This window comes from Pristiophorus japonicus, chromosome 3 (assembly GCF_044704955.1).
Source record: "Pristiophorus japonicus isolate sPriJap1 chromosome 3, sPriJap1.hap1, whole genome shotgun sequence".
Lineage (NCBI taxonomy): Eukaryota > Metazoa > Chordata > Chondrichthyes > Pristiophoridae > Pristiophorus > Pristiophorus japonicus.
Window position 1 is genome coordinate 145,240,784 of NC_091979.1, and position 144,179 is coordinate 145,384,962.

Consider the following 144,179-nt stretch of genomic DNA (forward strand, 5'->3'; position numbering starts at 1 on the left):
TGACCCTCCGGTGCTGCAGCACACCGCTCCTTTCGGGATGGCTGCCTGATTCCTTTCTTCCCCTGGGGGTTCTGCCTGGTTGAGGGCTACAGGCTGGGGACTCCTGCTTGGCGACTGGTCCACCGCTATCTCTTCTGGGGATCCCTCATTGCCCAAGGCTACTGGCTGGGTGTCCCGGCTCGCGGGCTGGTCTCTGACCTTAGGTGCCCTTTTGCAGCTGGTCCCTTTCCCGGGGCTGAACCATTTAAATTGGAGCGCGGGTGACCACGGTGTCTTTGGCCGTGGTGTGCGGGGAGTCCTTCTTAAGGCTCCGGCTGCTGGGGGTACGTCCGAGTCCCAAATGATAGGTGGGACAGCTCCTCCAGTAACACAGTCCACCGCCCCTCTAGGTGCAGTCTGTGGGTCTGCCACGTCCCCTGTGGGATTTCCACAGTCGGAGGCTGTTGGCTGGGGGTCCCTGTCTTTAGCACAGTTTACAGGTTTTGGTTGTCCCTTACGTTTAGCTGCTGCCCCTGGGTAGAAAAGTTTGCACTGATTTATGTGGAACCACTTTGTTCGGCGGGGCAATTTTATGGCATAGACCATGGGGCTTGCCTTATCGACAATGTGGTATGGTCCCATGTACAGTGCCTCAAAGACCCCTACTCTAGCGTAGTTCCTCACCATAACCTGGTCCCCTATCTCCCACTCATGTTTGTGGGGCTCTATCAGCAGTCGGTTGCTCCGATGCTGTTTTCCCATGTTGTTAGCGGCCTGCCAGTGACTGTTTAAGGTGTTCAAACAGATTCCTGACAAAACTGTCCTGGTTCGTTTCCCTAAACTGACCTTCCGTGAGTACCGGGGCTAACACATGGGTGGGGGTTCGCATGGCTCTGCTGGTCATGAGCTCGTACAGGGAGTACCCTGTGCTCTTTGACTGGCTGGTCGGGATCCCCATGAGGACTAGAGGTAGGACCTCTACCCACCCTTTGGGTGAGTCTCTTTGTGCAGCCTTTCTTTGATGGTACGGTTTAAACGCTCCACAGGTCCAGATGATGGCGGGTTGTGGGCGACATGCCATTTCCATTTGATGCCGAGTACCTTAAGGGTCTCCTGCATCACCTGCCTGGTGAAGTGACTCCCTTGGTCGGACTCCACATATTGTGGTAGTCCCCATTGAGAGAACACTTCTCTGACCAGGATCCTGGCTGATCCCAGGGCAGTGGCTGTTCAGCATGGGAAGGCTTCCACCCATTTGGTGAATACATCCACTAATACTAGTCAGTACTTATAGCCTCCCTGGGCAATGGGTAGGGGCCTGACATAATCAATCTGGATCGACTGCCAGGGTCCCTCTACCCTCCTGATATGTCCCATAGACACCGTTCTTTTCTTGGGGTCGTGGTTGTTGGCCGTGCACACCAGACAGCTAGCACAGAACTCGTGGACGTCTTCTCTGAGTCCTGGCCACCACCCTGCCTGTTCTACTCGTTGCCAAGTGGTCTCAGGTCCGGGGTGTCCTGCTCCTGGACCCTCATGGGCCAGCTAGAGGCATTCTCTCCGGTGTTGTTGCAGTACTACCCATTGCTCCCCCCTGAACAGCATGCCTTCTTTAATGGCAATTGCTGCAGTGCCGTACGGGCCGTCTACCTTTCCCCTTTTGCTAGCGAGTTCAGGACAGTTTTGAGGACGGGGTCTTGGGTCTGAATCGTTTTTAGGTCCGCGGGGAAAAGCTATCCCTGCCTTCCCTGCTGACCCTATCCTGCCCCTGACTGCTGCGATGGGTCCTGGGTTGTACGGATCCCAGAGCTTGCTCGTGCGGGCCCCCTGCTTGGCCAACATGTCAGTCTGCTGGTTTCCCTCGCTACGAGGTTCGGTGATGGAATGTGCCTTTAACTTATGTTTGTAGATATTCCCTTCCTCCCCTACAGCTTTCATGATCTTTTCCAGTAGGGGCTTAATTGCCAGGGGTCTCCCGTCTGCGGATCTGTATCCACGGCGGGACCAGATAGCCAGGTACTCCGTACATGAATTGCATGTGAACATACTGTCCGAGCAAATCGTGTAAGGGGTAGGGAATTCTTCGGGGTGTGTGACTACATACACCACCGCAGACAGTTCAGCGTGCTGGGCGCTCATAGTACTGGGGAGTTTAATCGCCAGGGCAATGCCTGCCTCGGGGTCATAAACTCCGCAGCCTGTGAGTCGTTCACTCGCAGATACTGTGCTTGAACCGTCCACATAGATCTCTCAGCCTGTGGAGTGTAACAGCCCGAAAGCCTATGTCAATTTCCCATTCCCCCTCTGTGATACACAGGTGGGCTGTCCCAGGATAAATCATGTTGGCTGCGAGTCTTGGCTGGCAGAGACCCTTTACCCTTAGGTCCATTTGAGAGAGGAGCAGGGTCCAGCGAGCAATGCGGGCACTGTTCACTGTCCCGTCCTTAATTCTCCCATCCAGGAGCATTTGGGTGGATGTATGGTGGGTAAGGAGTGTGATAGGGGACCCCCCTGTGATGATCAGTGATCTTTTCACAGCCCAGTGAGTGGCTAGAAGGTGCAGCTCACAGTTGGAGTATCCCTTCTCCACGTCAGTGAGTATCCTGGAGGAGTAGACCACTGGTCTCAGCCGGCCGTGCCGCTCTTGGAGCAGTACTGCGCTCAGGCTGTACCCACTGGCTGCTACTTCCAGGAAAAACTCTTTGCCCCCATCTATGGCCCCTCGAGCTGGCGCGGTCTGCAGGTCTTTCTTGAGTTGGATAAATGCTGCCTCGCAACCTTTGTCCCATTCCCACTCCACTCCTGAGTGTAGGAGTCGGAGCAGAGGGGCTGCTGAGGCTGCATAATCCTCAATGAAATCTCTGCAGTGCCCGGATAGCCCTAGAAAAGATCTTACTCCTGTCACTGTGTTGGGGGCGGGTAACTTCTGCACTGCTTCCCTTCAAGCTTTGCCAATGGCTCTCTCCCCAGCGCACACAGCCAGTTCCAGGAATATTACTTCCTTCAGGCCGATCTGTGGCTTCTTGGGGTTTACTTTAAATCCCTCTTCTTCAGCAGCTCCAGCAGCTCAGCCAGCAGTGGGCCATGCTCCTCCCCCTCAGCGGTGAACAGGAGCAGATCATCCACATACTGTACTAATTGCTGGGGTCTGCTGAAATTCTTTAAACAGTTGGCCATATATTGATGGAAAATACTGGGGCTGTTATGGAAGCCCTGAGGAAGACAGTTCCAAGTATATTGCTGTCCTTTAAAGGTAAAAGCAAACTTGTACTGATCTTCCCTTCTTAAAGGTATGGACCAGAACCTGTTGGAAATATCCAGCACCATGAAGGTGGTCGCGGAGGCTGGAATACTTCCAGTGAGGTCGGCGACAGCAGCAACAGTGGGTGCACAGGCAGGGATGTTATGGTTGAGTACTCCATAGTCCACTGTGGCTCTCCAGGAGTTGTCCGGTTTCTTAACCGGCCACAATGGAGAGTTCACATAGGTAGCTATTGATCTCAGTACCCCTTGTTTAACCAGCGAACCCAAGGCTGTTTCCATGTCTGCCTCCGCCTCCCTGGGGAAGTTGTACTATTTCTGTGGTCGGGTCATGGGGTCCCCATCTATGCTAACCTCGACCCCATTTATTCTCCCACAGTCGTGTTTGTGAGTGGCAAAAGCTGCAAGGTTTTTCCTCACATACTCTTGATATCCTACAGGTGTGTTACTGGCAATGATTCAAGGTCGTAACCCTCCTTTGGTTTCTTAGTGCACACCGTCCCTTTTTCCTGTTTTCCCGGGATAACCATCACCTCACTCTCCTCTCCCGTACAGACTGACCCCCAAAGACAGTGGTTTCTAAATCCATCAGAATCCCGTGGCCCAGGATGAAGTCAGCCCCCAAGATCCATCTCCCTTCTTGCTCCCACTTCATGAGGACACAAATCCACTTAGTGTGGAGTGTACCTAAATGAATGGAGAGCGGAACAGAGAATGAGCCAGTCTGTTCAGTGCCTGTGAAACCCACCAAGCTGTAGGGGACCCCGTTAGACAGAGGTGAGGCGGCGGGGTCAGCTGCATAGACAAGGGTGCTTGAGGCACCAGTGTCCAGCAGGTAAGTTCCTTTCACCTTTTCCACATCCATCTGTACGGTCGGTCTCCCCCACTCATCATACTCAAGGGCACACAGGTGGACAGGCTGCGCCTGTACTAGTCACGGTTTTGGTTGGGAGGGGGCAGATGGGATTTTGGTACTGGTGGCAGTGGCTACCTTCCCAGGGCCATCTAACGTGGCTCGGAGTGCAGTTAAAAAGGTATCAAACGAGTGGGGAGGGACTGGTTTATCAGTCTCGGTCTTTTGGGCAGGGACTGGAGAATTCTTTCATGCACCATTCTTCCAAGGATTTTTACAATCCTTTCTCCAGTGCCCACTCTTTCCGCACCCGAAGCAGGTACGTTTTGTATCAGAGGAGTTGCTCCCCTTGTGGTGCCATTTCCTCTTGTCTTGGTTAGGTCAGATTTCGTGAACCCTTCCCTTTTGTGGATGCTCTTCTGTCCCTCTGCCGTTACTCTAAGCTAGGGTCAGTTGCCTAAACACTCCCTGTTCTGTGGCTTGGGGATCTCTGGGGTCGAACCAGGCCTCAGCCTTGCTTTTTACTCTGGGTGTTAAACTGTTAGCTACTAGGCTTCAGAGCCAGTGTGCTAATTTGTCCGGGCTCAAGTGATCTCTGTCTATGTCCCCACTATAGGCGCTTTTGTAACCGGCCACAGTTGGTCTGCGAAAGCCTGTGGGGTTTCTCCTGTGAGCTGCACCGTTTTCTCTACTCTAGAGAAGGGACTCCCATCATTGCAGCCCATAGCTTCTAAAATATCTTTCTGGATGGCAGCAAGTGTTTTTTGTCCTCTTTTGCTCTCAGTAGAGAGGGTCTGGTACAGCTTGCTGTCCAGGGATAGGAGAAGCATCTTTGCCATTTCTGTATCATCGCATCCGTTAATATCCCCTGCCTATTCCACTTCCACAAAGTGAACCGAGGGGTCTCCATTTGGAGTTAGCTTTTCCAGGAGGCTTATCATATCCCTAAGCTGTTGGGGAGTGTGGGGGACCACAAACAGACTTTCCAGGGGCCCTAACCCCGGTTAAGGGTGGGCGGGCCAAACTTCTGTTGCCGGACCGGGCACATTGACCCTGGTTCTGGCTCTCCCTGTTCTGGCTCGCCTCCCTCTCCTCCCTGCGGCCAAGCCGAGCTGAAACTCGGTGCCACAGGTGGTGGTGGTTCACTATCCCTGTCCGCCCCGCAACTGATTTGCCCCTCCTGCTACTGAACCGGTGCAGTCACTGGTGCCACAGGTAGTGGGCGGGTAGTTTCCTCCTTCTCTTCCAGGTTTACCTGGGGTGTATCCGGGCTTATTAGGCTTACCATGCCTTTTGCCTTGGACAAAGCAAGGTTTAAACTCTTAATTTGTTGCTGGCAGGGACCGTAGTCTCCCGATTCAAACCCATTAGTGCTAGCTACTTTATACGCTGCTTGTACATCTTTTAATCTTTCCTGGAGCTCTTTTACTTGTCGGGTGAGGCGAGTGCTTTCCTCCCTCAGTGACTTTTCATTATTTTTGGCCTCGGTAACCTGACATTGAAAATAGTCCTGCCTGTTTTTAAACCTTTCCATTATTTGGGTTCTTTCCTGTTTTAGCTTACGGAGTTCTCCTGATAATCTTTCTTCTGACATAACCCTTTCCTGATAGTTATCTGCGCATTCCCATAACTCTTCCTGTAATGTTTCATTCATTCTTTCTAGGAGTTGGACCTGTCGCTGTAGACAGACCAACCAGATTGCCTTCTCTACTGCTTCTTTGTGATTTTTACTTGCTGGACGCTCAGCGTGCAATAGACTAAGCACTCATTCTTTAGTTACATTGACCTTCTTATACACATAGGAGCAAATCCTCTCTTCCATTTTGGTTCTTTGCCCCAAACCAGCACTTCTACATCACACCCCGTGTACCAGAGTCCTGCCACGGTCGCCATTTTGTAAGGGGGTTGGTTGTGTCTCTATGAGGGGGTCAGGTTCCCTTCTGACCAACTTGAGCGGTTTTGAATCGCTCCCACCCCCTTGGGTTCTGTACTCTGGATTTATTTGGGGGGGTTGTGGCAAAAGTGCAGAGCACACTGGTTTGATGCAAAGAGCTTTGTTTTTATTACAGTCAAGGTAATACAGTCTTATTACTCTAGTAAGAAAATACAAGGCCAAACTTACAATCACTCTAATAAAGAACAATACAAGGAAAGGTACAAGGTCAAACTTACAATCACTCTAATAAAGAACAATACAAGGAAAGGTACAAGGTCAAACTTATAATCACTCTAATAAAGTACCATACACTACACATTTAAAGGGGGTTGCAGTAGAATTATACCTCCCAATACCTAATTCTAGCTAGGTTAGACTCCAGGGCAGGCAGGGACTTATGCTTACCAATCCTTTTGATAGTTAATGGTAGATGGTGATGTTCTTCCTTCCTTCAGGACTTCAAGACTTCGAGGCTGGAGAAGTTAGTTTACAACCGTCGCATTGATTTCTCTCCTTGTCTTGATGAGGTAGTAGCAACCACCTCTCTCCCCAACCTCTGTTGAAAACAGTGGCCAGTTATACGATTTCAGTGGTTCTAATCTTGCCGCCCAATCTGTTCACAATCCTTTGTATAATTTTGGCGGGCTTGGTTCTTCTTTGTAATATTTTGTCGGTCTCGTTAAAGTTGATATGTCTTGGGTGGGTTGATGTTCGAAAACTGTTTCCTGATGGAAATATTAGTTTGGTAATTGCAATGTCCTTTTGTGCTTAGTCCTTTTGCATACAGGCTGGATTGAGCCTCTTTGTGATGTATATGCTGAAATGGTTTGTTCAGACCCATGTTGATGGGGAGCTACCTCTGGGTGATTTTGTGATGGTAATGTCTCTTATTGAGAAGGATTTTCAAATACTAATTCTTCCAGACAGGTTAACTCAGTCCTCACACCCAGACAGTTCCAATAATCAAGTGGGCTTCTTTTGTTCCCTAGGTCAGCCCACAGGCTTGAATTTGTCTTGTAAAAGTTCATAATTCTATTAAAGTTTGTAGTTTCTTCCATAAGCACTTTAGCGTTCCAAACTTTTCTGTAGATAGTCCCAAATTAAATTTCCTTTCGAATGAGCCCAAACTCAGGGGGGTTTCTTGTGAAGTTTGGATTCCTTCACCATCCATTCGGACTGCCTCCTATGGGGGAATCGTGTAATTTTGCCAAAAAAAGGCAGAGAAATGTTTAGACGCGACATTCACAGTACCCACCCAGGCATAGTCATGAAGGCTATCGCCAGGTCGCATGTTTGGTGGCCCGGCATTGACTCCGAATTGGAGTCATGTGTACACCAATGCAACACTTGCTCACAGTTGAGCAATGCACCAAGGGAGACCCCACTGAGTCTGTGGTCATGGCCCTTCAAACCGTGGTCAAGGGTCCACATAGATTTTGCTGGCCCCTTTCTAGGAAAGATGTTCCTAGTAGCAGTGGACGCTTACTCTAAATGGATTGAATGTACAATAATGTCGTCATGTACGTCCACTGCCACCATTGAAAGCCTCCGGGCCATGTTCACCACCCATGGTTTGCCCAACATCCTTGTTAGTGACAATGGACCATGTTTCACCAGCTCAGAATTCAATGAGTTCATGACCCGCAATGGCATCAAGCATGTCAGGTCTGTGCCATTTAAGCCCGCATCCAATGGTCAAGCGGAACGGGCAGTCCAAACCATCAAGCAGAGCTTGAAACGCGTGACGGACGGCTCCTTGCAGACCTGGTTATCTCGGATTCTGCTCAGCTACCGCATGCGACCTTACTCAATTGCAGAATTGCTAATGAAGAGAGCACTCAAAACCAGGCTCTCCTTAGTCCACCCGGATTTCAATGATCATGTAGAAACCCGGCATCACCGACATAACATGTACCATGATCGCGCGGCTGCATCACGTGACATTGAAGTTAATGACCCTGTGTTTGTTCTTAATTATGGTCATGGTCCCAAGTGTGTTGCTGGCACTATGTTAGCCAAGAAGTGTTTGTTGTCAAACATTTTAACGGACAAACTTGCAGAAAGCACTTGGATCAGACCAAACTGTGGTTCACTGACAACCAAGAACAGTTTGAAGAGGACATTACCATCATTGATCCACCCACACACATCCAACCAGCAATCGACCTCGCGGTCAACCATGAGGATGAACCCACCATGCCCGCCTCTGATCAGACCAGCCACACCGCAGCACAGCCATGATCCGACCGACTCACTCATGCCAGGACTTCAACTCAGGTGATCAACCCAGGAATGCAGAGCCCCGGATCGCCTCAACTTGTAAGTAACTTGTACATAAGACTTTGTGGGTGAGAATGATGTTATGTATGTACACACTACCAATGTGTAAGACTTGCCACCAGGGGGCGCACCTGTGGGAGACCCAAGGGTCACCTGCACACCCTGGGCAAGCAGGTGTAAAAGGCAATCGACCATGCTGCCTCCTCACTCTAGAGTTACAATAAAGAGACCAAGGCCACAACAGTTTAAGCTTAAGATATACAGTCTTGTCGAGTTATTCTAAACGTAACAGTGTGTGTGTCTGTCAATGTGTGTTTGTGTGTATGTGTGTGTGTGTGTCTGTCACTGTATTAAAACATAAGAATTAGGAGTAAGAGTAGGCCATTCGGCCCCTCGAGCTTGCTCTGCCATTCAATAAGATAATGGCTGATCTTCTACCTCAGCTCCACTTTCGGGCACTGTCCCCATATCCCTTGATTCCCTTAATATCCAAAAATCTATCGATCTCTGTCTTGAATATACTCAAAGACTGAGCTTCCATAGCTCTCTTGGGTAGAGAATTCCAAAGATTCACCACCCTCTGAGCAAAGAAATTTCTCCTCATCTCAGTCATAAATGGCTGACCCCTTATTCTGAGACTTTAACCCCTGGTACTAGACTCCCCACAAATGGGAAACATCCTCCCTACTTCTAACCTGTCAAGCCCTGTAAGAATTTTGTATGTTTCAATGAGATCACCTCTCATTCTTCTAAACTCTAGAGAATATAGGTTTAGTCTACTCAATCTCTCCTCATAAGACAATTCCCCCATCCCAGGAATCAGTCTGGTGAACCTTCGTTGCACTCCTTCAATTGCAAGTATATCCTTCCTTAAGGAAGGAGATCAAAATTATACACAATACTCCACGTATTGTCATTGATTGTATGTGTGGCCCGTGCAGTAGAGCTGGTCTCCAGTCGTCTTGGATAATCCTTATCACTGGACCAAGACCTAGCTCTGTCAAGCCCGTGTGGTGGCTGGTATGCAACGGTCACCACACGTTAAAAATTCCACGCGTAGGCCTCTTCCATGCTTCAAGATTTAGTTCGGGACCTGGAATATTAGATCCTTCATTGAAACACCTGTGAACTTTTTGACGTGGAAGCAAGTCATCCTCGATTCGAGGGACTACCTATGATGATGATGTGTGTATGTCTGTCACTGTCATTGATTGTATGTGTGTATGTATGTCTGTCGTTAATTGTGTGTGTGTGTGTATATTTGTTTCTGTGTGTCTGTCATTAATTGTGTGTGTGTGTGCGTGTGGCTGTTCCTGCCCTTGGTTGTGTGTCAGACCTGAGTTGGACAACTGGCACCTGTGGAACAGCACCTCTGTATCAGTCAGCAGTTTCAATAGAGCAAGGGAGGAAATTGGAGGTGATTTTGTTTAAATGAAAGACACACACACACACACAGGAAAAGGCAGGGAAAGACAGGGGCCCTGAAATCCTGGTTCTGGGCTTCCTGCGGCCGGTTGCCTGAAAAGAGAAAAGATGCGCACTTACCTTTAGCCCACCAGCGATTTCGGTTTTAGGCCTCTTCTGCATGTGCATCGGAGCATGTGCACGTCTGAACGGACGTAGAGCTGGAGCTGTAGTCACATGGGCCTGGACACCCAATCAAAGTAAAGTATTTTCTCATTCATAATAATGGGAACTCCGTAAGTAGCTGAGGTGCTCTTGCAGAGGACTGGCATGGGCTTGACGGGCCAAATGGCCTCCTTCTGTGCTGGAATCATTCTATGATGTGATAATGAGGGGGCTCGACAAGGTGGACGCAGCAAGGATATTTCCACTCATAGGGGAAACTAAAACTAGGGGGCATAGTCTAAGAATAAAGGGCCGCCCATTTAAACTGAGATGAGGAGGCATTTCTTCTCTGAGGGTTGTAAATCTGTGGAATTCTCTGCCGCAGAGAACTGTGGAGGCTGGGGCATTAAATATATTTAAGGCGGAGATAGACAGATTTTTGAGCGATGAGGGAGTAAAGAGGAGGGAGCAGGGAAGTGGAGCTGAGTCCATGATCAGATCAGCCATGATCTTATTAAATGGCGGAGCAGGCTCGAGGAGTCAAATGGCCTACGGCTGCTCCTATTTCTTATGTTCCTATGTGACCTCCCCTCCCCCCACCAATACCTAAACACAGATAAAAATTAGGAAAAAAACCCACATATTTAATTTAAAATTAATAAATGTGTTAGAAAAAATATATATTTTTCCGATTTTTAAAAAAAGTTTTGTAATTAGGGTTTAAAATAAACTTGCCTTAGTGGGCAGGGTTTTTAACATAAAAATGTGTTTTAAAATTTTATTTTTTTAATGTTTTTAATATGTTTTAAAACTCTTATGCTGGTAAAAGAAGGCTATGCGCCTGCGTTTACCAGGCGCAAGAGTTTTAAGGACATTTGCTGGGAAAGAGGTGGGCAAATAACGCAATTTTGCCCATGCGAATGTCTTGGCTGCCGAGATGCATTGGATCTGCCAAGCCAGAATTTGACAGATCGGAAAAATGGGTTTTCGGCGCATGCACATTTTGTGCCAAAAACTGGCTTTTCCGATGCCTTCCCGGATCCATACACATTCCGTACGGACCCGGGGAGGCCGGAATTTCAGGGTGTGTGTGTGTATGCGTTTGTGACTTTCATTATAAAAAATCTAGACTGCAACTGACACTCATGGAATTGCAGTTTTTCTCTTCCTCTACTGAAACTGATAACTGGTTCAGGGATACAATTCCATAAGTGCCAGTTGCAGTCTGGTATCTTTCATAAATCTTAGGTAGTGAGAACTGGCAAACTATTTGATCATGGGTGAGGGGCAGTGCAACTGAGCCCAATGCTGTCTTCATCCTTAAACATCTGCTTTCCAGCAATGGCCAAATAAAGTGATCAAGAGCAACAATACTGGGTGATTCTTCTCCTACCTGCCCCTGGGAATGTGGAGATCAATGTGTAGCAGAGCAATTGCTGCATCAAAAATATTTTGATTTACTTTCATTGAGTTAAATTTTAGATCTTAATCTAGTACTTGTTTCTTAACACTATTACAGATGCAACAATGCAGAAAGACAGGTGTAGTTTGAAAACAGGTTGGTGACTGAACAATGTCATTTCAGTTGCGCAAACTTTAATTAGTTTTTATATGTAATTTTGGTTATTTTGTCTTAGTTATGAACAAACTTTTTTAATTATAGGTTAACTAACATCCCTTTTGTTAATGAAAACCATACTGCATACATATTTTATAATGCTTCATTGCCTTGCACCACCAAGTGCACTGTGATAAAACTGTATCAGCAATAAACATTGCCTGATCAAAAACACTGACTGTGGATATTAAACAAAATGCTTTATGCAGAAGTTCCAAAAAAGTAAATTTTTCTCTTGTAAATTTATACATAATTTTGTAATTAAGACATCAGTAGAAATGTCAAATTGTGGATCGCACAAGCTAGAATTAGTCAGTACAGTAACGCTGTTAGAAATTGTACAAATAACTCAGTCTTATGGGCCCGATTTTGCTCTCCGCGGCGAACGGACTGTGCCAGCTATTTATTACACTTACAGTTGCCCACAGACTTTCTATGGGATTTTGCACTGGAACTTGCTTTGATTAGAAAGCCATTTTGGCACAGCACCCTCTACAGGGCATCTGCCAACTGTGTGAATAGTGCAAGCAACTGTGTGTCTCTTTAACCAATCAGATTGAAGAATCGTTAGAGACTTACCACACGTTCAAAGTTTACTTACACTGGAACAGACAAGCCCTAACTTTTTCTGGCAAGGTTAGTGTGTATCTATCACACAAGTGCAGCAACTTCATGTATTTGAATGCTGAGTCTCTCAGTGAGATGCTGGTATAATGAAGCTTCAAGAGGAGCAGGGTAACTTGTCCAGCAATTTCCTGGTTTCTGTGTTAACTGCACATGTGCGGTCACTGGAAGTTGCAGTCCGATTTACACTTTAATAATGGTGAGCGCTGTTAGCCTTATTATTATTTCTACAGAAAATTCCAGCCCATAATTTAATAGGCAACTTGGGCCACCCAAAATATTTTGAATTTGCTGCTGTATATGAGATACAAAGGAAAGATATGCACTTTCAAGTAAGAAAGCAGAAGGTGATATATGATGTAGTTATCTTGCCTGCCTCACACATGACTCACATGGGAGATATTTTTTGAGTCCCATTGCTAGTGAAAAGAGGGTGATCTGATTCACATTGTCCCAGAATTGTGCCCACATCCGTTATATGCAAGGATTATTAAGCATACATAAGAGCATGTTGTACTTGCTCTGTTAAGCTCTGCTCACATTGTCTCTAGGTCAAATTGGCTGTATTTGTTAAGTAGATGATGTATAATTATGAGGATGTGATTCATGTTTCCAATTCTCAGGCCTACTTGATTGCTCAGATTACGGGAATACAATGACAGCAAACAGAGACTAAAAAAACAATTCAGAAAGGCCTATTGCTGCAGTAATATTTTTATTTTTGTCATCTTATTATGAAACGTTAGCACTGGAAATGTATATTTCAAATGAGGATCGGAACAGAGCAAAACAATGCCCTAATTATCCTTTGTCATTATCAAAAAGTACATGTGTGATCCTCTAGTTACTACCACTTTGGTCAATGCAACACACTTAAACCATTATTTTTGACTAACCAGCCTAGGTAACCTATAACCAATTGACAAAAGTTGCTCATAATGTATGTTCCTGTGTTCATGTAAAAGGTGCATCTTAAGTTATGCAAGTGCATAAGCACACACAATATAAAATAGGATACTTCACTAATGACACTTATTGTAGGTTATCTGTTTAAACTGAGAGCTTTGTTAACTGAGTTTTTTGTTATGGTGTGTTACACTATCATGTATACAATACTACTGAATTCAGATAAATAGCATTGCCCTTATAATAAATATATGGAGGTTTTTTTAAGCTCACTAGCCTGGATAACAAGTGAGTAAAAAAAATTATGGTAGAATCTCTGGTCATCATCTCAGCTTCCCAAAATTATTTTTTAATTAACAGCATTGAATCCTCATGTTCTCTACTTAACATAGGTAATATCTGACTGAACATTACAAATCGCTTGCTTTTAAAAAAAATCCAAAGCACATTTCATCTTTAAAAAAGTCAGAAACATCACAGAAGTATTTATTTTCCATTAGTCCAGCTTTATAGTACTTCATGTGCAAATTAAATCAATATTGTGATATAAATCGTTAACCATTTATTTTTATTACAGAAAAACACATCAAGACAGTATATACTATTTGAAATATATCCAGACATAATCAAATATAACTGTAGTATATGTATTCATTGGTGTAGTATACCACAAATGCAAGGCAACATGTGTTGTTCCATTTTGTATGATAATCAATAGTCCGAGCTTTGTGTAATTATTTTTGCAGCTGTACAATCATGCTTTTGTTAAATTAATCTTGTTGATGCTCTTGTTGTGTTGTCGGAACTGTAATGTGTTGCGTTTTGCTTCTGTCTTTGAATTCTGTTGCCCCTAGGACATTTTCTGCAGATAAAAATAAAAATATTACTAATTCATAGAGTAGGAGAATTATGTTTTACTTCAAAGCAGTTTATACATTTTTGCAACACGTTTACAATTAAGAGCCACTGTGTATTGTGGAGGCAGTTTGAGTATATAAAATTGAAAAAAAAATCTGATGTATAGTGCTATATATTTTCAATCTTTGACCCAATGGATGCAGTTTAAATGAACACAGCAGGAGACACACCAATGCAGCTAAATTAGTAATTTGAATAATTGGAACCGAGGTAAAGAAACAAGGCTCATAGAGTAGGGCACCATTATACAGTTCTGTGCACAACAGCAGCAGCAGTCCTCTGGCACCTTGCCCTAGCAGTGATCCTTCTTGTATGAGTCTCAACAGTGAGTGCTAGGCAAGCTAATCCTCACAACCAAGACCAAACTTGTTCTTACCACTGTTCATACACACATACTTTCCAGCAGGAATCACCGCGATGATCAGGAGTACAAATCCAGGGTAATTATTCTTATCCTGTATGTATGTTATTTCAATGGGTAAGCCATCAGCCAAAGTAAACAGTGGCCCTTTTTCAATGAGAGAGGAGACAGGAAAGACAGGTCCTGCCACATGCTTCTTGTAGTGTATCAGAATCAGTTCCCATTGCTATACAAATACAGTCCAGTTTTAACTACTTCAACGTAGATTTCAGTCAGAATTTAAGCATCATTAAGTGAGGTCTCACTTTTCCAACATTTTTGGTATTTTAATAAGAGTAAACCTGCATGAAGTCCTGAACCTTAGACATTGAATTGAGAATAATCAGGTCACACAGAACTTCAAGCCGTAACCTATGTTTGCAGTCAAATTAGCAATTCAAATTTCCAATGCTGAGGAAGCGAGGAACATTACTTCAATCTACTGATTTTAATGCGTGCATACACTGCTGCGGATATGATAACTCTCTTTGAGCTCTGCTTTTTCTAATGCTGCCACTTTTGCGCTCCCAGTGTCCTCAATGATGCCTCTAAGGAGCCTGCATGCCAGGCCCAGCCTATCTCAGATTAATATCAACATTGCAGAGCACTTGCTCTCCTGCAAGTCGGGACCTATGAGAGTGCTTGATGCAGATCCTAGGTGCCTGAAATGAGATAGTGCTTCATTTCAAAGACTGACATTATCCACTTAGACAGCACAAGAAAATACAGTGGAAATCAGAAATGCCTGACTATCAAACTGATTAGCAACTGTTTGGTGAAGTTATTTGATTAAAGATTACCTTGTTATGCAAAGAACTACAATCAAAATGATGGCCACCTGCACAGCTCCAATGATGGATGCTATTAAGACGTACTGAAGTTTTCCAGCTCCAGGAACTACATACAAAACATTAAACTCCTTTTGTTCACAGCGTGGTCCTTTAAAACCTGCTTCGCAGCTGCAAAATCAGAATAAATGGACAGAAAATGAATTGATACAATATTTAAATAAGGTATGTTTACAAGGGGATCACAACACTTTGAATAGTTACTGTCTGGTCTAAACATTACCTGCAAGATGGTTCCTGTTTATTAATCAAGTATTCACATTTTCCATGTAGACAATGATCATCAAAGAGATTGGGACATGGGATATATAGCCCCCGGGCAGGTTTTTCTAATTTATTGGCATTTTTTTCTGTAATACAAAATGTAAAATAAAAGATAAATAAAAGATAATGTTATTCAACTTTTACACCAGTGAGCTACCCGAAACAGAGTCCCGCAAGTTGGTATACACTGATGACATTGCCTTGGCTATCAAAACATGAATCTGACCATCACTGAAGAAACCCTGACCAGTGATTTAGAGGATGGAGGCCTACTTCCGCCAATGGTGACTTCGTCCAAACCTGCAAAAGGTCATTACCTTGACATTCCACTTCAATACGCGTTAAGAAAACCGCTTTGAAAGTCTCCTTTTGCAGCACAGAGGTAAACCATGCCAATTTAGGAGTCATGCTTGATTGCACCCAGTCATATAGACAACATCTCCAAAACCTTGGGAAGAAACTAAAGAGTAGGGTCAACCTGATCTAGAAACTCGCCGGATCCACATGGGGAGCAGATGCTCAAACCTTCCGTACGGCAGCAGTCGCCCTGGTGTATTCTACAGCGGAGTACTGCTCTCTGGCAAATCCACTGATATCCAGCTAAATTCTACAATGAGAATTATCACCGGTACGCTTTTATCGACATCAACATCTTGGCTGTCTGTGCTTGCAAACATCGCACCACCACACCTACGTTGCGAATGTGGATTCCTTATAGAGGACCCCACAGTACAACCTGAAGGATCAAACCTTCCTTGCAAACAGTGGACAACCATCAACCACCTCAGAGCTGGTCATGGTAGATGCTGCCACCTTCTCCATAGATGATGATTAAAGCATCCCCATCATGCGACTGTGGAGCTCCTAATCAGACCCTGGAGCACATCATTGAGCACTGCCCTCAGAGGAAATTTGCAGGCAGTCGACAAGATATCCACACTGTTACACCAGAAGCTTTGGCCTGGATATTCAACTTAGATATAGACATTTGATTTGCTACTACCGTACGAAGAAGATGAATAAAAGATAATGGAAGACTGGAGTTCAAAAAGAAGTCTATACGGGTCAGACAGGGTTGGGTTCTGCATGAACCCCGCCTAAAAATGCATGATATCAAGATTACATTGATCGAGCACAAGTAGAATACATTGCAGTGAAGGTCATCATCATCACATGCAGCCCCTCGGAATCGAGGAAGACTTGCTTCCACTCTTAAAAATTAGTCCTTAGGTGGCTGAACAGTTCAATATGAGAATCACAGTCCCTGTCACAGGTGGGACAGATAATCATTGAGGGAAAGGGTGGGTGGAACTGGTTTACCGCATGCTCTTTCCGCTGCTTGCGCTTGATTTCTGCATGCACTCGGTGATGAGACTCGAGGTGCTCGGTGCCCTCCCGGATGCACTTCCTCCATTTAGGGCGGTCTTTGGCCAGGGACTCCCAGGTGTCAATGGGGATGTTGCACTTTTTCAGGGAAGCTTTCAAGGTGTCCCTGTAATGTTTCCTCTGCCCACCTTTGGCTCATTTGCCATGAAGGAATTCCGAGTAGAACAATTGCTTTCGGAGTCTCGTGCGCAAGGTTCGGTGCTGGGACACCAGCTATTTACAATAGACATTAATGATTCAGACAAAGGAATTGAATGTAATATCTCCAAGTTTGCAGATGACACTAAGCTGGTTGGCAGTGCGAGCTGCGAGGAGGATGCTAGGAGGCTGCAGGGGGACTTGGGCAGGTTAGGTGAATGGGCAAATGCATGGCAGATGCAGTATAATGTGGATAAGTGTGAGGTTATCCACTTTGGTGGCAAAAACAGGAAGGCAGATTATCTGAATGGTGACAGATTAGTAAAAGGGGAGGTGCAACGAGACCTGGGTGTCATGGTACATCAGTCGTTGAAGGTAGGCATGCAGGTACAGCAGGCAGTAAAGAAAGCAAATGGCATGCTGGCCTTCATAGCGAGCTGATTTGAGTATAGGAGCAGGAAGGTCTTACTGCCGTTGTACAGGGCCTTGGTGAGACCACACCTTGAGTATTGTGTGCAGTTTTGGTCTCCTAATCTGAGGAAGGACATTCTTGCTATTAAGGGAGCGCAGCGAAGGTTCACCAGACTGATTCCCGGGATGGCAGAACTGACATATGAAGATAAACTGGATCGACTGGGCTGATATTCACTGGAATTTAGAAGAATGAGAGGGGATCTCATAGAAACATATAAAATTCTGACGGGAATGGACAGGTTAGATGCAGGAAGAATGTTCCTGATGTTGGGGAAGTCCAGAACCAGGGGTCACAGTCTAAGGATAAGGGGTAAGTCATTTAAGACTGAGATGAGGAGAAACTTCTTCGCTAAGAGAATTGTGAACCTGTGGAATTCTCTACCACAGAAAGTTGTTGAGGCCAGTTCATTATATATATTCAAAATGGAGTTAGATTTGGCCCTAAAGGCTAAAGGGATCAAGGAGTATGTAGAGAAAGCAGAAATGGGGTACTGAAGTTGCATGATGAGCCATGATCATATTGAATGGTGGTGCAGGCTCGAAGGGCCAAATGGCCTACTCCTGCACCTATTTTCTATGTTTCTATGTAAGAGGATTGGGGCGATGACGCAGCCCTGTTTGACCCTAGTCCGGACATGGATTGGGTCTGTAATGGATCCGTTGGTAAGGATCGCAGCCTGCATATCGTCGTAGAGCAGGCAGGATGGTGACGAACTTTTAGGGGCATCCGAAACAGAGGAGGACGCTCCATAGACCCTCGCTGTTGACAGTGTCAAAGCCCTTCATAAGGTCGAAGGAGGCCATGTATAAAGGCTGGTGCTGTTCCCTGCATTTTTCCTGCAGCTGTCACGCTGCAAAAATCATGTCCGTTTTGCCCCATAGGGGACAAAATCCGCACTGTGACTCCGGGAGGAGCTCCTCAGCCATAGCTAGAAGACGGTTGAGGAGGACTCTAGCAACAAATTTCCCACTGGCTGATAACAGGGAGATTCCTCTGTAGTTGCCGCAGTCGGACTTATCCCCTTTTTTAAAGATGGTCACAATCACTGAATCTCTGAGATCTCCCGGCATGCTCTCCTCCCTCCAGATGAGAGAGATGAGGTCATGTATTCGCGCCAGTGGTGCCTCTCCGCCATACTTCAGTGCTTCAGCAGGGATTCCACTCGCTCCCGAAGTCTTGTTGTTCTTAAGCTGTCTTATGGCTTTTTCTACCTCGTGCAGTGTTGGGGTTTTACTGAGGTGGTGGCGGGTAGCATGCTGCGGGATGGAGTCGAGAACACTCGAGTCAAAGGCAGAGTCTCAGTTGAGGAGATCATCAAAGTGCTCCTTCCAGCGGGTGCTGACTGCCTTGGTGTCTTTGATGAGTGTTTCCCCGTTCTTGGCCAGCAGTGGGCTGGAGCCTTGGGTGTTTGGACCGTAGGTGACCTTGACTGTGATGAAGAATCCTCGCACATCATGGCTGTCAGTCAGCTGATTTATCTCCTGTGCTTTCTCCGTCCACCACCTGTTCTTTAGATTCCAGATTTTTTGTTGGACCTCAGCCTGTAATGCTGCTTTGCTACTCGAGAGTTGGGATGTTGCTTAACGTAGAAACATAGAAAATAGGTGCAGGAGTAGGCCATTCGGCCCTTCGAGCCTGCACCACCATTCAATAAGATCATGGCTGATCATTCCCTCAGTACCCCTTTCCTGCTTTCTTTCCATATCCCTTGATCCCCTTAGCCATAAGGGCCATATCTAACTCCCTCTTGAATATATCCAATGAGCTGGCATCAACAGCTCTCTGCGGCAGGGAATTCCACATGTTAACAACTCTCTGAGTGAAGAAGTTTCTCCTCATCTCAGTCCTAAATGGCCTACCCCTTATCCTAAGACTGCGTCCCCTGGTTCTGGACTTCCCCAACATCGGGTACATTCTACCTGTATCTAACCTGTCCCGTCCCGTCAGAATCTTGTATGTTTCTATGAGATCCCCTCTCATCCTTCTAAACTCCAATGTGTAAAGGCCCAGTTGATCCAGTCTCTCCTCATATGTCAGTCCAGCCATCCCGGGAATCAGTCTGGTGAACCTTCGCTGCACTCCCTCAATAGCAAGAACGTACTTCCTCAGATTAGGAGACCAAAACTGAACACAATATTCCAGGTGAGGCCTCACCAAGGCCCTGTACAACTGCAGTAAGAACTCCCTTTTCCTATACTCAAATCCGCTAGCTATGAAGGCCAACATACCATTGTTCTCCTTTACCGCCTGCTGTACTTGTATGTCAACTTTCAATGACTGATGAACCATGACATCCAGGTCTCGTTGCACCTCCCCTTTTCCTAATCTGCCGCCATTCAGATAATATTCTGTCTTCGTGTTTTTGCCCCCAAAGTGGATAACCTCACATTTATCCACATTATACTGCATCTGCCATGCATTTGCCCACTCATCTAACCTGTCCAAGTCACCCTGCAGCCTCTTAGTGTCCCCTCACAGCGCACATCGCCAGCCAGTTTAGTGTCAAATGCAAACTTGGAGATATTACACTCAATTCCTTCATCTAAATCGTTAATATATATTGTAAAGAGCTGGGGTCACAGCACTGAGCTCTGCAGCACTCCACTAGTCACTGCCTGCCATTCTGAAAAGGATCCGTTTATCCTGACTCTCTGCTTCCTGTCTGCCAACCAGTTCTCTATCCACGTCAGTATATTACCTCCAATACCATGTGCTTTGATTTTGCACACTAATCTCTTGTGTGGGACCTTTTCAAAAGCTTTTTGAAAGTCCAAATACACCACATCCACTGGTTCCCCCTTGTCCACTCTACTAGTTACATCCTCAAAAAATTCCAGAAGATCTGTCAAGCATGATTTCCCCTTCATAAATCCATGCTGACTTGGACCGATCCTGTCACTGCTTTCCAAATGCGCTGCTATTTCATCCTTAATAATTGATTCCAACATTTTCTCCACTACTGATGTCAGGTTAACCGGTCTATAATTACACGCTTTTTCTTTCCCTCCCTTTTTAAAAAAATGGTGTTACATTAGCTACCCTCCAGTCCATAGGAACTGATCCAGAGTCGATACTGTTGGAAAATGATCACGAATGCATCCACTATTTCTAGGGCCACTTCCTTAAGTACTCTAGGATGCAGACTATCAGGCTCCGGGGATTTATCGGCCTTAAATCCCATCAATTTCCCTAACACAATTTCCCACCTAATAAGGATATCCTTCAGTTCCTCCTCCTCACTAGACCCTCGGTCCCCTATTACTTCCAGAAGGTTATTTGTGTCTTCTTTCGTGAAGACAGAACCAAAGTATTTGTTCAATTGGTCTGCCATTTCTTTGTCCCCATTATAAGTTCACCTGAATTCGATTGCAAAAGACCTAAGTTTGTCTTCACTAATCTTTTTCTCTTCACATATCTATAAAAGCTTTTGCAGTCAATTTTTATGTTCCCGGCAAGCTTCTTCTCGTACTCTATTTTCCCCCTTTTAATTAAACCCTTTGTCCTCCTCTGCTGAATTCTAAATTTCTCCCAGTCCTCAGGTTTGCTGCTTTTTCTGGCCAATTTATATGTCTCTTCCTTGGATTTAACACTATCCTTAATTTCCCTTGTTCGCACAGTTGAGCCACCTTCCCAGTTTTACTTTTACTCCAGACAGGGATGTGCAATTGCTGAAGTTCATCCATGTGATCTTTAAATGTTTGCCTTTGCCTATCCACCGTCAACTCTTTAAATTATTTGCCAGTCTCTCCTAGACAATTCATGCTTCAAACCATCGAAGTTACCTTTCCTTAAGTTCAGGACCCTAGTTTCTGAGTCACTCACTAACTGTGTCACTCTCCATCTTAATAAAGAGTTCTACCATGTTATGGTCACTCTTCCCCAAGGGGTCTCGCACAACAAGATTGCTAATTCGTCGTTTCTCATTACACATCACCCAGTCTAGGATGGCCAGCTCTCTAGTTGGTTCCTTGACATATTGGTCTGGAAAACTATCCCTAATACACTCCAGGAAATCCTCCTCCACCGCATTGCTACCAATTTGGTTAGCCCAATCAATATGTAGATTAAAGTCACCCATGATAACTGCTGTACCTTTATTGCATGCATCACTAATTTCTTGTTTGATGCTGTCCCCAACCTTACTACTGTTTGGTGGTCTGTGTACAACTCCCACTAGCGTTTTCTGCCCCTTGGTATTCCATAGCTCCACCCATACCGATTCCACATCATCCAAGCTAAGGCTCAGAAATGCTCTGCGTTTGTGATCTATTAGCTCTTGGATCTCCTGATCATTCTCATCAAACCAATCCTGGTGTTTCCTGATCGAGTGGCCGAGCATCTCAATGCAGGCGTTGGTTATGGAGGCCTGGAGGGCAGACCAAGCGCTGTGGGCATTCTGCGTTTCGGGGTCATCAAGGCATGCCAGGTTAGTTGTGAGTTGCTGACTGTATCGGGCTCTCTTAGCTGGGTCTTTAGGTGCCCCGGGGGCATTGACTTTTTTGCGGCACTGCTTTTGCTGCCCCCTCCGCTTTGGAGCTATGTTGATGTCAATGACGTATCGGATTAAGCGGTGGTCCATGCAGCAGTCGTCGGCTCCTGTCATGGCACGGGTGATGCGCAGATCCTTGCGATCCCTGGCTCGGATGATGACATAGTCGAGCAGGTGCCAGTGTTTGGAGCGAGGGTGTTGCCACGATGCCTTGTATTTGTCACTCTGGTGGAACAAGGTGTTGGTGTTGAGGAGTTCATGTTCTAGATATTTTGTCAGGAGTAGGGTACCACTGGAGTTGGCTTTCCCTACCCCCTCTCTGCCAATCACGCCTCACCAGAGGGCTGCGTCCTTGCCGACCCTAGTGTTGAAGTCACCGAGGAGGATCAGTGTGTCGTCCATGGGGGCACGGGACACGGATTTTGAGAGGTTGGAGTAGAAACCCTCTTTGGTCTCATCTGTTGCATCGAGTGTTGGTGCGTATGCACTGATGACTGTGGTGCATTGATTCCAGGATAGGGTGAGTCGAAGAGTCATGAGGTGTTCGTTAACCCTGCAGGGGTAGTCTTTGAGGCGGTCAACCAGCTCGTTTTTGATGGCGAAGCCGACTCTGTGGAGGCGGCGTTCTTCCTCTGGTTTCCCTTTCCAGAAAAAGCTGTAACCTCCACCTTGTTCCTTGAGCTGGCCTTCCTCTGCCCGCCGGGTCTCGCTTAGGGCAGCGATGTCAATATCAAAGTGTCTAAGTTCCCAGGCAACTATGGCGGTGTGGCGTTGCGGCCTGTCGCTGTTGGGGTTGTCCATGATGGTCCTGATTGTCCAGGTCCCGAACTTCATGTTAGAGGAGTGGAAAATGCCTGTGCATGAGTTCTTTTAACGTGGGGTGGCCATTGCACACCGGCTACCACACAGGCTTAGTTGAGCAAGGTCTTGATCCAGTGGCAAGGGGGTCCAAGACAACTGGAGTCCAGGCACTGTTATGTGGGCCTAATTGCCTACGACGAGATGTTGGTCGCAGGCTCAGCGCTGAGTAGCGCCCTTGAAGGTAGGTGGTCCGAGGCTTGGCTGGAAGCAGGCATTGGGAGGGTCAGTGGCCCACTGAGGTTCAGAGTGGTGGGTCGGGGGGGGGGGTCACAGCCATGATGCTCACCATGTGGTGAAGGAGGAGAAGAAGAGCTCCTGTCATCACTGAAGGAGGAGGTCACCTGTGGGGGAAGGAGAGGTCCAGCCATCGTCGAGGAGAGGCCCGATCGCCACTGGAGGAGTGAAGGCCCACCGCCGCTGGGGGAGTGAAGGCCCGCCGCCACTGGAGGAGTGAAGGCCCACCGCCGCTGGGGGAGTGAAGGCCCGATCGCCACTGGAGGAGTGAAGGCCCACCGCCGCTGGGGGAGTGAAGGCCCGCCACCGCTGGGGGAGTGAAGGCCCACCGCCGCTGGGGGAGTGAAGGCCCACCGCCGCTGGGGGAGTGAAGGCCCACCGCCGCTGGGGGAGTGAAGGCCCGCCGCCGCTGGGGGAGTGAAGGCCCGATCGCCACTGGAGGAGTGAAGGCCCACCGCCGCTGGAGGAGTGAAGGCCCGATCGCCACTGGAGGAGTGAAGGCCCGCCGCCGCTGGGGGAGTGAAGGCCCGCCGCCGCTGGAGGAGTGAAGGCCCGATCGCCACTGGAGGAGTGAAGGCCCACCGCCGCTGGGGGAGTGAAGGCCCACCGCCGCTGGGGAAGTGAAGGCCCACTGCCACTGGGGGAGTGAAGGCCCACTGCCGCTGGGGGAGTGAAGGCCCACCGCCGCTGGGGGAGTGAAGGCCCACCGCCGCTGGGGGAGTGAAGGCCCACCGCCGCTGGGGGAGTGAAGGCCCACCGCCGCTGGAGGAGTGAAGGCCCACCGCCGCTGGGGGAGTGAAGGCCCACCGCCGCTGGGGGAGTGAAGGCCCACCGCCGCTGGGGGAGTGAAGGCCCACCGCCGCTGGGGGAGTGAAGGCCCACCGCCGCTGGGGGAGTGAAGGCCCACCGCCGCTGGGGGAGTGAAGGCCCACCGCCGCTGGGGGAGTGAAGGCCCACCGCCACTGGGGGAGTGAAGGCCCGATCGCCACTGGGGGAGTGAAGGCCCGATCGCCGCTGGAGGAGTGAAGGCCCACCGCCGCTGGAGGAGTGAAGGCCCGCCGCCGCTGGGGGAGTGAAGGCCCGCCGCCGCTGGGGGAGTGAAGGCCCGCCGCCGCTGGGGGAGTAATACTGTAATACTGACTCTCTAACTAACAGTTCTATTGGTGTGTATTCTCTGCTCCTCCGCCACCCCCAACTTTCTCCACTGCTCTCTTGAAGGTGCTGAATCATGCAATGGGTTATCTCTACGAATGTCTGCTATCCTCCGCTGCCTCACCCAAGTGGCTATTCTTAATGTGTGAACCTAGTTAGTGAGCGTTGGCAGACTTATTCAACTGTGGAGGGCATCACATCTGAACCCGGTCTTGCCCTCACCCTTTCCAGCAGGAGTCACTGTATCGCTATTAGAAGCAGGAACCCTGTTGATATTTCTTAATTTCTAGCACATGATGACCAATTGTAATGTCCTCACCAAGACACTGACCAAGATCAGCAACTTTGCATAAAGAACATTTTAATCTGCAAAAAAATCTTCTGTCTTGTTTGCAGGCCATAATGCAACAAAAACTATTCTTGAATAACTGAGAAATGCTGAGTCATGAAAAGATCACAATAAGTGACATTCTGTAATATTTTTCAAGCTTGAAACCAAGCATTGCGGAAATGTACAGAACACAGATGTTACTTAGTTGCTAATATTAGAAAAAAACCTCAAACTGAAAACATTTTTTTTTACATTTGCTGCTGAAAAAAGTAACTATATACCTCAAAAGGGCTAGATATTGAAAAGCGTACCTGTGTAATCAGTTCTTGCAAAAAGCCCATCTTCAGTTTTTGTACCGGTGGTCACATTCTCTGTTCAAAGAAAGTTGGAAATTTGACTTAGCAACAGTGCAATTGCCCCTGATGAGGAAATCTACCTGCATGGTAACTTTACACATTTCTGACCTGTGACTTTTTCCATTAGTTCTAAAAGTAAACAGTTAGAAAGTAAGCTATACATTTTCCAAGATAAAATCAACAGGGAATGACCACCATTTTATTTAACTCAATGTGTTAATTAAACATTTACACAAAGGCATTTCATTTTAGGCCTCATTCCTAAATTAATTATCCTGGCATGCAATGTGCTGCCCTCTGGGTCATGTGCAAATTAGTAAGATTAGAGTTGTTTGTTTACGGAAGGCAATTTTCCAGAACATTTTAACCTGCTAAAGATGGGCCATTAACTACAAATAAAGGATATTGTGCATGTTTAGAGGTTTGGGGGCCGAAATTCAGGGTCTCAAAGAGACCTGTTAATACCTGTTTGCGGTGACCATTCTTAAAAATTGAATGGCCGCCGCTTTGAGGCCAATTGGCTGACCCGACCTAAATTCAGGTCAGGGATTTTTTGGCCTAGACCAATCCTGCCCGATTCTGATGACCGCCGAAAGCGAGTCATCAGGGGTTCCACCACCAATTTTATTAAACAAAAATACTTACCTTCCGATATTCAGCTCCATCTGTCGAATCCCTGCCGCACAGTGCCCCAGACAGGTTTTTCTGTCAATGCACCCTCTGCAGAATGAGTCCAGCAGCGCAGCGGCCACAGTGTAAAAATTTTTGCCAGCCAACTTCCCAATCAGCCAGCAAAATTCTGCCCCTGGGTTCAGCCGGGCCACCAACGGGCAGCCTGGCACCCCCTTTTGGGGGTTAGGCTGCTGGCCTGGCTGAAACCCTTCCTGGTGGACCAGTGACCAAAGATTTAAAATACCAGAATCTCTCCCCTTTAATGGAGGGGAGAGAGCGTGGTGACGCACACACGCTATGACGTCACCCCTACTCCACCACTGATTGATAGTGGCGGAATTCCTGTCCAACCGATTTTCAGCCAGTCAGCCTGGCTTTAAGTCTATGGCCTGCCCCCATTACGAGTCATTTCCTGTGGGACTTTGAAAGTGCTGAAAATGGCTCTTCCGACCACATCGGAGCTCCCAGCGGTAAGTACCACTCTAAAGCTTTCTGGTGCATCTGAATTTCAGCCCCTTGATGTGTTCCATAAAAAGGTAGCTTTTTAAAAAAATCGTTATTTTCTTCTTGCAGGTTAGTTCCACATTATCCTTTGTTGATCAGGATGAGCATGAGAGTTTATGGACATAGTTAATGATTGATCGCCAAGCAGCCAGCTCCTTTCATGGATGGCTTTGCACTCAACTCTAAATAACCTCACAAAGATTCTCGCCTCTGAGTCAGAAGGTTGTGTATTCAAGTCCCACTCCAAACACTTGAGCACAAAAATCTAGGGTGACAGTCCAATGCAGTACGGTTGGAGATGCCGTCTTTCGGATGAGCTGTTAAACCAAAGCCCCGTCTGCTCTCAGGTGGATGTAAAATATCCCATTGTACTATTTTGAAGAAAAAAAGGGGAGTTATCCCCGGTGTCCTGGCCAATATTTGTTCCTCAATCAATATCACAAAAAAAAAAGATTATCTGGTCATTATCATATTGCTTTTGTGGGAGCTTGCTGTGCACAAATTGGCTGCCGCGTTTCCTACACTACAACAGTGAATACACTACAACAAGTACTTCAATGACTCATTGGTCATGAAAGGCGCTATATAAATACAAGTCTCACATTTTCTTTTTTTCTTTATTCTTGCAGATTTTTCTTTACTCTTGCAGATACTCTTACTAGCATTTCTAAAAAAAAACTTATCCCGTTTATTTCTTAGAATACAATATAGATATGTGACACTGAATATTGCTGCTTGTTATAATCATATTTGCATTGAAAGAAGTAAAGAAGTAAAGAAGGGTCAAGAAGGATTAATTGATTTTTAAGTTATACTGTATATATTTTGACTAAACCTCTCTTTGGGAGTCAGACAAAAAAATTTTACAGGGTGTATATGGGTTTGTTATTGTGAGGAACCTATAAATATTACAATAATCCTTTAATTTAATAAAATATATCACTGCCGTATATCATATATTAACTTTACATTTCTGTCAAAATATCAAACAAAATATCTAAACATTGTTAGCATCAGTAACTTTGGGACAAATGCCCGAAATTCAGTAGTGATTGATTTTTATTCCTTATCTTTTGCTCGAGTTAGTCCCTCAAATCCCTGCTGTCCTCATTGGATGGGGGAGGACATCACACTCTGCTAATATCTCTATGGATAGTGGCAATATGCTCCTTAGTTTAGCTGATAGGGATACACTTGAATGCTACAGAAATGGAAAAGCATCCTTGCAGACAAAACCAGAGAAAGTTTCCAGCCAAAACTAGCTGCACTTGGGTCTCCTCAACAGCAGTGGCAGTGTTATAGCCAATGGCTTGCCAATAAAAAATAACATTACTGCTTATATATTTTTCTGTTCCTTTGTGCTCTTTAACTCAAAACAGCCATTGATAAATTCTAATATAATGGAGGGTAGTGTATGTATATATTACACATAGACATACAGGGTGGGAGGTTACCTGTTCCAGATTGGCTTCTATCTAGAGTGTGTTATAAACCTGCAAAATACACACAGGTTCAACTAAATCCTGAGTCGAGTGCATTATTCTTAAGTAAAACTATTCTTATTGTATGATGCTAATAGAAAGCAAACCCGGCACTGTGATGAAAACCCTACTTTGCTTGTCCTATATTATAAAAGGTTTACCATTGTTATTCATATCATGTAATGCCACTGCAACAGCAAGTGACCCCAGAAACTTATACAAAATTTGATTTAAATTTTCAGACATGGTATACTCTGTATATATTAGCATGCTGCACGGATGATGTGTTGTAAGACCGTAACCTATTCAGGCGTTTTGTGCCCAGCAAACAGACTGCATTATCTCTCAGTAAAGAACTCTCTTCCTGTCAGGTGAGAAAACCACACACTTTATTTTCTGGTTAAAAAAAAGTAAACAAACACCAAGCCCTACTGCCAAAATAATATTAACATAAACTTCCTGTCACAATATGCGAACATGCATAGCAAACCTAGAGAGTAAGAAAAAAAACATTATTGAAAAAGAACAATAAAGCTCAACTGGGTTATCTCAGAAATGGTAAAACACAAAGACATCTGCAATGACTGCAACATACTCAGAGCCTCCATGTAACATTTCAGAGTGCGGATCAGTTTTTAAACCAGCTGAATGTCGTTGTGGTTTAGGACATTAACTGGCCTCTATATTGCAATAAGTTTTGTAATGCACTTATATCCTCCTTCTTAGCACAATTCATGGCTTTTAGTAAGATGATATCAGAATCCCAAGATTTGGTTCTGGTCATTGAACATACTCCTCATGTTAGCAATCACTCGATGGGAAGAGTTAACTGTATTACAGAAAATGTCGGGGCTGTATTACTAGGCTTTGTATGATTTTAGCAGCTGAAGTAGAATAGAATGGATGGTCAACTTTTCAAGAGGTGAAAAAATAAACTGTGTAGTCAAGGAGCTACAAATTTTAAATAGAAGGGAGACCGTACACTTCCATGCTGCCACTGAGGAGTAGCACTTGCAGGGAGCGCACAGTGGGACATTTGTGTGTATTAGCCCATTGTTTTTCATCCATTAAAATGAATGGATAGAAAAATAAAAGCTGTGCATCTACAATTTCCCACAATTCACGCCCTGTCAACACCAGTCCCTAGTGGGAGTGTAGAATCAATCCTATAGTGCATGTCACTATGCTCGCTGATATTCTCACTGCAACTGAAATATACCATACAAGTAATTTTGAAACCTAATCCATCAATGTGGCAGCTAAAATATGCTTTGCTTCCAATTATTTATTTGATATCTGGATTTCTTCTGGTTATTTTACCTTTTCTCTCTCATTCCATCTCTTTCCCAATCCCCCTCTCTCTCATTCAGTTTGTCTGCCCTCTATTTCTATCACATTCCCTCTTTCCCAATCTAATTCCCCATTTCCTCTTTCCTGCTTTCTCTCATTGCTTCTTGCCTGCTTTCTTTCACTACCTCCAATTCATGTCTTCTCTCTTTGTTTCTTTCTCATTGTTTCTCTTCTTGCTTTCCACTCACTTTTTCCTCCCCCTTCCTTCTCATCCTATTCTCCTATTTCCTACCTCCTTATCTCTCTCAATCTATGTCTGTCATTTTCTATTCAGTACATTTGATTTAGTTGAAGTTTGGCGCAATATAGAGGTTAGTTAACGTCCTAAACTACAATGACATTCGGCTGGTTTAAAAACTGATCAGCACCCTGAAATGTTATTCTCTGAAGTCATTGTTCGTCAGTGCAGCAGAACAAGAGCAGGTACAGGGAGGGTTTCTGCCTGAGCTTGTCAAGGAGAAGTTCAGTTATGCCAGGTCTTTCATTCTTCTTCAGCTCCATTGATGTATATGCTTTGTGTGCCATCCTCAGCATTTAAGGGCCCATCATGCTCCACCGTTTAATTGAAAACCCCAGTGGCGCAATTTATCTCATGGTAAATCAGCAGCAGCTTTCAGCCTGGCTGCCTTGGTTTCTGCTGGCGAATTTGGTAGTGTGCTAAAATTTTGTGCTTGTGGCTGTGATGACTCTGCCGCTTCCTATTTGCTTCTTTGCTGGGCTGGCACAAAAATATAAAGTTGCACTTCACCTACTCATGAACTGCATGTGGAGTTGACTACATCTGATGTAGGTGGTTCCTAATTGATTCATTTCGGTTTATAGTCATTCAGTAAAGTTCATTATACTTTTTGATTGCTAAACAGACACAAATATAGCTACAGATATATAACAAACTATTATTATGGAGTATCATCACAAGGATTGAACATCAAATTCAGTAGAATAAAATCATGGTGTTGTATGGAAGAGAGTCAAACAATTATCATATAAATTTAATGATCCTGCACTTTAAGAGAGTGTGGGTCAGAGGTAAAACTATAACACTGTAGCCCCAATTCTCTAACCCATGTTCCCTTCAAGCACTTTAGTGCAGGATCAGTGAATTTACCCTCATCAGCCATTAAAAATGTGAACTTTGACAGAATATTTATAGTGTTCTGCAGAAATAAAATCATGACTAAAATTACACATTTCAAATGTCAAATGGAGCAGGAAAACTGTTCATGTTACCTGGACATCTTCCCAAATGCGTTACTTCAATGAATTCCTGATTCTGGCAGGATGCCTCTTTAACCTGACAAGGGTTATCATAGGATTTACCATCAGAAGCACACACAGGGTTGAAACTGATGCGGGAACAGTCAATGTTGCACACACACCTAAACAAGAAGAATGAGCTTTATTTAAGTCTATTGAGATAATTCCATTATCCCGACCTCCCAGAGGGAGCTGCGTTCACAGTGAGGGCGGGTCGAAGAATTGGCATCACAATATCGTAGCCCTGACTCTGTCCTGCATTCCCTGTCAGTGTGGCCCCACACTGGGAACTCGGAATCAGGAAAATATCCCTTAAAGTAATCTCTTGGATACAGAGTACTCAGCAGTAAATATACACAATTGTAATATGTGGCAATTAGCAGCTATTTTCTGTTGAAAATATTATGATATGACATCATGGCAAACTTTCATGTTTGAAGAAAACTATTATTTGGATGGCCGATCTTTACAATGCAGCAGTGGTACTCAGAATCTAGCTATGATGTTAGTATCTACACAGTGTAATTATTACAAGGCCGATTTTAACTCCAGGAGGAGGTGGACTACAATCCTGGGACAGAGTGAAAGTTGGAGATCTGGCAGATTTTAAACTGGTGAGCCTCAATTGAATCCTGTCAGTCAGCAGTTTATGAAGGAAGAGTGGTGGCAGCTAGGTAAGTCTGGGATTGAGAATGTTTGCAGAGTCTTGAGGCTGGGGCATGGAGGAGGGGTGGTGTGGAGAGGGCAGTGCCCAAGGAGACAGAGACTTGGACTTTCCTTGGGGGACCCGCAGGCACCACGGTCAGGAGCCAGTTAAAATTCCAATCAGAGTTCTATGTATGTTACAGAACCCAGATTGCATCTATTAATGAGGCCGCCGCCAGAGTCCAATGGGAGCCTCATCCATCGCTAAAACCAGCCATGTTAAATAGCAGATCAGCGGGAACTGGAGCCACTCTAATTAGCATATACATAAGAACATAAGAAATAAAAGCAGGAATAGGCTATTTTGTGCCTCAAGGCTGCTCCGCCATTCAATAAGATCATGGCTGATCTGATCTTGGTCTCAACTCCATTTCCCTGCCCGATCCCCATAATCCTTAACTCCCTGAGCTGCTCCCCAGCTCCACCCCCTAACCCCGCTCCATTCCTGCTGATCGGGGAGAGTTAAATTGCCCCTTATAGTTAGTGGAGCACCACAATCCTGACCAATATTTTACATGAGCATCACCCTCAGGGATGCTGCAATATGCTGTATCATGCAGTCATGAGATGTAGGTCTGAATCTGTGATTTCCTTACACAGTGAGCTTCTGATTTCAATGATGCCACTGTGGGCAGTGTCCAAGTGAAGGCCAGACACTTCACCTCACAAAAAGAAGAGTTTTAAATAAATGGGCAGTAGTTGTATTAAAATAGTCTTGTGTTTATAGAATCTGTTCACTTGCTGCTTTTGGAACCTAGTAGCGATATCATGATACTATTTTGTTGTCTTCTTTTTCTTGACAGTAAGAGAGGAAACTGCACAGGATCACTACCCAACCAATATCTCAAAGCCAAGTAGGCCACAACTGGAAACCTAGAAGCACAAGGAGTGGCAAATCTGCCAAGGCTGCAGGTGAAGAACAGGCTCAGGCTACACAAGACTTCAGATTGTACAATTGCTAGAGTGCAATACTGTGTTACAACAGAGATGACTAAAAATTCCAGAATGCTAGGAAACCTGCCAGTAACAGCGCCAGCCAAGGCCAATGGCCGCCTGCCGAGAGAGCACATGTAGCGCCGGTACTTTGGTGCTGCCTACTAATTAATATCAGCGGCGCATAGATTTTGTGGTCAAAAGCACTCTTTCCAGCGCTGAGCTCAGTAGGAGGCCGAAGGTCATGTCTGTCTCCCGCTTGCAGTGAAGGGGAACGGGGAAGAAAGGAGTAAACCTGTAGGCCATGTACGGAACAGTTACCGTACTTGCTACAAAAAATATTACCCATCACCCGATGTTTGTTGATTTTTTGATAGTTCATGAAATGAATGCACCTGCGTTCTTTGTAACACTAATCTTTCCCCAATAGTTACTATTGAAAGTGTTTAAATGTACAGTAATCATGCCAGCTTTTAGTTGGTCTTGCATACTCGACATAAAATAATTATTTGATAAATAATTGGTTATGGAATTTTGAATAAATTCATTATAATTCCATAAAATCTTAAGCAGTTGAGTCCAGATTTGCTAGGGGGTGACTTTCTGGTGACGCTAAAAGATCTTAACTGGGATGATCTTCAAATGTTGCAATGGAGTTCTAGGCAATTTGAGCTCTTTAGGAATTAGGTTTTTTTATTGGCAGGGAATCAGCCGAGGGATTTGCAGTTTTGTGCATGTGTTCTGTTCTGAACTAAAAGCTTGTTCCACAAGGTTTTGCCCATTGATTTATTGACCTACAAACACTGTAGGCCTCCCGGAAAATGCAACCCCCCCCCCATCATCCACTGATGGGCAAAAAATTGAAAGTATAAAGAGAAGAACCTTGGCAAAGGAGGCGTTTGAAGTTCCGGCATCCATCTGAAGGGTTTTCCACTTGTCAGCCTCCATCTTCGTCTACAATCTGCCAGGTCCTGCCAAACCCCTCATGGCCATTAACGCTGCTGAAGCGCTTTTAGCGGCTGCACGGACGGACATGCTTTAGCGAGGGTGGCAATACAAGCAGTGATATCCAAAATGGATGAGCGGGTGTCAAGGTTGCATGCTGATTGATGTCACAGTCCAACCCATTTCAATACTTACGGCAGTGCTGCCACCCAGCTGAAAATAGCAGTCGCTGCCAGCTACGGCCACCATCACCCCCCATCCCCCCAACCCCCCGAATTGAACAGTAATGACCGGCACTAAACCCTCGAATTTTTTAACCCACAGAGTTTATAATTTTCAAGACTGCATCTAAACTTTCGCAAGTACAGACAAGCTAGCTAACAGGATATTTTTTTCCTTATTCTATCACATATAACATTTTTTTTAAATCACAGTCACGCTATCATATCTCCATTTATTTATGGTTAGTAAATTTATGCTATAGCAGAAAAATATAATTTTGTAAATGGAGTATATTGCTTGCTGACCCTGTACAGGGGTTTTAAAAATATTTGTATCTTCCTACTTTTAAAATACCATTAAACAATACATGACATTCTTTTGGTAAATGTGCATTTAGCAAATTAGAAATGCACTGCACTTAAATGAGCTATCAAGGTATCAGCCAGTTTACTGCAGTGCACAACTCTGCTACAAGAGAGATGAGGCTGTATTAGAACATAAGGCTAGATAGAAAATGTAGATAACTAAACAATCTGTTTGGATATGTTTTCATAAATTATGAGTGTATGTATGCATATGTACATACACACTTATGATAATAGGTTGATGTACATGGATATTTTATATTTTCAATATCAAATGATTATTCAAATGCATTATCACCACTAATACAGGAAGACTGGAGTAAAGAGCGATCTGGCAGTGGCATTTATTATTCAAGTCAGGGAGATGTGATTCAGTCTGGGAAAAACAGTGTGCAGTGATATGTTTTTCAAATTTGTAATCTTAACTATAAATGCAGAAAAAACAAAGTTAACACTGTAAACATATTTTGATGAAGTCTACAAATAGTTTGGAAAATATTTATATGAATGTCTTAGGGGACAAGTGATGCAATAGAATAGAGTTGGTCTCACCTTCATAATGATCAGGGTATTTCTTCACTTTCTAAAGTCTTCCTATGCTGGGATCGGCATTCAAACTTTTTATACAAATACTAGAGACATTGTAAATGGCAACAAATTTAGGGACATTGGCCCCGGTAATAACAGGCAAGCGAGAAGGTTGCAAGGGTGGTTTAACGGCCGGGAAACCCAGAAGTACAGATTTATCCGAATTTAATGGCAGAGCGCGTGCAGGAGAGAGTCGCTGAGTCAGACCGCGGCAGTGGGTGCGGGGATGGGGCGGTCAGTCAGATCACGTGGGGTGGGGGTACTGGTTACATCACGCGGTTGGGTTGGGGTGGGGGGGGGGGGGAGGGGAGAGGGGTTTGGTCAAATTGCGAGGGGTTCACAGATTTGCTTGTTCAGCCAGGGCTCCGGCTCCTTCTGGCTCCCAGGCAGTGCAGTACAGGTCCTTAACCTGTTCCATCCAGCCATTCACATCTCAATTCAGCTGCCAGGTTTTCAAAGGCATGCAGCCTCCTTAAAATAATTATTGAGATCAGGTTAGTCTTCCACCCCCATTAAAACTAGAAACGGATGGGTTGGAGGCAGATTATCCTTTAAAAAAAATTGAAGCCCCCCACCCGCCCAGGGGAGTTAAAATTACCCCCATTGATACTGTGCTTTACAACAGTTAAACAATATCCACAGTTTGCTTTTTGTACCTAGTGTGAATCTAAAAACTTTTGTTAAAATACTCTGGTCTTGATCATTTTTGCAATTGTGCAGAACAGGTAATGATGTGAGTGATGCATTAGATTGATCAGTTATAGTTATAGCAGTTGGATCAAGGCAGGGCGCACTAGGTTGCTTATGGATGCCTATCTTTTTGGTTGTCCAGGCTGTTCACATTACTTGCTTCCAGTGCTTTGAGCATAAACTTTGAATGAAAATGCTGGGTGTCAACACTCAAGACAGGTGCTAAATCTGTGATTTTTAGAATCAGGGCAAAGTTTTACTCTGTTATTTAGCATCCAAATACACTCATGAAATTCCTTTATCTGCTGTCTTAACAAAGGAATGATGTGATAATTTACTAACATTTCATTGATTTTGTTCCAAATGGATTTTTAAACACTGTTAATTTAAACCCATTAAGTTCAAAACATACTGCTACAGTTCAGTTTGACCTGAATGCTTTGAGGATTTTAAAACCTTACATAGTATTTCTGCTATAGCGTTGTGCAGTGACTAAAATATAATGTTATGTCAAACTAGCAGTAGGAAGCACACATCAGTCAGCATAATGCAAATTTTCAAAAAGTTTAGCATGAACTCACTATTCAACTTCCAGTTTAAACACCACCTCGCAATAGTTGGAGCTTGCTATGAGAACATGCTAGGATATTGAGCTTTTAATTCTTGGTCAATGTTGTGCTGATTAAGGCAAGGGATGCTGGTGCTTGGGAATGAAACACCACTTTACATTTGATTTCAGCATCAAATACTCCTTGGCCAGGTATAGAACAGATCAGATGCAGGGTAAAACCTTCTTTAGGCCATCCCATAATTTTAGAAGAGCATCCCTACTGCATCAATACAACATTCCCACCTCCTACAACAACCATTTTTAGAATTAAGGTTAAACACACTAGGATGCAGGTTAAGACTCTGACTGGGAACTGAGACGAGACTCCCAAAAGGATTATGCCCAATTTCTTTTAGGGCTCAGAGTTGTTATACAGGGGGGATTTTCATCCCATTGGACTGGGCTGGATTTAAATCTAAGTCCCAAAACAGGTAAAAGCTCTATAATAAGAGCTTCCAATTTAATGCAGTGTGCCAGTGAAGGAGTTACATTTACAGTTTAAGTGGCTAGTAATGAATATTAATATGTGTTGTCAATTAACACTGGAGCATTTACCAAACATCTTCTGCATCTTCATCGCATTCTGCTCCAAATTGGCAGATATCACATGATGAGGTTTTCTTCAGATTGGTTTCTCCAGAGCCTTCATTTCCTGCAGGTCACAGAATTCAGAAATAAAAATCATGCAAAATACTGCTAGGACATTGTGATTTTATTTTATTTTATTATGCATATTAAAAACTGTTAATGGACATCTAAAAAATGTTTAAGTCACTTGACATTGTAGCCAACAAGGAATTAAGGCTGTTAATTCCTAACCAGCTCTGATGTTTGACTCAGACAAGGAGCTAAGCTTAAGAAGTAATTCTCATTATTGCTTCTGTCAATTTTACTATTGTAAATGTTTCATAGTCATATCTCATTCTCTGGTCAGAGCAGTGTCATACATAGGTGATTGCTTTGACATTTTCTTTCTGCACAACGCAACTGCATACTTTAAACCCTTCCCTCCCTCACATCATTTTTATTTAAATAATGATCTAATCTCAGACAAGACAGGCTCCGGTAGAACTACTCATTATCAGTTGCAAAATTTACCAACAATCCTTTGCAGGAATATACATCATGGCAACCCATATCCCCTAAATAAGTGAGCACAGAATATTCTGACAAGAAGAAGAAATAGCTGAGTAGCATTCACTGTAATTACCTGGAAAGTCAGAATGAATGCACCGCACTGCAGTATATTACAACAATTGAAGGGCCACAGAGGAATATGTAATTTAAAACTATGTGAAAGAGCACTTAAACTGGAAATATTTCAAACTAAACAGATTATTCCATCCAGAAATACCATTCTTTGTCAAAAATATGTGTTAAATAAGTTTAAACGAAGATTTCATTTGCAATAAGCAGATTCAAAAGAAGGTACTGGGAGACCTTAACATGTAACTGGACTTTGAATGATAAATTGCTGGTGTAATCAGCTACAACATATGCTATTACTGCATGCATATACCACGCATTATTACATTATTTTTACTTTATATGGAGCTGGGCTATGGTCAGGGTGATCCTAGAGGTTATATTCTGAATTACCTTAAATATGACTGAATCTAGGTAGCTCGAATGGTTCAGTTGTTCTCTGCACTTCCCACTATGGAAATGAGCAATGCAGATCTGGAAGGTCCAAGGTTTGATTCCAGTCTATGCCAAGCTAGTGGATTTATTTAGATATGCAAATTGTTCCTGGATTCAAGGGCAGACATTGAAGCACAAGAAGGTAGAGGATAAACTGAGCAAATATACACTAGTCTAACACCAGTTAAAAACCAACTTGCATTTATATAGCACATCCTCGGGATATCCCAAAATGCTTCACAGCCAACAAATTACCTTTGAAGTGTAGTCACTGTTGTAATGTAAGGAAACATGGCAGCTAATTTGCTCACAGCAAGTGTCTACATACAACAATGAGAAAAAACTCACATTCATTTGTCACTCAAGTGTTGGTTGAGGGATAAATGTTGGACAGGACACTGGAAAAACTTCTCTGCACTTCCTAGAATAGTGCCATGATATATTTTATGCCCACTTGGGAGAGCAGGCACAGCATCAGTTGAGCATCTTAACCAGGGCACAGCACCTCCAACAGTCCAGCACTCACTCAGCACTGCACTGAAGTGTCGGCCTAGATTATATTCTCACATCTCTGGACTGGAAGTGAACCCACAATCTTCTGACTCAGTCAGGAGCGATGTTTGACTTGCTGGAGCTCTGTGCAACAGTTCGGTTTGGGACCCTTACATGTGTTGGTGCAGGTAGGTAATACCATTTAAAAAGGTAGTAATATTTTTTGGTTTTATAAATAAAGGTATATAGAGTACAAGTGTAAAATGATTACTTGTACAAGGCAATGGTTATGTCAGAGTCTGTGCAGTTTGTGGTGCCCCATTATAGAAAGGACATTAAAGCCATAGGGGCTGAAATTGTCCCCTCTATAAAAGGTCCATTACCGCCTCTAAGAGGTGGGAATGGAGCGGAGAGGCCTTACCGACCGGGGGCAGAAGGATCGGCCAACCCTTCCGAAATTGTCCCCGGGACAGAAGCAGCGGCAACGGGTTTCCGCACCGCCCGTTTTCCTGCAACGACCCTCTTTCTGACTTTCGTGGGAAATTGACTCGTGCGGATTTGCCCCGCGGGAGCGGCGCTGCTGCCGGTCGGTGCCAGTGACAGCTTTCCCCAACGGGAAGCTGTATGTGGGTGGGCGGCATGTCCGCCCTTAAAGGGGAGGTCATACTGCTGGCGACACCATATTATTTTTTATTGTTGGCTGGCTGCCAAGTCAGGCCCACAATTATGCACACGGGTTCGGCCGGGCCGCCAGCAGGCAGCCTGGCACCTTCTCTTGGGTGCCGAGCCGTTGGCCCAGCTGAAACCCTCCCTAGTGGCCCAGTGGACCTAACTAAAAACTTTTCAGAGCTCGCAACAGAAGGGGAGGGTCATTCTGACGCCATCAGCGATGCACTGACGTCATCAGTGCGGTGCTGATGACTCGGAGCGATGGCCAATCCGACCCGCCTGCACTTCCGCCCTGCTGACGACCCCACATCTGCCCCACTCCAAAAAATAACAAAGCGCTGAATTTCCCCGATTGTCCACCTTGGGTCGGACCGAACACTTGAAAAACGGAAGGTGTGCCCCGTTTGTGGCGGAGGGCAATTTTGGCCCCATAGTGTGTGTACAGTGAAGTTTCAGAGGATGATACTAAGGTTGGGAAATTATAGTCATGAAGAGAGAGACTTACCATTCTGGGACTATTTCCCATGGAATAAAGAAGGTTAAGAAGAGAAAGTTTTAAAAAAAGTATATGAAGGGTTTTAATTAGGTGAATAGGGAAATACATATGTATTTTAGTTGGGGAGTCACTAAGAGAGTGAGGAGAGCAGTTAGGAGAAATTTCTTCAACAAAAATTTGTTATAGCATGGCAGTTTTGCCAAAGGGATTAGTTAAGGCAGAAACCATTGCATCTTTGAAAGGATAAGTAGACAAATACATGAAGCGAGAGACTAAGGAGTACGACAGCAATTTTCCTGACCTCGGCAGGTCCGTGGTGGATTGGTGGCGGGTAGCGGCCTCGCTGCTGACTCTATCCCGACCTCCGACATGACTTTCCCTTAATGGGGTTTGTTAAGCCCGCCCAATGAGGTTCCCGGCCAATTGAAGGAAGTGGGTCTGATGACGTCATTTGATGAGCATCATCAGGTGGTTTCTTTAAAGGGACCGTGCACAAATTTCCTTTGTGATTTATGCTGTCAGTGTTCTACAGCACTGAGCTGCTACCAACACTGACGAGGCTGCACTTAGGCTCTCCCATGACTCCCTCCATATGCTTATGGAGGGAGTCACAACAGACAGCAAGGTTCTCTTCCCTTCCAATGAGCAGAAGAGACCTCCCCAGGACATCAATGCAACCTGGTTGCACATTGCACAGGAGGGCACAAGCAGAGATATCGTCAGGAGGACCAGGCTGCAGTGGAGCAAACCTTTCAATGATCTCAGTGGATCACAAACCATTACTGCAAAAGGCACACTGAATCTCATCCTGCTGTGCCACTTATCACATCTCCATCAATCTGCCTTCCCAACTCTACTCCTGCACATCCTCACTCACACCAGCTTACTTTGCACCTCCACCCATCCCTCTCTATCTACATTATCAGTTCCCCATTTCACTAGCCACCCCTCACCCTAGTGCAATCATACCAACTAACAACACACAAGGGCAAGCACTTGTGTGTTTTAGCTAATGTTCATGTGAATTTTCTGTTAATGTGCTGTCAAACATTGAAATCTTTATTTTAAACACTGCTTTATTGGACAGATTTGTGTGCATCTTTGGAAGTGGCTTAGTGAGTTGCAGTGAATGTACAGACATAATGGCACCCCCTGCAATGCTGATGAGTGTGAAAGGAATGGCTTAGGCATTGTAGAAATGCTTTAAGTTGTTGGTGTGGAATGGTGCCAGACTGGCGCATCATGTGGCAACCAGGGTGTGCAGCACCACGTAATGTAAATCTGGCCATTGTGAGGCTATCCCTGACAGCAATGTGGTTGGGTGCTGATGCCCTCTGTCTTGTGCAGCATCAGTTGATTGCGAAGAAGGTTGGTGTTGTTGGTGATGCTGGTGTTGCAGCTGATCGTGGTCAGATTCTGAGGACCAAGGTGAGACAGTATAAACCGTACCCATTCTGATGTAATGGATGGCAGGTGAACTTGAGCTGACAGAAGCAATCTGTCAATGATGAGAGAGGTTGTTCCAATGAGGTGACATTGGAAACAGAGTTTGCTCCAAACACTTCCATCTTGCATAATGCTCAATCTGTCTTTGAAATGCAGTAAGCAACAGCTTCTGAACTTGGAAAGTAAACAGCTGTGAGGTGAGAGCTTTGATAGCACATTTCAAGCTGTCAAGTAATGAGATGATTCCATGGCCATTCAACTCCTGCCCAGCTAAACAGACGTGATCCCCGAGCAGCATGGATCCCATTGGCGAGCTGGTAAATTCTAAAGGTGAGCTCAAAATAGTTATTAATCCTCTGTTAACAAGGTGATAATGACCTGAATTGCCTCCCCACCGCTGCGTTTCAGGTCTGCTCAGCACTGACAGACTCGACATTTGGTAAAGGCGCATGGCAGCGGGTTGACACTGGGGTACCGAACAGCTATCAATAAAAAACACTTCCCACCCTATCCGCCATCGATTGCGCCTACTGACCCCTGGAAATTTCCTCCCTATTGCCCTGGCACAGACTTGGTGGGTCAAATCTTCCCAGCTCTGTGATTGCGGGTTTGGATGCGGGCTGCTGTCAAAATGGCCCTAATTGACAGGGGGCGGAAGTCCGCTCTGAACCCGCCTCAGTGTCAGTTTCTCAACTGTTGGGTCTACCTGTGTATCACAGACCCAACATCAAGCGGCGGGCCAGTTAATTAGGGTAGATAACAGGTAGTGGAATGCTACATAAGAGGATTAAAAGCAGGTACTTGCAATTTTAGCAACCTTTTGACGAGTTTGTCGTCCCTCGGGGAACACGCCAGGTAAGTGTGTCGGGTTTTCCATTACTCTCCATTACTTTGACTAGTTGACAGTTGCAAAAGTGGTATAAAAGCTACCATTTCACAGCTGTTCACTTTCCAATATCAGAAACTGAAGCCTTCAGGATTCAGAAGATACTTTTGAGCTGTATGCAGTTTGGAAATGTTTGCAGTGAACTCTCTACTCACTGTCACCTCCTTGGAACAACCTCTCTCCCCATTGACTGATCGCTTCTGTCATCTCAACCTCACCTGCCATCTATTTCAGCAGCATTGGTGCCCTTGAAAAATTCTAAGCTTGGTCCTCAGAATCCCACCACGATCAGCTCCAACATCACTAAACACACCAGCATCACCAACAACAACATAACCTTCTCTGCAATCAACTGATTCTGCACAGGACACAGGGCATCAGCACCCGACCACATTGCTGTCCGGGAGGCCATGGATGGCTTCACCATGGCATATTTACTTCACTTGATGATGTACACCCTGGCTGCCACATGCTGTGCCAGCTTGGCACCACCCCACACCAGCTCCATAAAGCAGCCCTGCAATGCCCAAGCCATTCCTTTCACATTCATGACCATTGCGGGGGGTATCATTATATCTCACCATTCACTACATATCACTAAGCCACTTCCAAAGGTGCCCACAAATCTGTCCAAGAATGCAAAGTGTTGAAAATAAAGATTTTAATGTTTGCCAACACATCAACATAAACTTTACATGAACATTGGCTAAAGGACCTAAGTGCCTACCCTTGTATGTTGTTAGTTGGTATGATTGGACAAGGATGAGGGTGAGTGTGAGGGGTGGCTAGTGCAATGAGGAACTGATAATGTAGATTGAGAGGGAGAGATAGGTGGAGGTGCAAGGTAAGTTGGTGTGTGTAAGAATGTGCAGAGATAGAGTAGGGAAGGCAGAGTGATGGGGATATGATGAGTCGCACAGCAGGATGAGGTGGAGTGTGGACTTTGCAGTAACATTTCGTGATCTACAAAGATCATTGAAAGTTTGCACCACTGCAGCCAGGTCCTTCTGATGACATCCCTGCTTGTGCTCTCCTGTGCAATGTGCAACCAGGTTGCGTTGGGCTCCTGTAGAGGTCTCTTCCGCCCACTGGAAGGGAAGAAAACATCACTGTGTGTTGTGACTCTCTCCATAAGCATATGGAGGGAGTCATGGGAGAGTCTAAGTGCAACCATGCACCTCTATGCAGTGCTCGTCAGTGTTTGTAGCAGCTCAGTGCTGTTGAACACTGACAGCATAAATCTCAAAGGATATTTGCACATGGTCCCTTTAAGGAAAACGGCTGATGACGCTCATCAAATAACATCATCAGACCCGCTTCCTGTTGATTGTTGGGGACCTCGCAGGGCGGGCTTAACTATGATCGGAAGATTGCTTCCAGAGGACGGGATGGTGCTGGAAGCGGGTTTCCCACACTCCACCAATGCTGGCCGCCCGGTCTCGTGAAATCGCGGCCAAGTACTGGTACTAGCACTATAATTGGTCCCATCAGTCTTAAACTAGGAAGGAGAGAGAGAACAAATCAACCTGGATTCCCACTCTTGATTACTATCCAGTGTGTGTGTGAATGTTGGATGAGAACAGTTACTTTCTGGGCTCTTGCCTGAAGCACTTTCACTTGAGTGAGGGGTAGTTGGCATTCCTCTTAATCGCTTGATTGCAATGAGCGACCCAGAGCCCCGACATGTGCCGTACTGTCTCCCAAAGTGTGAGATATCAACTATTCGATGTTTATTTGCCTTGCCTTACTTTTTACCCCTTTTTCACTGCTTTCTTAATGAAAATGAAATAAACACATTCTAGTTTTCCATTCAACTTATGTGCAGCTTGGGATTTCCCCTTGCTGCTTTAGGAATAATTTTGAAAACTGGAAACTGTTTGTGACTGGAAAAGTTTTGCTCTGCGTGGGAAATCTGATAGAAATCCCTGAATGACAATTCTTGTTCCATTTTATTTATATATTTTTATATTACTTAAGTTCTTCAACCCTTCACAGCAATGAAATCTTTGTTGACTTAGTTTAAGTGCTTGCAAGCACTGCCCAGCGCATGTTGGAATTTCTTGATAAGTGCTGCCGGCAGCACCAGCTTATAAATTACCTATCCAACGTGGAATTTACCCAAATCATAACAACGCTTTTCCCATCAATCAGTATGGTCAACATTTTAAAAAGAAAACTTACTGCTGAGCCTTGCAAGCACCCCGATCTTCAGCTCAGACTGAATTGTGGGCACACTACAAGAAGAAACCTTTTTTGCTATATATAATTATCAAAGCCACAGTCCACGTTATAATCACCCATTCTTTGTAGCAGTGGCAGCTTCGACTCTTTGCAACACACCAACAACAATGTCACTGAAGACTTTGTCAAAAAATAAAGATAGAACAAAAATAATTCATTGGTTGTGAAGCTCTTTGGAATATTCTGAAGATGTAAACAGGTGCTATATAAATGCTGACTGCCCTTCTGCATCTAAATTAATCACTAATTTAATTTTGAATAATATGGATTCTAAGAGTTTGTCCATAACTGACACTGGAGACCAATTAGTCCATCTGACCTGGAGAGGAGGATGATTGCAGGGCTCAGTAAGTTTGTTCTATTTCTAAAATTTCAACCAATACTGTGACTGCAAAGATTTTATGTTGGCCTGGATTTTGCTGCAGTAATAACGGCAAGGCTAACAGTCCTCACTGTTATTACAGGGTAAATCTGACAGCAACTTCTGATGTCAGCACATGTGCAGTTAAACATGAAATTCCAGAAGTTATTGTCAAAGATACCCTGCTTCTCCACAGGGTGTGCTATTGTCACCCTCGCTGATAGATTCAACATTGAAATGACTGCAGTGGCATGAACTTGCTGTATTTGCCCAATAGTTCTGTACTAAAAACAGCTGAAAAAGTTAGGGCTGTTGCATTCAGGAGTGAGTGAGTGAGTTTTTAATGGCGTACTAAGTGATAATTACTGATGAACAACCTCTCTGGCCCTGAAAATTTTATTTTGCAAGTGTGGAGTCTCATTTCCTCAGAAGAAAATTAATGTTGGAGACTTAAAAAAAAGTACATTTTTAAAATTTATTTCTGCTGTCTTTTATCTCTCCCTCTTAATCTCATCTGTGTTCCCCAATATTTATTTTGCTTCCTGTACATGATTTCAATCTAATTTATATTTCCTGCTTTATACTTCCTGGTTTGGACTCAGCGTGTCTCAGTGAGGATTCTTCAATCTGATTGGTTGAAAAGCCTCGCTGTTTCTTGCCATGTTCACAGACACCCCACTAAAACAGATGCCGAATTAGTGGAAATCTCATCCACGACCCCACGAAAAGTCTGTGGGCAGTTGTCAATGAGGTGAATAGCGAGTGCCGTTCCTTTGCTGCTGAGAGCAAATTCCAAGCCGTTATTTTTCTAGAGATTACACGGGGCAATTCTATGAGTCCACACTGCTGTTGGGAAAATTGACATCGACGTCACATATCAGAATTTCAGGAATGTGCTCGGTAATGCTTGTCCAAATTTCCAATCTTCACTGCTGGTGGGTAAAGCAGTTGCCAGCAGCATAGACTTGTAAACTTACTCCTGATATGTTTAAGGGAAAATCACACATTATCTATCAGTTTCTCAAGTGCAGCTTGCAATGTCCACTTTCTCAGATCAATCGATCGATTGAGGCTTTTTAACTATAATTTTCAAATGACTCCTGTGGCCAAAAGCAGGACATTGAGACCCTGGCACGATGGCTAACTCAATGTCATTTAAATACATGGGGCTAGAACCTCCAATTTTTTTTGCATGCTTAATGCCCACTTAACGCCCATTTTACCGCTGAAATGATGTAGAATGCCCATATATCGGCCATTTTGGCACAAAATAGAAGCCGACGGGCATTTTTAGGAAACTTATCACCGAGCGTTACTTTCCCCATGTGCTTAACGGTGGGAAAAAATATTACCGCCCGCCCACTTTTTTTGGGTGGAATCATCAGAATCGGCAAAATCAACGGCCACAATATTGCCCAGCGTTACTTTCCGCTCGGAATTAATGCCGTGATTCAATAATACCGCCCGCTCACTTTTTTTTGTTGTAAAGAGCAAATTTGGTGAAACTAACGCCCTGGAGATCGCCCACCGTCACTTTCACCACCTCACACACATATCGCCCACAATATCGCTCGCCAAAAAAATGCCGAGAAAAAGTGGAACTTTTCTGAATGAACACCAGCGGTGTGGATACCATTTTTTAAAATCGCAGGTCGCTTCATTCAAAAGGATGCTTAAACTTCGGGGGAGTTTGCATTGACTCTGGAGTTCTTCTCAGGTGAAGTGACCATCTCAACTGACATATTTTCTGACTCTGAACTTTTGGGGGCTTTACTCTCGGTGTATTTTAGTGAGGAAATCATTGCTTCTGATCAATCACTATTATACTTTCATTGCAATGGGGCCAGCCATTTCTCAGCCTGCATCGATTAACATGCAGATGCTGCAGAGTGCAGATGGCTCAATGTGTGATGCACATCATTATGTCCCCAATTTAAGATGTTCAAGAATGAGGAGGGCCAGACCATACACACCCTGCACATACAAGGAAAAGAGGTCTTACCTCGACATCTACGACCACACCTGCCTTCGGAGACTGCACTTCCACAAGGTGGTGATCAATGAAATATGTGAGCTCATCAGTGCAGCCTGCCATCAGGACATCAGTGTCGGTCGAGGTCAAGGTCACCGCGGCACTGTCTTTCTACACGTCCGGTTCCTTTCGGGCCTCCGCGGTCAAGATTTCCCCTTTATCTCACCATGCAACCCATCGCTGCATTCGACAGGTCACGGAGGCCCTTTACACGAGAAGGATGGACTTTATCAGCTTCAACATGACCATGGAGGCTCAGACTGACAGGGCTGGAGCATTCGACCGCATTACTAAGTTCCCCAGGGTGCAGGGAGCTATACAGTGCACTCACATCACAATGCGGCCACCTTCTCAAGACCCGGAGTGTTTTCGTAACAGAAAAGGATTTCACTCCCTGAAGGTCCAACTAGTTGTCGACCACAACCAGATCATACTGGCAGTGAATGCGAAATGTCCGGGCACCTTCGATGAGGCTCACATCCTGCGTGAGAACGCTGTCTCTGACATCTTTAAGAGTCAGCCACAAGGACAAGAATGGATGCTTGGTGATAACAGATATGGCTAAGCCAACTGGCTGATGACACCGCCCCCCCCACCGCATGACACCCACACCGAGGCTGAGAAGCGATACAATCGGAGCCACAGAGACATACGCAATGTGGTCCAGAAAACAATAACTGTGCTTAAGCAGCGCTTCAGATATCTGGACCACTCGGGAGGGGAGCTACAATACAACCCTGAGCAAGTAGGCAAATTCATGGTCGTGTGCTCGATGCTGCACAACCTGGCTATCAGGAGGGGCCAAGAATTGCCAGAAGGCACTGATGCTCCACCGCAGGAGAGAGAAGAAGAGGACGACAAGGGGCTGGACGATGACCTAGGGCCAGGCAATCAGGCTGGCTATGCAGCCATGCCCACGCCCCCCTCCAGACCACGGAAAAGGGCCCATGGTGGCTACGTAGCTGCAAGACTCTTACGTGAGGAGCTAATATCTGAACGATTTGCCTGAAAGAACGTTGATGTGAGTGACAACGCTGACACACTGCTGTGTGTGTGCAGCTCAGACACCAATGGTGCCCATCACCTTGGTGCCAGTTAAAGTTTATGTTGATTGAAGTTAAGATGTATTTAACCCTTTCATGTTAAGGAAACATCAATGTATACCAGTCCAGCGATCTGAGACAATGCAAAACAAGGTTATGTTCAATTAAAAAAAAATTAGACCAACATTGATCTGAAATCATAAGTATCACAGGCAATAACACCTAACCCCTGCCTACACCCCACTTTTTCCACCATTGACAGCAATCAAATGTTCAACATGTCCAGCAACACAGAATACAAAGGCAAAGCAGGAGGGTGGTTCCCAGCTCCCATACATTGCAACAAATTGCATACACCCAGATGGAGATATAACACAGCCATCACCTGCGGACATGCACCTCACTTTCCTTTCCCCCTCCCCTTCATCTCCCCACTTCTACCCCTTTCCCTCCTCGATCCACGGCACCTGGTCGAGGAGCTCCTCAGGCGGTGCCTCATTGGGGGGGATGGTTTCACGGGTACGGGAGCGGGGGGTGCTGAGGAGACAATATTCTCTAATGCAGAAGCAGGATCTTGGTCCTTGCTCTCATCTGTCGTTCGCAGTGGTGGTGCAGAACCTAGGGGTGGAGTGCCGTCCTCTGGGATAACTGGGATGCCTGTTCCAGCAGTGTTCTTCGCTATCGCATCCAGGGCCTCCACCACCCATGGAATGTACTCGATCATGGTGGCCAGCTGTCGGGATATGCCCCCCAATGCTTCGAGGAGCTGGTCACCAATGTTTACAGTCCTCCTGGACAACTGTACCATCTTTCTGCTCTCATGTGGCGCTCATGGACCAGACCTGCCACATCCACGAGGCCTCTGCGGGATCGGCGCCGTCCTGGAGACAAATGGGGTGCCCTGTGGCGAGGTGCTTGTGGCCAGTACCTCTAGAGTGGAGGCGGGAATGACCGGAGGATCACTAGATGGCCTTGGGGTGGAATGGCTTCTGGAGCGTGGCAATGCAGGTTCCTCAAAGTCTGCGCTCTCATCCTTGGAGAACAGAACCAGTGGATTGACAGGCAAGAATTGGAGCTCCTCAGCACCAGATGCAGGATCGTCCAGAGAGTTGGGCCCGGGGCCTCCACCTTCTGGCCTCTGTGGTCTTGCCTGGGGCCGCACTGCTGGCTGAGCTGCAAAACACAAATTAGGTTATTAGAGAAGGGGGTGCTAGGGTCACAAGGTGAGTCCAGCACTACACACAGCATATGCACGACAAAAGCTCCACCACTATCAAAATCATCACAGACATCACATTTCATGACCATCAACACATTAGCATTGCAATGATTTTCATTCGGCCAGCATTATTTCTATGACAATTTTCGAAATCATCTATCATATATGACTGGTCGGATATGAGTGGGTGTGGCATCTATTGACTTTACATTACACAATGGTGTAAGCTTTACTCACATGGCATCACTTCAGGTTCTGCAGATGCTTCCGTGGCTGTCCGGATGTGCTCCCCCACGAGTGCGAGCACACGCTCCTCCATGTCAGTGATGTCGCTAGGGACTGGTGGCTCCCCCACCCATTCGCCTCTGCATGGACCTCATCATCGATAGCTTCTTCTGTGAAAGGTGACAGGACGACATGGCATGAGATCATTGCATGATATCATTGCAAGGTACTGTTACAGAGACTGATACAACACATAACCGACAGATGTAATCATGATTATTATGAAAATGATCATTCTTTACCTAAAGACGTGCACCGTGACAGCAGGCTTTGAGTACAACTATCCCGGTAAAAGTGAAAGACCTAACATCTGATGATAGTCACTCATGGCACTTACAAATCAAATTATATAAATACATTAAGTACATGTAAATCAATGTAATACTTACTCTTGCGGATCCCACAAGGTCATTCCATCGTTTGCGGCATTGGTTGTCCTTACGAACCTCGTTGGTCACTAACGAGACCACCTCTGCTATCTTGGTCTATATCTTCTGGTAGGCCTTTGGGTGGGCTTCCCATGTCCTCCCTGTGTCAAATTACCCCAGCGTAACTTGACTTTGTGCAGGAAGGAAACATTTGCCTCATCCGAGAACCTCTTGGCTCTTTTGCGCCCTCCAATGTGCTCCTCTCCCGCCTCATTGCTCTTTCCAGCGTCAGTCTCCACAGCGTGCTGTGATGCCTCCTCCCCTCCCTCCATTATAGGCCAAATTCAGACAAATATGTGGCTGGTAACAGCTAATTTTTCTTTCCCTACTTGCTGTGAAGCTCTAAAGTCTCCCTCCTTCCTCCCAAAGCAGCCACACCACACCCAGATACGCCTTCACTCCCTTTGATCTCCCTGTCTCTCTGTCTACCTCTTCTGTGTATGTTATGATGACCCTTGACCTCCTGAATTGCGGGAATCAAGCGTTGCCATGCCATTGTTAAGGACGGTGACACTTTACGGCAGAAGGTCAGCGGGATTTAACGCTACTGCTCATTTCATATCGCTCGCGGTAACGCCCATTTTAAAAAATGGAGATTAGGTGCTATGAGAATGGGCGAGAAGCTGGCAATCTGAAAACTCATTTTTACCGTCCATGCCAGAAGTAACGCCCATTGTTGGGTGATAAGCACAAAAGTGGAAAATCTAGCCCATAGTCTCCTGCTGTGGATGCAACACTTGAGACGTATGATAAGCAGTACCAGTGAAACATATGCCAGCATGAGTCAGATATTTTAGGGCAAAAACTTAAAACTGCTCTGGGGTGAAATCATCCGATGTGATGATAGTAATTTGATACTCTTGTATAAAATTCCTTTATCTGCTATTTTCATGAAAATGTGGGTTAACTTCCCCATTAAAATAGAAGCCAGAAACATGTTAACATGTTCGTGTGCTAATATCATAATGTATGATTTCACCCCACAGATTCTTTAATAAACACATTATAATCTTAAAGCATGAGTCTTACCATTAGTATTCCAATTACAAAAGAGGCAGTAATGCTCTCATAATGGCTCAGCAATTTTATACAAAAAGCATCTGACCCACAGAGACCAAGAAAGTCACAGATTTGATTCTAGGTCTGTGTTGGGTTAGCTGATCTAAGACACAGTAGGGGTGGGCATACTACAATTGGCCTCAGAGCCGCTGGTTAAGGGAAAGTGATCTATGCTCGAAGTACATGGGCCTCTGAAATCGACAGAGGACAGGTTTGGACTCAGTTGCAAAGACCCCTATGGTAGAATAGGCTGCCAATAACTGCTACAAAGTTCAAAGTTCACAGTTGAAGAGTAGCCACTTGCGTAACTAGCACCCATTAAACCAGCGAAGGGTCAATGACTTCAGCAGATGAAAGGAAGGAAAAAATTGGCGAGAAAGAGAGGTTAATAAAAAAGGCAATATGAAACTTCTAATACTTCCCCCTTTGTGTCACTGACCTCTGCCACATGCTGTAGAGTGCCACCAAATAGAGACCAGACCCCTACCAATGGGAAGGAACATCTGGAAATTTCCTCCTGGCCACTGCAAGCTGCCCATCAATTCTGACCACCATTGGTGAAATCTTGGGAGCTTTTGAAGGTTCTTTTATGTTTATTCAGGGTTATAATGCCAACCAACCTTTGTGGGCTGTTCCCCTACACTTACAGTATCTTGTGCCTCCAGTATATTATCCATTGGAGGTCCATTCAGAAAATGAAGATCTGGGGGCCGAAATTACTCACCGTCCAAAAAGAGTCGCACCTACCGCTCTTGAAGTGCTCCGGTCACCCTAATGCATGGGATGGCCTAACCGTCAAAATTCAACACTTGGGGGGGTTTTTTTGAAGTGGGACGGCAGTGGTTTCATCATCGGGGCAGAAGTGGAGGCCGGGTAGCCATCACAAGTGGAGTGGAAGTGGGGGCGGGGCGGAGTAGCCGATGCTAGAAGTTATCAGCGCCATGCTGATGATGTCATCGCGCTGATGAGTCACAACGTCCCTCCCCATCAGTTAAAGGGGAGGGCCACTGCGAACTCTGCAGCCACTTTAATGGCAAACATTGGACCACCGGGGAAGGTTTTGGCCGGGCCAGCGGCCTGACACCCAAGAGGAGGTGCCAGGCTGCCTGTTGGTGGCACAGCTGTGCCACCAAGCCACAGAGAGTGTATTGACAGCAAAAGCTGTCGGGGGTGTCATGTATTTAACTGTCATTGTAACCCATGTATAAACTGACCACTAGGTGGTGAACCTGTGGGAGCCACTCCCAACCTGGACTTACATAGAAACATAGAAACATAGAAAATAGGTGCAGGAGTAGGCCATTCGGCTCTTCTAGCCTGCACCGCCATTCAATGAGTTCATGGCTGAACATGCAACTTCAGTACCCCATTCCTGCTTTCTCACCATACCCCTTGATTCCCCTAGTAGTAAGGACTACATCTAACTCCTTTTTGAATATATTTAGTGAATTGGCCTCAACAACTTTCTGTGGTAGAGAATTCCACAGGTTCACCACTCTCTGGGTGAAGAAATTCCTCCTCATCTCAGTCCTAAATGGCTTCCCCCTTATCCTTAGACTGTGTCCCCTGGTTCTGGACTTCCCCAACATTGGGAACATTCTTTCAGGTATAAAAGGGGAAGCTCCACCCACCTTCATCATTTCAGTGCTGGCGAATAAAGGTTACTGGTCACAGAGTGACCTTCTCTTAAGTATGGGCCTCGTGTGCATTTATACTGTATAGTAAGGACATATTATTGGTGACGAGAAACTAGGATTTAAACCATGCGAGCATGGCCACTAGCAGCACAGAAGAGAGGTACTGTGTTGGTGATGATTGGGCCGATTTTATTGAGAGACTACAGCAAAGTTTCGTCACTAAGGAATGGCTGGGGCAGGATTCAGTCGACAAACGCAGGGCTCATCTCCTGACGGTTTGTGGATCCAGGATGTACTCCCTGATGAAGCACCTTCTAGCGCCAGAGAAGCCGGCGGACAAGACTTTTGAAGAGCTCAGTAAGTTGATCGGGGAACACTTTAAACCGGCGAGCAGCATGCACATAGCGAGACATCGATTTTACACGCACCGGCGACGAGAAGGGCAAAGCGTTCCAGACTTTGTGGCAGATCTCCGGCGACTGGCGAGCCTATGTAAGTTCCCAGATGCATGCAGAGTGGAGATGCTGCAAGACTCTTTTATTGAGGGCATCGGGCACGCTGGGGTTTTCAGGAAACTGACTGAGACCAAAGACTTGACCCTGGAAACAGTGGCTTTGATGGCCCAGACATTTATCCCAGGGGAGGAAAAGACCAGAATAATGTTTGACAAAATCTTGGTTTAAATGCAGCAAATGGACAGGGAGTCAACATTGTTAATGCGGCACACAGTTCTCCAGGCAGACAAGGGCAATTGGACATGCCCGAGCATGTAGTTGAACCCAAAGGGGAAATTCAACAGAGACAATGGCTAGCTGAATGGCGATTCAGGCCATTGCAAGGGACAATGCGGCCAGTAATGGGGCCATCAACACCTGTTAATGGTGCGCTTAACGACAGTTACAGAGACAGTCAGAGACGATCGACTGGTAATGCATCTTTTGTTTCCAACAACTGCTCATGTTGGAGATGTGGAGGCAAACACACAGCCAGAGCTTGCAGGTATCAGCAATATACCTGCAGAAACTGCAATGTCAGCGGTCACTTGGTGCGTATGTGCAGGAAGCCTGTAGCCAGGTTGATGTACAAGGAGGACGGGGACGATGTAAGCCCTACGAGGCCAAATGGACACTGGGGGAAATCGCTGGAAGCTGAAGTTCAGCGAGTTCATGTGGAGCACATATACAGTTCATACACCAGGACGCCACCGATAATGATGAAAGTGCTCCTCAATGGCATCCCAGTATCAATGGAGCTAGACACAGAGGCCAGCCAGTCCCTGATGAGTATCAAACAGTTCGACAAGTTGTGGGCGTCCAAGGCCAGGAGGCCAAAATTATTGCCAATTGACGCACAGCTACGGACATATACAAAGGAGATCATTCCAGTGCTAGGCAGCGCCACGGTAGTCGTGACCCACAAAGATTCAGAGAACAGGTTGCCACTTTGGGGGACGGTCCCGTACTGCTGGGGAGGAGTTGGCTGGCTGTCATGAACTGGAAATGGGACGATGTCAATGCAATTTCTTCTGTGGAGCGAATATCATGCTCACAGGTCCTGGACAAATTTGACTCACTATTTCAACCCAGCACTTTCATGGGGACCAAGCTAGTGATTCACATAGACCCGGACGCCAGGCCAGTACACCACAAGGCCAGAGCGGTGCCGTATGTGATGCGGGAAAAGATAGAATGTGAATTGGACCGCCTGCTGAGGGAAGGCATCATCTCGCCAGTCGAATTCAGTGACTGGGCGAGCCCAATTGTGCCAGTGCTCAAGGCGGATGGGTCGGTCAGGATATGTGGTCACCATCAATCGGGTGTCACTCCAAGACCAGTACCCGCTACCGAGAGCGGAGGACTTCTTTGCGACGCTATCAGGTGGCAAACTTTTTTCAAAATTGGACCTGACCTCAGCTTACATGACCCAGGAGCTGGCGAGTGAGTTGAAGAAGCTGACCACCATCACGACACACAAGGAGTTGTTTGAGTACAACAGATGTCCGTTTGGGATTCGCTCGGCTGCCGCAATCTTTCAATGAAATATGGAAAGCCTCCTCAAGTCGATTCCAAGAACAGTGGTTTCTCAATACGACATTCTCATCACGGGTTGTGATACTGAAGAACACCTCTGCAACCTGGAGGAGGTGCTACGCAGACTGGACTGGGTAGGTCTGCGACTGAAAAACGCGAAGTGCGTCTTCTGAGCTCCAGAGGTAGAATTCCTGGGGATGAGGGTAGCAGCAGATGGGATCAGACCTACTGCGTCCAAAACAGAACCGATCCAGAGAGCACCCAGACCCCATAACACGACGGAGCTGCGTTCGTTCCTGGGGCTCCTGAACTATTTTGGTAACTTTCTTCCCAAATTGAGCACGCTGTTAGAGCCGCTACACGTGCTCCTATGCAAAGGTCGTGAATGGGTCTGGGGGGAACAGCCAGGAAAGAGCTTTTGATAGAGCACGAAATTTGTTATGCTCCAATAATCTTTTAACGCTATATGACCCATGTAAGAAACTCGTTTTAACGTGCGACGCATCGTCCTATGGGATCGGGTGTGTTAATGCCAAGTGTCAGTTACAGCCTGAAGCTTATGCCTCCAGAAGTCTGTCCCAGGCAGAACGGGGCTACGGGATGGTAGAAAAGGAAGCACTTGCATGTGTATATGCTGTAAAAAAAATGCACTAGTACCTGTTTGGCAGGAAATTTGAGCTGGAGACAGATCACAAACCCCTAATGTCCCTTTTGGCTGACAACAAGGCCATAAATGCAAATGCATCGGCCCGCATACAGAGGTGGGCACTCACGTTAGCCGCCTATGACTATACAATTCGGCACAGACCGGGCACTGAAAACTGCGCCGATGCACTCAGCAGGCTCCCACTAGCCACCACCAAGGGGGCAACCGAGCATGCTGCTGAGATGGTCATGGCTGTTGAAGCTTTCGAAAGCGAAGGCTCACCAATGACAGCACGTCAGATTAAAGTCTGGACAAATAGAGACCCGCTACTGTCTTTAGTCAAGAAATGTGTCCTGAATGGGGACTGGGCAGCCACGTATGGGGCATGCTCTTTGGAAATCAAACCATTTCACAGGCACAAGGATGAACTCTCGATTCAGGCCGACTGCCTACTGTGGGGAAACCAAGTAGTCATGCCCCAGGTGGGCAGAGAGATGTTCATCAGAGAACTCCACAATGAGCACCCAGGCATTGTCATGATGAAGGCAACTGCCAGGTGACACGTTTGGTGGCCAGGGATAGATGTAGACCTGGAACTTTGTGTTCGCAGGTGCAACACGTGCGTCCAGCTGGGCAATGCGCCTAGGGAAGCCCCCCTTAGCCCCTGGCCCGCCAAGCCATGGTCACGCATCCATGTGGACTACGCAGGTCCTTTCATGAGAAAAATGTTTTTGGTTGTAGTAGACGCCGACTCCAAATGGATCGAGTGTAACATTCTCAATTCAAGCATATCCTCTGCCACGGTAGAAAGTCTACGGGCAATGTTCGCCGCCCATGGTCTACCGGACGTCTTGGTCAGCGACAATGGCCCGTGCTTTACAAGCATTGAATTCCAGGACTTCGTGGCAGGAAATGGTATCAACCATGTCAGAACGGCACCGTTCAAGCTGGCCTCAAACAGCCAGGCGGAAAGGGCAGTGCAGATAATCAAACAGGGGATGCTCAGAATCCAAGGAGGTTCCCTACAAAGCCGCTTATCACGCCTCCTGTTGGCCAATAGATCCCGACCACACTCACTCACAGGGATCCCACCCGCAGAGCTGCTAATGAAAAGGATGCTCAAAACCAGGTTATCCCTTATACACCCCACCATGAAATAAATTGTTGAGAGCAGGCGCCAGTCACAATGTGACTACCATGATGGGAATGAGAGGGCGCAATGTATTGATGTCAATGACCCAGTCTTTGTCCTCAACTACGCTGCAGGGCCTAAATGGCTCGCAGGCACTGTGATTGCCAAAGAGGGGAATAGGATTCTGGTAGTTAAACTTACCAATGGACAAATCTGCCGCAAACACGTGGATCAAACAAAAAGGAGGTTCTGCAACTCCACAGTAGAAGCAGAGGAAGAACACGATGTAGAGTTCACTCCTCCACAGGTGACCGAACACCAGAACCAAGTGGAGGAGAGCCCAGTCACTGTGGGCAGTCCGGACAGGCCTGAGGCACCGCAAACAGCAGACACTCAGGCCAGCGCCCAACAACCGGAGCCCCAACTCAGGCGCTCTACAAGGGAGCATAAACCACCAGAGACTTAACCTGTGATCCCAATAAGACTTTGTGGGGGAGGTGATGTCACGTATTTAACGGTCATTATAACCCATGTATAAACTGACCTAAGTTGTACACCGTGAGAACACTGACCACAAGGTGGTGAACTTGTGGGAGACACTCCCAACCTGGACTTTCAGGTAAAATGGGGAAGCTCCACCCACCTTCATCACTTCAGTGCTGGTGAATAAAGCTTACTGGTCACAGAGTGACCTTTTCTCAAGTATGGGCCTCCTGTACATTTATACTGTATAGTAAGGACATAGTAGGGGGCACCAACCGGTGGTGGCGCCGCTCCCACAGGGCAATTCCAGGAAAGGGGCAATCGGTAAGGGGTCAGTGCGTGCAAGACATGGTGGGAAAATGGGCGGAGCTGTCTCCTACACTGCTCCAAACCTGATGAAGGGCAATTAAAAAAATGGCGGTCCCTCTGCATCGACCCGTGGCCGCCTCTTTATAGAAAGGGCCAATTTCGGCTCCCTGGTTTCTATTTACCAAATTGTTCATTTCCAATTAGCCAAGGTACACAATAGTATAATGATTCGTTTCCTTTTCTTTAATTCAAAAAATAAATTAGAAGAAAAAAATCAACACAGACCAAAAACAAATGCTGAGATTGTCGAGCCCATTATATGTGCTTGTGTTGTAACAAAATTGGGCATCATGAAGCAAGGACAGGTATACACTGAACTGCCCAACACATTAACGAGGCCCACTGTGTAAGGCAGTAATACTGGTGAAGATCGAGAGACCCAGGAAAAGTGAGTATTTGATGTCATCGACGAAATAAAGTCTAATAAGTTCACCTTTGGCAGTGCCAATTGAATGTGCTGGACCTACAATTCAGGAGTTGATGGCATTTCAGTAATGTAAAAAATGCCTCGAGTCATCAGTAGAAATCCAACCAATGTGCTTAAGCGAGATTGTCATTTCAACTGGGTTTGTTAATTCAGCTCATAAACATCATCAGGCTCAGTAACCCCCTGAAAGCCAGGTTTTCTGATAAGGGTTCATCAAAACTTACTGTTGATTAGATTATTCTCAATATTGCAATTTTTTAATGTTAAGACGATGTTTGAATTTCTATGGGGATTCTCAGCATCTTCTGAAGTTATGGCAGAGGATCAGACAAACCCCCATGGAAATTCTATCCCTCCAAGTATAACCTTAAAATCAAGAAAGTTTTATTTCCGTCTTTTGTTGTTCTTTCTAATTCAGCATAAAAAATCAGTAGAAAAAAAAACAGAACAAAAGAATTAGGATTTAAATGTTAATCATGATTGTTTTCAACAGTCATAGGATCATAGGAACAGGTGTAAGCCATTCACCACCCCCCCCCCCCCCCAAGCTTGTTCCACCACTCAATTAGATCTTGGCTTATTGGTATCTTAACTCCATCTCCCACCTTGGTGCCATAACCCTTAATACCCTTGCCTAAAAAATAAATCAATTTCAGTTTCGAAATGTTCAATTGACTTGGCCTCAACAGCTTTTTGGGGGAAGAGAGTTCCAGATTTCCACTATCCTTTGTGTGAAGTGCCTCAGGACATCACGCTTGGAGAGTCTAGCTCTAATTTTAAGGTTATGTCCCCTTCTTTTAGAAACATAGAAAATAGGTGCAGGAGTCAGCCATTCGAGTCTGCACCACCATTCAATAAGATCATGGCTGATCATTCACCTCAGTATCCCATTCCTGCTTTCTCTCCATATCCCTTGATCTCTTTAGCCGTAAGGGCCATATCTAACTCCCTCTTGAATATATCTAACAAACTGGCATCAACAACTCTCTGCTGTACAGAATTCCACAGGTTAACAACATTCTGAGTGAAGAACTTTCTCCTCATCTCTGTCCTAAATGGCTGAGCCCTTATCCTTCGATTGTGACCCCTGGTTCTAGACTTCCCCAACATCGGGAGCATTCTTCCTGCATCTAGCCTATCCAGTCCCGTCAGAATTTTATATATTTCTATGAGATCCCCTCTCATTCTTCTAAACTCCAGTGAAGACAGGCCCAGTCAATCCAGTCTCTCCTCATATGTCAGTCCTACCATCCCGGGAATCAATCTGGTGAACCTTCGCTGTACTCCCTCAATAGCAAGAATGTCCTTCCTCAAATTAGGAGACCAAAACTGAACACAATATTCCAGGTGAGGCCTCTCCAAGGCCCTGTACAACTGCAGTAAAACCTCCCTGCTCCTATACTCAAATCCCATAGCTATGAAGGCCAACATGCCATTTGCCTTCTTTACCGCCTGCTGTACCTGCATGCCAACTTTCAATGACTGATGAACCATGACACCCAGGTCTCATTGCACCTTCCCTTTTACTAATCTGCCGCCATTCAGATAATATTCTGCCTTCATGTTTTTGCCACCAAAGTGGATAACCTCACATTTATTCACATTATACTGCATCTGCCATGTATTTGCCCATTCACCTAACCTGTCCACATCACATTGCAGCCTCTTAGCATCCTCCTCACAGCTCACACCGCCACACAGCTTAGTGTCATCTGCAAACTTGGAGAAATTCCTTCATATAAATCATTGATGTATATTGTAAATAGCTTGGTCCCAGCACTGAGCCCTGCGGCACCCCACTAGTCACTGCCTGCCATTCTGAAAAGGGATTTTTGGCTCTCTATATAACCCATCAATACTTTTAATCCCCTTAAATACCTCAATTAGATCATCCCTTAATCTATGTTCAAGGGAATACTAACCTAGTCTGTGCAATCTGTACTCATAATTTAACCCTTTAGCCCCAGTACCATTCTTGTAAATCTGCACTGCACTCTCCAAGGCCAATATATCGTTCCTGAGGTGTGGTGCTTGAACTGAATGCAGTACTCCAGCTGGGGTCTAATCAGAGCGTTATACAACAGTTGCATAACTTCTACCCCTTTTGTATTCTAGCCCACGAGATAAAGGCCAACATTCCATTAGCCTTTTTAATTATTGTATTTTAAACTGATGGTGAGAATTGGGAGAGCTTTAGAAAACAGCAAAGGATGATCAAAAAATTGATAAAAGGAGAGAAAATAGAATGAGAGTAAACTAGCAAGAAATACAAAAACAGATTAAAAGAGCTTCTACAAGTATGTAAAAAGGAAGAGAGTAGCAAAAGTAAACGGTCTCTTAGTGGCTGAGGAAGGTTAAATTATATTGGGGAAAAAGGAAATGGCAGAGACTTCAAACAAATATTTTGTATCTGTCTTCACAGTAGAAGACAGAAAAAGTATACCAAAAATAGTGGGGAACCAAGGGGCTAAATGACAGTGAGGAACTTAAAATAATGAATATCAATAGAGAAACTACTTGAGAAACTAATGGGACTAAGAGGCAACAAATCCCCTGGACCTGATGGCCATTACAACAGTGACGACACTCAAAGTACTTCATTGGCTGTAAAGCGCTTTGAGACGTCCGGTGGTCATGAAATATGAATGCAAGTCTATCTTATATCCTAGGGTTGAATGTAATATCTCCAAGTTTGCAGATGACACTAAGCTGGGTGGCAGTGTGAGCTGTGAGGAGGATGCTAAGAGGCTTCAGGGTGACTTGGACAGGTTAGGTGAGTGGGCAAATACATGGCAGATGCGGTATAATGTGAGGTTATCTACTTTGGTGGTAAAAACAGGAAGGCAGATTATTATCTGAATGGTGACAGATTAGTAAAAGGGGAGGTGCAATGAGACCTAGGTGTCATGGTACATCAGTCATTGAAAGTTAGTATACAGGTACAGCAGGCAGTGAAGAAGGCAAACAGCATGTTGGCCTTTATAGCAAGAGGATTTGAGTATAAGAGCAGGGAGGTCTTACTGCAGTTGTACAGGGCCTTGGTGAGGCCTCACCTAGAATATTGTGTTCAGTTTTGGTCTCCTAATCTGCGGAAGGATGTTCTTGCTATTGAGGGAGTGCAGCGAAGGTTCACCAGATTGATTCCTTGGATGACAGGACTGACATATTAAGACTGGATCGACTAGTCTTATATTCAATGGAATTTAGAAGAATGACAGGGAATCTCATCGAAACATATAAAATTCTGACGAGATTGGACAAGTTAGATGCAGGAAGAATGTTCCCGATTTTGGTGAAGTCCAGAACCAGGGGTCACAGTCTAAGGATAAGGGGTAAGCCATTTATGACAGAGATGAGGAGAAACTTTTTCACTCAGAGAGTTGTGAGCATGTGGAATTCTCTACCACATTAAGTTGTTGAGGCCAGTTCATTAGATAGATTCAAAAGGGAGTTAGATGTGGCCCTTACGGCTAAAGGGATCAAGGGGTATAGAGAAAACGCAGGAATGGGGTACTGAAGTGCATAATCAGCCATGATCATTTGAATGGCGGTGCAGGCTCGAAGGGGGCTGAATGGCCTACTCTTGCACCTATTTTCTATGTTTCTATATTTCTGAAAGAGGTGGCTGCAGAGATAGTGGATGCATTGGTTATAATCTTCCAAAATTTCATAGATTCAGGAACCTAGCGGATTGAAAGTTAACAAATACAACCCCATTATTCATGAAAGGAGGGAGAGGGAAAGCAGGGAATTACATGCCAGTTAGCTTGACATCAATCACCTTAAATGCTGGAATTCACTATTAAGGAACTGGTAACAAGGTAAAATCATAATATGGTTAAGCAGAGTCAACATGTTTTAATGAAAGTTAAATTGTGTTTGACACATTTATTAGAGTATTTTGAGGATGTAACTAGTAGGGTTGATAAAGGGGAACCAGTAAATGCAGAATATTTGGATTTCCAAAAGGCATTTGATAAGGTGCCACATAAAAGGTTGTTAAAACAAGATAAGGGTACATGGGGTTGGGGGTAATGTATTAGCATGGATTAAGGATTGGTTAACAGACAGAAAACAGAACATGGATAAAGGGGTCATTTTCAGATTGCCACGCGGACGCTGTCGGAAGCCTTCAGAATGGCCCCTAAGTTCCAGGTTTCCATGGAATTTGTGATCTGTCAAGTTTCGCTTGGATTGATTCACCGCTTCCGCTACAAAATCACTTTCACTGGTGCAGAGTTGGACTATTTGCCCAACTGCTGCCCAGTGAATGCCCACAAAACTTTTATGCTTGGTAAAAGCAGGCGTAAGGCCGTCTTTTACCCATGTAAGGGTTAAAATAAATGTTAAAATAACATTTTAAAAATGATTTAAACCTACAAATACATTTAAAAATGGTTTAGGCAAATTTTGGCCCGTTTTAAAATGTTTAAATTTTTTTTTTAATTAAATTTTTATTTTAAATGTTTAATTAAAGGGCCTTTTAATTAATTTTGAACATTTATTTTATTTAAGTGGTATAATATTTTATTTATTTTGGAATTTCTATTATGCTTATGGGGATTCCATTTCCCCATAAGCATTATAGGAATCCCCTTTTTGATTGGTTGGCCTGGCCCACGTGATTCCAGGGACGCTTGCGAACTGCATGCGCCCCTGGGATCCGTGAGCCTTTACGCAGGCATTTGCCTGCAGGCCCAGGACCGTAAGAGTCCGAAGCTCCGGAGGCACCGGGTAAGTTCGTATGTTTTTTTTTCAGCTTGCAGGGGCATACGCCAGCGGCAATCCTCCGACCGCAATTTCCAGATTGTTCAAAAATAATCTATTACTGGCTATAATTAATTCTATAAATCTGGTATTGCTTTTCTCAACATGCTATCAAATAGATTTAAGACGTTAGAAAGGAAAGATATGTCAGAATATCAATAGGAACAATGTACATTAAGCAGAGGGGCTGGCCAGAAATGTATAATAAACAATCCTTCAATGCAGTTGCATGGAAACAGGAAATGATATGAACTACAAATGCACAGTGTAATGATTTTGACACTTGGTGCTGATTACTGTTTTAGTCTTTGTTCCAACTGTCTATGCTTCCTTTGTGTTTGACTGTCTCTTGCCAACAATACACAGCCTGCATACAACAGCTGCAACCACTTTCTTTCCTTGCAGAACTGGTAAACATTACCAGCACTGAAGAGGATTCATGTTCTTATCGTGCCTTAAAGCATTCAAAGTCAGTGCCTTCAAAAGGTCAACAGAAAATGATGATAATGTTCCTTCAAGGGACACATTCTTAAGTCACACCGTAAATCAGAAGCGGTTCTTCCCCAGCTCCTCCGCCCAAAAATAAAAACAAAATATTTTATGTTTCGCAAAACAGTCAACATAATTTATGTGCAAAGGTTAGATAGATTACAGACAAGCTCATAATTCTCTTAAGAAATGATTGTAGGCAATGAGTCATTATGCTGTTGTACTGTTGCAGCAGTGCACACCTTTCCCCATCCTGTGCAAACTTATCAGGGTTTTAATTAAAATTAATGATCAATGCAATTGAAATTTCTGAATTACTTCTGGTATTTAAGACTATTTTCAGTTTGTTTTAAAAAAAAACTTCATGCAACATTCTGTTATTGAATTTATCCAGAAAATTCTTTTAATCCAACATTCCCCACGGAATGCTACAAAGCTGCTCTTGCATATATCTGAAGACATTCTGTTGGAAAAGGTTATCAACAGCTCCCCTAGGCAAAACTTTACAACAGCACTTTATACTGAGATTACTTTTAATTAAATGTACAAGACAGTTCTTTATTTTTCAATGCAAATCCACCAAATCCTAATTTTATTAATCTGTGCCATAGAAAGTGTTAGCAGAACAGAGCTGTGCAAGTCGTTGTTTTATACGGAGTTATCCAAGCAGAAATGATTGAAAACTGTTTGGCCTCCTATTGATAAAGCCGCTATAAATGGAATGAGGAGTAGAAAAGAAATCTAGATTATAAATATTTAATGTCCTCTTCTACCATGTAAAGTTTCATGACTCCAGTGTCACAATAACAATGATGCTTGTATTTTTTCCTTTAGGCATTTTCTCCCCCTCCAATAACCATCCTCATTAAAATGATATTTAATATTGTTTAGCTATACAGTAGGGTCACCGAAATTGGCTGCAATATTGTACTGATTTTCAGGAGTCTTTCGTATTTATATATTTCCACAAAAAAAACCACATATAATTGATTGTAGTGTTTTGCACCCGTTTTAATTCTGAAAGCTGGGAGTTATTTAAATTCTGTTGTCTTTGTGCATGTTGTGACAATGACTATTACAAAATGTGATGTGAATTCATCAAAGGTGCTGAAATTGGGCAGATTAAACCAGTGTGCGAAGAAATCGTGCTAGATATATACTCAGCATGATGAATTATAATGCTGCTAGGTACAATAAGTGTGATATTTTATATAAATTGCCCTTTCTTCATTTTTCCCCACTCTTTTCCTTAAGGCATTAACTTGTACTCAGGTACAGTTTCACAGGTATTTCACCCAAGTGACCATTCTTCATGGTCTTGACTGTAAGTGGCAGCAGGCCATTTAACCATGGAAGGCCTCGCAGCCAAACCCAATTTAGTCATTATCTGACACCCAAACTCATGTTCAGTAGTGGCAAGTAGATGGAAAGTAAGAACAGGACCACTGTCTGATTTTATGCCCGCCACCCCCTCGCTTCCGTAGCTCACCAACATCAGTTATTGGATCCCCACCAACTTCCTGGCTGAGTTTAGCTAACTCAATATAGACAGTAGAACAAGCCGAGGAAATTTGGTCAAGCAGAGTCAGCATGGATTTATGAAGGGGAAGTCATGTTTGACAAATTTGCTGGAATTCTTTGAGGATGTAACAAACAGGGTGGATAAAGGGGAACCAGTGGGTATTTGGACTTCCAGAAGTCATTTGACAAGGTGCCACATAAAAGGTTACTGCACAAGATAAAAGTTCACGGGGTTGGGGATAATATATCAGCATGGATAGAGGATTGGCTAACTAACAGAAAACAGAGAGTCGGGATAAATGGTTCATTCTCTGGTTGGCAACCGGTAACTAGTGGGTTGCCACAGGGATCAGTGCTGGGACCCCAACTATTTACAATCTATATTAACGACTTGGAAGAAGGGACTGAGTATAATGTAGCCAAGTTTGCTGACGATACAAAGATGGGATGAGCAATGTGTGAAGAGCACACAAAAAATATGCAAAAGGACATAGACAAGCTAAGTGAGTGGGCAAAAATTTGGCAGATGTAATATAATGTTGGAAAGTGTGAGGTCATGCACTTTAGCATAAAAAATCAAATTGCAAGTTATTATTTAAATGGAGAAAGATTGCAAAATGCTGCAGTACAGCGGGACCTGGGGTTACTTGTGCATGAAACACAAAAGAATAGTATACAGATACAGCAAGTGATCAGGAAGGCCAATTTTGCCCTTTATTGCAAAGGGGATGGGGTATAAAAGCAGGGAAGTCTTGCTACAGCTATACAGGGTATTGGTGAGGCCAGACCTGGAATACTGCGTGCAGTTTTGGTTTCCATACTTATGAAAGGATATACTTGCTTTGGATGCAGTTCAGAGAAGGTTCACGAGGTTGATTCCGGGGATGAGGGTTTTGACTTATGAAGAAAGGTTGAGTAGGTTGGGCTTCTACTCATTAGAATTCAGAAGAATGAGAGGTGATCTTATTGAAACGTATAAGATTATGAGGGGGTTTGACAAGATGGATGCAGAGAGGATGTTTCCACTGATGGGAGAGACTAGAACTAGAGGGCATGAACTTAGAATGAATGGTCACCCATTTAAAACAGATGAGGAGAGATTTCTTCTCTGAGGGTTGCTAATCTGTGGAATTCGCTGCCTCAGAGAGCTGAGGAAGCTGGGACATTGAATAACTTTAAGACAGAAATAGTCAGTTTCTTAAACGATAAGGGGATAAGAGTTTATGGGGAGTGGACAGGGAAGTGGAGCGGAGTCCATGATCAGATCAGTCATGATCTTAATGAATGGCGGAACAGGCTCAAGGGGCCATATGGCCTACTCCTGTTCCTATTTCTTAAGTTCTTATGTATTACTCAGTTTCACACTGTTCAGCGAGTCTTTGGCAAAAATGCAATATTATATATTTTTCAAGAAACATATTTGCAACTAGTAATTGTTTTGCTATTTTGGACATGATGCATATTACACACAGGTGAAAGCTGTGATGTGAATTGGAACAAATTGTATTAATGCTGCAGAAAGCAGTACATCCAGTGATATTGTGCTCCTATGATATCGAAAGAACTTGCATTTATATAGCACCTTTCATGACCGGAGGACATCTCAAAGCACTTCACAGCAAATGAAGTACCTGAAGTACTGTAGTCACTTATAATGTATGAAATATTCTCCTCAACACGGAATTATCTTTGGTAATAGTGTTACTGAATATGGCACCCCCTCTCTCGACCCCTCCACTACCTCTGTGGTATTAGACTGCTTCTCCAACATCCATTTATAGATGAGCTGAAATTTCCTTATTTTAACTCGAGGGAAAACTGAAGCCATTCTCCACAAACTCCGTTTCCTAGCTACCAATTCCATCCCCCTCCCTTGTCACTGATTGAGGCTGAACCAGACCATTTGCAAAGTTGGTGTTTTATTTGAACCTGAGCTGAGTTTCCAACCGTATATCCTCTCCATTTCAAAGACCGCCTACTTCCACCTCCGTAATATCACCAGTTTCCGCCTCTGTCCATCTGCTGCTGAAACCTTGATCCATGCCTTGGTTGCCTCCAGACTGTTCCAATTCGTTGTTGGCTGGCCTTCCAACTTCTACCCTCCATAAACTTAAGCTCATCCAAATCTCTGTTGCCTGTAACCTAACTCACACCAACTCCTGCTCATCAATCACCCTTTTTCCTTAAGGCATTGACTTGCATGCTGACCTACATTGGCTCCAGGTCCAGCAATGCCTTGATTTAAAAATTCTCATCTTCATGTTCAAATCCTTCTGTGACCTCGCTCCTCCCCGTCTCTGTAACATCCTTCAGCCCTACAAGCCTCCGAAAACTGTCTGTTCCTTCTACTCTCACCTCTTCATATCCCTCACTTCCTTTGCACCAACATTGGCAGCCATGCCTTCAGTCCTCTAGACCCTAAGGTCTGGGAATCCCTCCCGAAACCTCTCTCTCCTCCTTTAAAATGCTCCTTAACACCTAACTCTTTGACGAAGCTTTTGTCAACTGTCCTAATGTCTCCTTCTTTGGCGGTGTCAATTTTTGTCTGATTACACTCCTGTGAATTGTCCTGGGATATTTTACTACACTAAAGGCACAAGTTGTGGTTGTGGTGTAACTATTTCAAACCTGTTTACTACAAATGAGCACATAGGAATGTTACAGAAGTGCATTAACTATTGCACTAAAAATAGCGCTCAGTAAAATTTCAACCCCTAAAAGCTAAACCATTTTATATTTCCTTCAATCTTGAAATAAAAGGGATGGCAGGTTATGAAATGCATGCTTCCAAAGAATGCTATTTTATTAGCAGAAAGGAAAAACAGTAACCAGGGCTGTGGGGACAGAGCAGAGGAGTGGGACTAATTGGATATCTCTACCAAAGAGCTGGGACAGGCATGGTGTGTCGAATAGCCTCCTTCTGTGTTGTATCATACTATGATTCTATGAATTACATCAAACCTGCAGTAATGAGTCTTTAATATTTCCCAATTAGCTTAAAAGACACTTAACTGATAAAAATGGCAGAATATCCATCAATCCAGAATTGGAGCTCATAATTTTGGAGGAAAGTGGCTAAACAACAGCTTAGAAGAGAGATATTTTAGTTACTATGCCCTAATATGTCCCTTCTCACTTCACAGATGAAAGGGATTCTAGTTTTCAATATCCACTTAAACATAGAAACAGGAGCAGATCATTCAACCCCATTGACTGACAGGGAAAGTCATCGCTAGAATCCTCCTCAATCACCTTCTCCCTGCGGCTGAAGAACTCCTCCCAGAATCACAATGCGGATTCCGCCCACTAAGGGGCACGATGGACATGATCTTCACTGCGCGGCAAATCAAAGAGAAATGCAGGGAACAGCACCAACCCCTGTACATGGCCTTCTTTGACCTCACAAAGGCCTTCAACACAGTCAACCGTGAGGGATTATGGAGTGTCCTCCTCAAATTCAGCTGCCCCCAAAAGTTTGGCACCATCCTTCGCCTGTTTCACGACGACATCCAAGCTGTGATCCTGACCAACAGATCCACCTCAGACCCAATTCATGTTCGGACCGGGATCAAGCAAGGCTGTGTCATTGCACCAACGCTCTTCTCGATCTTCCTTGCTTCAATGCTCCATCAGTGGAGCTAATCTACAGAACAAGTGGGGAACTGTTCAACCTCCGCTGCCTCCAGGCCAAATCCAAGGTCGTACCAGCTTCTGTCATTGAATTACAGCACGCAGACGACGTCTGCATCTGTGCATACTCGGAGGCCGAACTCCAAGCCATCGTCAACACCGTCACTGAAGCGTATGAGAACCTGGGCCTCTGACTAAACATCTGTAAGCAAAGGTCCTTTACCAACCTGCCCCCGCAACGCAGCACTACTCCCTGATTATCAAAATCCGCGACGAGGCCTTGGACAATGTGGACCATTTTCCATACCTTGGTAGCCTACTGTCAACAAGGGCAGATGTCGATGATGAAGTCCAACACCGCCTTCAGTGTGCCAGTGCAGCCTTCGGCCGCTGAGGAAGAGAGTGCTTGAAGAGCAGGACCTCAAACCTGGCAACAAGTTCATGGTCTACAGAGCAGTCGTGATACCTGCCCTCCTATATGCCACAGAGACATGGACTATGTACAGCAGGCACCTCAAAGCACTGGAGAAGTACCACCAACGTTGCCTCTGCAAGATCCTGCAAATCCAGCAGGATAGGTGCACCAACATCAGCGTTCTCGTTCAGGCCAACATCCTCAGCATCGAAACACTGACCACACTCGATCGACTCTGTTGGGTGGAATATATCGTCCACATGCCCTATACGAGACTCCCAAAACAAACACTCCACTGGAAGCTCCGACACGGCAAGCGAGCCCAAAGTGGGCAGAGAAAATGCTTCAAGGAAACCCTCAAAGCCTCCTTGAAAAAGTGCAACATTCCCACTGACACCTGGGAATCCCTTTGCACAATACCGCACAAAGTGGAGGAAAATCGTCCGGGAAGGCGCCGAACACCTCGAGTCACTATGCCGAGAGCAAGCTGAAGCCAAGCGTAAACAGCGGAAGGAGCGCACGGTAACCCAAGCACCCACCCACCAGTTCCTTCAACCACCATCTGCCCCACCTGTGACAGAGACTGTAGGTCCTGCATACATAGAAACATAGATAGAAACATAGAAAATAGGTGCAGGAGCAGGCCATTCAGCCCTTCTAGCATGCACCGCCATTCAATGAGTTCATGGCTGAACATGAAACTTCAGTACCCCCTTCCTGCTTTCTCGCCATAACCCTTGATCCCCCGAGTAGTAAGGACTTCATCTAACTCCCTTTTGAATATATTTAGTGAATTGGCCTCAACTACTTTCTGTGGTAGAGAATTCCACAGGTTCACCACTCTCTGGGTGAAGAAGTTTCTCCTCATCTCGGTCCTAAATGGCTTACCCCTTATCCTCAGACTGTGACCCCTGGTTCTGGACTTCCCCAACATTGGGAACATTCTTTCTGCATCTAACCTGTCTAAACCCGTCAGAATTTTAAACGTTTCTATGAGGTCCCCTCTCATTCTTCTGAACTCCAGTGAATACAAGCCCAGTTGATCCAATCTTTCTTGATAGGTCAGTCCCGCCATCCCGGGAATCAGTCTGGTGAACCTTCGCTGCACTCCCTCAATAGCAAGAATGTCCTTCCTCAAGTTAGGAGACCAAAACTGTACACAATACTCCAGGTGTGGCCTCACCAAGGCCCTGTACAACTGTAGCAACACCTCCCTGCCCCTGTATTCAAATCCCCTCGCTATGAAGGCCAACATGCCATTTGCTTTCTTAACCGCCTGCTGTACCTGCATGCCAACCTTCAATGACTGATGTACCATGACACCCAGGTCTCGTTGCACCTTCCCTTTTCCTAATCTGTCACCATTCAGATAATAGTCTGTCTCTCTGTTTTTACCACCAAAGTGGATAACCTCACATTTATCCACATTATACTTCATCTGCCATGCATTTGCCCACTCACCTAACCTATCCAAGTCACTCTGCAGCCTAATAGCATCCTCCTCGCAGCTCACACTGCCACCCAACTTAGTATCATTCACAAATTTGGAGATACTGCATTTAATCCCCTCGTCTAAATCATTAATGTACAATGTAAACAGCTGGGGCCCCAGCACAGAACCTTGCGGCACTCCACTAGTCACTGCCTGCCATTCTGAAAAGTACCCGTTTACTCCTACTCTTTGCTTCCTGTCTGACAACCAGTTCTCAATCCACGTCAGCACACTACCCCCAATCCCATGTGCTTTAACTTTGCACATTAATCTCTTGTGTGGGACCTTGTCGAAAGCCTTCTGAAAGTCCAAATATACCACATCAACTGGTTCTCCTTTGTCCACTTTACTGGAAACATCCTCAAAAAATTCCAGAAGATTTGTCAAGCATGATTTCCCTTTCACAAATCCATGCTGACTTGGACCTATCATGTCACCATTTTCCAGATGCACTGCTATGACATCCTTAATAATTGATTCCATCATTTTACCCACTACTGAGGTCAGGCTGACCGGTCTATAATTCCCTGTTTTCTCTCTCCCTCCTTTTTTAAAAAGTGGGGTTACATTGGCTACCCTCCACTCCATAGGAACTGATCCAGAGTCAATGGAATGTTGGAAAATGACTGTCAATGCATCCGCTATTTCCAAGGCCACCTCCTTAAGTACTCTAGGATGCAGTCCATCAGGCCCTGGGGATTTATCGGCCTTCAATCCCATCAATTTCCCCAACACAATTTCCCGACTAATAAAGATTTCCCTCAGTTCCCCCTCCTTACTAGACCCTCTGACCCCTTTTATATCCGGAAGGTTGTTTGTATCCTCCTTAGTGAATACCGAACCAAAGTACTTGTTCAATTGGTCCGCCATTTCTTTGTTCCCCGTTATGACTTCCCCTGATTCTGACTGCAGGGGACCTACGTTTGTCTTCACCAACCTTTTTCTCTTTACATACCTATAGAAACTTTTGCAATCCGCCTTAATGTTCCCTGCAAGCTTCTTCTCGTACTCCATTTTCCCTGTCCTAATCAAACCCTTTGTCCTCCTCTGCTGAGTTCTAAATTTCTCCCAGTCCCCAGGTTCGCTGCTATTTCTGGCCAATTTGTATGCCACTTCCTTGGCTTTAATACTATCCCTGATTTCCCTAGATAGCCACGGTTGAGCCACCTTCCCCTTTTTATTTTTACGCCAGACAGGAATGTACAATTGTTGTACTTCATCCATGCGGTCTCTAAATGTCTGCCATTGCCCATCCACAGTCAACCCCCTAAGTATCATTCGCCAATCTATCCTAGCCAATTCACGCCTCATACCTTCAAAGTTACCCTTCTTTAAGTTCTGGACCATGGTCTCTGAAATTACTGTTTCATTCTCCATCCTAATGCAGAATTCCACCATATTATGGTCACTCTTCCCCAAGGGGCCTCGCACAATGAGATTGCTAATTAATCCTCTCTCATTACACAACACCCAGTCTAAGATGGCCTCCCCCCTAGTTGGTTCCTCAACATATTGGTCTAGAAAACCATCCCTTATGCACTCCAGGAAATCCTCCTCCACCGTATTGCTTCCAGTTTGGCTAGCCCAATCTATGTGCATATTAAAGTCACCCATTATAACTGCTACACCTTTATTGCATGCACCCCTAATTTCCTGTTTGATGCCCTCCCCAACATCCCTATTACTGTTTGGAGGTCTGTACACAACTCCTACTAACGTTTTTTGCCCTTTGGTGTTCTGCAGCTCTACCCATATAGATTCCACATCATCCAAGCTAATGTCTTTCCTAACTATTGCATTAATCTCCTCTTTAACCAGCAATGCTACCCCACCTCCTTTTCCTTTTATTCTATCCTTCCTGAATGTTGAATACCCCTGAATGTTGAGTTCCCAGCCCTGATCATCCTGGAGCCACGTCTCCGTAATCCCAATCACATCATATTTGTTAACATCTATTTGCACAATTAATTCATCCACCTTATTGCGGATACTCCTTGCATTAAGACACAAAGCCTTCAGGCTTGTTTTATTAACACCCTTTGTCCTTTTAGAATTTTCCTGTACAGTGGCCCTTTTTGTTTTTTGCCTTGGGTTTCTCTGCCCTCCACTTTTCCTCATCTCCTTTCTGTCTTTTGCTTTTGTCTCCTTTTTGTTTCCCTCTGTCTCCCTGCATTGGTTCCCATCCCCCTGCCATATTAGTTTAAATCCTCCCCAACAGCACTAGCAAACACTCCCCCTAGGACATTGGTTCCAGTCCTGCCCAGGTGCAGACCGTCCGGTTTGTACTGGTCCCACCTCCCCCAGAACTGGTCCCAATGCCCCAGGAATTTGAATCCCTCCCTGCTGCACCACTGCTCAAGCCACGTATTCATCTGCGCTATCCTGCGATTCCTACTCTGACTATCACGTGGCACTGGTAGCAATCCCGAGATTACTACTTTTGAGGTCCTACTTTTTAATTTAGCTCCTAGCTCCTTAAATTCGTTTCGTAGGACCTCATCCCTTTTTTTGCCTATGTCGTTGGTACCAATGTGCACCACGACAACTGGCTGTTCTCCCTCCCATTTCAGAATGTCCTGCACCCGCTCCGAGACATCCTTGACCCTTGCACCAGGGAGGCAACATACCATCCTGGAGTCTCGGTTGCGGCCGCAGAAACGCCTATCTATTCCCCTCACAATTGAATCCCCTATCACTATCGCTCTCCCACTCTTTTTCTTGCCCTCCTGTGCAGCAGAGCCAGCCACGGTGCCATGAACTTGGCTGCTGCTGCCCTCCCCTGATGAGTCATTCCCCTCAACAGTACCCAAAGCGGTGTATCTGTTTTGCAGGGGGATGACCGCAGGGGACCCCTGCACTACCTTCCTTGCTCTACTCTTCCTGCTGGTCTTCCATTCCCTATCTGGCTGTGGACCCTTTCCCTGCGGTAAGACCAACTCACTACACGTGATACTCACGTCATTCTCAGCATCGTGGATGCTCCAGAGTAAATCCACCCTCAGCTCCAATTCCGTAACGCGGACCGTCAGGAGCTGGAGGCGGATACACTTCCCGCACACGTAGTCGTCAGGGACACCGGAAGCGTCCCCGAGTTCCCACATGGTACAGGAGGAGCATAACACCCGACCGAGCTCTCCTGCCATGTCTTAACCCTTAGATACACTTAAACTGGTAATAACAATGTTAAAAGTTACTGACCAATATAAGAAGAAAAAGAAAAACTACTCACCAATCACCAGCCAATCACTTACCCCCTAGGCTGTGACGTCACCTTTGTATCTTTGCCTTCTCCCTGTAGCTGCACCGGCACGCCTCTCGCCGACCCCGGACTCGCGCTGCTCCGAGCTCCCGCCTCCTCGACTGACTGCTCGAACTGCTCGACTCCCGCTGGCCTTTATAGGCCTCTCGCCGACCCCGGACTCGCGCTGCTCCGAGCTCCTGCCTCCTCGACTGACTGCTCGAACTGCTCGACTCCCGCTGGCCTTTATAGGCCTCTCGCCGACCCCGGACTCGCGCTGCTCCGAGCTCCCGCCTCCTCGACTGACTGCTCGAACTGCTCGACTCCCGCTGGCCTTTATAGGCCACTCGCCGACCCCGGACTCGCGCTGCTCCGAGCTCCCGCCTCCTCGACTGACTGCTCGAACTGCTCGACTCCCGCTGGCCTTTATAGGCCTCTCGCCGACCCCGGACTCGCGCTGCTCCGAGCTCCCGCCTCCTCATGTGACTCATCAGTCACATGAGAACTCATTTTTAGTATGGAAGCAAGTCATCCTCGACTCTGACGGACTGCCTAAGAAGAAGAGAGCCCATTAGATGACAGCTTATCTGTACCTCAACTCCATTTACCCACCTTTGCTCCATCTCCCTTTATAACCTTACCTAACAAAAGTCTATTGTTTTCAGTCTTGAAAATTTCATTTGAAGCAACAACCACGGCATTTTGGGGAGAAAGCTCCAGATTTCCACTACTGTGTGAAAAAGTGCTACCTGATTTCATTCCTAAATATCCTAGCTCTAATTTTAAGATCATGCCCCCTTGTTCTGAATTCCCCACCAGAGGAATAGTTTCTCTCCATTTACCGTATCAAATCCCTTTATCATTTTGAACAACTTGTTTAGATCACCCTTCAAACTTTTAAACTCAAGGGAATACAAACCAAATTCAAGTAACCTATCCTCATAATTTAATCCTTTAAGCCCTGGTATCATTCTGGTGAACCTGTGCTGTACCCACTTCAAGGCAAATATATCTCTACCATTCAGTCAATTCGATTCACTCCACATGATATCAAGAAACGGCTGAGCGCACTGTATACAGCAAAGGCTATGGGCGCTGACAACATTCCAGTTGTCGTGCTGAGGACTTGTGGTCCAGAACTAGCTGCGTCTCTAGCCAAACTGTTCCAGTACAGCTACAACACTGGCATCTACCTGATAATGTGGACAACTGCCCAGGTATGTCCTGTCCACAATAAGCAGGACAAATCCAATCTGGCCAATTACCACCCAATCAGTCTACTCTCAATCATCAGCAAAGTGATGGAAGGTGTTGTTGATAGTGCTATCTAGGGGCAATTGCTCACCAATAATCTGCTCACCGATGTTCAGTTTAGGTTCTGCCAGGACCACTTGGCTCCAGGCCTCATTACTGACTTGATCCAAACATGGACAAAAGAGCTGAATTCCAGTGGTGAGGCGGAGTGAGTGCCCTTGACATAAAGACAGCATTTGACTGAGTGTGGCATCAAGGAGACTGAATGAAACTGAAGTCAATGGGAATCAGGGGGAAAACTCTCCACTGGCTGGAGTCATACCTAGCACAAAGGAAGATGCTTGTGATTGTTGGAGGTCAATCATCTCTATCCCAGGACATAGGTGTAGGAGCTCCTCAGGCTAGTGTCCTAGGTCCAACCATCTTCAGCTGCTTCATTAATGACCTTCCAGCCATCATAAGGTCAGACGTGGGGATATTCGCTAATGATTGCAGTGTTCAGTTCCATTCGCAAATTCTCAGATAATGAAGCAGTCCATGCCTGAATGCAGCAAGACCTGGATGATATTCAGGCTTGGGCCGATTAGTGGCAAATAACATTCGCACCACACAAGTGCCAGGCAATGACCATCTCCAAAAAGCGAGAGTCGAACCACCGCCCCTTGACAGTCAACGACATTACCTTTGCCGAATCCCCCACCATCAACATCTTGGGAGCCCTCATTGATGAGAAACTTAACTGGACAAGCCACATACATACATTGCACCTCAACATAGCCGAGACAAATATCCTCGCGGGCGGGGGGGGGGGGGGGGGCGGGAGCGGTGGGGGGGGTTGCTAGTGCTAGTGCTATTGGGGAGGGTTTAAACTAGCTTGGCAGGGGGATGAGAACCTGAAAATAGATTCAGTAGGGAGGGGAGTAAAGCTGGAATTAGAAAGCAAAAATAAAGAAAGCGAGTTTGAAAGAGAGAAGAAACAAGCAGGAAAAAAGGGTAAAAAAAACAAACTTAAAGGCACTTTGTCTAAATGCACGTAGCATTTGTAACAAAATAGATGAGTTGATGGCACAAATTGAGACAAATGGATAGGATCTGATAGCCATTACAAAGATGTGGTTGCAAGGTGACCAGGACTGGGAATTAAATATTTTCAGGGGTACTTGACAATCCGGAAGGACAGACAGAAAGGAAAAGGAAGTGGGGTAGCTCTATTGATAAAGGATGGAATCACTGCAATAGTAAGAAACGATATTGGCTCAAATGATAAGGGTATGGAAACAGTTTGGGTGGAGATAAGGAACAATAAGGGGAAAAAAGTCACTGGTGGGTGTAGTCTATAGACCCCCTAACAGTAACAACTCTGTTGGCCGGAGCATAAACCAGGAAATAGTGGGGGCTTGGAAACAGGGAACAGCAATAACCATGGGTGATTTTAACCTCTATATTGATTGGACAAATCAAATTGGTCAGGGTAGCCTTGAGGAGGAGTTCATAGCGTGCAGAAGGGATGGGTTCCTTGAGCAGTATGTAACAGAACCTACCAGGAGCAGGCTATCTTAGATCTGGTCCTGTGTAAGTAATGAGACAGGATTAATAAACAATCTCCTAGTAAAGGATTCCCTCGGAATGAGTGATCATAGCTTGATTGAATTTCAAATCCAGATGGAGGGTGAGAAAGATGAATCTCTAACCAGCGTACTAAGCTTAAATAAAAGAGACTATGAAGGTGTGAGGGCAGAGTTGGTAAAGTGGACTGGGAAAATAGATTAAAGTGTAGGATGGTTGATGAACAATGGTGTACATTTAAGGAGATATTTCACAACTCTCAAGAAAAATATATTCCAGTGAAGAGGAAAGGATGTAATAGAAAAGATAGCCATTTGTGGCTAACTAAGGAAATTAAGGACGATATCCAATTAAAGGCAAGGGCATACAAAGTGGCCAAATCAAGTGGGAGGGCAGAAGACTGGGAAGTTTTTAAAAACCAGCAAAGAACGACTAAAAATGTGATTAGGAATGGGAAGATAGACTATGAAAGTAAACTAGCACAAAATATAAAAACAGATGGATAGCAAGAGTTTCTATAGGTATATAAAAAGGAAAAGAGTGGCTAAAGTAAATGTTGGTCCATTAGAGGACGAGACTGGTGAATTAGTAATGGGGAACATGCAGATGGCAGAAGCTATGAACAAATATTTTGTATCAGTCTTTATAGTAGAAGACACTAACAATATTCCAACAGTGGATAGCCAAGGGGCTATAGGTGGGGGGAGGAACTTAACACAATAACAATCACTAAGGAGGTGGTATTCAGTAAGATAATGGGACTAAAGGCAGATAAATCCCCTGGACCTGATGGCTTGCATCCTAGGGTCTTAAGAGAAGTAGCGGCAGGAATTGTAGATGCATTGGTTGCAATTTACGAAAATTCGCTGGATTTGGAAAACTGCAAATATAATGCACTTATTTAAAAAAGGAGGCAGACAAAAAGGAGGAAACTATACACCAGTTAGCCTAACATCTATGGTTGGGAAAATGTTGGAGTCCATTATTAAAGAAGCAGTAGCAGGACATTTGGAAAAGCAAAATTCAGTCAGGCAGAGTCAGCATGGATTTATGAAGGGGAAGTCATGTTTATCAAATTTGCTGGAGTCATGCATTTTGGCAGAAAAAAATCAAAGAGCAAGTTATTATTTAAATGGAGAAAGATTGCAATGTGCCGCAGTACAGTGGGACCTGGAGGTACTTGTGCATGAAACACAAACGGATAGTATGCAGGTACAGCAAGTGATCAGGAAGGCCAATGGTATCTTGGCCTTTATTGCAAAGGGAATGGAGTATAAAAACAGGGAAGTCTTGCTACAGCAAACTAAGGTATTGGTGAGGTCACACCTGGAATACTGCATGCAGTTTTGGGTTCCATATTGACGAAAGGATATACTTGCTTTGGAAGCAGTTCAGAGAAGGTTCACTAGGTTGATTCCGGGGATGAGGGGGTTGACTTATGAGGAAAGGTTGAGTAGGTTGGGCCTCTACTCATTGGAATTTAGAAGAATGAAAGGTGATCTTATCGAAATGTATAAGATTATGAGGGGGCTTGACAAGATGGATGCAGTTTCTTAAACGATTAGGGGATAAGGAGTTATGGGGAGCGGGCGGTAAAGTGGAGCCGAGTCCATGATCAGATCAGCCATGATCTTATTGAATGGCCTACTCCTGTTCCAATTTCTTATGTTCTTATGTTCTTATACTTGGCTACAAGAGCAGGTCAGAGTATTCTGTGGCGAGTGTCTCACCTCCTTACTTCCAAAGCCTTTCCACCATCGACAAGGGACAAGTCAGGAGTGTGATGGAATACTCTCCACTTGCCTGGATGAGTGCAGCTCTAACAACACTCACGAAGCTCGACACCATCCAGCACAAGCAGCCCGCTTGACTGACACCCATCCACCACCTTAAACATTCACTCCCTCCACCACCGGCACACCGCGGCGGCAGTGTGTACCATCTACAAGATGCACTGCAGCAACTCACCAAGGCTTCTTCGACAGCACTTCACAAACCCATGACCTCTAGCACCTAGCTGGACAAAGGCAGCAGATGCATGGGAGCACATCACCTCCAAGTTCCCCTCTAAGTGATATACCATTCTGACTTGGAAATATATCGTTGTTCGTTCATTGTCACTGGGTCAAAATCCTGGATTCCCTCCCTAACAGCACTGTGGGAGTACCTTCACCACTAGGACAGCAATGGTTCAAGGTGGTGGTTTACCACCATCTTCTCAAGGACAATTAGGGATGGGCAATAAATGCTGGCCTTGTCAGCGACACCACCAGCGAGTATTATAAAACAAAAAGGTCGCCACCAAGCCACATAAGGAAAAATTATTGCAGGTGACCAAAAGTTTGATCAAAGCAGTAGGTTTTAAGGAGCATTCTAAAGGAGGAAAGAGAGGTTGAGAGATGGAGAGGTTTAGGAGAAAATTCAAGAGCTTAGGGTCTGGGCAATAGAAGGCACGGCCACCAATGGTTGAGCGATTAAAATCAGGGATGCTCAAGGGGGCAGAATTAGAGGAGTGCAGATATATCAGGGGGTGGGGGGAAGAAGAGGGGTTGTGGGATTCGAGGGGATTATAGAGATAGGGAGGGGTGAGGCCATGGAGGTATTTGAAAACAAGGATGAGAATTTTGAAATCGAGACGTTACTGAACCGTGTGAACCGTAATCCAATGTAGGTCAGCGAGCACAGGGGTAATGGGTGAGTTAGGACACGGGCAGCAGAGTTTTGGATGACGTCAAGTTTACGTAGGGTAGAACTTGGGAGGCCTACATAAAACACTATTTCAGCCGCAGTTGGAGTATTGTGTCCAATTCTGGCACCACACTTTAGGAAGAACATGAAGACTTTGGAGAAGGTACAGAAGAGCTTTACGAGAACAGTTCCAAGCATGAGGGATTACAGTTACATAGATAGACTGGAGAAGCTGGTCATGTTCTCCTTCGAGTAGAGAAGGCTAAGAGGAGATTTGTTAGCGGTGTTTAAAATCATGACGGGTTTAGTTAGAGAAACTGTTTCTAAATGGCTGAAGGGTTGAAAAACAGAAGGCACAGATTTAAGGTGATTGGCAAAAGAACCAGAGGCGACAGGAGAAGAAATTTTGTTACACAATGAGTGGCTAGGATTTGGAATACACTGCCTGATATGGTGGTGGAGGCAAATTCAATTGCAGCTTTCAAAAGGGAATTGGATAAATACTTGAAGGAGGAAAAATTGCATGGAGCTTGGGAAAGCATGGGAAAGTGGGATTAACTGAAATGCGCTTCGAAAGAGAAGACTCAATGGGCCAAATGGCCTCCTTCTGTGCTGTACTATTCTATGATAAGCTGGGAGTGCATTGGAATGGTCAAGTCTAGAAGTAACAAAGGTATGGTTTAGGGTTTCAGCAGCAGATGAGCTGAGGCAAGGGCGGAAATGGGCGATGTTATGGACGTGGAAATAGGCGGTCTTAGTTATGCTGTGGATATGTGGTCGGAAGCTCATTTCAGGGTCAATATGACACCAAGGTTGCAAACAGTGTGTTTCAACTGCAGACAGATGTTAGGGAGAGGGATGAAGTCAGTGGCTATGGAGTTTGTGGCGTAGACTGAAAACAATGGCTTCGGTCTTCCCAATATTTAATTGGAGGAAATCTCTGCTCATCCAGAACTGGATGTTGGACAAGCAGTCTGACAATTTAGAGACCGTGGAGGGGTTGAGAGAAGTGGTGGTGAGGTACAGCCGGGTGTTGTCAGCGTACATGTGGAAACTGATGCTGTGTTTTCGGATGATGTCGCCAAGGGGCAGCATGTAGATGAGAAATAGGAGGGAGCCATGGATAGACCAAGTGACAAGGATATATCCTTCCTGAGTTGTGGGCCCAGAATTGAACGCAATACTCCAAATGGGGTCTGACCAAGGCTCTATACAACTGATGGATCTCTTCCTCACTTTTGAGTTCCAATTCCCTTGAGACAAAGGCCAATATTCCACTAGCCTTTTTTATTACTTTTTGTACGTATGGACTAGGTTTTAGTGAGTTGTTTATATGGGCACCTAAATCCCTTTGCACCTTCACAGCTGCTAGTCTCTCACCATTAAGAGCATATTTGTTTTTCTCGATCCAAAGTGGATGACCTTACACTTCCCCATATTGACTCAACCTGACAGTTTCGTCCTTTTTTTTTTTACACACCCAAAAAGGACAAAATCATAGTGATCATACTGCAAGATGTATAGTTATAATCTATTTCAACTTAATTACATGCAACCATGAGGGACAGTTTCTGAGAGCTCATACATCTCAACATTTTAAGTACACTCAGAGCTGTGGGCACCATGAGAAAATGCCCTCCAGCAATGCCATGCATGGAGTCATTATCATAGGCAGTCCCTCGAAGCGAGGATGACTTACTTCCACGCCAAAAAAGGCTGAATTCACAGGTGTTTCAATAAAGGACCTAATATTCCAGGTCCCGAACTAAATCCTGAAGGGTGGAAGGTGCCTGTGCGTGGATTTTTTTTAACGTGTGGTGGCCATTGCACAGCAGCCGCCACACAGGCTTGACAGAGCTAGGTCTTGGTCCAGTGGCAAGGATTAACCAAGACGACTGAAGACCAGCTCTGCTGCACGGACCTAGTGTACACACAATCGCAGTGTGGGCTGGCCCGTGCTGCCCCTGGACCCATGCCTCTTCTAGCCTCAAACTCATGCCTCTCCTGGGTCCCGATGGCGTCGCTCCACGATCACTCACCGCTCCTTCGCCCCAACCTCGTCGCTCCTGCTGTACATGCCCACGCTCCAATCATTGACCTGAACCGTGATGACGTCCAATCCAGTCGCTCTTTTCGCTGCCATCACCCTTCTTGCAGTGCTGCAGTACCTTGCAGTGGTACGCCACCATGTTGCTCCAGGGGCCGCTCACCGTTCCTTTTATGGCCCCGACCTGCCGCTGATGGTCTCTCACAGGTCGGGGCCACCACGCTGTCCAGGGGCCGCTTGCCGCTCCTTTTATGACCCAACCTGCAAGAAATCATCAGTGGCCATGCGTGGAGTAGCACAGAAGCAGTGGCCTGGCACTCATGTCGAGCCAGGTCTGTGCCATTATATAACCATGCATAAGTGACAGTAGAACCGTCTCAGAAAGTATTGATCCCACAGCCATTTCAGCAAAGAAGACTACTGACATTTCAGGGAAAGTTGGCAGCATAGCTCTCTATCCAACTGAGGCTTGCCCGTCCTCACTACACTACTCCTTTCAACTAGAACAGCATTTGGTGTGACACATTCACAAACATGGAGAAGTTCATGATACACAAGGGACAAATACAGGATCAATGCCTATTCAACAGAAACAAATAGCACTGCACAACTCAATAAAATTAATTCACTCTTAATGTTACTTGTTAATCTCAGATTGTGCAGAAAATAAGGCAGTGGTTGTCCAAAAGTCAACCTAACAGAACATGTTGGAGTGGTTTTTGAGTTTGAACTAGGCGCCTGACATTAATTTTCTTAAAATGGGCTAGCTGCTGCTGGTTACACCTCTATCAGCAGCTCACCATTATAAGAGGGTGAATGTTGGGCCATGTGCCTCACGGGCTGCAGCCCAAAAGTAGGTCCCGGGGGAGGGTGATCAGGAATGCTGTGGAGTGGGGAAGGGGAAATGTAACATCGCTGCTCTTCCTAGTTCCACATGAACAACATATTACATATACACACACATCTATCCGGCAGCAGAGTAGGCCCAGCTCCTGCTCCGCTCATCGCTATCCAAATTCCCAAAGGAAGTATAAAACAGGAATTCTGTCCCTCATTTACAGATCTAAGGGGCCCAACGCCAGTTTTAATCAGCCATTAGGGACACCTGAAAATTGGGCCAACCCAATATCTGATCGGATGCCTTTCAGGCATATTTTGGGTGTGGGACGTTGGTCTCTGACATTGTTCCACGATGTGTAAAGTGGGTGCAATTTCTCCAAAACTGAAGAACTGAAGTAGTAGTTTCATTATTGGGTAGATTAGGCCCATATTCCCTAGAGTTTAGGAGAATGAAAGGTGGTCTCATTGAAACATGTAAAATTCTTAAGGGGCTTGACCGGGCTAATGCTGAGATGTTTCCACGAGCTGGGGAATCTAGAACACTGGGTCAGTGTCTCAAGATAAGTGTCGCCCATTTAGGATTGAGATGGGGAGAAATTTCTTCGCTCAAGGGATTGTGAATCTTTGGAATGCTCTACCCCAGAAATCCGTGGATGCTCAGTCGTTGAGCATATACAAGACAGAGGTCTATAAATTTTGGGGAACGAAGGGAATTAAGTGGTATGGGGATAGTGCGGGAAGGTGGAGTTGAAGTAGCAGATCAGCCATGATCTTGTTGAATGGTGGAGCAGGCTCGAAGGGCCAAATGGCCTACTCCAGCTCCTATTTCTTATGTTCTTATGTTCTTATTATTGGAAATATGTCCAATAGAACATAATAGCATCTAATATCACAGCCCACTGGAAGAACTTAGAAATGAAACCCTCACGCACCTGCCTCCATCTGATCTGCTATTACTGACTTCTGCACACCGCATTACCCCTGATTTTTTATTGCAATATTGTGCAACATGTACCATAACGCTATCATTTAGCATACCTTTGAATCATTTTTTTAAGGCCAATTTTTGACCAATTCAAAATCTGAAGCATTGCTTTACCTGCTGAGTTGACTCTGGAGATGGTTTCCTGTCAGAACCTGGAAGGATCATTTGGCATAAAAGTTGATGGGTAGTGCAGAGCTGATGGTAGACTGCCAACGCAGGTTCTCCTGGACCTGACTGACTATAAGATAACTAGCGATGAGAAAGGCCATTCAGTCCACCTTGATTCATCCATCCAGATGGATTCTAATCCCCCCAGCTGTAGCATCCAATTGTTTCTTAAATGATTTTGGGGTCTTTACCTCCGTTGCTCTATCTGGAAGTTTATTCCATATGTTGATTGATTTTTGCATGAAGAATTTCCTCAATTATTTTCAAAAGTTTTAATTTCCGGGCCTCATTTATATTCTACAACACTGACTCCCGCCCATGGCCAATGGGAATAATATCACTGCCAGCAAGCAGGAGTCAGAATTTGTGTGGAGACTGCTGGAAACAGTCCCGGGCAAAGTAGGTAAAGATTAGGGGGGGGGTAAGGGGGCGGTGAAGGGAATGGATTGGAGGGTGAGCAATTCCACAATTGGGAGAATGGGAAAGCCCGAAGTAGGAGAGACCCCTGGCATTCTTATGGGGCCAGGACAAACCCTGAATTATTGCTTTTTTATGACTTGACAGAGCCTCCTATCGTCAGGATCCTTGCTGCTGCGAGTTCTCACTGGTAAGTTAGAGACTGCGCAGGCCTTAGTCAGGTCCACAGTTAAACAATATCATTGGAACGTGACTTTGCCATTGAAATTAGACTTCTACTCCCCTGAGGTAGCAGCCTTCCAATGTCTGAATTCAGGCAAGTTAAAAGAGTGGGGTCAGGGATGCATTGGCATTCTTGGAATCCTCTCCATTAAGCTAATGAGCAACAGTTCTGAACTCGAGTTAAATGTTTATTTTTCGATTATTTTTCATATTTATAATGCTCCACAAATTTTTAATGCCTTACTTTTAACAAAACCCTCAATTTTTGCGAATGTTTATTAATTCATTCTTGAAGAGTTAGGAGTTCTCAGATCATTGCTAAACATATACAATTAGTCCATTAGAATTTATTGACAACACTACACAGATTTTTTTTCTTCTTGCCTATTTCTTCTACTGACATTAGGTGAATAAAAGAAAATATGTCCCAATATAATTAACACACACAGATAGAAAAATGGCGACTATTTCTAGCTAGTCTGCTTCGAGATGCAGAAGTGTAGTCCTCATTGCTTGAACCAATTGTGTTTGGATCAGCAAGATATTTTCAGTCCAATACTAAAAATCAATGAAATATTTTGGATTCAATAGCTTTTGAATGCTTTGTCTCATCGATTTGACACTTACAGAATGACGGACACACAAATGACCCAATTTATTAAATTCTGTACTTTCTTTTTGCTAAAAGCAGAATCATTTCATTGTCTTAAAGATCACTGGTATTAGTAGCTAGGCATAAACAGATGTAGCTCAGAATTTGAGGTTTGCTCTAAGTAAACTTATGTACACACTAAATACAAAGCTTAATATTTAAACATTTAAAACTCCAAATGCTGCATATGGTTATCAGTTACAATGCTATACTGTAAGATGCAACATATTTTTGGTTCATGAAATGATATGATATTTTATTTCTATGGAAAACTACTGGTTCAGTACAATAGTGGAAGAACTAATGTGTTTTCAATGAATGAGCTTGGCTGGGAGACTGACAGTTGACTGGTATTTGACAGTTTCAATTGTCCGTCGCACAGTCAAGACCAACATCTGAGAACAGGCCAATTCTTCTTGGAAACGTGATCAGGCAAAACTACTATAAGTATGCTGCCAGTCTGCTGAATCCAGATTTAACAGCATAAACACCTGAAGCCAACTAACAACCACTGGGCTCCCATAAGCCAATTTAAAGGAAGACCAGTACTGTATAAAAGGACCATGTGATGATACTAAACATTGCATCCTTTTTTGCAAGGCCATTGTTTAGCTTTGAGGAATTAAGTAATAATGTTGTATAGGCCCATTGTTGCAGAATTGTGTGAAAAATCTCTGATGTAATCACACTGTTCTTAATGTTGATTCATCCTGACATTCTACCAAGAATAGTTTACATGGAAGCGATAATTACAGTTTTATATAAAAAATGGCAATTTCAATTAAAGTAATAATTTAAATAATTACTGCTTTCAACTTATCCTCGATTATGAGCCTGGTGATGATCAAATAGAACTCTTACAAATAGCTTTTAAAATGAACAAAATAACAGAAAATACTATACAAGAGACTTGAACATAATCTCTACTAAATCTGCATTTGCGTAAATTTGATCCAATCCAGTTCCTTGAAATATCTTACTCAGTACTAGTACAGATAGTTGGTTATTTGTTATATACAAGTCTTGTTATAAGCAACTTTGTTGTCAATTTCAATTTATTACATAAAATAGGGTTTCAACTAGTAATTAAATCCAATTGAGTTATAATCTCACACCTAATCCTTAATACATCACCTTTTATCAACACTTTGTTATAGATAATAAGCTTTTAAAATATCACACAACCTTGTGCATGAAAATTACTCCAATTCACACGAAAGAAATAAAAAAAAACACCCATTGGGGTTTGACAAGAGCTGATAAAAAAGAGGTAATGAATGAAACAATAAACGCATTAATTGTATTGCTGCTCTAAATTCCTGGAATATTAAACTGTCCTGATAAACTGTCCCCTTGATGTGTTCCTTTATTCTGTTGTAGACTAATCTGCAGTTGATGGGCAAGTGATATTTTGAGAGATGTCTTTACAGCAGTGGGCAATGATGTAGTAAGTTTAGTTTAACTACTCCTTAATATTCTAATTGGAAGCTCAATGTTTACCTTGCATCTAATCAGCCTGTATCCTGCCATTGTTTATTACTAAATCAGTTTGTCTATCTGTCCTTGGATTATGGATTATTCTATTTTTGTAAACAACGATATTAGTTTAATGTTTGATGAAACTTGGCGCAATCCATTTGCCCTCGTGTCAATTTCCTTACTCCTATTGTCATTTTTCAATCATAGAATCATTGAAGTTTACTGCGCAGAAGGAGGCCATCCGGCCCATCATGTCTGTGCCATTTGAAAAATGGCTATCCAGCCTTAATCCCAGCTTTTGGTCCGTAGCCCTGGAGGTTACAGCATTTCAAGTGCCTATCCAAGTACTTTTTAAATGTGATGAGGGGTTCTGCCTCTACCACCCTTTCAGAGTTCCAGATCCCCACCACCCTTTCGGTGAAAGAAGTTCATAGAATCATAGAATGGTTATAGCACAGAAAGAGGCCATTCGGCCTGTCGACCCCGTGCCAGCTCTCTGCAAAAGCACTTCAGCTGGTCCTACTCCACTACCCTTTCTCCATAGCCCTGCAAATTTTTTTCTTTCAGGTACTTATCCAATTCCCTATTGAAAGACATGATTGAATCTGCCTCAACCACCTTCACAGGCAGTTCATTCCAGATCCTAAACGCTCGCTGCGCCAAAACGTTTTTCTTCATGTCGTTTTTGGTTCTTCTGCCAATCACCTTAAATCGGTGTTCTTTGGTTCTCGACCCTCTGCCAATGGGAACAGTTTCTCTCTCTCTACTCTGTCCAGACCCCTCATGATTTTGAGCATCTCTATCAAATCTCCTCAACCTTCTCTGCTCCAAGGAGAACAACCCCAGCTTCTCCAGTCTATCCAAGTAACTGAACTCCCTCATCCCTGGAATCATTCTTGTAAATCTTTTCTGCACCCTCTCTAAAGACCTTTACATCCTTCCTAAAGTGCAGTGCCCAGAATTGGACACAATACTCCAGTTGAGGTTGAACCAGTGTGTTATAAAGGTTCATTATAACTTCCTTGCTTTTATACTCTATGCCTCTATTTATGAAACCCAAGTTTCCGTATCCTTTTTTTAAACTGCTTTCTCAACCAGCCCTGCCACCTTCAACGATTTGTACACATATACCCACAGGTCGCTCTGTTCATGCATATCCTTTAGAATTGTGCCCTTTAGTTTATATTACCTCTCCTCATTCTTCCTACCAAAATGTATCACTCTGCACTTTTCTGCATTAAATTTCATCTGCCACGTATCCGCCCATTCCACCATGTCCTCTTGAAATCTATTACTATCCGCCTCACTGTTCACTACACTTACAAGTTTTGTGCCATCTGCAAATTTTGAAATTGTTCCTTTTACACCCAAGTCCAAGTCATTAATATATATCAAGAAAAGCAGTGGTCCGAGTACCATCCTCTGGTGGAACACCACTTTGTAGCTTCCTCCAGTCCGAAAAACAACCGTTCACCATTACTCTGAGTTTCCAATCACTTAGCCAATTTCGTATCCATGCTGACACTTCCCTTTTATTCCATGGGCTTCAATGTTGCTGGCATTTATCAAACACCTTTTCGATGTCCATGTACACCACTTCAACCACATTGCCTTCATCCAACCCTCTTTGTTATCTCCTCAAAACACTCAAGCAAGTTAGTTAAGCATATTTTGCCTTTAACAAATCCGTGCTGGCTTTCCTTAATTAACCCACACTTGCCCAAGTGACTGTTAATTTTTTCCTGGATTATTGTTTCTAAAAGCCTCCCCTCTACTGAGGTGAAACTGACTGGCCTGTAGTTGCTGGGCTTACCCTTACACACTTGTTCAAAAAAGAGTGTAACATTTGCAATTCTCCAGTCCTCGGGCACCAGCCCTGTGTCTAAGGAGGATTGGAAGATTATAGCCAGTACCTCCCCAATTTCCACCTTTACTTCCCTCAGCATCCTAGGATACATCCCATCCGGTCTTGATGACTTATCTACTTTAAGTACAGCCAGCCTTTCGAGTACCTCCTCTATCAATTTTTAGCCCATCCAGTATTTCAATTCCTCTTTCACTATGACTTTGGCAGCATCTACTTCCTTGGTAAAGACAGATGCAAAGTACTCAATATCTCAGCCATGCCATCTGCCTCCATGCGTAGGTCTCCTGTTTGGTTCCTAATTAGCCCCACCGCTCAACTTACAACCCATATGCTTATAGAAGACTTTTGAATTCCCTTTTATGGTACCTGCCAATCTATTCTCATACTCTTTCTTTGTCCCTTTTATTTCCATTTTCACTTCCCCTCTGAACTTTCTATATTCAGCCTGGTTCTCACATAATCTCAACCTGACATCTGTCATACGCCCTCTTTTCTGCATCATCATACTCTCTCTTTCATCATCCAGGGAGCTCGAACCTTGATTGCCCTATCTTTCCCCCTCGTGGGAATGTACCTCGAATTCCCAGGATGGCAGGACTCACATATGAGGAGAGACTGGATCGACTGGGCCTGTATTCACTGGAGTTTAGAAGGATGAGGGGGGATCTCATAGAAATATTTAAAATTCTGACGGGACTGGACAGGTTAGATGCAGGAAGAATGTTCCCGATGTTGGGGAAGTCCAGAACCAGGGGACATAGTCTAAGGATAAGGGGTAAGCCATTTAGGACTGAGATGAGGAGAAACTTCTTCACTCAGAGAGTTGTTAACCTGTGGAATTCCCTACCGCAGAAAGTTGTTGATGCCAGTTCATTGGCTATATTCAAGAGGGAGTTAGATATGGCCCTTTAGGGCTAAAGGGATCAAGGGGTATGGAGAGAAAGCAGGAAAGGGATACTGAGGTGAATGATCAGCCATGATCTTATTGAATGGTGGTGGAGGCTCGAAGGGCCGAATGGCCTACTCCTGCACCTATTTTCTATGTTTCTATGAATGTATCCAAACCATCTCCTCTTTAAAGGCAGCCAATTGTTCATTTACAGTTTTGCCTGACAATCTTTGATTCCAATTTACCCGGGCCAGATCCATTCTCAACCCACTGAAATTGGTCTTCCTCTGATCAAGTATGTTTACTCTTGATTGCTCCTTGTCCTTTTCCATAGCTAATTTAAACTTATGATACTATGATCACTGTTCCCTAAATGTTCCCCTACTGACACTTGCTCCAATTGACCCACCTTATTCCCCAGAACCAGATTCAACAATGCCTCTTTAGTCATTGGATCAGAAACATACTGATTAAGAAAGTTCTCCTGAACACATTTCAGAAATTCTTCCCCCCCTCTGCCTTTTGCACTATTACTATCCCAATCTATATTAGGATAATTGAAGTTCCCCATTATCACTACTCTATAGTTCTTGCACCTCTCTGTAATTTCCCTGCAAATTTGCTCCTCTATATCCTTCACACTTGTTGGTGGCCTATAGAATATAGTGTAATGGCACCTCTATTGTTTCTTAACTCAAACCAAACTGAATGTGTCCTTGACTCCTCCAGGACATCCTCTCCCTCTAGCACTGTAATATTCCCCTTAATCAATACTGCCATCCCACCTCCTTTCTTTCCTTCCCTATCTTTCCTAAACACCTATATCCAGGAATATTTAGAACCCAATCCTGCCCTTTTTTGAGCCAGTTCTCAGTTATCACCACACAATCATATTCCCATGTAGCTATTTGCGCTTGCAGCTCACCAACCTTATTTACCATGCTTGGTGGGGGCCGAACTTGCATCCCTCTTCAAGGTCCATTACCGCCTCTAGTGGCCGCACTGCTGTAGCCACCATTTTATTTTAATTGTCAGCTGACTCTGAAGTCAGCCCGTCAATGGCGTCCATGGGTTCGGCCAGGTCACCAACAGGCAGCCTGGCACCCCCTCTTGGGTGCCGGGCGACTGACCCTCCCTGGTGGCCCAGTGAGCATCACTAAAGTGGCTGTAGAGTTTGCAGTGGCTCTCTCCTTTAACTGAAGGGGGGGGGGGGGGGACGTTGCTATGAGTCAGTGCGGCACTGATGACACTGCCTGCCTTCCGCCCCACTCCCGACACACTTCCGCCTCTCAGCTACCCCAAACACCGCCGCAATGAATCAAAACACAAAAAGAGGGCAACTTCCCTCTATTCTCCACCCCATGAATTCGGGCAGCGAATATTCATTCAATTTGAATTATCCGCCTCGTTTGGGGCAGGGAGCCATTTCGGCCCCATGCACTGTAAACCTATCTTCGGCCTTCTTGCATTCTCTCTTAGTCTGACCCCACCTAATCCTAATACCATACTATGTCCTACTGCAGTGCTATCGGTCTCTCCAAATCCTTTGTGCACTTTGATTCTCCCTTCTAACTGCCGCCCCCCCCACCCACCCCCCGAGGATATTGGCTCCAGCTCTGTTGAGGTCTAACCTGTTCAGCCTGTACAGGTCCCATCTCCCCCACATATCTGAATGTCCTAGGAATCTAAAGCCCACCCTGCTGCACCATCTCTCCAGCCATGCATTCATCTGCTCCATCCTCCTATTTCGATACTCACTAGCTTGTGGTACCAGGAGTAATCCGGAGAATACTACCTTTCAGGTCTTACTTTTTAATCTCTTTTCTAGCTCCCTAAAATCTTGCAGCTGGACCTCATCCCTCTTTCTACCTTTGTTGTTGATATCGATATGGACCACTACATCTGGCTGTTCACCTCTCAGTATGTTCTGCAGTCACTCAGTGACACCCTTGACCCTGGCACCAGAGAGACAACATACCATCCTGGAATCACATCTGCGGCAGTGACTACAGTCCAAAAGTACTTCATTGACTGTAAAGTGTTTTGAGACGTCCGGTGGTCGTAAAAGGTGCTATATAAATCTAAGTCTTTCTTTAAATGTAGAAAAATATCCCAAGGCAGTGCCCCTTTAGTTCCCTTACAAGAAACACTTTATTTAGTGTAATTTCTTCCTATTGCAATGTGAACTTCCTGCTGGCTAATGATATGAAATATTTGCTTATTTACAGTTAGTATGATGTACTTCCTGTACTCTTTCTATTGACAATCTACAACATTTCCTTTGGGGTACCCTAAAATTCAAATATCTGAATGTTTGATTCTACCTAGATTTTCCTTGTCACACCATATTAAATGACTAGGCTAAAGTATGAATATCAACTAACATAATTAACAAGCTGCTTAAATATGTTGCCAAGAACGTTTACAAGCATCCCAGATAATTCCTAAATAAATTGTGGAGGGTACATTGATCCGGTCAGCAAATGTCTGATTGGTTGTTCATAGTAAATTTTGGACATGTGATGCTTTTGTCCATTGTCATCAATTTGTTTTTTATTGTCTTGCTGTCACTTTCATGCGTTGTGTAATGTACATGCTATTAATTTGCTATACGTATCTATTGTAATGTATATATTCAATGCATTCTCTTAATAGCCACTGCATTTTTATATCATCAGAGTTCTTTGTCCTCTGGCAGAGTGCACACCTTTCCAAGACTGCCATTAGCAGCCTCAAGAAGCCCACCTTTAAATTTAGTATTCACTCCACTACCCCATTTTCAAACTTTGCTTCCTTTCAAGTTCTGCTGCATTGCTGTTTTGCAGCAACTCTTCCAGTTCTCCCACCACTCCTTACTTGAAACTCTCCAACATCATGAACAACATTCTGTTGTGGATGCAACCCTGGCTTTGTCCTCTATCTCTGTTACCTTGAACATCATTGGCAATTCCATCCTCCTCCAACATCTCTCCTCTGCAGTCCACTTCTTTGGCATTGACCTTTTTAGTTTCAGTCATACAGGAAAAAGCAGACTCCATATTGCCTACAGTGGCTTTCTTCATATTCCCATATGTTCATCTACAGTGTATTTCAGGGTTTCATAATTGGTCCCTTCCTCTTCACCATCGATGTGCTAATTCATCACAAAATCATCAGGAAGTATGAGGTCAGCTTCCATATGTATTCTGATGACAACCCGCTCAACTTCTCTTTCTCTGTCATCAATCCAAAGACTGCTTCTACATTCTCCAAAGTCAACATCTGGGTGAGCCACAATTACCTCAAAACCAAAGCAGTCTTTTGTGGCTCCTCTTTAAAAAAATTAATTCATAGGATTTAGGTGTCGCTGGCAAGACCAGCATTTATTGTTCATCCCTATTTGCCCTTGAGAAGATGGTGGTAAGCCGCCTTCTTGAACTGCTGTAGTCCGTGTGGTGAAGGTACTCCCACAGTGCTGTTAGGGAGTTCCAGGATTTTGACCCAGTGACGATGAAGGAACGGCGATATCTATCCAAGTCAAGATGTGTGTTTGACTTGGAGGGGAACGTGGAGATGGTAGTGTTCCCATGCACCTGCTGCCCTTGTCCTTTTAGGCGGGTTTGGGAGGTGCTGCTGAAGAAGCCTTGGTGATTTGCTGCAGTGCAGCCATGGTACATAAGAACATAAGAATTAGGAACAGGAGTAGGCCATCTAGCCCCTCGAGCCTGCTCCGCCATTCAACAAGATCATGGCTGATCTGGCCATGGACTCAGCTCCACTTACCTGCCCGCTCCTGCTGCACCTGCAAACTAACTTTTTGGGATTCATGCACAAGGACCCCCAGGTCCCTCTGCACCGCAGCATGTTGTAATTTCTCCCCATTCAAATAATATTCCCTTTTACTGTTTTTTTTTCCAAGGTGGATGACCTCACATTTTCCGACATTGTATTCCATCTGCTAAACCTTAGCCCATTCGCTTAACCTATCTAAATCTCTTTGCAGCCTCTCTGTGTCCTCTACACAACCCGCTTTCCCACTAATCTTTGTGTCATCTGCAAATTTTGTTACACTACACTCTGTCCCCTCTTCCAGGTCATCTATGTATATTGTAAACAGTTGTGGTCCCAGCACCAATCTCTGTGGCACACCACTAACCACCGATTTCCAACCCGAAAAGGACCCATTTATCCCGACTTTCTGCTTTCTGTTAGCCATGCTAATACATTTCCTCTGACTCTGCGTACCTTTATCTTCTGCAGTAACCTTTTTTGTGGCACCTTATCGAATGCCTTTTGGAAATCTAAATACACTACATCCATCGGTACACCTCTATCCACCATGCTCGTTATATCCTCAAAGAATTCCAGTAAATTAGTTAAATATGATTTCCCCTTCATGAATTCATGTTGCATCTGCTTGATTGCACTATTCCTATCTAGATGTCCCGCTATTTCTTCCTTAATGATAGCTTCAAGCATTTTCCCCACTTCAGATGTTAAACTAACTGGCCTATAGTTATCTGCCTTTTGTCTGCCCCCTTTTTTAAACAGAGGCATTACATTAGCTGCTTTCCAATCCGCTAGTACCTCCCCAGAGTCCAGAGAATTTTGGTAGATTATAATGAATGCTTCTGCTATAACTTCCGCCATCTATTTTAATACCCTGGGATGCATTTCATCAGGACCAGGGGACTTGTCTACCTTGAGTCCCATTAGCCTATCCAGCACTACCCCCCTAGTGATAGTGATTATCTGAAGGTCCTCCCTTCCCACATTCCCGTGACCAGCAATTTTTGGCATGGTTTTTGTGTCTTCCACTGTGAAGACCGAAGCAAAATAATTGTTTAAGGTCTCAGCCATTTCTACATTTCCCATTATTAAATCCCCCTTCTCATCTTCTAAGGGACCAACATTTACTTTAGTCACTCTTTTCCATTTTATATATCGGTAAAAGTTTTTACTATCTGTTTTTATGTTTTGCGCAAGTTTACTTTCGTAATCTATCTTTCCTTTCTTTATTTCTTTCTTAGTCATTCTTTGCTGTCGTTTAAAATTTTCCCAATCTTCTAGTTTCCCACTAACCTTGGCCACCTTGTTTTTAATTTGATACTCTCCCTTATTTCCTTGGTTATCCACGGCTGGTTCTCCCTTCTCTTACCGCCCTTCTTTTTCACTGGAATATATTTTTGTTGAGCACTATGAAAGAGCTCCTTAAAAGTCCTCCACTGTTCCTCAATTGTGCCACCGTTTAGTCTGTGTTTCCAGTCTACTTTAGCCAACTCTGCCCTCATCCCACTGTAGTCCCCTTTGTTTAAGCATAGTACACACATTTCAGACACTACTTCCTCACCCTCAATCTGTATTACAAATTCAACCATACTGTGATCACTCATTCCGAGAGGATCTTTTACTCGGAGATCGTTTATTATTCCCGTCTCATTACACAGGACCAGATCTAAGATAGCTTGCTCCCTTGTAGATTCTGTAACATACTGTTCTAAGAAACAATCCTGTATGCATTCTATGAATTCCTCCTCAAGATTACCCCATGCGATTTGATTTGACCAATCGATATGTCGGTTAAAATCCCCCATGATTACTGCTGTTCCTTTTTCACATGCCTCCATTATTCCCTTGATTATTGCCCGCCCCACCATGAAGTTATTATTTGGGGGCCTATAAACTACGCCGACCAGTGACTTTTTCCCCTTACTATCTCTAATCTCCACCCACAATGATTCAACATTTTGTTCATTAGAGCCAATATCGTCTCTCACAACTGCCCGGATATCATCCTTTATTAACAGAGCTACCCCACCTCCTTTCCCTTCTTGTCTATCTTTCCGAATTGTCAGATACCCCTGTATGTTTAATTCCCAGTCTTGGCCCCCCTGCAACCACGTTTCTGTAATGGCCACCAAATCATACCCATTTGTGCCGTCAACTCATTTACTTTATTTCGAATGCTGCGTGCGTTTAGGTAGAGTGTTTTAATACTAGTTTTTAAACCATGATTTTTAGTTTTGACCCCTTCTGCAGCCCCTTTATATTCATACATATTGTCCCTTCCTGTCACCTTGTGGTTTACACTTACCCCAGTGCTACTCTGCTCTGTTGCCTTCTGCATTCTTTCTTGGGGTCCTGTTCATCTGAGTTCTCACCCGCTCTAACTAGTTCAGAGCCCTCTCCTGGGTTCTAAATACTCCTTGCATTGAGGCACCGAGCTTTCATGCTTGCCTTTTTATTACACTTTGACCCTTTAGAATTTTGCTGTACAGCGGCCCCTTTTCTTTTCTGCCTTGGGTTTCTCTGCCATCTACTTTTACTCATCTCCTTTCTGTCTTTTGCTTTTGTCTCCATTTTGTTTCCCTCTGTCTCCCTGCATTGGTTCCCATTCCCCTGCCATATTAGTTTAACTCCTCCCTAACAGCACGAGCAAACACTCCCCAAGGACATTGGTTCCGGTCCTGCCCAGGTGCAGACCGTCCAGTTTGTACTGGTCCCACCTCCCCCAGAACCGGTTCCAATGCCCCAGGAATTTGAATCCCTCCCTGCTGCACCACTGCTCAAGCCTCATATTCGTTCGTCGGTGATGGAGGGAGTGAATGTTTAAGGTGGTAGATGGGGTGCCAATCAAGTGGGCTGCTTTATCCTGGATGGTGTCGAGCTTCTTATGAAGGGGAAGTCATGTTTGACAAAATTGCTGGAATTATTTGAGGATGTAACGAACAGTGTGGATAAAGGGGAACCAGTGGATGTGATGTATTTGGACTTCCAGAAGGCATTTGGCAAGGTGCCACATAAAATGTTACTGCACAAGATAAATTTTCATGGCGTTGGGGGTAATATATTAGCATGGATAGATTATTGGCTAACTAACAAAAAAACAGAGAGTCGGGATAAATGGTTCATTCTCTGGTTGGCAATCAGTAACTAGTGGGATGCCGCAGGGATCAGTGCTGGGACCCCAACTATTTACAATCTACTTTAACGACTTAGAAGAAGGGACCGAGTGTAACGTAGCCAAGTTTGCTGACGATAAAAGATGGGAGGAGGACACAAAAAATCTGCAAAAGGATATAGACAGGCTAAGTGAGTGGGCAAAAATTTGGCAGATGGAGTATAATGTTGGAAAGTGTGAGGTAATGCACTTTGGCAGAAAAAAAAATCAAAGAGCAAGTTATTTAAATGGAGAAAGATTGCAAAGTGCAGTACAGTGGGACCTGGGGGGACTTGTGCATGAAACACAAAAAAAATAGTATGCAGGTACAGCAAATGATCAGAAAGACCAATGGAATCTTGGCCTTTATTGCAAAGCGGATGGAGTATAAAAGCAGGGAAGTCTTGCTACAGTTATACAGGGTATTGGTGAGGCCACACCTGGAATACTGCGTGCAGTTTTGGTTTCCATATTTATGAAAGGATATACTTGCTTTGGAGGTAGTTGAGAGAAGGTTCATTCGGTTGATTCCGGAGATGAGGGGGGTTGACTTATGAGGAAAGGTTGAGTCGGTTGGACCTCTACTCATTGGAATTCAGAAGAATGAGAGGTGATCGTATCGAAACGTATAAGATTATGAGGGGGCTTGACAAGGTGGATGCAGAAAGGATGTTTCTACTGATAGGGGAGACTAGAACTAGAGGGCATAATCTTAGAATAAGGGGCCACCCATTTAAAACCGAAATGAGTAGAAATTTCTTCTCTCAGAGGGTTGTAAATCTGTGGAATTCGCTACCTCAGAGCTGTGGAAGCTGGGACATTGAATAAATTTAAGCAGAAATAGACAGTTTCTTAAACGATAAGGGGATAAGGGGTTATGGGGAATGGGCAGGGAAGTAGACCCGAGTCCATGATTGAATCAGCCATGATCGTATTAAATAGCGGAGCAGACTCGAGGGGCCGTATGGCCTACTCCTGCTCCTATTTCTTATGTTCTTATGTTCTTGAGTGTTGTTGGAGATGCACTCATCCAGGCAAGTGGAGAATATGCCATCACACTACTGACTTGTGCCTTGTCGATGTTGGAAATGCTTTCTGGAGTCAGGAGGTGAGGCACTTGCCACAGCCTCTGACCTGCTCTTGTTGCCACAATATTTATGTGGCTAGTCCAGTTAAGTTTCTGGTCGATGGTGACCCCCAAGATGTTAATGGTAATGCCATTTTATGTCAAGTGGCAATGTTTGGACTCTCACTTGTTGGAGATAGTCATTGCCTGGCACTTGTGTGGCGCGAATGTTACTTGCCACTTATCAGCTCAACTGAATGTCATCCAGGTCTTGCTGCATGCGGGCATGGACTGCTCTATTATCTCAAGAGTTGCGAATGGCACTGAACACTGTGCAGTCATCAGCGAACATTACCACTTCTGATCTTATTATGACAGGAAGGTAGTCGATAAAGCAGCTGAAGATGGTTGGGCCTAGGACACCATCCACCTTCGTGACTACCACCCAAGACCGATTTTAGGAAATAACATAACGCTCAAGCCATGGAACTCACTTTGTAGTTCCCTCTGCTTTACCAGCACCCTCCTTCCTTTTAAAGCATGCCAATATATATCCAGAAGTAATGTATTTTTTAATATCAATTATCATATTGATTGGACTTAAAATGAAACCAATATGTTCTACAAGCAGAATCATGAGTGATACAATACCAGATTAACTCATTCAGTATCTGCAAAATAATTATGCAATCTAAGTAGAAATTAGTCTCCATTATTTTCCCAAGCAGCAAGCCAGACTTTTATAAGTGGCCATAATGATACAGTTCATGCTTCTCACAGAACCCAGACTGATGAGCTTCCTGACCACTTATCTTGTAATGAATACAATTACAGGAACAACTAATCAGGATCATAATCATTTGGTATCAGTTGTACTGATTATTTGTTCCTTGTGTTATATCTTTGCTGCTTTTTAGTGGCATGATAATAATTATTTTTCATACATATATTCATAATCACAGACCTATGTTATGCCTGATAGACTTCATGGGCCATATTTTCCTCTGTTCATTAATTTTTTAAAAGAGACAGGCATATGTAAATAGTGCTGCAATACCTGTTTAAAACATTAACAGATTATTCCTTTTTGTTTACAGGCAATCACAATATCATTAGATTTAGAGTAGTATGGAGTAGCAATAAACAAAGGTCAAAATACTCAAGTGATCGGCAGGTCAAAGAGTAAATGAGCAATAGGAGGCCTTCAAGGAGAAGAAAATTCGGGTACAGACTAAACGCATTCCCATGAGGAGGATATGATGGGCATCCAAAGCTGGAGTTCCATGGATTCCTTGATGACTAAAGAAATTGAGCTTAAAATTAAATTTAAAAAAAAGAGGCTTATGATAAAAGGAGGCTTAATACAGTCAAGAATCAAGAATACAGAAATTGCAGAGGAGAACTGAAAAAAGTAAGAGAGGCACAAAGAATGTATGAGAACAAGTTAGTGGATAACAAAGGGAACACCAAAGTGTTTTATAAATATAAAGAGTAAAAGGATATTCAAAGGAAGGTTGGCACCGATTAAGGACCAAAACAGAAATCTTCGTGTGGAGACAGATGGCATGGCTCAGGTACTGAATAAGTACTTTGCACCTGTTTTCACAAAAGATGCTGCTGGCAATGTCACAGTAAAGAAAGAGAGTGGTAAAGAAATTGGATAGGATAAAAATAGATAACGAGGAAGTACTTAAAAGATTGTCAGCATTCAAAGTAGAAAAGTCACCCGGTCCAGATGGGATGCATCCTCGGTTGCTGAGGGAAGCAAGGGTGGATCTGGCCACAATCCTTCATTCCTGCTTGGATATGGGAGTGGTGCCAAAGGGCTGGAAGGTTGCAAATATTACACCCCGATTTGAAAAAGGAGACAGGGATAAACTACAGTCCAATCAGCCCAACGCCAGTGGTGAGAAAACATAACCTGGGATAAAATTAATCTTCACTTGGAAAAACATGGGTTAATTAATGATGGCCAACATGGATGTGTTAAAGACAAGTCATATCTGACAAACTTGATGAGTTCTTTGATGTAATAATGGAGAGGGCTGATGAGGGTATTGCGGGTGATGTCGTGTATATGTACTTTCAAAAGGTGTTTGATAAAGTGCCACATAATAGATTTATCAAAATTGAAGCCCATGCAATGGCACTGTGGATACTAAGTTGGCTAAGAGACAGAAAGCAGAGAGTAGTGGTGAGCAGTTGTGTTTCAGACAGGAGGGATGCATACAGTTGTGTCCCCTAGGGATCAGTATTAGGCCCACTGCTCTTTTTGATATAAATTAATGACCGGGAAACAATTTCAAATGATACAAAACTTGGAAACGTAAACAGTGAGCAGTATAGTATAAGGCTTCAGGCCGACAAAGACAGACTGGTGAAATGGGCAGACATATGACAGATTAAATTTAACACAGAAAAGTGAGAAGTAATGCATTTTGGGAGTAGGAAAGAGGAGAGGCAATATAAACAAAATAGTACAATTTTAAAGGGGGTGCAGGAACAGAGAGACCTGGGGGTTCACAAACACAAATCTTTTAAGGTGGCAGGATAAATTGATAAAGTTGTTTTAAAAATGCATATGGGATCCATGGCTTTATAAATATAGAGCACAAAAGCAAAAAGTTATAAATCACTGGTTAGACCTCAGCTAGAGTATTGCGCTAAATTCTGAGTACCACACTGTAAGAAGGTCATCAAGGCTTTGGGGAGGCTGCAGAGGGGATTTACCAGAATAGTATTAAGGAGGAGGGACTTCAGTTTGGTGGAGAGACTAGAGAAACTGGGATTGTTCTCCTTAAAGCATAGATGATTAAGGAGCATTTTTAGAGGTGTTCAAAATTATTAAAGGCAAATAAGAAGAAACTATTTCCACTGGCAGGAGGTTTGGTAACCAAAGGTTACAGATTTAAAATAATTGGCAAAAAAAGCAGAGGAGAGTTAAGGAGTATTTTATTTTTAAATGCAGTGAGTTGTTATGATCTGGAATGCACTGCCTAAAAGGATGGTGGCAGCAGATTCAATAGTAACTTTCAAAAGGGAATTGTATAATATATACACACACATACATATATACATACATACACACACACTTGAAAAGAAAAAATTTGCAGGGTTATGGAGAGAGTGTGGGAGTGGGACAAATTGGATAGCTCTGTCGAAGAGCTGGCACAGATACGATGGGCTGAATGGCCTCCTTCAGTGCTGTAAGATTCCTAGTGCTACTCTGAGGATTTTTTTATTTTAAATAGTTTCAAGAAAATTAAAGTGAAAAGAAAAAGCAGAAACCAAACCAAATGTGAGTGGTGAAATAAAAACAGAGGGCTGGATTTTACGAACCTCAGCGGGTCCCTGACGAGCAACGTCGATGCCAATTCCCCAACCCGCTGCTGGCTCCATCCCGTTCTGTGAAATTAATTTCCATTGTGAGGGCTTGTTAATCCCTCACAAGCCCTCGTCAATTAGAGGAAGCAGGTCTGATGAAATAATTTGATAAGGCGTCATCAGCCGGTTTCCTTAAAGGGACTATGACCAACTTTCTTTTGACATTTGTGCTGCCAGCAATGACAAGCACTGCAAAGAGATGCAGAGCTACACTCAGGCTCTCTCATGACTCCCTCCATATGCTCACAGCACAGCGAATCCTCTTCCCTTTCCATGGGTGGAAGAGACCTCCCCAAGAGATCAACACAGCCGGATGCACATTGTAGAAGAGGGCACAAGCAGGAATGTGGTCAGGAGGACCTGGATGTAGTGCCGCAAACATTTCAATGATCTCAATGGATGTTAGTAAAAAGCCACACTCAACCTCATCTTACTGTGCCTCTCATCACATCCCCATCACTCTGCCTTCCCTACCCTATTCATACACACCAACTTACCTTGAACCTCCACCCATCCCTCTCGATCTACATTATCACATTCCCATCTCACCAGCCACCCTTCACGCGCGCCCTCATCCTAGTGCAATCATATCAACTAACAACACACTACCGTGTTTTATGCATTGTTCATGTAAAGTTTCTGTTAATGTGGTGTCAAATATTGAAACCTTTATTTTCAACACTTTTGCGTTCTTTGACAGATGTGTGTGCACCTTTAGAAGTGGCTTAGTGAGTTGCAGTGAATGGTGAGGTGTAACTTTATCCCCGCAAAGGTGATGAGTGTGAAAGGAATGGCTTGGGTATCCTAGGAATGCTTAATGGTGTTGGTGTGGGGTGGTGCCAACCTAGCGTATTATCTGGCAGCCAGGGTGCACAATGTCAAGTGAAGTAAATCGGGCCATGGTGCGGCATTCCCTCCTGGGCAGCGATGTACTCGGGTATTGATGCCCTCTGTCCTGTGTAGCATCAGTTGATTGTGGAGAAGCTTGGCGCTGCTGGTGTGCTGGTGTTGGGGTTGATCATGGTCAGATTCTGAGGACCAAGGTGAGAGAGTTTCAAAGGCACCAATGCTGATGGAATAGATGGCAAGTGAAGTAGAGATGACAGAAGCGATCTCTCAATGGTGGGAGAGGTAATGAGGTTTGACTGGATGGAGAGTTGTGCAAAGAATAACAGCATCCTGAATCTGTAAACATAGAAACATAGAAAATAGGTGCAGGAGTAGGCCATTTGGCCCTTCGAGCCTGCACCGCCATTCAATGAGCTCATGGCTGAACATGCAACTTCAGTACCCCATTCCTGCTTTCTCACCATACCCCTTGATCCCCCGAGTAGTAAGGACTATATCTAACTCCTTTTTGAATATATTTAGTGAATTGGCCTCAACAACTTTCTGTGGTAGAGAATTCCACAGGTTCACCACTCTCTGGGTGAAGAAATTTATCCTCATCTCGGTCCTAAATGGCTTACCCCTTATCCTTAGACTGTGATCCCTGGTTCTGGACTTCCCCAACATTGGAAACATTCTTCCTGCATCTAACCTGTCTAAACCCGTCAGAATTTTAAACATTTCTATGAGATCCCCTCTCATTCTTCTGAACTCCAGTGACTACAAGCCCAGTCGATCCAATCTTTCTTGATATGTCAGTCCCGCCACCTCGGGAATCAGTCTGGTGAACCTTCGCTGCACTCCCTCAATAGCAAGAATGTCCTTCCTCAAGTTAGGAGACCAAATCTGTATACAATACTCCAGGTGTGGCCTCACCAAGGCCCTGTACAACTGTAGTAACACCTCCCTGCCCGTGTACCCAAATCCCCTCGCTATGAAGGCCAACATGCCATTTGCTTTCTTAACCGCCTGCTGTGCCTGCATGCCAACCTTCAATGACTGGTGTACCATGACACCCAGGTCTCGTTGCACCTCTCCTTTTCCTAATCTGGCACCATTCAGATAATAGTCTGTCTCTCTGTTTTTACCACCAAAGTGGATAACCTCATATTTATCCACATTATACTTCATCTGCCATGCATTTGCCCACTCACCTAACCTATCCAAGTCACTCTGCAGCCTCATAGCATCCTCCTCGCAGCTCACACTGCCACCCAACTTCGTGTCATCCGCAAATTTGGAGATACTGCATTTAATCTCCTCATCTAAATCATTAATGTACAATGTAAACAGCAGGGGCCCCAGCATAGAACCTTGAGGTACCTCACTAGTCACTGCCTACAATTCTGAAAAGTATCCATTTACTCCTACTCTTTGCTTCCAGTTCTCAATCCACGTCAGCACACTACCCCCAATCCCATGTGCTTTAACTTTGCACATTAATCTCTTGTGTGGGACCTTGCTGAAAGCCTTCTGAAAGTCCAAATACATCACATCAACTGGTTCTCCCTTGTCCACTCTACTGGAAACATCCTCAAAAAATTCCAGAAGATTTGACAAGCATGATTTCCCTTAGTAGTGGAAATGCAGTTTAGATTAGCTATTGGTTAAGGGAACATGTCTCAATCAGCAAGGAGCTTTGACTGGACATTTGAAGCTGTCAACTCATCAGCTGAGTCAATGGCCACTGACCTCTCGGCTCAGCTTCACAGACAAGGTCTTGGCACAGAAGGAAACCGGTGGGTGACCTGTCAAATTCAAAAAGTTGGGAGAGAAACACATTATTAAGTGGCTGTAAACAAGCCACTAATGATTTTAACTACCTCCCCCACCGCTGCACATCAGGTAAAGGTGGGTTGACAGCAGGATCCCGACCCACTGGGAGACAAAAAACACTTTCCCACACAACCCGCCACAGATTGCGCCCGCTGACCGCCTGCAAGATCCAGAACATAAAATGCTGGAAACACTCAGCAGGTTAGGTAGCATCTGTGGAGAGCATTTCAGGTCAATGATCTTTCAACAAAACTGGAAAAAGTTAAGAGATATAACAGGTTTTAAACAAGTACAGAGGCAAGTAAAGGGGACAGGGAAGAAAGAACAAAAGGGAAGGTCTGTGATAGGGTGGAAGGATGACACTGCAAGGCAAAAGGAGATGGTAATGGTAAAAGTAAAGAAACAAAAGATGGGTTTAGAAGAGGTGTAAATAGGAATAATCACCAACAACTGCCGTCCGAAAAGAGGTTATGATCCGAAATTATTGAACTAAGTGTTGAATTCTGAAGGCTGTAAAGTGCCTAATGAAAAGATAAGATGCTGTTCCTTGAGCTTAGGTTGAGCTTCATTGGAACAGTGCAGGAGGCTGAGGACAGCGGGGTCAGAGTGGGAGTAGGATGGAGATTTAAAATGACAGGTGACCGGAAGCTCGGGGTTATGCTTGCGGACTGAATGGAGGTGCTCTGCAAAGCAGTCACCCAGTCTGCATTTGGTCTCCCCAATGTAGAGGAGACCGCATCATGAGCAGCGAATATAGCATACTAAATTGCAAGAAGTACAAGTAAATCGCTGTTTCACCTGGAAGGAGTGTTTGATCCCTGAACTGTGAGATGGGAGGAGATAAAAGGGCAGGTGTTGCATCTTCCATGCTTGCACAGGAAGGTGAGGGGGTGTTGCGGGTGATTGAGGGTGTCATGGAGGGAACGGTCTCTTCAGAATGCTGAAAGGGGAGAGGAGGGGAAGTTGTGTTTGGTGGTGAGATCACACTGGATCTGGTGGAAATGGAGGATGATCCGTTGAATGTGGAGGCTGGTGGGATGGAAGGTGAGGACAGGGGGAACCCTACTGTGGATTTGGGAGGGTAAGTACGGGAAATGGAACAGACATGGTAAAGAGCCCTGTCAATCATGGCGGTGGGGAATCCTTGGTTGAGGAAAAACGAAAACACTGGTCTGGAAGGCTGCATTATCAGAACAGATGCGATGGAGACACAGAAACTAGGAGAATGGATAGAGTCCTTATAGGAAGTGGGTGGGAGCAAGTGTAGTCAAGGTCGTTTTTCCCTTTTGTTCTTTCCTCCCCTCTCCCTTTCCCTGCCTCTATACTTACTTAAAACCTGTTACATCTCTAACTTGTGCCAGTTAACTGTTTCTCTCTCCACAGATGCTGCCTGACCTTCTGAATATTTCTAGCATTTTCTGTTTGTATTTCAGATTTCCAGCATCCACACTATTTTGCTTTTGTGTGAGTAGTGAACTCTAGGTCTGACCTGTCATTACCTGAAATAAAGTGCACGATTTTGTATTGTTACTTTTACTTTTGGACAACTAACACTTTCTATTCTCAACAATAAATGAATGACAGATTGCAAGCTATATTAAATTAATTTGTTTTATTTGGTATTTTGAATGCATGTGTTATGGTGTTCAGGATGTTTTATGATGTTGTTATGCTTTGTGAGAGGTGAACCAATATATTCCCTTATCTGTGGTTGTGAATGGCTACTCAATCCAATGGTGAACTGAATGTGATATTGGTATCTATAACTGTCCCTAATATGACTACATCAGTGCAACAAAAACAATTCCTGGAATTGTTATGATCTCATTGTTTGAGACCATCGCTTCAGTCACTTAGAATTACAGAATCATATTGCACAGGAGGGGTGGCATCATGCCTGTGCCAGATCATTGAAAGAGATGCCAATTAGTCCCATTCCCATACATTTGCCACATAACCCATAGCACTTTTTCCCCTTTTTAAATATATATCCATTTCCTTTTTGAAAATTATGATTGAATCTGCTTTCCCCACTATTTCAGGCAATGCATTCCAGATCATAACTGAGTAAAAAAAAACTAATCTCCCCCCAGGCTTTTTTGCCAATTATCTTAAATCTGTGTCCTTTGGTTACTGACCCACCTGCCACTGGAAACAGTTTCTCCCTATCTACCCTATCAAAACCCCTCATAATTTTGAACACCTCTATTAAATCGCCATTAACTTCTTTGCTCTAAAGAGAACCATCCCAGCTTCTCTAGTCTCTCTACATACCCAAATTCCTTCATCCTTGAAGGACTAAGTGATGGCACAGAACTAACACAGACTTGAGTATCAACAGGATGTTCCTGTGCTACTTCACACATGGCACCATAAGAGATGGTCTCATTGTGATGTCTACTGGTCTGTTGGAGCATAAAAAGTGGGCATCTGTAAGTTTCCTGAAGTCTCCTGTCTGATTCTCTAAGTAAGTTAAAGCTGGCCATAACAATTTCTTGGAGTGTGGTCCCAAAAACAGCATAGCATGGGTGGAAGAAGCTTTCTGAAGAGCTTGTACTATTGTGCTAATGGACTGCATTACAGAAACAACACTGTTGTGGCACCAGTGTTGATCGTTGCTCAATGGCAAAACATAGAGTATACAACTATTCAATCACTCTAACCATATCACTGCTCACTGCTATAAGTATGGAGAGAAGTGACTGTTCAGCACTGTTCGTGCATTGTAACATTTTCCATTGGAAAGCAGACCCACTTACTTCTGTATGCCAAGACAATTCATGAGGGCAATAAACATGCCAAACTTCAGCCTTGTCCCTACTGCCTTCTCATCAGCCCCATCCACCAGAGTCAGATGAATAAAAGGTGTGATTCAAGGCGATGGGGTGGAGGAGGAGGTGTATGTATAGGTCAGGATACTGGGTTAAAACTGGTGAAATGAAATTTAGAACAGATACGAGGAATAAATTCTTCACACAAAGAGTGATCAACATTTGGGTGTCTTCTAGGTAGGGTAATCTGCCAAAAATAAAACATATTCCTTCAAGAAACAAATGCTGTGATGGGGGAATGCAAGTGCGTTCCCTTGTTTCGCGTGGATGAGATCAGATGAGCCAAATGATCTCCTTTGTCTTCATTTTGTAATCCTGTATAAAAGACTGGTGGCAGACTTCAAAAAATACAAATGGAAGAAGGGCAGAAGGAAGCAATTTTGCTGTCACTTTCCCAAGCCATGGACTGCGCCAAGCCACAATATAAACTGAGTTCATATGTGCTGCAAGTAACTCCATGCAACTACCCTCCCTGTCATGTTGCGGGAGCTATCCTGTCCCACCAAGGTGGTTCTGCCATTTGTCTATTATGCGATGCACCAGGCTTTCTCTGTGGAATGGACTTCATCACTTGGCCATTCAGCTACTTGGCAACTGAAACCATTCACCTTTTTAACACTTATACTCACTACGGCTCACCAGCTGCTTGAGAAGTCTGAAAGAATCTTTTGTGATTGAGTTTTTGAAATGATGTTGCACAAAAATCACTTAAAAGTCAAATGCATCCCTCATTTTCCTTTTTTTTTTGTATAGAATTTACTGCACAGAAAAAGGTAATTCAGCCCAACTGGTCTATGCTGGTGTTTATGCTCCACATGAACCTCCTCCCACCCTACTTTATTTATCAGCATAACCGTCTATTCCTTTATCCCTCATGTACTTATCTAGCTTTCCCCTTAAATGCAACTATGCTATTCACCTCAACCACTCCATATGACAGAGGGTTCCACATTCTAACCACTCTGGGCAAAGAAGTTTCTCCTAAATTCCTTATTGCATTTATTAGTGGCTATCTTATATTTATGACCCTAGTTTTGGATTCAACCACAAGTGGAAACATTTTCTCGACGTCTACCTTATCAAACGCTTTCAGAATTTTAAAGACCTCTATTAGGTCATCCCTCATTTGTCGATCTCCGCCTTAAATATATTCAATGACCCAGCCTCCACAGTTCTCTGGGGCAGAGAATTCCATAGATTTACAACCCTCTGAGAAAAGAAATTCCTCCTCATCTCAGTTTTCAATGAGCGGCCCCTTATTCTGAGACTATGTTCCCTAGTTTTAGTTTCCCCTATGAGGATATCGTGAATAGCACGTTTAGTGAGTTGGTTACACCGCAGCTAAAGGTTACTCAGGTAGATAGGGAATGGGTGACCATCAGGAAGAGCAGTGGAAGGAAGGTACTGCAGGGGTCCCCTGCGGTCATCCCCCTCCAAAACAGATACACTGCCTTGGGTGCTGCTGGAGGGGATAACTCACCAGGGGAGGGCAGCAGCAGCCAAGTTCATGGAACCGTGGGTGGCTCTGCTGCACAGGAGGGCAGGAAATAGGAGTGAGAGAGCTATAGTGGTAGGGGATTCTATTTTAAGGGGAATAGATAGACAATTCTGTGGCCGCAATCGAGACTCCAGGGCGGTATGTTGCCTCCCTGGTGCAAGGGTCAAGGATGTCTCAGAGAAGCTGCAGGACATTTTGGAGGGGGAGGATGAACAGGCAGTTGTCGTGGTGCATAAAGGTACCAACGATATAGGTAAAAAGTGGGATGCGGTCCTACAAGCTGAATTTAGGGAGCTAGGAGTTAAATTAAAAAGTAGGACCTCAAAGGTAGTAATCTCAGGATTGCTACCAGTGCCATGTGCTAGTCAGAGCAGAAATCGCAGGATAGCTCAGATGAATACGTGGCTTGAGGAATGGTGCAAGGGGGAGGGATTCAATTTCCTGGGACATTGGAGCCGGTTCTGGGGGAGGTGGGATCAGTACAAACCGGACGGTCTGAAGCTGGGCAGGAGCAGAACCAATGTTCTAGGGGAAATGTTCGCTAGCGCTGCTGGGGAGGGGTTAAACTAATATGGCAGGGGAATGGAACCTATGCAGCGAGACAGAAGGAAGTAGAATGGGGGCAGACGCAAAAGATAGAAAGAAGAAAAGTATAAGTGGAGGGCAGAGAAACCCAATGCAAAAATTGAAAAGGGCCAAATTACAGCAAAATTCGAAAAGGGCAAAGTGTGTTAAAAAGACAAGCCTGAAGGCTCTGTGCCTCAATGCGAGGAATATTCGTAATAAGGTGGAAGAATTAACTGCGCAGGCAGCTATTGACAAATATGATATAATTGGCATTACGGAGACATAGCTCCAGGGTGAGCAAGGCTGGGAACTCAATATCCAGGGGTATTCAACATTCAGGAAGGATAGACAGAAAGGAAAAGGAGGTGGGGTAGCATTGCTGGTTGTAGAGGAAATTAACACAATAGTAAGGAAGGACATTAGCTTGGATGATGTGGAATCTGTATGGGTGGAGCTGCGGAATACCATCGGGCAGAAAATGCTAGTGGGAGTTGTGTACAGACCACCAAACAGTAGTAGTGAGGTTGGGGACAGCATCAAAGAAGAAATTAGGGATGCATGCAATAAGGGTACAGCAGTTATCATGGGCGACTTTAATCTACATATAGATTGGGCTAACCAAATTGGTAGCAATACGGTGGAGGAGGATTTCCTGGAGTGTATTAGGGATGGTTTTCTGGACCAATATGTCGAGGAACAAACTAGAGGGCTGGCCATCCTAGACTGGGTGATGCGTAATGAGAAAGGACTAATTAACAATCTTGTTGTGCGAGGCCCCTTGGGAAAGAGTGACCATAATATGGTAGAATTCTTTATTAAGATGGAGAGTGACACAGTTAATTCAGAGACTAGGATCCTGAACTTAGGGAAAGGTAACTTCGATGGTATAAGACGTGAACTAGCTAGAATAGACTGGCGAATGATACTTAAAGGGTTGACGGTGGATAGACAATGGCAAACATTTAAAGATCACATGGATGAACTTTAGCAATTGTACATCCCGGTCTGGAGTAAAAATAAAATGGGGAAGGTGGCTCAACCATGGCTAACAAGGGAAATTAAGGATAGTGTTAAATCCAAAGAAGAGGCATTTAATTTGGCCAGAAAAAGCAGCAAACCTGAGGACTGGGAGAAATTTAGAATTCAGCAGAGGAGGACAAAGGGTTTAATTAGGAGGGGGAAAATAGAGTATGAAATGAAGCTTGCTGGGAACATAAAAATTGACTGCAAAAGCTTCTATAGATATGTGAACAGAAAAAGATTAATGGAGACAAACGTAGGTCCCTTGCAGTCAGAATCAGGTGAATTTATAATGGGGAACAAAGAAATGGCAGACCAATTGAACAAATACTTTGGTTCTGTCTTCACGAAGGAAGACACAAATAAACTTCTGGAAATACTAGGGGACAGAGGGTCTAGTGAGAAGGAGGAACTGAAGGAAATCCTTATTAGTCAGGAAATTGTGTTAGGGAAATTGATGGGATTGAAGGCCAATAAATCCCCAGGGCCTGATAGTATGCATACCAGAGTACTTAAGGAAGTGGCCCTAGAAATAGTGGATGCATTGGTGATCATTTTCCAGCAGTTTATCGACTCTGGATCAGTTCCTATGGTCTGGAGGGTAGCTAATGTAACACCACTTTTCAAAAAAGGAGGGAGCGAGAAAACAGGGAATTATAGACCAGTTAGCCTGACATCAGTTGTGGGGAAAATATTGGAATCAATTATTAAAGATGAAATAGCAGCGGATTTGGAAAGCAGTGACAGGATCGGTCCACGTCTGCATGGATTTATGAAAGGGAAATCATGCTTGACAAATCTTCTAGAATTTTTTGAGGATGCAACTAGTAGAATGGACAGGGGAGAACCAGTGGATGTGGTGTATTTGGACTTTCAAAAGGCTTTTGACAAGGTCCCACACAAGAGATTGGTGTGCAAAATTAAAGCACATGGTATTGGGGGTAATGTATTGACGTGGATAGAGAACTGGTTGGCAGACAGGAAGCAGAGAGTCGGGATAAACACGTTCTTTTCAGAATGGCAGGCAATGATTAGTGGGGTGCCGCAGGACTCAGTGCTGGGACCCCAGCTATTAAAATATACATCAATGATTTAGATGAAGGAACTGAGTGTAATATCTCCAAGTTTGCAGATGTCACGAAGCTGGGTGGTAGTGTGAGCTGTGAGGAGGATGCTAAGAGGCTGCAGGGTGACTTGGACAGGTTAGGTGAATGAGCAAATGTATGGCAGATGCAGTATAATGTGGATAAATGTGATGTTATCCACTTTGGTGGCAAAAGCACAAGGGCATAATATTATCTGAATGGCGGCAGATTAGGAAAAAGGGAGGTGCAACGAGACCTGGGTGTCATGGTACATCAGTCATTGAATGTTGGCATGCAGGTACAGCAGGCGGTGAAGAAGGCAAATGGCATGTTGGCCTTCATAGCTAGGGGATTTGAGTATAGGAGCAGGGAGGTCTTACTGCAGTTGTACAGAGCTTTGGTGAGGCCTCACCTGGAATATTTTGTTCAGTTTTGGTCTCCTAATCTGAGGAAGGACGTTCTTGCTATTGAGGGAGTGCAGCGAAGGTTCACCAGATTGATTCCCAGGATGGCAGGATTGAAATATGAGGAGAGACTGGATCGATTGGGCCTGTATTCACTGGCGTTTAGAAGAATGAGAGGGGATCTCATAGAAACATATAAAATAGTGACGGGACTGGGCAGGTTAGATGCTGGAAGAATGTTCCCGATGTTGGGGAAGTCCAGAACCAGGGGACACAGTCTAAGGATAAAGGGTAAGCCATTTAGGACCAAGATGAGGAGAAACTTCTTCACTCAAAGAGTTGTTAACCCGTGGAATTCTCTATCATAGAGAATTGTTGATGCCAGTTCGTTGGATATATTCAAGAGGGAGTTAGATATGGCCCTTACGGCTAAAGGGATCAAGGGATATGGAGAGAAAGCAGGAAAGGGGTACTGAGGTGATGATCAGCTATGATCTTATTGAATGGTGGTGCAGGCTCGAAGGGCTGAATGGTCTACTCCTGCACCTATTTTCTATGTTTCTATGTTTCTATGAGTGGAAATATCCTCTCTGCATCCACCTTGTTGAGTCTCCTCATTATCTTATATGTTTTGATAAGATCACCTCTCATTCTTCTGAACTCCAATGTGTAAAGGCCCAAACTACTAAACCTATCTTCATAATTGAAACTCCTCATCTCCAGAATCAACCTAGTTAACCTTCTCTGAATAACCTCCAATGCAAGTATATCCTTCCTTAAATACGGACACCAAAACTGTACGCAGTACTCGAGGTGTGGTGTGGCTTCAACAATACCCTGCACAATTGTAGCAGAACTTCTCTCCTTTAATACTCTATCCCCTTTGCCTTCCTGATTATTTACTGTGTCTGCATACTAACCTTTTGTGTTTCATGCACAAGGACCCCCAGGTCCCTCTGAACTGCAGCACTTTGCAATTTTTCTCAATTTACATTATAATTTGCTTTTCTATTTTTCTGCCAAAGTGGATAACCTCACATGTTTCCACATTATACGCCATCTGCCAAATTTTTGCCACTCACTTAGCCTGTCTATATCCCTTTGCAGATTTTCTCTGTCCTCCTCACAATTTTCTTTCCCACCCATCTTTGTATCATCAGAAAACTTTGTTGCATTACACTCGGTCCCTTCATCCACGTCATTAATATAGATTGTAAATAGTTGAGGACCCAGCACCGATCCCTGCAGCACTCCACTAGTCACTGTTTGCCAACCGGAAAATTACCCATTTATCCCGACTTTGTTTTCTGTTAGTTAGCCAATCCTCTATACATGCTAATGTATTACCTCCAATCCCGTGAACTTTTATCTTGTGCAGTAACCTTTTATGTGGCACCTTGTCGAATGCCTTCAGGAAATCCAAATACACCACATCCACAGGTTCCCTCTTATTCACCCTGCTCATTACATCCTCAAAGAACTCCCAGCATATTTGTCAAATATGATTTCCCTTTCATAAAACCATGCTGACTCTGCTTGATTGAATCATGCTTTTCCAAATGTCCCGCTACTGCTTCCTTAATAATGGACTCCAGCATTGTCTCAATGACAGATGTTAGGATAATTGGTCAAAATTTCCTGCTTTTTGTCTGCCTCCTTTTTTAAATAGGGGCATTACATTTACAGTTTTCCAATCCGCTAGGACCACCCCAGAATCAAGGGAATTTGGTAGATTACAACCAATGCATCCACTATCTCTGCAGCCACTTCTTTTAAGACCTTTGGATGTAAGCCATCAGGTCCAGGGGACTGGTCTGCCTTTCATCCCATTATTTTACTATGTACTACTTCTTTCGTGATCATAATATCTACTGGTGAATGTAGTCCAGTATCTATATAACTGAGTACAAATATACATGTTACTATATAAGTGCTTTACACTTCACTGCAGTTAAAATCAAAGAAGCTTTGCATGTGCCTAATGTTGGTTAGTGCTCTTCAGGCTAATTATCTCCAGTTTTCAGTATGTTGGCTATTATGATCTTTCTTCCAGGGGAATGAGATTAATTGGATAGCTCTGCCAAAGAGCCAGCACAATGGGCCAAATTGCCTCCTTCTGTGCTGTATCATTCTTGATTGTAATAAGTCACAGGGCTATTGCTATATTGCAAAATAATTGTAAATACGGAGGATATATTTCAGCCAAACAATTCTGTGATTAAAGCTGAAATTTTACAGTTTGCTATTTTCATTAAGTGCACTATTTTTTAGGATTTCATCTATTTATTTAATGAAAACATTTTACTGGGCAGTCGCAAGTGGCGGAATGGCTTCCTTTCAACCAGATGACTGAAGGTTAAAATTCCAGAGTTGTGCATGTCGTTGAAGCTTGCCCATTACTATAAAGTGCTTTCTCCACTATTGTTTGGGGGTGCACAACATCTGGCAATTTGAAGGGAAACGATGCAAAACTCTGCCATTCAGCTATCCCACTGTAAGTCCATTCCTGCCATCTATTATGCAGTGCATTGCCTGCAGTTGCAGAGAGAAACCTGTGGCCCAGACTGTCTAGACCTCACAGCTAAAGAAAGCTGCCAGGAAACAAATAGCATCTGCGAGAAAATAAAAAGGAGAATATTGTGAAGGAAGAAAAAAAACTTGAAATGCCTATATCATAAGATGCATCATCTATAGATGACATGGCAGTCTCTATAACCACAATACTATAATTAGATTAAAAATACATTTGCAATAGGCACTTACCTCCATCTCCAGAACCTGATCCCATATCTGTAAAGAGACAAGATCTCATTAGAAGGCACACTATCATAACAATGATTTTTTTAAACTGTAATTTTTCATCAGTCTAACACTGGTTATATACTATTGCTAAAATCTATTGCTAGCATTTCTACTGTCTCCTGTGAGACAAATGACCAAATACTTACGATGGCACTCTAAGGAGCAGGAATGTATTTTTATTGTGGGTGAAATGGTGATTAAGTGCCCAGTACAAGGTACTTGCAGTTCCCATTTCCGTTCAATATGCTTCAATAATAGCTTTGAAACGTGGTAACGAGCAGAGGCTGTTGTCTGAGGCTGCCTATGTAACAAACCCTTGCAAATAGGATCACGCAGGATAATCTCAGATTTATTTATGAATTGATAGACATAAGGTTAAAGGCGCGTGTATGCTCACACACACACACACAATCAGTTACAGTACATATTAGTGGTGTACATACCGTTGGTACAGGATCCTTCTCCCAGCACCTTTATTTCACTTTGCTGTTTGCACGCAGCCTGCCGCAGGTAACACTCGTTCTGGTAGGTATAGCCATTGGAGCCGCACACTGGCACATAGTCAGTGCTGCACTAAAAAGAAACAGAATCATCATAAGGATCTGCCAGACACACCAGACTTTCTGCAAGGTCCACACTGCACACATCCCTAGCACAACAGGCAGCAGTTTGACCCAGTTCGCCCAGACAAAACCCGGCCCAATTAAATCCCAGCCAAAATAAAAGAGTCCAGCAATGCCTGCCCCTTACCTTGAGCTGGCAGTCGCAGGTTATCGTCTGTCCGATCCGCAAGCACTCCCCGCCGAACTGACACGTATTGATGTCGCAAAGGAACAAGTCGTGTTCTCTGTCGTCAAAACCTTGAGATGTTAAGAGAGAGAAAAGGAAAGCACTGGCAGAACTTAGTGAAGATTAACCTCCGACTTTTTTTGTGGCAAATGAAAACAGGCCAGATCTCAAGTCGATGAAAAGGGTTCGGTATATTTCTCTTCCTAGCTAGTCAGGTGTGAGTTAGAGACGGGGTCCCTCCTCGATCGCAGAGGTCTCCCTGTGCAGATCTGCAGCCTTGTTCTGAAGTATTGCAAGAAATAAATTCTAAAGTAGCGTTGGCAAACCTCACTCAGCACTAGAGAGCATTTTAATTTGAAACACGGCGTACTGTCTCTTTAAATCGGATTTCACTATTCCACATCTGCCCTGTTTTGCCCCTTTTCTCATTCTTTATCGTACCCCATATAATAGTGTCTATTTAAAAAATATATATTTACATATACACGCACACATTATATATATATAAATAATGTGTGTGTGTAAATATAGTATTTGGAACATACACATACATGCATGGTATATATATATATATATATACATACACTCACACAAATAGATACATACATATATATATATATATACACGGGCAGGAAGCGAGAGATGACATGACAAAGTTGCAACAAAGATAAATAAGATATATTTTTGGTGAAAACTTGTCTGCTTCTAACGAAGATTGATGACCTGATTCTTTCCACTGGATATGAGGTTAATCACAAGTCCAAACCCGCAGACAAAAATCGCTGGCAGCTCTTCGCTTTCCTTTTTTGGCTCCACAGTTTTCTGTGTGATTGCGACATAAAATATCAACTGGGAGAGAGAGGGGAAAAAAGCATTCCTTTTGTATTGCAACATGCAGTTTTTTTCTATCCCGATCTCCGTCCTCTCAACACGGCTTCTGCGGGGCGCTGAAGATCTGCGGAGTGTATCACAGCCGGCTTGTGCTAGGATGCTTTCGAAGGGAATGGCGAAGGGTTTTGCAATCCCTCGAACTCCGGGATCACGTTTAGAAAACGCAGGATCAACGTTAATATATATTTATTTAATATATATGTGGCTAGTGCAAAGGTGGAGGCTGCGACGGACACCCCCCCCCCCCCCCGCCGAATAAATCAAATCCAGTCTGAGAGTAAAATGTTAAATAAAAACAAAAAATGCTGGAAACAGTCAGCAGGTCAGGCAGCATCGATGGAGCAATGTTATTCACGTTTCAGAACATTGGGCAGAATCCCTCCGTTTGCAATTTTTTAGGTGCCCGTCTGCAACATCTTTGCAATACTTCACCTGGAGCCAGCACGACCGAGTCAGTCACAGAGTAACTTTCAGCACCAGCGCCAATATTCAGCAAGTTAAAGGGAAGCCCCCCCGCCCTCAGTACCCTTCCCTCGCCCCTCGATCGGGAGTTGCCTTACCCGAGCAGTTCCAGCCGGTTGGTGTCTGACAGTCACTCAGGGAGGTAGGGTAGGCTGAGAGTTTAACAGGTAACGTGGAGAGAGTCAGCATCGCCAGCAGAAAGCCCGCACGGTGTGGATGAAGAAGTGTCCAGCCTGGCGGGTGGGACTCCACCATGACGACAGGCGGCGGATCGCGGACCTCGACTCAATCCCAGGCTCTCCGACCCCACCATCTTACACAGGGCACATCAGGCATCCTGCGCGCAGCAACACCGCCACATGTGTCCGCCGAGGGTTCCCGGGTGCAGCAGCAGCAAGCAGCAGCAGCAAGCAGCAGCAGCCCTCTGTCGCGCTGACTGGGCTGGGCTCCTGCAGCCCCCTCTCGCTCTGTCTCCCTGTGTCTCTGTCTCTGGGCTGGGCGGCTCTCTCGCGCTGGGAAACTTGTTATTGATGAGCCGCCCGGCGCGCGCCGGCTTTTTCTGAGACATCCCTCGGCTGCGATTGGAGCGGCGGGGCTCCGCTCCGTCACGTGGGCCTCGGGGGCGTCTCTGATTGGTCCGGCACGATATTGGCGGCTGGGACGCAGGGAAGCAAAAAAAGGTTGGCTGTGAGGGACCAACATCAGCACCGAACCGGGCTTGGCTGGGTTCAGCTCAGGGCTTGAGGACAGGACAGGCGGAAGATTCCAACATCAGCATCGACTCGGACTTGGCTCGGTTCAGGGCTGGGGATGACACGGTACGGAATATCCCAACATCAGCATCGATCCGGATTCGTCTCGATTCGTCTCGGGCTCAAAGCTGGCGGGTAGGACGGGAGAGCCCCACATCAACACTAATCCCGTCTCATCTCAACAGATTAGTGACGGGATATCAGCAGCCCTACTCCCGTCTCCTCTCAGCAAGGGTCCCGGAGGCGCGGTTCCAGCGCCGGTACCTGCCGAGGAAGCGGGATAGCTTCCCGGGAACCACTGGCGGCACCGAGTCCAGCTCAGCTCACTGCTGCGGGGATAGGCTGAGAGAAACTACACCAGTCCGAGCTCCTTTCATCTGCTGGCCGAGGGTATGAGGGATTGCACCCATCACAGCCTGCACCGCATTTCCTTAGATTACATCGGATCAGATCACGTCTCCCTGCTGAAGAGGCAGGACGGGAGAGATTAACATCAGATCATATCTCGATTTCGATTCTACAAGAGCGACATGTGAGAGATTACATTAGCTCGAACACTGTCTCAGTTCAATTTTCAGAGGGACGACATTACTAGAAGTTACACCAAATTATGCTTTTTTTTCATTTCACTGGCGAAGAGGCCAGATACAATAAAATCATATCCTATCTCGCACCTACCGAGGGACCGGGGTAAAACGCAATAAATCATATCAGCATTGATACTGTTGCAGTTCTCTGCTGAGAGGGCTAGATGGAAAGAATACATGAAATCCCACTACCTCTTCTCCAGCTACTCTGGAAACTGGATGAAATGTGAAATGACCGCTGAATGTTGAGGAAATTGTATTAGATACCAGCAACCAGTAGACGGTTTGTTCACCATGGGACTAGATACCAGGGCACTGAAAATTCTGAGGGCATTAGATTAGAAACCAGGAAACATTACCTACTCTGGTAACTGCTCTACACAAAGGATAAAAGACCAGGAACAGTTAGTTCTGAGAACAAAGGATTAGAAATGAGGGGACAGTAAATTCTGAGGACAAGGGCTCAGATACCAGTGAACAGTAAATTCTGAGATCATGGAACTGGATAAAGGGGGACAGTAAATTCTGAGGACATGGGATTATAAACCAAAGGAGAGTAAATTCTGAGGACATGGGATCAGGTAATAGTGAACAGTAAATTCTGAGGACATGGAACTGGATAGCAGGGGACAGTAAATTCTGAGGATGTGGGATTAGATATGGGGAGGGTGGTTACATTTTGAGGGCATGTGTGTAGATCCAGGAAACAGTAAATTCAGAGGCTATGAAATCAAATACAAAAAGGCAGTAAATTCTGAGGACCTGGAATTGGATACTAGGATACAGCAAATTCAGAGGACATGGAATTGGATAGCAGGGAACAGTTAATTCTGGACATGGAACTGGGTACTAAGGGACAGCAATTTCCTGAAGCCCTGCAATTAGACATCAGGGAGTACTAAATTCTGGAATCAGCTTAAAATATCAGAAAACATGAAGAAGAAAACACATTTTGACTCATTAACCTTGTTCCATCCAGAGACCAGGCACAATCTGTTCTAATCTGGACTCTGTTCAACCCATTTTATCCCTTGATGAAAGGTTTTGCAATGCTTCCCCCCCCCCCACCTCCAAAGATAAATCAAGTAAAATTCTAGGATTCCTAGCTCGTCTCACAACTTGACCAAGTTTCCAGGATTTCAGGAACACTTTGCTATATTGAATTTAATTTGCCATTTATTGCCCACGCAAGCCTGTTTATGTTTTCCTGTATTTTGATGTAGGCATCCACATTATCGGCTACACCTCCCGATATACCTTCTCTTATGCGGTACCTTTTGAAGGCCTTCTGAAAGTCCATGTATATGACATCCACTACATTGCCTTTGTCTACCCTTCTTGTTATTTCTTCAAATAATTTAGTATGGTTAGTAAGGTTAAACATGACCTTGCTTTTAGAAATCCATGCTGACTATTTTTTATTATATTATTCATCTCTAGATGTTTAGTTTTCTGATATTTTGGCAAAGATTCTAGTATCTTTCACATCAAATTAATTATCTTTGAAGCATTATTTAAGCAAACACAGCCGACAATTTTCACACATCACGGTTCTACAAACATCAAATGAGATGAATGACCAGTTAATCTATTCTTGCCGTTTTTTGTTGCATAGTGCCATGGGATGACTTGCGTCTACCTGAATAGCCAGACATGGCCTAGGTTTAACATCTCATCTCATCACCAGCGATAATGTAACAGTACTGCACTGTAATAGTCAATCTGAATGATGTACTCAAGTCCTGGAGTGGAACTTGAACCATAACCTTCTAATTCAGAGGTAAGAATGCTATCAACTGAGCCAAATTGAGACTATGCTTAGCAGCATAACTCTAAATCAGTTCTTAATGGGGATCATACTGGAGGGCAAAAGTAATCCAAAATGAATTTTTCCATGATTAACCACCTCTTTCAAGCTCCCCGCCACACCATCCTCACATTTGTGCCAGTTGCAAGGAGCTCATGAATTTCTTTATCTCCAAAATAAAGGTTTTCTCTTCAGTTGCCTTAACTTCCAATTCTCTTTTTTCCCTAACCACCCCAATTCACCCAACCTGAAACTTCACAATAGGATTTTAACAAAATTCTTAAGTGCTTCTAGTGCAGTTTTGCTTGCTGGGAGTGCATATCAGAAGCTTGGCCAGGTTTCCTCCCTCATTATTTTCTGTCCATTAAAAACCCATGCAACAGGAGAAATATAAACTGAACTTTCCCTAACACTTCTTTCTTAACTCTTCCTCAGTCCTCACAAAATACATCTCTGTTATGAGACCCACTTTTCCTGCCTTGATCACCACCCTCCTCCTCCGCCCACTTCTAACTTGATGCCTGCTTGCTCCAATACCCTTCCTCAGCTCAAAGCTCATTCATATCAACTGCTTCTTTTCCTCAGTTTGTTTTATCTCCCCTTTCAAACAATACATAATGCCTACCCTCTATTACTTCAATGAATGCTCGATCTCCAACCTCTTTTCCTCTCTAAAGTTCTTGACTATTACAGCTCAATGTAACTCGTGCACATCTATGTGACCACTCCCCGTTCAAATCCCTTCAATCTAGCTTCTGGCCTTTTCACAGTATTGAGACTTGGCCAAAGTGATCAAAGATATTCTATGTGACTGGAGAGAGGCTTATGCCTCCTTGACCTTGCTGAAGTTTCTGACCTGGTTGACCATACCAGTCTTCTCCCCCATAGTATTGTCATCTTATGGTTCTAACCCTGTCTGCCCTGACATAGCCAGTACATTTTGTATAATGGCTTCTCTTTGTTTGCCCACATGGTTAGCTCCATCCCTGGCCACCTCCTATTCATCATCTATAGGTTGCCTCACTGCGATTTACCTGCAAGCACAGGGTAATTTTTGATGCGTGTGCCTACAGTATTCAGATCCTTCACTGCACTTGATTGCATGACTGCTGCCATGTGGCATCATGTCTGGGACTAGACCAAACTTCTTACAGCTCAATGGCAATACCGAAGCCTCTCTAAAAACTGAACTCTAGCCCCTGATCCTATCTTATTTCTTGGATGCTTGCTCAAGCTCGAATCATGCTTGACAAATCTTCTAGAATTTTTAGAGGATGTAACTAGTAGAGTGGACAAGGGAGAACCAGTGGATGTGGGTGTATTTGGATTTCAAAAGGCTTTTGACAATAACCCACACAAGTGATTGGTGTGCAAAATTAAAGCACATGGTATTGGGGGTAATGTACTGACGTGGATAGAGAACCGGTTGGCAGACAGGAAGCAGAGAGTTGGGATAAACGGGTTCTTTTCAGAATGGCAGGCAGTGATTAGTGGGGTGCCGCAAGGCTCAGTGCTGGGACCCCAGCTATTTACAATATAGATCAATGATTTAGATGAAGGAATTGAGTGTAATATCTCCAAGTTTGCAGATGTCACTTAGCTGGGTGGTGATGTGAGCTGTGAGGAGGATGCTAAGAGGCTACAGGGTGACTTGGACAGGTTAGGTGAGTGGGCAAATACATGGCAGATGCAGTATAATGTGGATAAATGTGAGGTTATCCACTTTGGTGGCAAAAACATGAGGGCAGAATATTATCTGAATGGCGGCAGATTAGGAAAAGGGGAGGTGCAAAGAGACCTGGGTGTCATGGTACATCAGTCATTGAAAGTTGGCATGCAGGTACAGCAGGCGGTGAAGAAGGCAAATGGTATGTTGGCCTTCATAGCTAGGGGATTTGAATATAGGAGCAGGGAGGTCTTACTGCAGTTGTACAGGGCCTTGGTGAGGCCTCATCTGGAATATTGTGTTCAGTTTTGGTCTCCTAATCTTTGGAAGGATATTCTTGCTATTGAGGGAGTGCAGCGAAGGTTCACCAAACTGATTCCCGGGATGGCAGGACTGACATATGAGGAGAGACTGGATTGACTGGGCCTATATTCACTGGAGTTTAGAAGGATGAGAGGGGATCTCATAGAAACATATAACATTCTGACGGGACTGGACAGATTAGATGCAGGAAGAATGTTCCCGATGTTGGGGAAGTCCAGAACCAGGGGACACAGTCTTAGGATAAGGGGTAAGCCATTTAGGACTGAGATGAGGAGAAACTTCTTTACTCAGAGCGTTGTTAACCTGTGGAATTTTCTACCGCAGAGACTTGTTGATGCCAATTCGTTGGATATATTCAAGAGGGAGTTAGATATGGCTCTTCTGGCTAAAGGGATCAAGGGGTATGGAGAGAAAGCAGGAAAGGGGTACTGAGGTGAATGATCAGCCATGATCTTATTGAATGGTGGTGCAGGCTTGAAGGGCCGAATGGCCTACTCCTGCACCTATTTTCTATGATTCTATGTTTCCATGTTTAATAGTACACAAACTTGGTGTCCTGCTTGACCCTAGGTGAAGTTTAAAACTCATATCCAGTTCATCATGAAAAATGACTACCTCCACTTCTAAAACATCTCCGACCATTGGTTCGACCTCCTCCCAATGTTGCTGAGTCCTCAATCCATGTCTTTGTCACTTCCACACTTTACTTTTCTAATACCTTAAATTGTTGGTCTCCCAAACTCCAGCGTATATAACTCCATCTCATCCAGGATTCCAGCATCCCAGGGATGGGAAATTATAGTTATGAGGAGAAACTTGAGATTCTAGGACTATTTCCACAGGAGCAAAGAATGTTAATTGTGGGTTTAAAAAACATGAAGAGTTTAGATACAATGAATAGGGAAAGACTATTTCCTCTGATTGCAGAGTTGGTGACAAGAGGTCATCAATTTAATAACATTACGAGAGAGAGGAGAGAGGTTAAGAGAAAATCTTTACACCTCACGTTTTGTAGCATGGAATGCTTTGCCATAGGGAGTTATTGAGACAGAGACCATTGCCTCTTTTAAGGAAAAATTGGATAAATATTTAAGCAGAGAAAGGCATGGGGCTATGAAGAGTGAGCAGGGCCGTGGGATTTTTGATTGCTTTAGCAAGCAGCAGTCACAGACAAGATGGGCTGAATGGCCTCTTTCTGTGCTGTAAGCATCTATCGCTCTAAGGTTCTAAATGCCTCCTATTCTGCACTAAATCTTGCTCAGCTATAACCCTTAGGCTTGTGATATATATTGGCTCCCTATTGCTATGTGCATTAATTTCAAAATCCTCATAGTCATCTGCAAATCCCTTCATAGCACTGCTCCTCCTTAAATAAGCAATTTCCTCAAGACATACTGAAAATCAAGATCCAGCAAGCTTTTGCCCTCCTGCTCCATGGAAGGTTTCTGTTCTCCCTGAGCTCATCTTAGGACACTTGTGTTACAGTGTGACAGGTGTACCCTCCACTCTCAACTCTGTCTACTGCATGTTCCCTCTTCCTTTATTCTACAATTGGTGGAAAAGCCTTTAAGCATCTTGCCCACACTCTGGAACTCTCTCTCCAAAATTCTTCTGGCTTGCTACATCCCTGCCAACCTTCAAAAACCTCTTCAAAACCCACTGATTTAACAGTGCTTTTGGATATTTCTCTCCTTATCCCCCCTCTTATACCTGCTTAGGTCTGAGCCCCAGCTGTAAAACATTTTACAATGTTTCGTTATGCTAATGATTCTATAATATAAACTGTTGTTAAATTAAAAAAAGTAATGCAGTTTATTTTAAAGATGATAATCTGCATTACCTGGGAGTCTATTCCATACATCATTTTATTTGTGGGGGGAGAAAATTCTTGTTTTTTAAAACTTACTTGAGGTTTGCTGACTTTGTCCTTTTTTCCTCTTGGCCTGTATTCATAGTCCAAGCTAAATAATCTGTTTGCATGGACATTATCCATTCCTCTTAGTATTTAAAAAACCTGGATCATGTCTCTTCTCAAATTGTGTTGACTCAATAATAAATAATACCTCATGTTAACTTAGAGTCGTAACACATATGGTATTGTTACACTACAAGTACCGGTTCAATGGTACCTGCTTCGAATGAAATAGAGCCGGCAGATCTAAGTTATACTAATCGATTAGCTCTATACAGTAGGGCAGCCGACTCTTTACTAATATGAAACAGTATAAGAATGAAATGCAAAACGCTCATAGGTGGTCCCCTTGACTAATTGGGAACTTTTCAAAGTTTGCTTCACATAATATCCATATCCGTTGCGGTTATACTGCAGTGGGCGCGCAGCTAAAACAGTGCCAGACTACCTGATCAAGATGATCTCAGTCCACTGCCAAAATTCAGCTGGAGCATCTTCTCTCCCAAAAATGAAATACCTATCCTTTTCACGTTTCTCCTCCATAGTGCGTCAACCTGCTTTTGAAGGCAGTCGGCACTATACATATTTTAGATATGGCATGGCCAATTATCGCAATGTTAGAGTAACTTGTTTTGAATTATAGGTGCATCCAAGAACACGATTAACCTTGCTGGCAACAGCTTTACATTGATTTGACACCTTCAGTTAATGATCAATAATCACATTCAATCCTTTTTCTTTCCCCAATCCTCACTTCACTACTCGAATGGCACTCTTCCTGTTGGGGGAGGTATGTTTTAATATATCCCCGGAAACTGGGTTTAGCATCATCCCACAATTTACCTACCTGCTACAAAATGGAACCATTTCATGCTGTACACAGTTGTTGTTTGTTATGTACACCGAGTAAAGTGCAAGGAAAACAATGAAGACACGTTTGTTTTTCGATTCCTTTTGATGCGGAAGTAGGGGTACGAAGAAGATTGTTTTGTTTCCCTACAACAACTATTTTAGAAAATTAAGGGGAAAACAAGTCGCTACTATGCAGTATAGATAACCACCTGACATTCATCCAGATTCAAATTTATCTACCATCCATTTCTTTCTTGGGTACTATTTAATACTGAAACGTCGGAATTAGAAACAGGGAGGGGTCGTTGGGGGATGAGGGATTCCAGGATTCTTCCATTGCTGAGGGCATCCGGTCAGTTACATGAATGCCTGGAGAATGGGTTTAGATTCTAAGGACCGAGTAGTGTTATTGCTGAGGAAACGGGACTGGCTGTGTGAGAACCCGCATTAGCACTGATCCTTTCTCATCTCATTGATGTAAACACTATCCGTCAGGGACTAAAGGACATCTTATACTGCCTCATTTCATTGCCGAGGAGAAGCGATATCCCGTAGCAGACTATCTGTTACACTGAAGCGTTGTGAGAGTGTGTAAAAGACCACATGGTGTTTGGTCTCACTGTTAAGGGAAAGGTGCGGCGTGATGTGACAGGCTGTATCAAATCAGATTCATCAGATATTATTCTCATGTCACAACGTGTCAGGAGCATCCCGAGGTCAGGTTACATTTATCCAAACAGACGAATGTATTATGGAACTGGACTGTGTTCATCATTGAAGAAGCAAAGGAAGGCGCATCACAGATTAAATACACTTTAAAATTGGAAACTCATTCAATTATTTTTAAATTCAGGTGAAATATACAATATTTTAAAAGTAAGTCCTTTGTTGGTGTTTAAACTTGAAAAAAATCTTTACTGATCTGAAGAAAATTCTGAAAGTCACCCTTTACACAGCGTCCACCCTACAGGACCCAGAAAGGTTTTACTACACGCAACAATACAGAGAAATGTCTAATAAAAGAAAGACTAGCATTTATATAGCGCCTTCCACCACCTCAGTACGTCCCAAAGCATTTTGAAAACAATGATGTACTTTTGAGGTGTCGTCACTGTTGTAATGTAGGAAATACCGCAGCAAATTTGCGCACAAGCAAGCTCCCACAAACAGCAATGTGATAATGACCAGATAATCCGTTTTAGTGATGTTGGTTGAGGGACACAAGGAGAACACTCCTGCTCTTCTTCCAGTAGTAATGTGGAATCTTTAACATCCATTTGAGAGGGCAGACGAAACCTGGTTTAACCTCACATCTGACAGAGGCACCTCGGACAGTGCAGCGCTCCCTCAGTACTGCACTGAAGTGCCAGCGTAGATTTTGTGCTTCAGTCTTTGGAGTGGGACTTGAACCCATTACCTTATGGCTCAGGGGCGAGAGTGCTTCCACTGAACCATTGCCAAAAACGTCACCATGGTTTAAAACAACAGTTTCAAAAAATAGAAACATAGGGTGCCAAATAGGCCAAAATGTTAACATTTTCTTATGTGTAGTAAATGGTTTCGGTGAAATATGGGGGCTGTGTCTATGAAACTCTTTTATAGCTCTGATTGTAATGGCCCAATGAACGAATAGGGGTGAATTACGGCCATTCATTTTCGTAGCACATAATTACTTACACGTCACATACTCAGCCATTCCGAAAAAGATAGCATCTATTTTCACCAGCCTATAACTTAGCATGTTTATTGAAAAGCCTCAGCTACCAGATCTACATCCTATACTCCAATCTCTGGGAAAACGAACAGCTTCCGTTAACATTCAATTCCAATGCTCCAAGGCATTAAATGGGCATATGTTGCAGCAAATGAGGTCGCTGGTGCTTTTTTTTTAAGTACTTCAACACTTTGAAACACATTTAACCACAGAAAAAGACCAGCACAGAATAAAAGGACGTTTAATTGTTACGAGTGGGAATGAACCATTCCAGTCGCCTTTTAAGTCCTGTAAAGGTTATTTCGGCGCATTGTCCCCCTCGCCAAAGCACGAAACCACCGGATTTTCGTATCTTTGCTCAGTATCCGAACACGTCTTCTTTGAAAACCGTAAAGCTGAGCGTTTTAATGGTAGGATCTTCACATTGTGAAAATACCCTAAATCCGCGGAGATCCATTAGCAGAGCTTTGATGTGTCTGATTAGGAAATTGTGTGACCGCAGACCTTGGGCTGGACCCTGCGGTGCAGGCTGCTTAACTGTTAGGCTGCGATGGCAATTTCTAACAAGATTAACTGGTCTAAGCGTCAAAGTAATATGTGCATTAAGTGATTTAAACACCATATACTGGTAATGCATATGACACCCATTAACCTCTAAAAATTGTTGACAATTAGTAATTTAAGAGGTTTTAGTATTGTCCCGTATGTACTGGAACGTGAGTGCATGCATATATATGTGTATATATGCACACACGTTCCAATATATTATACGGGACAGTCAATACAAATATGTGTGTGTATGTCGAAATTGTACAGTAGGTTGTTTCACAGCTGAAAACATGTTTGCGTTTGTTGAGCAATGCCTTCCCGTTACTAGATTAAACATGTTCTGGTTTTTTCCTGCCGCGCTTCGGTTTTGATTTAAGGTGTTGGCCATGGGATACGAAACACTGAAAGATGCGGATGAATAAACATTTGAATGAAGATTTACGGTACATTTCACTTGTTGCCTGTTTGTATTAAGCATTCTCGTAATCTCGTTGTAAAACGCTACCTGCCTCGCAGACTTCTGATTGTGTGATCAAGAGAGAAGTTGTAATGAAGCATAAAAACAAAGTGTAAAAAAGGATTAGACACATTTATTGTCTGTCTTTGATTCTGGCCACTAGTTGGTGTGAGCTGTTATTTAGCGCGTGATTACATACTGAGGAGAATAAACGCTCTCCGGCAACTTTAGGTTTTGAGAAGGACTGTAATCATCTCCCGGGCATCGTCTGCTTCCAACCAGCGACAAAAGGACATCCGATGTTTCATTTTTAAATTTCCATTACGCACGTCACTGTGATCATTAAAAAAAGCAATTAAGTTTTATTGCCATGATCTATTTTTTGATGGCACTGCTTCAAGAATCTGCGCAAGCGGACAGCAGCAACCACTATAGGCTGAGTTTAGAGGATAGGAAATTGACCCGAAATTGACAGGTAGATCTCTGGGGAAAAGGGTTATTGCAGCTATTAAAGTGTGTGCTATATAATGGGTTATAATGTATATACTTTAAAATATCCCCGAAGTAACATTACACGCTTGTGATCCGTTTTTCCCTTTAATAGATGATTATATCAAACTTCAACTAATGCGAACGTTATAATTAAGGAAATAACTTGCATTTATATAGCGCCCTTCACGACCTCAAGACGCTCCTAAACGCTTTACAGTCAATTAAGTACTTTTGAAGTGTAGTCACCGTTGTAATGTGGGAAGGTAGCAGCCAATGTGCACAGAACAAGGTCGAACAAACAGCAATAAGATAAATGAGCAGATAATCTGTTTAGGCAGTGTTGGTTGAGGGATAAATGTTGGCCAGGGCAGTGGAAACAGTGCCATGGGATCTTTAACATCCACTTGAGAAGGCTGATCTGGAGCACAGCATTTCTGACAGTGCAGCTCTCATTCAGTACTGCACTGGAATGTCAGACTAGATTAACAAATTTAAACAGATGTGACCATCCAGTGAGACAGTTTCTTTCATGCCGTGCGATATCCATGGAGGCCCAATGCGTGCTGCTTATCTACTCTAATCCCTTCAGCAACTTAAATTTTAATAATTCTTGAATATTTGTTCCTTTTTTCCTCATGTATTTTTCCATGTAATATATAAAATAAAAGTCAGGAGTGAGACTGGGTGAAATAATTTAAGAATGTTGATTAAGGCAACTGCGAAGGAAGGGATAGAGAGTGCTCCTGCATCAAGTCTGTGCCAGTTCTGTACATTGTACTTTGAGCTAGTATCAGTAATGGTGACCATAAAACTATCCGATTATCATAAAAACCCATCTGGTTCACTAATGTCCTATAGGGAAGGAAATCTGTTGTCCTTACCTGGTCTGGCCTATATGTGACTCCGGACCCACAGCAATGTGGTTGACTTTTAACTGCCCTCTGAAATGACCCAGCAAGCCACTCTGTTGTACAAAGCACTACAAAGAAGCATACAAAGAATAAAACCAGACACACCACCCAGAATTTACCTAGGCACCAAACACAACAAAGGCATACCCAGCCCAGTCGACCAAGCAAAGTCCTCCTCACTAATATTTGAGAACTTGTATCGAAAATTGGGAGAGCTGTCCAACATGTCAAGCAACATCCTGACATAGTCATAATCACAGAATTATGGCTTTCAGCCAATGTCCCAGACTCCTCCATCACCATCCCTGGGTATGTCCTGTCCCACTGGCAGGACCGAACCACCAGAGATGGCAGTACAGTGGTGTACAGCTGGGAGGGAGTATTCCTGGGAGTCCTCATCATTGATTCTGGACCCCATGAAGTCTCATGGCATCAGGTCAAACATGGGCAAGGAAACTTCCTCCTGATTACCATGTACCACCCTCCCTCAGCTGATGAATTATTACTCCTCCATGTTGAACACCACTTGGAAGAAGCACTACACTGAATATACTCAGGGTGGGGACTTCAATGTCCATCACCAAGAGTGGCTCAGTAACACCACTACTGACCATGCTGGCCAAGCCCTGAAGTACATAGCTGCCAGACTTGGCCTGCGGCAGGTGGTGAGAGAACCAACATAAGGGCCAAACCAAATTGACCTCATTCTCACCAATGAGACAGCAAAGTGATGGAAGGTGTCATCGAAAGGGCTTTCAAGGGGCAATTACTCACCAATAACCTATTTTAAAAAGGAGGCAGACAAAAAGCATGAAACTATAGACCAGTTAGCCTAACATCTGTGGTTGGGAAAATGTTGGAGTCCATTATTAAAGAAGCAATAGCAGGACATTTGGAAAAGAAAAATTCAGTCAGGCAGAGTCAGCATGGATTTATGAAGGGGAAATCATGTTTGAAAAATTTGCTAGAATTCTTTGAGGATGTAACAGACAGCGTGGATAAAGGGGAACCAGTGAATGTGGTATATTTGGACTTCCAGAAGGCATTTGACAAGGTGCCACATAAAAGGTTACTGCACAAGATAAAAGTTCACGGGGTTGGGGGTAATACATTAGCATGGATAGAGGATTGGTTAACCAACAGAAAACAGAGAGTCGGGATAAATGGTTCATTCTCTGGTTGGCAACCAGTAACTAGTGGGGTGCCGCAGGGATCATTGCTGGTACACCAACTATTTACAATCTATATTAACAACTTGGAAGAAGGGACTGAGTGTAATGTAGCCAAGTTTGCTGATGATACAAAGATGCGGGGAAAAGCAATGTGTGAGGAGGACACAAAAAATCTGCAAAAGGGCATAGACAGGCTAAGTGAGTGGGCAAAAATTTGGCAGATGGAGTATAATGTTGGAAAGTGTGAAGTTTGGCAGAAAAAAATCAAAGAACAAGTTATTATTTAAATGGAGAAAGATTGCAAAGTGCTGCAGTATAGTGGGACTTGTGCATGAAACACAAAAGGATAGTATGCAGGTACAGCAAGTGATCAGGAAGGCCAATAGAATCTTCGCCTTTCTTGCAAAGGGGATGGAATATAAAAGCAGGGAAGTCTTGCTACAGTTATACAGGGTATTGGTGAGACCACACCTGGAATACTGTGTTTCCATATTTATGAAAGGATATGGAGGTAGTTCAGAGAAGGCTCACTAGGTTGATTCCAGAGATGAGGGGGTTGACATGAGGAAAGATTGAGTAGGTTAGGTCTCTACTCATTGGAATTCAGAAGAATGAGAGGTGATCTTATAGAAACGTATTGTGAGGGGGCTTGACAAGGTGGATGCAGAGAGGATGTTTCCACTGATAGGGGAGACTAGAACTGGAGGGCATTATCTTAGAATAAGGGGCCACCCATTTAAAACAGAGATGAGGAGAAATTTCTTCTCTCAGATGGCTTTGAATCTGTGGAATTTGCTGCCTCAGAGAGCTATGGAAGCTGCGACATTGAATACATTTAAGACAGAAATACACAGTTTCTTAAACAATAAGGGGTTATGGGGAACAGGCAGGGAAGTGGACCTGAGTCCATGATTGGATCAGCCATGATTGTATTAAATGGCGGAGCAGGCTCGAGGGGCCATATGGCCTACTCCTGCTCATATTTCTTATGTTCTTTTTTTCTTATTTTCCTATGTTCTTATAACCTGCTCATCAATGCTCAATTTGGATTCCGCCAGGACAACTCAGCTCCAGACATCATTACAGCCTTGGTCCAAACATCAACAAAAGAGCTGAATTACAGAGGTGAGGTGAGAGTGACTACCCTTGACATAAAGGCAGCATTTGACCAAGTGTGGCATCAAGGAGCCCTAGTAAAATTGAAGTCAATGGGAATTGAGAGAAAATGCTCCACTGGCTGGAGTCATACCTCGCAAAAAGGAAGATGGTTTGATTGTTGAAGGCCAATCATCTCAGCCCCAGGGCATCGCTGTACGAGCTCCTCAGGGCAGTGTCCTTGGCTCAACTATCTTCAGATACTTCATCAATGATCTTCCCTCCATCATAAGGTCAGAAGTGATGATATTCAGTGATGATTGCATAGTGTTCAGTTCCATTCGCAACTCCTCAGACAATTAAGCAGTCCGTGCCTGCATGCAGCAAGACCTGGATGACGTTCAGGATTAGGCTGAAATATGGAAAGTAACATTTGCACCACAAGTGCCAGGCAATGACGATCTCCAACAAGAGAGAGTCTAACCACCGTCCCTTGACATTCAAGGGCATTACCATCACTGAATCCCCCACCATCCTGGGGATCACCATTAACCAGAAATGTAACTGGACCAGCCACATAAATACTGTGGCTACAAGAGCAGGTCAGAGGCTGGGTATTCTGTGGGTGAGTGTCTCACCTCCTGACTCCTCAAAGCCTTTCCACCATCTACAAGGCACAATTCAGGAGTGTTATGGCATACTCTCCACTTGCCTGGACGAGTGCAGCTCCAACAACACTCAAGACGCTCGACACCATTCAGGATAAAGCAGCCTGCTTGATCGGCCCCCCATCCACCACCTTAAACATTCACTCCCTCCACCACTGGCGCACCGTGGCTGCAGTGTGTACCATCTACAAGATGCACTGCAGAAAACCCAAGACCTCTAGCCCCTAAACTGACAAGGGCAGCAGATGCATGGGAATATCACCACCGCAAATTCCCCTCTAAGTCACACACCATCGCGATTTGGAAATACATCGCTGTTCCATCGTCATCGCTGGGTCAAAATCCTGGAACTCCCACCATAACAGCACTCTATGCGTACCTTCACCACACAGACTGCAGTAGTTCAAGAAGATGGCTTACCACCACCTTCTCAAGGACAATTAAGGATGGGCAATAAATGCTGGCCTTGCCAGCGATGTCCACATCCCATGGACAAATAAAATAATCCAATAGGTGTACAACAACAACTTACATTGATATAACATCTTTAACAAAGTAAAACATCCCAAGATGCTTCATATAGGTGTATTCAGTTAAAAATGGAAAGGACACATAAGGAGATATCAGGAAGTTTGACTAAAGGCTTGGTCAAGGATGGTTCTTAAAGGAGGTCGAGGCCATTCCAGTGTGGGGTCTAAACCGCTGAAGGCACAGCTGAAATTAAGGGGTTGCGCAGGGCAAGGGGGTGGGGGGCAGTCTCACAAGAGGCCAGAATTGGAGGAATAGAGAATTCTAGGGTGATTGTAGGGCTTTAGCGGGTTCTGAAGACAATAGCTCCGGTCTTCCCAATGTTTAACTGGATGAGAATGTGCCACATCTAAAACTGAATGCTGGACAAGCAGTCTGACGGCACAGAGGTCGTGGTGAGATGAATTTTGCAGCTATCCGTTTCAGACTATTAATCATAGTATAGTATAAACATACCGCTAAGTAATGTCTAAAAATCTTGATTGTTCTATCACATTAAGAAACAGGAAAATGAATTCAGTTCATCCAAATATTGGCGTCAGTACCACCTCTTCAACCAGACATAAATGAATTAACATAAAAAATAGAAAGAGTAATTATTTGTTGACTAAAGTGCTATCTATTTAAAATTTGGAAGATGTCCAATAATAGGTTCAATAATAGATTTAGAGAGTAGAGTTAGAAAAAGTAAATTGCTGAGCCCAAAGACTTCAGAATGGGACAGCTCCCTTTGCATCTCTACCCCCTCTCTTTTTTCTTTTCTCTCTCAGTCTCCCACATCTTAGGAGTACCAGAATAGTGAGAAGAATAATTAAGACAGATAATGGGGACTTGCTGTCGGGTGATCAATAGTTTTTGGATGTGTTTCTGTTAATTCTCAATAACACTTTTTAATGGAATTCTTAGTATGCCAAGTTTGCTTGCTGATATTTGATGACCAGACTAAGATTTGACAGAAGTATCCAATTTGGAGACTCTCTGGAGACTGTACTCCAGATGCCTCCAAGCTACTCCAGACAGCGTAAGTGTTGAGTAGGTTGGGCCTCTACTCATTGGAATTTAGAAGAATGAGAGGTGATATTATCGAAACGTGTAAGACTATGAGGGGGTTTGACAAGGTGCATGCAGAGAGGATGTTTCCACTGATGGGAGAGACTAGAACTAGAGGGCACGATCTTAGAATAAGGGGCCGCCCATTTAAAACAAAGATGAGAAATTTCTTCTCAGAGGGTTGTAAATCTGTGGAATTTGCTGCCTCAGAGAGCTGTGGAAGCTGGGACATTGAATAAAGTTAAGACAGAAATAGACAGTTTCTTAAACGATATGGGGTTAAGGGGAGCAGGTGGGGAATTGAAGCTGAGTCCATGATCAGATCAGCCATGATCTTATTGAATGGCAGGGCAGGCTCGAGGGGCCATATGGCCTACTCCTGCTCCTATTTCTTATGTTATGTTCTTATGTTTACGATGCCGATGATTTGCTCTATCAGGGCTCTGGTGAAGGTTTAGCTTCGATTGTATCTCATTTTGCCGCCTGCACACAGGTTCCTGACAGATGTCATGAATCACATTTTTAGGGAATACCCCAAGTAGCCAACCTTTGACTCGATGCCTGCATGAAAGAGAAAGGTGAGGTGATGGTGGTGGTGGGGAGGGGGTTTGGGGGAGGGATTGATGACATGAAAACTGCCAGGATACTGCCCATAGACCTGCATGATGCACTGTGTGTTATTGCAAACCAGCTGCATTTTCAGCGAGTGAAATCCCTTCCTGTTCATGTATAGTCCGAGGTCTTGTGTTGGAGCACCTAAGACTATGTGTGTAAAGTCGATGATTTGTAGGATCTTGCGGAAACATTGTTGGTGGTATTTCTCCAGCGATTTGAGGTGTCTTGTGTACATGGTCCATGTCTCTGAGACATACAGGAGGACGGGTATTACTACAGCCCTGTAGACCATGAGCTTGGTGGTAGATTTGAGGACCTAGTCTTCAAACACTCTTTTCCTCATGCAGCCGAAGGTTGCACTGGTGCACTGGAGGCTGTGTTGACTCTCATCATTAATGTCTGCTCTTGTTGATAAGAGGCTCCCGAAGTATCGGAAATGGTCCACGTTGTCCAGGGCCGCGCCGTGAATCTTGATGACTGGGGGGCAGTGCTGTGTGGCGAGGACAGGTTGTTGGAGGACCTTTATCTTACGGATGTTTAGCATAAGGCCCATGCTTTCGTACACCTCAGTAAATACGTCGACTATGTCCTGAACGTCAGCCTCTGCATGTGCACAGACGCAGGCATCTCCCCAAAGCTAGTGCTCTACTCGGAACTCCTTCACAGCAAATGAGTCAAAGGTGGGAAGAGGAGACGTTACAAGGACACCCTCAAAGCCTCTCTGATAAAGTGCAACATCCCCACCAACACCTGGGAGTCCCTGGCCAAAAACCGCCCTAAGTGGAGGAAGTGCATCTGGGAGGGTGCTGAGCACCTCGAGTCCCATTGCTGAGAGTGTGCAGAAATCAAGCGCAGGCAGCGGAAAGTGTGTGCGGAAAATCTGTCCCATCGCCCTTACTCTCAATGACTATCTATCCCTCCTGTGACAGGAACTGTGGCTCTCGTATTGGACAGTTCAGCCACCTAAGGACTCATGTTTAGAGTGGGAGCAAGTCTTCCTCGATTCCGAGGGACTGCCTATGATGATGACAGTCGATGATGCCCTGAACCTGGGTGTGATCTGCAATCCTGGTGAAGCCTAGAGCCTATCTTCCTATTTCGTATCCTCCATAACAAAGGAGATGAAGTCATTGGCTCCGGCCAGAAGCACATCCACCACCTGTGTGATGCAGGCATGCACCAGATTGACTAATGTTGCTAATGTCACCTGCTGCAGTCCAGAATGACCCTAAACATAAAAATCCAGGGCTACAGTCATCTCCAAAGCCACAGGCAAGGATTAGTGTGACCTGGTGAGGGCTGCTGTTGCCGCAGGTGACGGGGCTCTGTGATAGCTTCCCTGGTAAAGTGGAACCTCCTCACACATTGCTCCTCACTGAACTGCAGGTACCATTGGGCGCTGATTTTTTTGGGTGTCCGCTGATTTTTTGGAGTAATCGTGAATTTGCAACTTTACTCAAAGTTTGTATGCCGGCGGCGAATGTCAGCGCCGGATTTTTTGTACTCCTGATTTTTTGCCGACTGGTTGAAAACTAGATTCCGCACCCTTTTTGGCCGTTTTTGTCCATTTAAGCGATTTTCCCCAACATCGATTTTTTAAGGACGGTGCACAGTGGCCTTAAGTACCATTCAGAAAAACCCTACGTTATCTTAAGAAAATCGACGCTCAGGTCTGTATCAGAGCTGTTTCTTTGCAGTTTAATTAGTCTTGCTCATAGTTTATAAATTGGCTCTGAGGTCTGTATCGGAGCTGTTTCTTTGCAGTTTAGTCTTGCTCATAAAGATAGTTTATAATGATAATGTTAAAGTACGCTCCTTTTTCATCTCTTTACATTAAAGATTACTTGTTTTAGTTTGGCCCCCTGCTCCCGGTCCCGCTGCAACCCCGGGCCGAATGACCCCCACCTCCCCCCCCCCTCCGCCCGGCTCTTCGTCCAGCTGCAACTCCGTGCCGAGTGACCCCGCACCCCCCCTGCCCAGCTCCTGGTCCCGCTGCAACCCCGGGCTGAAGGACACCCCCCACCCCGCCCCCATCTCCCGGTCCAGCTGCAACCCCAGGCTGAATGTCTCCCACGCCCCTGCTCCACTGCCGGTGCAAGCCCTGGCAGTGGAACCTCACCTCGCAGGGGGAGCTTGAGCCCTAAGTGTATTTCTCGTTACTCTGGCAACCTTAGCTTTTGGCGCAGACTTGAAGCTCCACCCCCAGATTTAACTTCGGGTACCACAGCGCCAAAATGAAATTTAACTTTGGGGAAAGTTGCAACTTTTTTTTATCGCCGCAATCGAGCACAAAAAAATCGGTCTTTAATCCTCATGGGCGCCAAAAATCGGCAAAGAGGAAAATTGCACCCAAAGTTCTTGGTCTGTCATTATAGTGGGGTAAGGCTTCCTGTGAGTTCCTCACTTACTGCCTCTTCTCCCTTGCTCTTCCTCCTCCTCCTCCAATAATAATGGCATCCCATAAATCCAAGACGACATTTTGCCAGGATCCCCTGGTCAAATTTCCAAAGTAGACTCAGCCAGATAACCTTTTGGAAAGTTTATCTCAACTACAATAGCCAAAACAGCAAAGCAAACACACTAATAGCCCAAATTAAGGAAATAGTGATTTACCCGAGAGCAGCTGAGGATCCCTTTAAATAATGCAGGAAATGGTGCATTCCAGATTGTTGCCGTCTGTGATTTGTGGGTTTATTGACTGGCGAATAGCATCCTGCAGAAATTAAAATTGACATTTAGGTCCTGAAACTGCTGCAGGACCTTAATTTAAATATATTCAATATGCGTCCACTGGTTTTAGAATGCTTAATATGAGGCCCGATCCAAAGTGGCATCGGGCGTACTTCTAGGAATGAATGGGTGGGCAAGGCCATGACTCAATTTTCAGGGTCTTAATGCCTATAAAGTTTCAACATAAAATGGGCACGTGGCTGTTGAAAAGCATCTCTCATGTCTTTAAGAATTACCTGCCTTTTCTTTTTCTCTATCACCACTTCCAAGGGGCGAAATTGCTTCTTTTTATTGTACCATTAGTGCCTCCGGCAAGACAATTTTTGACAGGGGGGTGCTACTGTCTCTCGGGAAATTGCCCAGGAGTTTATGCCGTGCCCTGCAGTTAGCACCTCAGGCCGCCACACATCCGGCGATGACGTTTTCGCCCCACGGGGGAAAGTACCTCATGGGCTGCGAGGCTGGTGCGAGCGGTTGTCAATGGCAGCTTCGTGGGTCGTGAAGCTGGCGGACATCCGCTCCTGGGGTGCTCCTTAAAGGGTAGGGTGCCAGCACCCCGCCATCTTTTTCTGTCTGCCAACTCTCGGGTCAGCTGAATGATGGCAGCCCTAGTATGGTCCAGACCGCCATCGTGCAGCCCGGCACTTTTTCTTGAAGGCCATCAAAGGCCTTTACTTGAAGGGGAGGGGCATTGAAGCCTCACTCTCACCTGTTTGCTGACTAGCTCACATTTTCCTCGACATGTCCACTTCAAAGCCCCTCCCACCCACCTGATTCCTTTCCTTTCATGCCCACTCTTGTTCTCGGGGACTCCCTCTCACAGTCAAAGGGAGCACTCTAGCAGCGGTTTAATTCCAGGATGCTTACTATGACTGCTCCATTTCGTTTACTTGAGTTTATCTTCCAAGGAAACATCAGAAAACAGCAATGAGAGGGGGAGGAGCCTATTCAAGTAAACGATCAATTTGGAAACGTGCTGTTGGATTATTACTGTGAAACAATCCTGAAGTGGTGATTCTAGCAATTATTCTGCAAGAGCTTGAATTTCATAAATGAAAATTGAAGATTCCACTGACAGATCTGTTGGCAGCCAAAGGAAGAACTTTGCAGAGTGATAACTAATCCTTCCTCCACGTGGTAAGGGACTAATATTTCACCTTGTACAAGTGAGCTGACAAGTTCAGCACCTGCAGCTATTCAAAGTAGCCGGTCTAGCAAGTAGTCAGGTTAGGCCAGCTGACCAGACAGGAAGAGAAGAGTGAAATATAAAATATAAAAACAGAGAATGCAAGAAATCTCAGCGGGTCAGGCAGCATCTGTGGAGAGAAAAACAGAGTTAACGTTTTGGGTCGCGTCAGAACTGCCGAATGTTCGAAAAGAGCACATTCTTAAGCATTGAAAGGGGGAATGGAAGAAAGAACAAAAGGGAAGGTCTGTGATAGGGTGGAAGGCAGGAGAGATTAGAGAGACAAAAGGGATGATGGGCCAAATTGAAATGGTAATGATAGAGGTTAGAAAAAGGTTAATCTAGATAGGGTGTGAATGGCATAGTAATGACCAGCTGCCATTATAGACAAAGAGAAAAATAAGAGAAGAAAAAACATAAGATGGGGCGGGGGAGAAAAGGGAGCCAAAGATGGCCAGAGGTTAAGCTCTGAAATTGTCCACAGTTCCATTTCATCCTTCGCCTCATCCGACGCTTTAATCTAAAACTTTTTTTCTTCCTTTCACATGTCCAGGATCGTAAACTTCAACAACTCTTGGACACCAATGTCCCTCCGGAACCTTCTTCCTCCATCCCTTCTTCCAATCTCACCCCCTGCCGTGTTTTCACTATCCCCTCTGACCTTCCTCTCTCTGACCCTGAACGATCAATCCTCGCAAAAGTCTGAGCTTCATCCCCTTATGCCCCCACCTCAACGAATTTTGAGCTCGACACGACGCTGAGCTCTTTTTCCGCCGACTTCACTTCCATGCCCACTTCTTCAGCCAGGAGTCTTCCCCCTGCACAGCTGACCCTTTCTCACGCTTTCAGAATTCTCGCTCTACCTGGACCCCTCCCTCTCTCGATCTTTTCATTGCAAACTGCCGACAGGACATCTGCTGTCTCAATTTCTCTGCCCCCCTCACTCACTCCAACCTACCTCGCTCTGAACTTGCAGCACTCCGCTCGCTCAGATCCAACCCTAACCTTGTCATTAAACCTGCTGACAAGGGTGGCGCTGCTGTTGTTTGCAGAGGCTGATCGCCAACTTTCTCACACCTCCTCCTATCTCCCCCTGGACTGTGACCCCACTACTGAACATCAAGCTATCATTTCCCAGACCGTCACTGACCTCGTCTCCTCTGGAGATCTTCCCTCCACAGCCACCAATGTCATAGTTCCCCAACCTCGCACAGCCTGCTTCTACCTCCTTCCCAAGATCCACAAACAGGACTGCCCCAGTAGACCCATCATTTCAGCCTATTCTTGCTCCGCAGACATATTTCTTCCTATCTCGGCTCTATTTTTTTCTCCCCTACATCGATGACTCCTCCGACGCCCTCCGTCACTGTAACAGTTTTCAGTTTCCCGGCCCCAACCGACTCCTATTCACCATGGACGTCCAATCCCTCTACACTTCCATCCCCCACCAGGATGGCCTGAGGGCGCTCCGTTTCTTCCTCGAGTAGAGGCCTAATCAGTCCCCATCCACCACCACCCTCCTCCATCTGGCTGAACTTGTTCTCACATTGATCAACTTCTCCTTTAACTCCACTCACTTTCTCCAAATTAAAGATGATGCTATGGGAACCCGCATGGGTCCAAGCTATGCCTGCCTTTTCAGGGGATATGTGGAACATTCTTTGTTCCAGTCCTACTCGGGTACCCTCCCTCACATCTTTTTCCAGTACATTGATGATTGTATCAGTACCGTTTCCTGCTCTCATCCTGAACTTGAAAATTTCATTCATTTGCATCCGATTTCCACCTTCCTCTCACCTTCACATGGTCCATCTCCGACTCTTCCCTTCCCTTCCTCGACTTCTCCTTCTCTATCTCTGGGGATAGACTTTCAACTGATATCCACTATAAGCCCACTGACTCCCACAGCTACCTGGACTACACTTTCTCCCACTCTGCATCCTGTAAGGACTCCATTCCATTCTCCCAGTTTCTCCGTCTCCATTGCATCTGCTACGACAATGCCACCTTTCACACTAGTGCCTCTGACATGTCTTCCTTTTTCCTCAACCGAGGATTTCCCTTCCGTCGTGGTTAACATGGCCCTCGACCGTGCCTGTTCTATTTCCCGCACCTCTACTCTCACCCCTTCCCCTCCCTCTCAGAACCACGACAGGGTTCCCCTTGTCCTCACCTTTCCCCCCACCAGCCTCCACGTTCAATGGATCATCCTCCGCCATTTCTGCCACCTCCAGCATGATCCCACCAGCAATCATATCTTCCCCTCCCCTCCACTCTCAGCATTCCAAAGGGACGGCTTCCTCTGCAACACCCTGGTCCATTCTGCAGTCACCCCCAACACCCCCTCCCCTTCCCATGGCACCTTCCTGTGCAAGCACAGGAGATGCAACACCTGGCCTTTTACCTCCTCCCTTCCCACTATCTAGGGCTCCAAATACTCCTTCCAGGTGAAACAGTGATTTACTTGTACTTCTTTCAAATTAGTATACTGTATTCACTGCTCACGATGTGGTTTTCTTTACATCAGGGAGAACAAGGGTAGATTGGGTGATCGCTTTCCTGAACACCTCCATTCAGTTTGTAAGTTTGACCCTGAGCTTCCAGTCACCTGTTACTTTAATTCTCCACTCCACTCCCACTCTGATATTGCTGTTTTCGGATTCCTGCACTGTTCCAATGAAGCTCAATGCAAGCTCAAGGAACAGCACCTCATCTTTTGTTTAGGCACTTTACAGCCTTTTGGACTCAACATCAAGTTCAACAATTTCAGAGCATAACCTCTGGCCATCTCTGGCTCCCTTTTCTCCCCAAGCCCATCTTGTTTTTTCTTCTTTCTTTTTTTTTTCTCTTTGTCTATAATGGCAGCTGGTCATTACTACGCCATTCACACCCTATTCAGATTAACTTTTTTCTAACCTCTATCATTACCTTTTCAATTTGGCCCATCATCCCTTTTGTCTCTCTAATCTCTCCTGCCTATCACAGACCTTCCCTTTTGTTCTTTCTTCCCCTTCCGCTTTCAGTGCTTAAGAATGTGCTCTTTTCGAACATTCGGCAGTTCTGACGAAGGGTCATCAATCTGAAACGTTTTTCTCTCCACAGATGCTGCCTGACCCGTTGAGATTTCCAGCATTCTGTTTTTATTTCAGATTCCAGCATCCACAGTATTTTGCTTTTGTAATAGTGAAATATAGGAGCCTGGAGTGAAACCTTCCCTGGGTCCTTCCCAGAGTAAAGAACATAAGAACATAAGAATATAAGAATTAGGAGCAGGAGTAGACCATACAGCCCCTTGAGCCTGTTCTGCCATTCAATAAGATCATAGCTGATCATCGTCCTCAACTCCACTTTCCCACCTAATCTCCATATCCCTTGATTTCCCAGAGTGCAAAAATCTATCCATCTCCGCCTTGAATATACTAAAAGACTTAGGGTTCACTGCCTTCTGGGGCAGAGAATTCCAAAAATTCACAACCCTCTGAGTGAAGAAATTCCTCCTCATCTCGGTCTTAAATGACCTATGCCTTATCCTGAGGCCATGCCCCCTAGTTCGAGACACTCCAGCCAGAGGAAACATCCTCTCAGCATCTACCCTGTCATCCCTTTCATAACCTTGTATGTTTCAATGAGATCACCTCTCATTCTTCTAAACTCTAGAGTGTATAGGTCCAATCTACTCAATCTCTCATCATAGGACAGCCCTCTCATCTCAGGGATCAAGCTAGTGAATCTTTGTTGCACTGCCTCCAAGGCAAGTATATTCTTCCTTAGATATGGAGACCAAAACTGTGCACAGTACTCCAGGTCTGGTCTCACCAAGGCCCTGTACAATTGTAGCAAGACTTCCTTACTCTTATACTCCAACCCTTTTGCAATGAAGGCCAATATGCCATTTGCCTTCTGCATTGCTTGCTGAGCTTGCATGCTAGCATTCTGTGTTTCTTGCATAAGGACACCCAAATCTCGCTGAACACCAACATTTAAAAGTTTCTCACTATTTAAAAAATATTATGATTTTCTATTCTTCCTACCAAAGTGAATAACCTCACATTTCCCTACATTATATACTCCGTCTGCCACCTTACTACCCACTCATTTAGTCTATCTATATCCCTTTGCAGACTCTTTGTCTCCTCCTCACAGCTTACTGTTCCACCTAGCTTTGTATCGTCAGCAAACTTGGATACATTACACTCGGTCCCTTCATCTAGGTCATTTAATATAGATTGTAAATAGCTGAGACTCCAGTACTGATCCTTGAGGCACCTCACTAGTTACAGCCTGCCAACCTGAAAAGACCCGTTTATCCCTACTCTTTGCTGTCTGTCCTTTAACCAATCCTCACCCATGCAAATACATTACCTCCAATCCCATGAGCCCCTATCCTGTATAGTAACCTTTTATGTGGCACCTTATCAAGTGCCTTTTGGAAATCCAAATATACTACACCCACTGGTTCCCTTTTATCTACCCTGATAGTTACATCCTCAAAATCTCTAATATATTTGTCAAACATGATTTTCCTTTCATAAAACCATGTTGACTCTGCCTAATCATGTTATGATTTTCTAAGTGCCCTGATACCACTTCCTTAACAATGGATTCCAGTATTTTCCCAATGACTGATGTCAGGCTAACTGACTTGTAGTTCCCTGTTTTCTCTCTCCCTCCTTTCTTGAATAGCAGTTACATTTGCTACCTTCCAATCTGCTGGGACCTTTCTAGAATCTAGGGAATTTTGGAAGATCAAAACCAATGCATCCAGTATCTCTGCAGTCAACTCTTTTAGAAACTCAGGATGTAGGCCATCAGGTTCAGGAGATTTGTCGGCTTTTAGTCCCATTTGGTTTTCTAGTACTTTTTTCTACTTATATTAATTACGTTAATTTGCTACCCTCATTAGACCCTTGGTTTCCCACCATTTTAGGTATGCTTTTTGTGTCTTCTACCATGAAGACAGATACAAAATATTTATTTAACATTTCTGCCATTTTCCTACTCCACATAATAATTTCTCCTGTCTCAGCCTCTAAGGAATGAACATTTACTTTTGCTATTCTCTTCCTTTTTACATACTTGTAGAAGCTCTTTCAATCTGTTTTTATATTTCTTGCTAGTTTTCTCTCATATTAAATTTTTTCCCTTTTTATCAATTTTTATCAATTTTTTGGTTCTCCTTTGCTGGTTTCTGACACTCTCCCAATCCTCAGGCTTACTACTATTCGTTGCAACATTATAAGCTTCTTCTTTCAATCTAATGCTATCGTTAACTTCTTTAGTAAGCCACGGAAGGATCACTTTGCCCGTGGAGTTTTTGTTTTTCAATGGAATGTATTTTTGTTGAGAATTGTGAAATATTTATTTTAATGCTAGCCACTGCTTATCTACCACCATACCTTTTAATCTATTTTTCCAATCTACCTTTGCCAACTCACCCCTCACACCTATGTAATTGACTTTATTTAACTTTAACTTTAAGACTCTGGGTTCGGACTCTCAAACTTAATTGAAATTCTATCATATTATGACCGCTCTGCCCGAGAGGAGGTGTGGGATGGGGGTGGTTGGGGGGGTGGGGAGGAGGGTTGATCTGGAATACTCAAGAAGGTGGGAAGTTTCTACTCAGTTAGTCTAATAAAAATCTTATCTAGAAGAAAATACTGTTAACTTATCTTACAGATGCATTTCTTCGTGTCTCTACTATTTTCTCTATCATTGTAAATTATGGCCATGATACAACAATGCCAATGTCCAATAATACACTCTGATGGTCCTCACACTTACATTACAATATTAAAAACATTTGTGAAAATATAAGGCATCTTATTCCCTTGTAACATTTAGTGAAATAAAAGTTTATTTCAATGAGGTTGTGTATATTGCTGCAATTTAAATGATATAATATATAGTTAAAGGAGCCTCTTGCCCATTTACATTTCTGAGTACTGTAATAATAAATCTCCTAAACTCATTTAATGAAACATTTAAAAACACATTTAAACAGCTACCTAAAATGGCTTTCCAACAGATATCTATCAGCAGATGTTTTTGATAGCAATAAAGGACAACACAAACACATTAAAGAAATTGTTAGCTGACATTGAACTCCTGGCACAAATACCTCAGCTGTAAAAGAGAGAACATGAAAATGCATTTTCTCTATGCACAAACACTAAAGACATAAATGTCATTCATAATCACAGAGAATTTATATAGTTTCAACCATTGACTGTGATGCCACACCCACGACTATTCGCATTTCATATTTCAAGATTCTGCGGCCTGATTTTAACTGGGTGGGTTTAGGGCTGGTGGTTTGTGGGGTGAGTGCGAAACTCACCTGCCTCCCCAGAAAACAGTTTTTTATCTCTTGGGTTTCAATGTAAACTGGCTTCCCACTCGATTCACTGACCAGCGGAGAAACCCGCCCACTTCCAGAGCCCAATTTCTGCCAGAGGCCTATTTAAAGCAAGATATGCACCTCATAAAGCAAGGTTGCATTTCCTTCTCTGTTGGAGTGGTAGAGGAAGAAACTGAATCAGCATGAGTTGCAGGCTAGCCCCCAGATTCTCTGAAGCCTCCCTGCTGGAAGAGGTCAGGGTGAAGAGTGAGGTTCTCTTTCCAGCCAGTGCCAGGCAAATCCTGAAAAACAAAGTCTACCAGGCAGAGAGAGATTGCTGCAACCAAATGTAATTGTGGGTAAACAGGTGAGTAAGACCAAAAGACAGTGGTAATCCGTTGTTATTTCTACCCTGAATATTACATCCTTTAATAGTGTATACACATTCGTAAAAATAATAAACAAGAATGAAAAAATTGCGCAGCATTCCATGGGAGAAGGGATGTAAACAAAGAGTGAGTCCTGAGCTCCCATTCCAAGTGAAACCTAGTCATACAAAATAAAGGGAATGATTTTAATGCTTCAGCACAGCACCTTAAGAAGTGTATAGCAAAGATCATTTTTCAGCCAATGATGCAGTGGACATTGGCAGTTATTTCATTATGCAGTAGGAGATGGAGGACACAACGGCTCAATGGAGCAGAGGACACAGGAGGCAGACTAATTACAGAACAAAACACCCAAAGAAGCAGATCTACTGCACCAGAGTTTCCTAATCAGTCGTGATGGAGGGCCAAAGCATAATGAAGCTCAGGCTCAGCAGGGACGTTTGATTGCGAAGTGCCATCTGGTTCATGAAGGCATGCATCCACAATAGGGTTGGCAACCCTGCCGGATTGGCCGGGAGTCTACCGGAATCGGCATCGATGTCCCGGTGACTATTGAAAGCAATTTGTGAGATTTTACTAGGACCTGAGCGCCGCTTCCAACAGCCTGGGAGATCAGCGATTTAAATTTCCCTCCCCAGAGCGCCCACTCGAATAACAGGCACTGATTTGAGGTGTTGTAAATGGTTAATGACTATTAGCCTGGTGTCATTAGTCGGAATGAGGTTAACATAGAAACATAGAAAATAGGTGCAGGAGTAGGCCATTCGGCCCTTCTAGCCTGCACCGCCATTCAATGAGTTCATGGCTGAACATTCAACTTCAGTACCCCAGTCCTGCTTTCTCGCCATACCCCTTGATCCCCCTAGTAGTAAGGACCTCATCTAACTCCTTTTTGAATATATTTAGTGAATTGGCCTCAACAACTTTCTGTGGTAGAGAATTCCACAGGTTCACCACTCTCTGGGTGAAGAAGTTCCTCCGCATCTCGGTCCTAAATGGCTTACCCCTTATCCTTAGACTGTGACCCCATGTTAATTTTAATCAGAAACATTTCCCAGCCTTTTCCAAGGAGGGTGTCACCGGCTGCTGCTCAGTTCCAGCCCAGGCAGATAGTTCCGACTGGCCGCGGGGGAATCTGGAATCAGGGAGCTTGAGAGTGGAGAAGAGATGGGGAATGGAGGCTCAGGGAAAGAGGGAGACTGGGGAATGGGGGCTCAGGGAGAGAGGGAGATTGGGGCTTGGGGGCTTGGGAACAGAGAGAGACTCGGGAAAGAGGGAGACTAGAGAATGGGGACTTGAGGAGAGAGGGAGATTGGGGAATGGGGGCTTGGGGAGAGAGGGAGACTGGGGAATGGGGGCTTGGGGAGAGAGGGAGACTGGGGAATGGGGGCTCAGGGAGAGAGGAAGATTGGGGAATGGGGACTTGGGGACAGAGGGAGACTAGGGAATGGGGGCTTGAGGAGAGAGGGAGAATAAGGGCTCGGGGAGAGTGTAAGATTGGGGAATGGGGGCTCACGGAGAGAGGGAGACTGGAGAACAGGGGCTCGGGGAGAGAGGGAAAATGGGAGCTTGGGGAAAGAAGGAGACTGGGAAATGGGGGCTTTGGGAAAGAGGGAGACTGGGGAATGGGGGTTTGAGGAGAGATAAGACTGGGGAATGGGAACTCGGGGACAGAAGGAGAATGGGACATTGGGGAGAGAAGGAGACTGGGGAATGGGGGCTCGGGGAGACTGAGGAACGTGATTTGGCACAGAGCGGGAGCAACAGCAGCAGGGTGGTGAGTGCGAGCAGCACTGAGAGAGGAGCAGCCAATAAAGGGCTGAGTGAAACCTGGGGATTTCATTGTAAGTAAATAGTGAAAGATTGATTCCACTAGTAGGCAAATTGGAACTAGGGAACCAAAAATTCTCACTGAAAGAAACAATGGGGAAAGGAAGGAGGAAGCTGTTTGAACTGAGGGCTATTAGACCGTGTGATCCTTCACCACATGTAGCTATTGAGGTAGAGACTAAGGGCCAGCAATTTGACAGATTTGCGACCGTTTTACCGCCAGGGTGAAGCGATTATATGTATATATATACTTTTTATGATAAATAAGCCGCACAACATTTTGCGCCCGGGCGGAAATTTCGGCAGTGGTTTTGTGCCGGCGCTAAAAGTTAGTGCCCGCCCAATTTTTAAAGCGTTTTTATGACGTCAATCAGCGCTATCGCCGCGGGCGCTAAATTCGGCGATATTACCTGTTTTATCGCCCGCCCGAAAACCTGCCAAGAAAAAAACAGTCGGGCCCAGGGTGCACCCAGCGCTAACGGCACCATCTTGAAAATGGAGCACAAGTTCAGTGCATAAAAAGATTTGGAGAAGAAGGCTACGTTTTAAACAGTGAAGTTTTATGTGAATTTATAGTTCGTTTCAAAGGATATTTAAGGACATTTTTAAAAATGTGGGCTATACTATGTCAGCCATTATTCCTGGCTGCTTTTTGTATGAGCTGGAAGAAGGCTTATTGATGAGCATTTTCAGCATAATCGAAGAGCTCGCAGACGTATGGGGAGGAGGCCTTACCCCTCCATGAGCTTACAGGGAACAGCACTCATACCTGCAGCTCTCTGAGGCACAGTGCATTAGAAGGTTGCACTTCCGAAAAGAAGTGCTGACAGAGATATGCCAGCTCATAAAGGCAGACCTACAGCCTACCAGCAGCAACAGGACTGCACTGCCCGTCGAGGTGAAGGTGACTGCAGCACTTGCTTTCTATGCCTCTGGCTCCTTTCAGGCATCAGCAGAGGACATCTGCTCCATCTCGCAGTATGCTACACATTGCTGCATTCGCCAGGTGACGACTGCACTGTACACACGCAGGATGGACTTTATAAAGTTCCCAATGACCAAGGAGGCACAGAATAAGAGGGCTGTAGGTTTTGGATGAATTGCTGGCTTCCCCTAGGTTCAGGCTGCCATTGACTGTACGCACATCGCCCACCGAGCACCTTTCCTCAATCCAGAGGTTTACCGAAACCGAAAGGGATTCCACTCCATGAACATACAGATCATCTGCAACCACACACAGCGCATCATGGCAGTCAATGCCCAATTTCTTGTGTGAGAGCATTGTCTCATACCTGTTCCAGCGTCAACCACAAGGCCAGAGCT

At 44.4% G+C, this 144,179-nt stretch overlaps 1 protein-coding gene across 1 annotated transcript; it reads right to left on the reverse strand.

Annotated features, from left to right (window-relative positions):
• Positions 1 to 12,825: 12,825 nt before the first annotated feature.
• tmeff2a (transmembrane protein with EGF-like and two follistatin-like domains 2a) lies at positions 12,826 to 113,739 on the reverse strand. Its single transcript, XM_070875891.1, has 10 exons — positions 113,329 to 113,739; positions 111,839 to 111,948; positions 111,532 to 111,661; positions 111,050 to 111,076; positions 35,756 to 35,852; positions 30,116 to 30,264; positions 24,834 to 24,893; positions 15,416 to 15,542; positions 15,145 to 15,303; positions 12,826 to 13,888 (listed from the first exon to the last, which is right to left on the reverse strand). Exons 1-10 carry the CDS (start codon positions 113,483 to 113,485, stop codon positions 13,792 to 13,794), a joined length of 1,113 nt encoding a protein of 370 aa, XP_070731992.1. The 5' UTR covers positions 113,486 to 113,739; the 3' UTR covers positions 12,826 to 13,791.
• Positions 113,740 to 144,179: the final 30,440 nt, after the last annotated feature.

Bases quoted from the DNA above. Each gene is read 5' to 3' on its own strand.
- tmeff2a (XM_070875891.1), bottom strand. From the start codon at position 113,485: ATGGTGGAGTCCCACCCGCCAGGCTGGACACTTCTTCATCCACACCGT. The intron at 111,662-111,838 runs GTAAGGGGCAGG...GTTTCTTTTTAG, and splicing joins CCTGCGACTGCCAGCTCAAG to TGCAGCACTGACTATGTGCC. The intron at 15,543-24,833 runs GTACGCTTTTCA...TTTGTATTACAG, and splicing joins TGCAAGAACTGATTACACAG to AAAAAAATGCCAATAAATTA.